Source organism: Aythya ferina (assembly GCF_964211825.1).
Source record: "Aythya ferina genome assembly, chromosome: 26".
Classification (NCBI taxonomy): Eukaryota; Metazoa; Chordata; class Aves; order Anseriformes; family Anatidae; genus Aythya; species Aythya ferina.
Genome location: NC_140324.1, coordinates 4740190 through 4876206, shown reverse-complemented (window position 1 = coordinate 4876206; position 136017 = coordinate 4740190). Strand labels below are relative to the sequence as shown.

Genomic DNA, 136017 nt, shown 5'->3' with positions numbered 1-136017 from the left:
GACTGCCAGGCCAATTTGTTTGCTGAGGGGTAACTGTTACCTGTCTGAGTGACAGCCGTGGCTGATGATCCCTGTCTGCCCTGCCCAGAGCAAGACTTGGTTATTTCCAATCCAACTTCTAGTTGGGATGTGGGAGAAACTGGTGTGGTGGATTCTGTATCTTTAATGTTAAATTGAAGCTAATTTTATCAGTTCGTTTGTACTGCTAATGGCTCCTCTGTGTTTTTTTTTCCATCCATTGTGCTTTTGGTAGGAGTAGAAGTTGGTCCTGAAATGCTGGATGAGATGAGAGAAACTAACCGTGTGCTGATGGAAGTTCGAGACTTGTTGAAACAGCAGGTAAGTGAGAAAGGCACCTAACTCCTTTTATCCTGCTCGGGATCAATCACTGAATCTTCTGCCTGAAGTGCTGAGTTCTGGGACTGGGGGTTCTCTTCTTGCATTTGGTCAAATAAGCAGTAGAATAACTGCTGTGACACCCAGGATCAAGAGGTGATCTCACCATTAGATCTGTAATTCTGAGATCAAGCAGCAGATTCTGCTGCTTGGAACCTTTTCAGCTGAAAAACAGCATACATGAAGAACAAACTCTTAGAAAAAAGAGACACACACTGACAGTGGATGTATGTTTAACTGGAAAAACAAGTCACTTTTTCCTTGGTTTTGCGGGCACATGAAATCAGTAGCGTCCAAACTTGGAAGATGGAAGAGGCCTTTCAGCCATCTATTGGGGTCCTGGAAAGGGAAGTCAGATGGAGTCTAAACAAGCTCTGTATTCATTCTTTCCTCTTGTTGTTTTAATCCTAAGCCTTTCTGGCTCTGGTAGTTTCTCAGGAACTTTGGAACTTCTTGGGTGCTTAGATCCTTTCCCGTTTTAACGAGGAGATGGTGGTTTGTCTGGTCAACTCTCTTTTAAGTACAGAAAAAGGTTCCATTCTCCCTTTATCCATTCTGGGAGCTGAGGACAGCAGCCTCTGCCTGCCAGCTAATTGGAATGGCAGACGGGTCTCTGTGCCAGTGCATACTGGGCGGCCTCTAATCTGCAAAAACATCTGTTGGATGGAGTTACTCTCAGATTTCAGGCTTCTGCATAAATACCCAGTGTTTACTAGGAATCAGGTCAGACATGGTTCCTGGCAGCCTGGAGCAATGATTTCCAGTGTTCCTTTCCAGCTTAGCACTGATTCTCCATATAGTTTTTCTGTTTGTTCTTTCTCTCGCTCTTGCCACCTACTTCTTTTTAATCCATGGCCTTTTTCTCAACAGCGCTTTCAAGAAAACCCCTCCCCAGAAGACAAACTTGCATATTCACTGGAGAGCCAAGGTGGCAGCTCATAATGCCTTAATCTGTGCAAAGATTTCCTAAACTTACTTTTCCCTGATTCATCATCGTGGGATGTTGGCAATAAGGATAGCAGAAGGAGTATTAATAAAAGGCCAGGTCTTCTCTCGTGAGCCAAAGACTGAAGAATTCTTGGCACAAAGGAACCTCAGATATTCGTTAGCAGCACTCCAACTTCTCCCCTCTGCTCTCTTGTCACCCACTCCTAATGGGACATGTTCTGGGGATTTGGATTAGGTGCATCTCAGCATTAACTGTTCAAAATACACAACCCCAGGCCATGCTGGAGGGAAGAGAGAATCCAACATAGAATAAAAACTTGCTCTTATACCTGGGAGCTGGCAGGGAGACATGAGCAGATGCTTCTGTCCAAGTACAAAGTGAAATGTCTTAATAGTGGAAACATGAAGTCCACGGGGCGTGTAAGGGTGCTCACAGAATTGTGCCTGAGCATCAGCTGTAGATAGCCAGTAAGGCTTTTTCAGGAAAGAAGTCTGCTAGGTTATCTAAGATGCCACAGAGTCGTGAAAGTTTTAGCTTGAGACTGACACTTGTTTTTTGCCTGTCCCATATTATTTTCTTAATAAAAGCAACAGCATCTTTTCATTGCCAGTGCAGCAGATTATCTCTTTATTGAAGGAAGCTTGAAGAGGAACCTAGAGGAGATCAGAGGAAGTCTGAAGTAAGGAGCCTTTGTGAATAGATTCAAAATGCCTTCATGGCAAGAACATTAGGGCCAATAATTTGCTTGGGCAAGGTCACAGATTATTTATGCCTCTGCAAAAATAGCAAACACGGGAACCTCCTCCTGACTTTACGTATGCAACACCCAGTCTACAGGTAATGCAGACCTCTCTAGGACAGTTAATACAGCATCTTTTAGAGCAGAAGACCCAAATAAAGTATATTCATTTTCCTCCATGGCACTTGTTTCTGTGTTTGCAAATTGAGTGTTTCCTGCCTCTGCAATAGAATAGTATTATCTAGTTAGCCTGTAGGAACACTCCAGTAGGGAATGACGTACTTATAGCAGGGAAAACAAGCCACCTGAGCTTCCTGAAAGTCTGCAAAATAGACTTTGGGGTAAGAGTTAATTTGCTTGTAAGTAGCTGTGTGCTCTCGGACATCCTGCTTTCTGGCAAAGGCACTATTAGTTTGCATGGGAGCAAAACTCAGCCTTTGGCTAAGTGATGATTCTTGTTTTCTTCCAGGTTAAAGAGATAACATACCTGAAGAATGCAGTCATGGAGTGTGATGCCTGTGGTAAGTTACTGAGCCGAGCCCTATACTCACCTGCCTCCTCCAAGTGTTTCATATCTTTGTGTCCAAACAAGTAGTAAAATGCCACCTATGACCATCTACCCAAAGGAATTAGCTTGTTTCACAGTTACCCTGAGTGTCACAGAGGAATACTTGATGTTAGTGATGCCTTTTTTACCCCAAGGCATACTGCACACGTGGACCAGTGTTCTGTGTTGTTCTCGTGGCTCAGTGGCAGTTGAAGCTCTTTACCCCTTTGCTGAGCGTGGGGTGCAGAATTAGCATTAAAATCTCATCTATATTTCCAGCAAATCCTCAGTGTTTGCTCGCTTTCACAACTTCTAAAATAAGCTTTATTGGTGGTTCTGTGACGTGCCACGCTGTACTTCTCAGCGTAGCTGCATTCTAGCGCAGAAAGCTGCCCAGCCACGTCTCTTAATAACCCAGCCCATGGCCTGTGTTAGAATTGCCTGGGAACGAACACCGGGTATCCTGTGGGATATAGCTGGCAACTCATGAGCCGAGTGGAAGAGAACATCACCCCCAAGAGGCACTGATCTGCTGTTCCTTCAATCCTAATGTTGTCACCTTCCAAGCAAAGAGGGTGTTTACAGAGGATTCAGAAACAGGATCGTAAATTCTCCCATGTAGATTTTGCCCTCTGCTCCCCAGTAAATGGTTTTTCTGGACTGGAACCTACTTCAGTATATCTGGCTTTCAGAAAGCGTGGTTCTTGGAGATGCTATATTATTTGCCAGTACACTCAAAGGGCGGAGCAAAAAGCATTTCTGCACTTGGAGAGATTGTACTGCTGGAAAAGAGATTAGCCAAAGCTTCTGGGACCTGTAGTACAGAAAAGCATTCATCCACACCAATTGTTTTAATAACTTGCTCATAAAACTGTCTTGAACTTTCTGTCTGTTACTTGATCTCTGCCTTCCCCACTTGGTTTTCAGCTCTATGTGCGTTCTTCTCCTGTGCTCTTTGCTGTAGAACCTGAGCCTCTTTTAGTCATACATTGAACAACGTGACTCGCAGCAGTCATTTGGGCTTCTCCTCTTATTTCCCTGAAAGAGAAGCATGAAGAGAGGTGGCCTTGTTTTTAGTGAAGATTTTGCTGCTACTGGTGTTGGTACAGTGTTGTTGTTTGGTGGTTTTTGGTTTTGCTTTTTTTAATTGGGCTTTTAAACTGGGGAAAGCAGGACCAAAAAGTGTCCTTGTCACTTAGAGCAGTGGGTGTGGGAGATTTGTGACAACTCTAGCTTCTGGAAAGTTTATTCACAGTCCTGAGTTAACCTTCAGTGAACTTCTGTTTCCTGTGTAGATGAATTCTTCGTGTTGCCTTGAGCTGTAGGAGTTTAGTTCCTGCCCATAATTTTGATTCAGGGGCCTTAGATTCTGAAGTCAGGTCTTGAGGATAAAGACAAAAACCTGGCGTTGGGCCTAAAATTTCAAGGAAAGCTTGTGCACAGTGGTGTGGGGACAAGTTTGTTTTGTTCATGGTGCTTCTGAATAGGACTGCAGCAGCATTTTATATGGGTTAGAATTTCCTGCACATCACATGCTTAGATATACCATATTGCTATATGCCAGCCTAGACGTGATGCATGTCTGAATAACAGCTTGATTTCTCATCTGCCAGGCTGAAGGAAGGTTTCCTAGCCCCATGGAGATAAAGATAATGCCATGGCATGAGAGCCTTATGTGAGTCTATTCCTGCTATGCACCAAGCTGACCTGTTTAAGATGCCTGCCTCTACTGGGGAGATTTTGGCTGACAGCCCTCCACAGTGCTTCCCAGACTTAAGCCTGTGCTGTGTGCGTTGTGCTGGGTGTCTGAGTCCGTATTCCAGTGGGATGGAGATGTAGAGGTACCAGGGAGAGAACTTGTCTCTGTGGAGCCCCAAAACCAAGGGCATTACACAACAAGGAGGGCAGCACAACAAGAGTTTTGGACCAGGAGCTAAGACTTCTGGACTTTGTGTGTCTTTTTTTTTTTTTTGTCTGCTCTGAGTCAGAAATCTGTCCATCTGCTGCTTCTGCCTTTGTTTTTCTCCATTTACAAAGCAGAGCTGTAACTGCCTAACCCTCAGAAAAGCTGCAAGGAAATGCCCTGCGTGTGAGGCACGCTGAAGTCTTCTAACTGAGACAATGGGACTGGCTTATGATAGGCTCTGGCAGTGACAACTCGGTCCTTAATGTTCCTTTTGTCCTCTAGGCATACACCCTGAGGTGTCAGGCCCTGGCATCACCGTGACACAGTTTAACAGATGTGTCCCAAACCCCTGCTTCCCTGGAGTGGCCTGCACTGAGACTGGCACTGGCTTCCGCTGCGGCCCCTGTCCCCCAGGTTATTCAGGCAACGGGTCCCAGTGCACAGACATCAACGAGGTAAAAAAAAAAAAACAAGTAGGATGGGCTGGGAGCTACAAAAAGGTCTCGCTTTTCTTGGAGTGTTGTGGGTTCCTGTTGTGGTTGTGAAGAGAAGTCTTGCAATTCCCCCAGGAGCTGAAGTTCAACAGAAACATCATTTCACTGGAACGAAGTCTGTTTCTCACCCTGCCTCAAGCAGTGTTCTGCGTTGGTTTTATATCCAGTCTAGCAAGGCATTTGTTTCTAAAAGATACAGGGACTCAAAGAAAATAAATCTTTTGGTTTGCACTACACAGGAAAGTGAGTTTGGATATCCCATTTGGTCTTAAAATCTTTTGAGCTAATCGCTGACGAGTTGTTAGAGATAAGATTTATTATGTGTGGAACTGAACGAAATGCTACCCAAATAGTCCTTTATGCAGTAAATCTTACCACACTACATGAATTACTTAACTTCTGCCTGTAAATCAAACCTTGATAGGAAGATATTGTTTGTTTTTCTTTCTTTCTTTTTTTCTTTTTCCAAAAAATGTGACACTCCATTACATTTATTCTGTCTGTATGCAAAACTTTACTCAACCATCAAGCAACTGTGTCTTGCAACGCCGTATCATCTTATAGCAATTTGCTTTAAAAAACAGCTGAAGTTAAAAAGGTCCATGGGACATTTTGAGGTTGATGATAAGCTGTTAGTCACAAAAATGTGGGAACTGCTGCATTAATGTCATGCATCTGCTAGCACAGCACATAAGAATTCAGTAAAAATAATAGTGTTGGAGAAAATAAAGCAAGCATTAATATCAGTTTTGGAAAGACAGTTGCTTCCCAGAGTAGTAAACAAACAACTGTTGTTGTCTTTCAAAATCAATGTAAAAAATTACCCAGCTCTCTGGATTCAGAGATTGCCAGGAAGGAAAGTGTGTAGTGAAGCCAGCTCTCTGCCTGGGCAATTGATGTCACCTAAGAAGAATTAGTCTTGAAAGTTGATTTGTTTTACTTGTCTGGACATACTGGAATTTGGGAGAACTCAGATTGAGAAGCTGCATTTTCCACTTGCAAGGAAAGCCAGCTACTTCCATGCATTTTTCTGTTATTCTTTAGAAAACAAAAGCACAATAGTTGGATCTCACCCAGCAAGGCCTGCTTTTAGAGCTGCCTTCACAGCTGGCCTTGAGCGAGCCTGTGTCGCAGCTCTCCACAACTTCTTTCTTGTTTCCAGTGCAATGCAAACCCCTGCTTCCCGAAGGTCCAGTGCATTAACACTGCTCCTGGCTTCCGCTGTGATCCCTGCCCTCCTGGCTTCACAGGGCAAATGGTCGAAGGCGTTGGACTAGCTTATGCCAGGGCCAACAAACAGGTAAGGCACAAATTCTTCTGTCTCCTTCAGAAAGCATCACCTCTTTCCCCTCTGTAGCTGTAACTAATTCAAGGGCCTTGATGCTGGCAAAGAAATGGGAGGGAAATATGAGATGATTGCATTAGATTGATGGTAGGACTGATGCAGTGAGAGGATATGCTTGCCAAGGATGTCCTAGCACATCAGCAGCAAAGCAACTTCCACTCCAAGATCCTACCTCTGCTGAATTTAGCTGCTGGTCAGAATGTCACGTCTAGGACACCTTTGTGGCTGTGAAGCCAGATGGGGGAATCCCTCGTGCTAGGACACAGAAGAGTTGATACAGCTACTTGGTACTCAGCCCCTCCACACATAAACAGATATAGACAGATTAAAATATTTAAAAAAAATAATAATATTTTTTAAAAAAAGAAAACACCTAGACTTACAATAGTATAAGAATATATTGACAAAAGCAAGCATGGTTGTGTTACTTAGAGAGCTGCTAGCTGGTCATAGGAGGCAGTCTTTGACCTTCTTGCTCCATTCACTCTCTTCTGTCCTTTTACAGTAAGCAGATACTCTGACAGCTCAGCTCAGAGCTAAGCTATTTCACCCGGCTAAAATCTCTGGTGACTTCTAGAGGGTGAACAGCTTGCCCGGGGGTCAGGAATGTTGCTGGGATCTGGCTCAGGCTTGTCTCAAGGAAAACTTTAAGCTCTCAGTCCTAGTGCAGCGTGCTGGGGGCTTTGCTTCTGCATCTAGGGATGCCCTAATTCTGTAATCTGACAAGGTATCTGCTTAAGAGTGAATTTAATGTCTGTTTTGTTCTTCTTGGGCAGGTTTGCACTGACATCAATGAATGCGAGACAGGTGCTGCCAAAAATTGTGTCCCAAACTCTATCTGCATCAACACACGGGTAAATATTCCTGGAAAGCCTCGTGTAGTTCCCTCCTCCCTGGGCTCTGGGCCCTCTGTTTTCTGTGGCAATGCAGCAGCTGAGGACAAGTTATAGGAAAGCTTTGCCCTGACTCCCGTTACAGTTAATTCCCTGTTGTGTTTTTTTTTCGCAGGGATCCTACAAGTGCGGGGCTTGTAAACCTGGTTTTGTTGGGGATCAAATCACAGGCTGCAAAAGCCAGACAGCGAGACGTTGCCCTAACGGCGAAATTAGTCCCTGCCACGAGAAAGCTCAGTGCATCGTGGAGCGCGACGGGTCCATCTCCTGCGCGGTAAGGCCCGATCCCTGCCGGTGGGATCTGCTCGCTCCCCTTTCTCCTGCGCTGTGCTTGCTCTCCTGGGTCTGCCACTGCCCTCTCCTGGAGAGCGTGCCTTCCTGGCACGGACCTGCTCCCCATTAACACCTGAGCTGTGGTAGTGCATCTTTCAGAGATCTCAGCAGTGAACTGCTCCTGGCACCTCAGATCCTCTGGTGGGCTGTTGCTTTTTTTGTCTGAAGCACTTCACGTTTTTCAGTCACAGAGCATTACATGCAGCTGGGAAGGGAGACACCATTCAAGCAACCTGGGGGAGCCAAGAAGTTTTGCTGCTGCATCTTTATAATTTCAGGAACAAGCAGAGCTCTTGTATCTGAACTATTTAAAAGTACTATTTACAGCTTAAATGTCTCTTCCAGGCAATATTTCACCTATAGAGCACTGTGTAACTGGGTTTGCAATGTTTTCTGCTGATTCTGATGTGAGACCTTCAGTTTTGGAGGCATAGCCCTGCCAAGAGACTCACCACCAGCCTCATTTTGTTTATCTGCTGTCTTCCAGTGCCTTGTGGGCTGGGCAGGGAATGGCTACGTCTGTGGGAAGGATACAGACATTGATGGAGTCCCTGATGAGAAGCTACGCTGCTCTGACAAGAAGTGCCGCAAGGTAAGATGCAGTCCTTGCATGTTTAGGTGGAAACAGCATATCAGAGGAATGCTTAACCAGAAGTGGGCAGCTCTGATCTGGGGGCAGGCTCCCCTTCAAGGCCCTGTGCAGCATTCAGAGCTCAGGAAGGCTCTGTGACAGTCACAGCTTGCCAGCACACCCTGCCACTTTCTTGTTACTTTCCTTTCAGGATAACTGCATGACTGTCCCCAACTCTGGCCAGGAGGATGCAGACCGGGATGGAATTGGAGATGCTTGTGATGATGATGCCGATGGAGACGGGATATTAAATGCTGAGGTTCGAATTCTAAAGCTTACCCTGACATACCTAAATGTACTGAGCGGGCCTGCAAAGCAAACTGCCTGCATCTTTAATGTGAATTCAGAGCACCTGCAGGTCGTAGCATGCAATGCTTCCTTTTAAATCTGGATAGCGTGAAGGCACCTGTTTGTGCAGACTGCCCCCTAACTAAGGTAGCATGCTCCTGTCCCCTCAGCAAGTCTCTCTCTCCTGCAGGACAACTGCGTCTACACGCGCAACACCGACCAGCGTAACACAGACAAGGACAACTTCGGTGATGCCTGTGACAACTGTCGCCAGGTGAAGAACGATGACCAACGGGACATTGATGGTGATGGGAAAGGAGATGAGTGTGACGACGACATGGATGGAGATGGTAAGAACAGCTGGAGAATGTTCTCAAAGGAGTGCAGCTGTACCAATCTAAGAACAAGGCAGGTGGTCAGCATGCAGCTATAGATCCTCATAGCAGGTACCAGCCTTTGGAGGCTTAAACTATACAAGAGCAGCTTATTTCTGATGGGATGAAGGACAGCTCGGTTCTTAAAATGCCCAATAAGCAGTCAAGCCAGTATCTTTCACAGTTCAGTCCCCGCCGGGTTAAAGATCTATCTTCAGGCTGATGCTAACAATTTTTATTAGCATTTTTATTGCACACAGTCGCAAGTCAAACCTGTTTCAGGCTTCAGAAAGATGATGTACTATGCAAACTGATCTCATCCCAGACAAGGACAGTACTTTGTGCTGCAGTTTCAACTTGTGAAGAAATACACGGATATCCAATTTGTTAGAAGCTACTCGCTCAAGGCAGTATGTGTCAGGGCTGTATTCTGAGAGAAAAAAAAATAACACTGGCTGGCTTTAGAAACAGGCTGTGTGCTAGTGACGCTGTGTTTGCACAAAGCCTGCTTTCAAAAGCCAGAAATCACAACTGCTGCTGGCCCGAGACGTACATATTTATTTACAGATTATTTCCAATGCATCTAGTGCTGTTTGGGTCCTGCTGCTTCCTGCCAAGCAGCTCCCCGCTAGCATGATTTGCTGGTGTAAATGCAGGGAAGCGGGAAGTGAAGTCATGCAGGTTGCCAATTAGATTGTTCCTTTCCTGTCTCAGGCGTTGAAAAGGCACTGTCTGAATCTTCCATGTCACCTAGCCAAGATTAACCTTGACTTATTTTATAATTTTGTAGACGTCTACTTTGGAGGAAAAAGAATCTGTCATAGCTTAGGGAACCGCAGACAGCTTCATCTTCATCCTCTTGGCCACTCACTCCTGCACAGCTTTGGTGCCAGGTTGGAGCCACATTCCTGGTCTTCAGCTTTCTCTAAGGAATGCAGTTAGGGACATTTCCTCTCAGGTTCACGCACGACAGCGTGCTTAGCCATCCGTCCTGATGCAGTCTGAAATGTGCTTTAAGATCAGTTGCTGCTGCTGTCTTCCTTCCTCCGTAGCTACTAAGATATAGGGTGTAAAACGTACACTAAAATCAGAACTGTTGCTTTATTGCCCGAATTCATCTGTCCTACGTTTATGCCACATCTTACATCCAAAAGAGATCTTGCTGCGTATATCTTAGTAGCCCTGTTGGCTTAATGGGTTCTCTGCTTGTTTTACAGGGATCAAGAATCCAATGGACAACTGTAAAAGAGTTCCTAACCCTGATCAAAAAGACGGCGATGGCGATGGAGTAGGAGACGTGTGTGACAGCTGCCCAACAGTCAGTAATCCAGACCAGGTAAGTAAGCACTCCCCCTTTAGCAGTCGTACAGCTGCATTTCTCTCAAGACATTGCTTACATCATCTGTCTAAGGTAGACACCCAATAACTCACCACAATTACCACTTACAAATTTTAGTTGCCATCCTGCAACATATACAGCCCCTTGAGATCAAACGTCCTAGTGCGTAGAACAGAAAGTCAAAGAAGCAGCTTTGCTCTCGGGCCCTCTCTCTTATTACTCTACTTATCTGGGTTTAGAAATACTTTTCCTTGAATTCATCAGGGCAACTTGTAAATACTGCAGAAGGAACTCTCCCACTGTTGTCAGCTCAGTTTTCAATCAGAATGACAATGGCACAGAGGCTAACGTCTCTCTCGTTTCTCCTTTATTGCCTAATTCTCCCATTGATCTACAAGAAGTTTAAACAATTACTGCTTTATTTTCCTAGAAAGATACTGATCATGATCTAGTGGGAGATGTCTGTGACACCAACCAGGACAGGTGAGAGTTTGCTGCAAAATTTATACATAGGTTGCATGAATCCTGGGGATGTGGGGGTGGAAGTCATGCACTGGTAACCGTGACAAGCTAGCTCGGCCTTAATCCATGTCTTTTTATTCAGACAAGGGAAGGAGAATTTTCTTCAGACTTCAAAAAACTTTCCAGTGGAACTATTGCCCAAAGGCTAGCAGATGTAAGCTTGCTGACAGCAGGCTTGCTTTTCATTAGCTGTCACTCACAGATTTGCTCACAGATGACAGCTGGAATATTTCTGATCTATTGTTTGCGTAACTAATAGCTTGAGATTTTAAAAGGCTGAAATCAACAACTTCTGCTGTTCTTGTAGGGGACCCCAGCTCCTAGAAAGGGCATGCTTATTTAAAGATTAGCCACTGATGTTTTTTTTCATCTGTATAATGTATTTTCTCCACCAGCGATGGGGATGGCCACCAAGATACACGGGATAACTGCCCCTCAGTGCCTAACAGCTCCCAGGTGGACACAGACAATGACGGGCTAGGAGATGAATGCGATGATGATGACGATAATGATGGGATTCCAGATGAGAAACCCCCAGGCCCTGACAACTGTCGGCTTGTCCCTAACCCTGGCCAAGAAGATTCAGATGGTAAGGGAAACATACGCACATTAGCTCTGTGTGGGGGTCCTCCATTCCTGGTGGCTACTACATGAGTTTGGCTTTTGGAGATAGGCAGAAAGTAAGACCCCCTCGGTACTGACTTGAGACAGCCCCACATCATTTTCAGATCTCCAATAATCCTGACAACAAGATTATATCTGTGACAAGGTGTCTCTCAGCATCCCTGGAAGCAGCAGAAAAAGTGTCAGGGTTTCTTAACAACCAACATACAGGAAAAGTGCAGCAATGCTCTAAACACCTCTTAACCTTGCATAGTCATGGTTACCTGACTATGCCTGCTAAAAGCTAGCCAAGTAAAACTTAGGTGCAACAGCTAGGAGAAATTGAAAGCTTGCTACTTGTTTTCTTCCGTTGTGCTCTCAGGTGATGGTGTTGGAAACCTTTGTGAAGAAGACTTTGACAAAGACATGGTGATTGATAGAATTGATGTGTGCCCAGAGAACGCAGAAGTGACATTAACAGACTTCAGGGCTTTCCAGACAGTTGTACTGGACCCTGAGGGTGATGCACAGATTGATCCCAACTGGATTGTCCTCAACCAGGTAGGAGACTATACCAGACCTGGCTAGCAAACCCCTATAAATCTGGGTGCAGTTTTCACTGAAAGACGTTGTGGGTCTAACGCTAGTATTCAGTAAAGCCTTAGCCCTAGAGATTCACCTCTGGTGTACCTCTCCCTGCTCATTCAACAAGGGTACAGTCAGTAATTTTGGAGAGAAACGTACTAATAAGTCAACATTCATCTTTTCACAGGGCATGGAAATTGTCCAAACCATGAACAGCGATCCTGGCCTGGCTGTAGGTGAGGCACTTATTTTTATCCTATTGGAAAATTATCACTCATTTACTGTGCACTTCTCAGTGCAGCTTTTAGAAGTATTTCAGACACTACTTAACGATTCCATCCGCTTCCTGGGAAAATATTGTTTGTAGCAGGCTGAGTCTTCAGCTTTAGCTTAGCAAAATCTACCTTCTCCCATCTGAATTTGGAAAGAAATGGACCTACGTTTTACCCGAGAATACAGAGTATTTGTTTTTCTAATAATTACAGGTTACACGGCATTCAATGGCGTTGACTTTGAGGGCACATTCCATGTCAACACTGCCACAGATGATGATTATGCTGGCTTCATATTTGGCTACCAGGACAGTTCCAGCTTTTATGTGGTCATGTGGAAACAGATGGAACAGACATACTGGCAGGCAAACCCCTTCCGAGCAGTAGCAGAACCTGGAATTCAACTGAAGGTAAGGACAGCATTGAAAAAGAAGTCAGAGGATTTTTGCCTTTTTCTTAGCTGTGCTGCTCGGACACATACATGGGGTAATAGTTACAGTCAATCAGTTGTTTATCCACACATTTTTACCGGTCTATTCTTCGCATTAGGCAGTGAAGTCCAAAACAGGCCCAGGCGAGTACCTCCGCAATTCCCTCTGGCACACTGGGGACACCACAGACCAGGTCAAACTGCTGTGGAAAGACCCTCGCAACTCCGGCTGGAAGGACAAGACATCTTACCGCTGGTTCCTGCAGCATCGGCCTCAAGTCGGATACATCAGGTAAGCGGGGTTAATTATATTAAAGGAAAATATTAAATTATCAAAGGAAATTATTTTTCCTTTGCATGGCTGAGTGGGGGTTTAACACACTAAAAAAAAAAAAAAACTCCAGTACAGTTCTCTGGTAAAAAGGAGGGAGAATGTCTGACTGGAACAAATTCTCTAAGTGTTTATCAGGCTCACATGTCCTACACGTGCTTATTCTCTTCCAGAGCTCGCTTCTATGAAGGCCCTGAAGTAGTGGCAGACACTGGAGTTGTCCTTGATACAACTATGCGAGGAGGACGCCTTGGAGTCTTCTGCTTCTCCCAGGAGAACATTATTTGGTCAAACCTGCGTTATCGCTGCAATGGTAAGTTAGCTTTGAAGGTCAAATACAGGAAATTTTGCCATTTTGCTTTCAAGAAGTTAATCTGTTCTTGGACAGCCTACACATAAAACTGTAACAGGATATCATGCAGTAGTTCATTCTGTTTTTCATTTCCAGTTCTACTTCTAAACTGTATTTGCTTTAATTTCCTTCTCCTCAGATACCATTCCAGAAGACTATGAAACATTCAGAGTTCAGCAAGACCAACCTCAGTTTTAAATGTCTGTCCAACAAAATTTGCTTTAACAAAAAGTGCTCAGCTGCCCCACTATTGCCTCTGGTATACTGTATAAAGAACTGTAAGTAATGTACCACTGCACTCTGCACAGCACCAAGTGTCACTGCATTATCTGCCATCTTTTCTACAGCAGCAACTTTTCTCTAAATGCTATGAAAACCTCTTGAAACAGCAGAGGCGTAGACATCGAGTGTGAATAGAAACCTATGTTGCTGTAAACACTAGTTCTCTACGCTACATGGAGAAAGATGTGCCGAGAAGCTACCTGCAGTAGCTGGAATTGAGTAAGTTTAGCATGGATGATTCCCAGGAATCTTTTTCCTACTCAAAGGCTCTCAAGTGTAAATGTTCTCCTTTTCAAGATCTACTGCAAAGCAAACACAGCACTAGTCTGAAAAGGACACAGAAAGCAGCTTATGTCCAAGTTGCTCACAAAATGTTTTTAAAAAGCACTTTAGGGAGAGTATCTTTGTTCTGGAATGTTGGATAATAAATACTCTAACAGACTTCTTGGTCACGTGCATGTTGCTCTTTCCTCTTCCAAATCTCTTCCAGTACAGATGTGTAACACAGAAACCCTCAAAAGCTGAATGCAATATGACTGCTGGAGAGCCCTCAGCTGAATTAATAATTCCGTTAGCAGTACAAATACACTGGGACACTTCTTCATTCAAGAAAGTCCTGCTAGCTAGACTGTCCTGCCTGTTCTTGATTAGCGGCAGTTAGTTGCAAAAGGGTAAGTGATGGCTTTACACTTGGTCTGTCTTATGACACCATGCCAGGAGTCCAGCACATAGCTGAGGAACCAGGAAAAACTGAAGCCGTTACTATTACGAGGTGCTCACTTGAGCTGGGTAAGGCAGACACTCACAAAGAGCTTCTGTAATTGGTAACATGGAGAGTCTTAAATCCTACAATTCTGTGACCCCCAGCCTTTTCCAGCTAAACAGATACCCGGCAGCATTCCAGTCTGCCAAAAGAGAAAATAAAAGTCAGATTTTGCAAGATCTTTCAGGTAGCATGCTAGGTGTGAACAAACTTTTCCTCTCCTCCTGGAAGGCTTATGGCAAAAGCTGCGTTTTTACCAAACACAGGTCTCCACAGCTATCTGTATCTGAATTTCACATTCTGGAGGCAACAGTGTAAAAAAGAGAACTGCAAAAAGAACACTAGTTTTGCAAACGGGCTCATTTAGATTTTGCTTTGAGAATACCTCCATTCACCGTTCTGAGACTGTCATGAAAATAGCTGCTAAGTCGCCCTTTCCCCAACAGAAAGAAATGTAGATCAGTCGGTCCAAAGTACAATACCCCCTATACAAAATGTCTTTAGTACTGAAGGGATGTTACATAGCTTCTAAGAAACTAAAATTGAAATGGCCAGAGATGGTGTGTTACCATGCTGACAGCTGAAGCATCCACCTTTTTCAACATCCATCCACCTTCTACTTACACTGAAACCTAACACGTCTACTCAGCCTTGCTGTGATCGACTTAATTACGCTTCACACAGAACACTGAACCAGAATGACAGCTTTCTGCCCAGCACGCCTGTCCCTTAGGTCAGAATGCTGATCGTAGATGAACCTTTCCCACAGAGAAGCATACAACAGCATCAGAAAAAGAGGAGTTCCACTCAAAAGAACAGTGAAATAACTGCCCAAGCTGCGGGAGTTGGTCATTCTCAGACAAAGAGAAGCACAGTCTTGGTAGGATAAAACTTTTTTGCATCACTGACTCCATTTACCTCTACAGTGATGACCAATGTAACTCAAGATTTACTGCAGTGAAAGCTACACCCACTTGTTACAGCATGAATGTGTGATGACTTAACCAGGCATGTGTGCACATTTACATGCTCATTTGCTTTCAGAAAATCCAACAGCTCACATGTACAAGACAGACTCTCCTTATCCTAAAATGCTCTGACACTATGCAGCAGTCCAGGACGTGACCAATCCTCTGACCTAAAAGCAGAGACAGTCATTACACCATCACCAACACACTTAGAACTCAGGGATGCCTGGAGATAGCTCACAGTCTGAGACTTAGCACAGTGCTTTCCATCTTTTAGATCACTCTGCAGTTTCTTCATGAAGACTAACATGGAGTTCAGTTTTCACAGCTGTAAGAAGCCAGATAACCAAAATAGTTCAATTTTGCTATTTCTTCATAAACATGAGGACTGAAAACACTAATATTTCAACACTGAAAACCTTCAGTCAAAAAGCAAACAAACAACAAACAAAACTAAGGAAGAAAAAGCTAAGCAGCCAGAGACAAAAACATTTGAACTTTTATTACATTTCATTTACAAATAATGCAAAGATACAAAGACAAAAGCCTTCACACAAAAAAGAAAAGATTGAAAAGAATGTACATTTAGTTGAGCTGCTTTTTCACATCATTTCTCAGATTGCAAACACTTAAAGCCAACTTCAGTTTTCCACTTTACCTATAGAAAAACACAATAAATAAAACTTTTATGTCGCAGGGACAATTTTTCCAGAGTTCCTGTGCCACCAACACTGTAGCTGAATATAGGATTGCATATATCAGTGAAATAATCCACAAATTATTTTAATAGAAAAAGTTAACTTGTAAAGAACAGTATATTATACTGTCTCTGAAAATGCATAAATCTGACATTTTTCCCCAAGCTCAACGAACTACATAAAGTTGTTTTTAGCTGCCAGTCTGTGAGAGAAGCTGCCAAAAGCAGCTGTATTTAATTTTATTAAAATCAAACTTTCCCTTCATACGTACTAATACATTTTACTTCCACTTCTTCTATAAGGAATCCTTCCACAGATGGGGGCTCTGTTAAGGTAACAAGTAAAAGTATCTAGAAGTTCTAATTCCTCCCCAAATAAAACCTCAATATCTACTGTCTTATTAGTTAATAGCTGACTGAAATACAATATTTTAATTACTATGCTGTATAATGCTGACCAAAGATCGGTGGATGTGTATACAGTATATTTATACACACAGTTATCTCCTGTGTAGATGCTCATGCCATGAATATTCAGGATCCAGTAAGTAAAGAAAGTTTTGTTTAAGCAAGCCCTATCCCCCCCAACATTTTGCCCCATAAATATTATCACGTAACTTTTATGCTCATCATCTACTCTGCAAGAACAGAAGTTTTACTTATTTATCTTCTCTATATTTAACATCTTAGAAATCCCAAAATTGAGCCAAGCTTAATCTTTTCCTTTCAAATGGAGGCTTGTAATATTATGCATAAGCAAGGATATTTGATAACTGCTTGCTTTTCTTTCTTGACAAATAGCCAGAGCAGATTTTGTTAAATTAAAAAATTGCCCTTTGTATAGTATAATTCAACTCAATTTCTATGAGTAAGTTTAAGCCTGTAAAATTTCTGAAGGAAATACTGACACTCCACTACTACAGTTGCAGAAACCAGTTCTTAAATTAGATTTATAAATGGAGACCTTTCATCCCTTTTTTCTAAACCACAGTATAAAAAAATCGGATTGAATAATCCATAGGACATGTACAAATGAACTTTACATTTCACTGTACAGATACAGCAGTTCAAAAGGCAGAGTAAGATACAGCGTTCTGAAAGCAGATGTCCCTAATGAGAGCCAACAGCACTTTGTCAGTATATCCCTTTGTACTTTGCTCTTTAAATGATTCTAGCTCAGACTGACTTCACATCTGAAAACCCTGCCCTACTTTCACAGATTTAGTCAAGATTCATTGCAAATATAAACCTCTTACCAGGAGCTGAAGCCTTATCCAAGGCTTCCCTTCACCATTAGTCAATTATGACAATTTAAGCTTATTGAGGGAAGAACTTCTATTGCACATTTACGGGAAGAGCTGAAGGGTGGATGAATCTGCACAGGTCTCAGACTAATCTTTAAAGATTTAGCAAAATTTGCATGTGGTAAAGAATAACATTCTCAGGGGCAGAATACACATTTTCCTGTAACTCTACACATTCCTATTTAGAAATCTCAACCGCAATTAAAAAACCTCCCAGCTTACTTGCAGAAAAGGGTGCCCTTCAACAGATTTAAAAGCTTTTATCTGCATGAGGTTGTAATTATACTCGATACAGAAAATCTGATTGAATCAGAGCTTATAGTCAGGCAAATTTCTATTTGATATACGTGCTGTCACACAGCACTTCCACTAGAGAGCGTTTTATAGACTTGGAACCTCAAAGCAACACGATACAGATCAATCCCCTCCCTTCCTTTCCTCGCACCACAACGAATCACCTCCCAAAGGAAGCAGTGAACAGAATCTTTTGAGATATTTAAAATACCAGTGGAAACCACCACGCAGCGAGCAGTTCTGCTCTGGCAGAAAAGTGTCAAGGCCTGAGAACGTTTGGCCCTGTACAAATCACAAAAATGAGAGATGAATTGACTCGGTTTAGGACAAGCAGTCTCACTATCTCTACAATCTCTGAGACTTGCATTTCTCCAGCAGAAGCACCAAATATTTGGGTTTTGTCTCATTTTCACATACATGTTTGAGAGTTAAGTATCTTACTGTAAGGCTCAAATGCCGCTCCTGCTTGGAGAGCGAATTTTCCAGGAACAAGAGCAGGGAGGGAGATTTTGTGACTGGTTCAGCAGTCTCTCAATTCACACACAGAGCTGTCTGTTGCAATCCTAGTTCTGTTTGTCCTACTTTGTTTATTGACGGATATTCTAAGGTTGACCAGGAAATGAAATCTAAATAAGATTCACGTTGTTTAACTGCCCTCCCATCCACCCCAAGCCTCTGAGGGTTTTGAAAATGTTTAGCAGAAGAGTGAAATGCTGTAAGAAAGCAATTGTCATTTCACTCATCTGCCTGCATGTTAAACACCCACAGCAAGGTCCACTTCATCCTGATTCCTGTGCCACATAAAAATGAGAAATATATAAACTATATCCTATAAAACAAAAACTTGATCTAACAGATATTAAACAACAACCGTTTTAAGAGCAACAAAAGCCACGCTAACACAAACCTGCCTAATTCAAACCCAGGGGATGTCCAGGGTGCCCTTGGGCAGACACAACCCTTACCGAGCCAGCTCCGCGGGAGACCCCAGGTTAAGGTCTTGAGACAAACGTCACCAGCACCTCCTCTCCTGCTCCCTGCGTTAACCCAGGTTCTGTGCCCTCCCTCTGAGCTTTCTGCCACAGTTTCCAGCAAACTAGTCCAGCCCTAGCTCAGGCTGTCTGACTACAAAGCCTTCACTTCTAGAACTGAAATTAAAGCACCCCTCGAGCTCAGGTTTATGCTGCAAGACAGGAAACTCGCCATCATTAGCACCAAAGGGACACACAAGTACTGCTTGGTTTTTAAATTCTCTTGTTCTAGGTGAGTAGGCAGGCATGGACACGTGTACACAGAGTTCTCCCAAATAGACAGCACCTGGACAAGCTTAAAAAACACAACGAAGAAGCAAAATACAAAGCAAAGTCTCCGGTGCCCTGGCTGCCAAAGCGCTGATGCACACAAGGTTGCCCAGACTCCAGCCTCTCATCCCAGCCAAGCTCCTTCAGCTGCGGTCACACTAACCAAGGGCAAAGACTCAACACTGCTCATTTCCAACCATTAGCTCAAAGCAGAGGAGACAACTTGGTCAAAACAGGGTTTTAAGGGAAAAAATCCAGCCTCTTGACGTCAGCCTGCTCAAGGGGAATCGGTGCCTAGCAGCCGAAACACTGCCACACCGGCTGGTCCCAAGGCCCGCGCACGCAGGCAGGAGCAGGGTCCCAGGTGGGCTCAGGGACCTCCAAGGAACATCCCTGGCCCCGCTGCCTGTTCCCAGTCTCCCATCGGACAGCACAGAAGGCTGTTTATTAAAAGTTTATTAAAGGGGAGGATTTCTTACACCAGCTCGGATAAAGTGTTCCCTTCGCACATGGATAAAACTGTTAGCTTACAGCGCAGCTACCTGAAGTGGATAATTAATGTTCCCAACCAGTGCTACAGCTCAAATCATCAGTTTTAGTTTGGAGCTCAATGAAAGGAGCATACAACTAGTGACAAATTAAATTCAACATGTACTCACTCTAAAACAAACTAGTTTAATATGTGCCCCACTTCAATGACAGATCCGCTTCCTAAAAACTGGGAAGACTGGCAGGAAAACGTAACTTATCCCTGGAGCAGTGTGTTCCCACACGCAGCTCCCACAAACACTTTGATGAGCTTTTCTGCTGATAGGTTTATCAGTCTTGTTTGAACACATCAGCCACCGAGAGGAAATACTATCTGCAAATTTAACAAGTAGTAGTTTAGGAGTTTGTATAGGCTGAAGGCAGGCAAAATTAAGGAGTAAAACAGTCTAACCTGTCATCCCCACTTCCATCCTTATCATCATGCTGTACAAAAACGTCTGAAGCATTGTCACTGCTGAGAGCAGTGTCTCGCGAATGTGACAGCGATGACAGGAGTACCTGCGGCAGGCACAGCGTTAAGGGAAACGCAGACACCGCAGTGACAGCTTCCTAACAGCTGCTGCTGACTCCAGAGCCGGGAGTCACCGCCGAGCACTTTCGCTCTGGTTTTTGTTCCGCAATCCCCAGCTGCAAGGTGGGAGGTACAATAGCAGAAATCCAAAGCGAAACGGATCCGCACGACACACAATTTCGTCAGTTTCCCCCCATGCAGAGCCAGCAGTCAACACTTTTGGTCTAATATCCTAAGTAAACCAGACAAGGCATTTTCTGTAAACCCTCCCAACTTCCTAGCTTGCACCAGGCTCCTTCCCAGCAGTCACCTGCCTTTTCCCTTGTAACGTGCACAACAGCAGCAAACCGCCCCGCTGCAGACAGCGCAGTGTGGACAATTACTGCAGCCAGCTGGGGTGCGCAGCCACAGCCACCAGGAGCACGAGTGCAATGGCAAAATCTCCAGGACCTGGCTGGACAACACAAAGGTGAGAGCCACCCGCTTCTCCCCACTGAAATACAGGAACTAACGGACCCGCCGCCAGCGCAGCCCAACAGTTCAACTATAAAGAAATACCCTGACACTTGCATTCAGTCTGACACTTGCATTCAGTCTGACACTTGCATTCAGTCTAACGCAATGCAGCTGCTCAGTTCTCTTTCTCTGTGCTGAATGCAGCCACAGCACCTCTACAGCCCGACTTTTAAGCGTTTATCCCAGCACAAGCATTGTGCCAGAAAGCTCCTCACTGGAGCCATACCTAGAAAAAAAGCAATAACCAGGGAAGACCGAAATTCAGACAGAAATTTAGTTACCCAACAGCTCACCCAGGAAGTTACAGAAGTAACGACAACTCTTACAGCAGCCCATGAGAACGCAGGGCCCCCCAAGCTGCTGTCCTGCTGTGGTTGTCCAAACCCAGCTCTCATTGCAAAGAGCATCACGGCGATGCTGTTGGCACTGTGATGCAGACACAAAACACATCAGGGCAAAACAGATTCACTGTGTTTGAAACCCGAGGATGGAAGGCTCTACATCTGCTCTAAAAAAAAAACACAAACAGCGCAGGAGGGAAGTCAAAGCATCACATACAACGAGAAGCAGCACACAGGGACGGCTCCTGCTGGCTCTAACACACGGGCCTCGCTGGACACGCTGCATCTTAACCTGAAAAAGGGGTGCTGGCACCTGTTCTTGCTCTTCCTCTGACTTGCTCTCTTTACCTGTGACCTTCAGAAATCCACAGTGCCCACACAGACTCTTCATATTTCAAAACCAGAAAACCTGCAACAAATCAAGAGCAAAGCATCTGTGCTGTCCGTTTTCTGCAGCGTTAGGTCAGGCGAGAAGAGATTTCACTGCCAGTCCAAAAGCAGACTGCTATTTAGTTTCCCACTATTTAGTTTCCCACTATTTAGTTTCCTTAAAAGAAGCAAAGGACTTAGAGCAGATGTATTTGGAAGGGTTAGGCAAGGCTCTTCACGCTCATCAGGCAATTACCAACATTAAGTTGACAAGTGAGACTTGAACCACTTCTCAGACCAGCACTCCTCGCTACTTGCAGTCAGCACATTACACAGCGACGTTTTATTTCTATCTGGATTCTCTTTGCTTCCTTGTTACGCTCTCTGCCGTGTACTTTTCCTGCAGTTGCCTCTATGGCAGCCCCAAGTACATTTACTGAAGAAAACAGTAAACATAGTTTACCCCTTTAGGCCTTTATTTTGATAAAATTGGTCAAGCCCACATAAGGCAATATACACCACAGTTAAAACCACCCCCCTCCCCCCCACAAAAAAAGAAAATAAATAACACAAATGAATATTGTACGTAATGTAGTGTTTTGTTTTGCAGTATAGAAATTCCACACAATGATTCTGTTTAAAAAGGTAAAAATGATTTATAATACACAGTTATAATGTCATCATGGTGCCCGCATAGAAAACTGACATGCAATCCATGCCTACACTGCGCAGTATAAATAATATGCAACTAAAAATACAAAGAACAGGAACACTACAAATTTTTTTTTCCGCTTTTTTGTTTTTTAAAAAGAACATACACATGTAACAAACGCTACCTGCGCTTTCACATTGCCATCACAGTGACGGGGGTTCCATTTGTCAGAGGAATAAACGCTTTTCTCCTGAAAGCACAGCATACAATTGAACCTAGGGTATGATGAGGGGGCTTTCCTCTTCCTTATGGGACAGAGGGGGTTTCCAAGGCGAGTACCATGCTCAGCAAGGGGCAGATCTCCAGCCTTAAGTATTTTTTTTTCTACAGAAATCTGAGGTTTTAGAAATGGACACTGCCAAGACCTAATTTTTGGAGGATATTTGAACAATTCCACGTTATCGGATGCTGCTTTTACAAAAAATCAGAGGGCAGCTCTTCCTCTTAGCTGAAAGTTTTAAGCATTTCTGTTGCATGGGTTTGCACCAGGGTTTCTCAGGCGCACTTTTTTAGAAACTCAATCCAATCGAATTTTCAAAAAGGTGATAAAATGTCCAAACCATTAATAATTTCTTTGATTAATTTGCAGCCTCTTTCTGGAAACCTTTTCCCCTCTTTAAAAAAAATAAAATAAAGGAACAACTCAAAGGTTCTCTGTACAGGAAAGGTTTTGCACAGTCAAAGATCGCTGGCGAAGTGTTCACTGACATGCAGAAGCAGTAGTGAGCTGACAGGTTGGGTGCTGCCTGCGGTCGGTCACACATGCAGCAGAGAATGACCTCAACTCGGCCTGTGCAGATTCATTGGAAAGAGAATGCAGACTGCTATGTACAACGACGAGAGCCTCCCCCCCCCCACCCGCCTGCACTGCAAGGAACAGCAGAAGTCTGGTTTTTCTTTTGAAAGTCACAGTATTTTATACACTGAAAGTTTATTCCTATTAATTCCCCATTGTATTGGCAAATGCAACAGTCTAGCTTGGGAACTTTTTAATATATATATTTATATATATATAAAAAAACACATGTTGTAGGGAGGGGGAGGGTTCATTCAGCAGGTATGTTTGGACAGTAACCCTTTGAGACACCAGACAGTTTCAAGATTTAACTGGAAAAGATACAAATAATACTTTTTTTTTTTTTTTTTTTTTTTTTTGCGCCAAGTGATCATTTTCCTTTCTGCTCTCATCCATCCCTGGACTGTGAGGGCCCAACCACTCCCAACAGCTCTCACCCTTTTACAGGCAATTTAAAACGAAAACTGTGCTAATAGGTTTTTAAATATTATCACTTGTTCCCAAAACACCGGGGATTTGCTCCACGTTTACATTGGACAAATTAATATAGTTTTTGCTTTAAAAGCAGCCTTATGCATATACGCACTTAAAAATATAACCTTTAAGGGGAGAGGGGGAGAAAAACCCCTCCTAAGCGCAGCTCGTACGCGACGCTGTCAAGAAACTGGCCTTCTGGGAAGCAAAATGCAAGAGCTGTTGAAAGAACTGCTCCGGTTCTCAAAGGGTCAGTAATAAAAGCAGCTTGCCTGCCCGCTACCGGGGCTCGAGAGATGAAGCACATTTTCATACACGGCCGTCATCTGCTTCCCACGATGACTTCATCTTCTTCCCACTCTCAAAGCACCCTTCTCCATTTGCCCCACAAGAAAGGAACAAAACCTGTATTTCTCTCAACTAGATGGTCCCTAATTTTGACAGTTGCATCCAGACGTGTTATTTTTAAATTAAGGCCATTTTAAATGTCTACTTACAAGTCTAATAAACAAGATCTCTTATATACACATGTAGTTTTAAAAAAAATTAGAAGGTAGCATTTAGCAACAGCTCCCTGTAAAAGTCTCCAGTTAGGAATCTGATCTCCTACTTGGATGCTTCATTCTGAAGTGACTCTGGTTTTAAAAAAATAGATCACAAACAAGAATTTACATGCATGAGAGTCATTCGAACAAGAGAGCGATACAGACAGAAATCCCATCGAGGAACTAACAGTACTGTCAAAGAGACTATGTGAACTGCAAGAAGCGCATCCGGCTCACACTGTACCTTTCGGCTGTTTCAAAGCAAAGGACTCCGAGTCACCTGTGCCCCAAATACTCTTGTTCTTTTTGGGTATCCTCCTGTTCGAAGCTACCTCTGTTTTGTTTGTTTTTTTTTCTTAAATTGAAAAAGCGTTAGCAATCTGAAATAAGCAGACATCAGGAGTTAGCATGTACTACCGGGTGTAAATCCTAACAAACATTTTCAACAAAGATGCAGGAAAACCTCTCAGCTGCATGGGAAGGAACAAACGAAAAAGACACAGGTAAGCAAAGAGATCTAAAGAAAAATACTTTTAGTGCAAATGGTCAACTAATGGCACAGATGTGAGCAAACACGCACCCAAATTAGAGAGATCCCAACAACGATTCTGCTCAGCAGTGTTTGCATGAATCTCAGGACGGCGTCCCACAGATTTCTGGAAGCACACAGAAACCTAGTATAACTCATTAAGAGCAGTCCAGCTCCTCCGTATCGCTTGCTGAAAACAGCAAGAAAATCCTTCTCGAGGGGAACGGGGCAGGGAGGTCAGGTAGAAGTGCTGAGGGGATTTTTTTTTGCTTAGAAAAATGACAGCTGAGAAAGAACTGACACAATTTTAGACAAAATACAGACTCAGGTGATGCAGAGCGAGTTGAAAGAGAGCAGATATGGAACGCCCATGCCAGGGATGGGCATGGGGAACAACAAAACAACTCGTCTTGAAATGAAAACAAAGCCCAGCTCTTTTACTGAGGCTGTATTTAACAAAAATAGCTGTGGATGTCCACCCCCTGCTGCATGGAAATGCTTCCTCTAGCCGCTATTCATTAACCTCACATTCGGGGTGTTATACACAACATAATTTTTGTGTTGTTAATGAAACTCAAAATAATGTTAACTCCTAACTTCTACTAATAAGGGACGTGTACTTACGGGGTCTGTTACTGCAGAGGTTACAGTGCAGTGCTGCCAGCATTTCAACAGTGCCCCGGTAACCACTCTACGCCTACTGGGCTCTTGATAAATCCTTAAACATATTTTTCAGACCTGATAAAGTCCCAAGTGCAGAGATTTGGGAATCATCATAAGTTCAGCCATGATATTTAAGTAAAATCACCAACTCAGTCAATGAGTTGTTTCTGTTCTTTTTTTTTTTTTTTTTTAAATCTGCCATTGATAAAGTGTCATTCATCACCCCGTTTTACTGCAGCACAGAATATTAACAAGGACTAACAGAAATAGTCTATTATGAATTTAACAGAATCTCAACCTGTTCAAGGATACAGTACTATTTCACTGCTGAACAAGCTATTTTTTCCCCAGGGTGAAAGAAGGAATATTGAAGTTCCTGCCACCCTATCTTGACTATAAGAGGGAAACATCTAGACTTGCCCTAGGCTTCCTTACTTCTGCTCAACATCTGTTTTAAAATTCCAGTTAGTTAAAAATACCTATATATATAATATATATAATATACTTCTGGAATAAAAACACAAAAAGATGTACTGTACAAGTATTATGTAGAGTGCTTCAACTGGCTGTATGTAGTTTAGCTACTTTGCTAATATCCAAATACTTAAATAAAAAAAAAATCATAAATAATGGTAACAGAATAAGTAATGAATAAGAATAAAAAATAAAAAATCATGGTTTGAGCCAGGCATTGCTATAGAAATGCCCTTCCTGTTGCCCAGGAATCTCTCACAAAGTAAAGTTAGAAATACACTCTGCAAGTTAGCCTCCTATATTCTTTTAGCTGCTTTAAAATGTTCTGATCCTTCCTCCGTGCTAATCAAGTAATGAATTATAGTACTTTTTTGTGTGCTCAGAAATGCTATATATATGTATACATATATATAAATATATATATTACATATATATCTGTTAAAAAAAGCTTGGAAAATAGTGTTTACAGTCGCCTTTTTGACTAGCCGGCTACCAAAGGCCGTGGGGCTGCCCGGCTGCTTTTCTGCTTTGCCAAGTACACGAGTTTGCTCAGGGCATGAGAAGAGGCAGTGGGTGCAGGACGACAGTCAGGGGAACGGACCTGGAAACAAACATGGCATATCGATAAAGGAAGAAGCGTTTTACTCTACAAAGCAGCTGTCACGAAGCAGAGTCAAAACCGCAAAAGCTCCCCCAGCCCCTCCCAGAGGGTGGCAACGCAGAGATTTGCTTTCGAATCGGTGGGGGGAGAGGGGAGGGGAGGGGGGGGACAGTCCTCAGCTCCTTTCCCCGTCCCAAGCAGCAGCCAACGATTTGGTACGTTAGAAAGAATCTCTTTACCCTCGGCTCTGGACCTTCCTCGCCTGCCCGAAAAAACACCCCCTCCTAGTGCAAAGGATAAATCGACAACTGAATGCTGGAGCTTTGGTGGGGGGGAAGGGGGGGGCTCTGGAGAGGAGAAGGCTGATGGAAACTCCTTACTCATTAATGGCAACGAGTGGGTAAGGGGTGAAATACGGCGCGACAGGGAGTGGGGGGTCTGCAGCGCTGCAAGCTTAGAACGACAAGCTTTTACTCATTGTACACGTTGTACAGGACAGAGCTACCGCTCTCGGTAACCCCTGTTCTGACACGACTGACCCTGGGGACTCTCTAGTTCGGCTGGGCGCCAGGAACAAGCGCCGTTCCCAAGCTCCTGGTGTCCACGCTTCACAGCCGGTCCATCCTGAACGTGTCCTCTGTGGCGGGGTCGGTGAGGACCATGTCTGGGTCATTCAGCATGTGCAGTCCATCCAAGGTTAAAGGGTCAATTTTGAGTTCATCCAGAGGGAACTGGGAATCTGTGTCAAAGCTGACATCGCCCACTCCTGCCAAAGAGCTGGTCAGTTCTTTTGATAAGCTGGGAGGAGATTCTCCTGTCACTGTGGGGAAGAGAAAGGTACCAGTAGGCCTTAGCAAATACGTAATCTCCAGGCAGAAAAATTAGATGAAGTGATAATACAGCTTGCAAAAATCCTGGAATACTTTATGGAAGGCTAGAGTTCAGATAAGAAAAATCTATCCTCATCTCCAGCTGGATGAATTATAGATTCGTCAGAGCATTTCAAAGTCATCGTAATGACCCAACACAAAGCAGCATTCATCTATGGATATTTGGGGGCTACGAAGTGGTGTCACTTTAGCTTCTCTCTCCCTTAGGTTTAGGAACAAAAACCCCAATTTACATGATTCTAATCAGCAAGAGTCCTGGGCTGAAATACAGATTACACTACCGTTTTCTCAGTGATCCATGCAGAAACTGTTTCCAAATGTCCAACCGTGACCAGATTCGCTACCATATGTAACAGTAAAAAATCCTGCGTTGGCAAGCTTGAACGGAGCAGCAGAGGAAAAAGTTCAGCTTTCACAGCTCCTCCCTCACTAAAGCACAGGATGCAGTAAGTTCAGAGGCAGGGGAGCTCTGTAAGGCAATTAGTGCTGCTGCTGCATGCTCTGCCTGCTCGCTGGGATCAACCAAGAGCCATCAGGCTCCCCGGCACTCAGGAAATGTTCCTGTTATGGTCTGGAGTATTTACACAAGGTGAAACACCACCTTCAAAGGTGGCAGTACCCTTTTCCTCTTTTGGCTCACTGCTAACGTTGCACAACGAAGATAAAATCCAGCACTGGGATGGTTTTACCCGTCTGGTAAGTCTGCAGTGCCCTTACCTGTAAGAATGATGTTGGGGATGTTTCCATGGCTGGAGTAATTCAGCTGCTGCGAGTCCTGCAAGCTGCCATGACTGCCGGTAAGTCCCATCATGGCTGCCTGGGAGTAGTTCAGGGTGGAACAAGGGCTGTACAGGCTGTTGGAACTAATGGCGTTTTCTATCATATTAAACTGTTCGAGCTGAAGACCAAGGTACAAAGGAAATTGTTACTTCCAACCGTCAAGGAACACAGCAAAAATAACTTACAAAGCTCAAGTTATGGGAAGTAGAGTTGAGAAAGACAGGCAAACAAATTCATCTTTAGGTTTTGTTGATCAAAATACGGTCTATTTTCACTTAACTTTCCAGAATACTTCGCTGCCAAATTCAGAGTGCAGGGAAATGAGGGGAGAATGGATGCCAAAATAAAACTGTTGCTTTCAATATCAGAAGAACGAAAGAAAAGGTAGCTTTAAAGCAAGGTAAAATAAATAAATAAATGAAACAATTCGTGCCATTAACTCAGGTATCTGCCCATCAAGCGCTGCCTCTCAGAAGCCATCTCATTTTTATCTGCTACCAGAGCATATTTAACAGCTGAATGAATCAATGCACTGGCTGGCCAAAGCAATGAGGGTGCAGGTCTGCCTGCTAGGTTTTGGTACTGTACATGAGTTGTTTGCCAATTTCAGGAGTCAACATTGTCAGCACATACACGTGAACCCTTCCCAAATGTGGCTACAGCCAGAAATGTCCATATTTATTTATTTTCATTATTTCTAATCCACTAATCTTGGCAGAACACCTTGAAAAACATCTGCTCTGTTGGCTAAGAGGGAGGAAAGGGGAAAGAAGAATGGGGAGAAAAAAAAAAGGAAAAGAAATCCCTAAGTATTGCAAACTAAAAGTGAGAGGTAAACTTAAAAGGACAAAATGTGCTATCACAGAAAATTATCAGAAGTTGAATTATATTTACTTTAAGCTGAAAGTGGCCGAAACATAGCTGAAAATCTGAGATGAATTTGCTCACCTGATGGGATAGGGCATTAGCCTGCCTAGCTGTCATCTGCTGATCATAATAGGAGTCACCAAATACACTCCCCAGAATGGAAGAATGCTGAAAACAAAACAGAGTCTTTATGGTGCAAAAATCTCACAAACAGAGGTACCCACGGCGTGCAAGTGACTCGAGCCTTCCAACGGATGCTTCTCAGAAGTTAGTTAGCAGTGCCCCGTTTTATTACCAGCCACTAACCACCACCACGTCCGTAAATACTCAGCGTTTCCCTCCACCACACAAATCCTTCCACGTTACGCTGCCTTTCGTTAAGCACAAAGATACAGTCAGGTAAACCAAACGAACTGCCTCACAGAGGACATACAACACAAAACTTCTGATTTATGAGTACAGACGAGTGCGCTAGGTAAGACGAGAAATAAAAAAATCGCTCTGCAACTGCAGCTTTTTGGTGAACTTCTTTGTTTTGGTGACAGACGAACCCAGACAGAACCAAACTGCACGTTCAAAACGTGATGCAAAGCTGAGCCACGACCTGCGTGCTGGTGATAACTCACTGCCTCCGCAGCCTGGTGTCCGCTCAACAGCCAGCTTCACCGAGACAACAACATTCCAGAACAAAATTGATGTTTTACAGTCGTTTCACTTTAGCTGGAGATCAGAAAAGTTAACGAGAAAAGCCCAGCAGAGCATGGAACCAGTGGTTCATAGACAAGGAGGACAGGAGGAATTGTACAGCCTTGCTAATTTTACTCTCTGCTCTAGCATGGCAATCATTTACCAGTGATTCTCCACCGTTTACAAGTTATTCTAGAGGTGACCAAGAATTTTAGGTCAACGTTTTAATAATATTTTAATAATGCTCAGCACTACCCCAGAGAATTGCCACACAGAAGAGAAACCACAAAGAGATCGCTCCTTATTTCAAACCACCACAAGCAAGCTCACAACGGAGCATCAATAAAAGATGGTGTGCATAAGAGCCGATTTTCGTGGAGTTAAATACCTTGCATAGCATTTTCCAGCTGTTTTATCTGCACATTAAAAGAAGAAGGCTACAAATTTTCTCCTTAAAAACCTAAGCAGTGTATGTAATTAAGCAGAAGCCTAGGAGGCACAAGGACGGTTACACCAGCCGCCACAGCCAGAAACACTGAACAAAGATCAAGAAACTCAGAAACACGGGGTGATGTCCACAACAGTGAACATGAAAATCATCTCAGCAAACAGCACGTCACGTTTTAAGCATTCTCCACCTACATCAGTAGCATATCTCGGTTTTATTTGCAGGCTGCATGCAAGGAAAAGAAGGAAAGTCTTGCACAAAACTACCGACACCCTCCAGGAGAGGGGACTATCATGAAAGAAATAATCATCTGCTCTTTCTAAAGCAAGTAAAACCCTTCCCACCTCCAGCCAGAGCCCTCAGCTATCACATCAGACGGACGTTTTTCGATAAATTTGGCATCAAGGGAGGAATTCACAGCCCAAGAACAGGGCTCTGTGAGGGAAGGTCGCTGAAGTTCAACCTGAGCCGCGTGTGCTGCACAGCTCCTTGCTGAGCAGATCCTGTTTGATCCCAGAACTGCTGGGAGCATCACTGCGAAGCACTTTCCACCAGCTGCACGCGAGGGTGTGGGCAGGGTTCGGATGCACTTGGAGAAGAGAGAAATTTGCTGCAGAACAGCGCTGCTGGAGAGTGTCAGGAAGTTGAAACACAAACCTCATGGACCTCCGAGGGGCTGCGCTTTGAAGCGTGACACTGTCGGGGTCAGGAATAGCAGCAAACTGCCTCCAGATCTTTGTCAGAGATCATACAGGGACTTCTCAGTAAGGAAGGGTTTAACTGAATGAAGCTGCCTCTTCCTTATGACTGACTAAATAGGGCCTGAATGGGTTTTTCTGGACAAAAGTATGATTTTGATTCACTAAGTTCACTTTCCTGTGCGTGTATGATGTGTCACAGCTATGACTGCAGAAATGACAGCTTTGCAGCTGAATGCCCTACTCAGTGCCCTCCTCGGAAAGAGGTAAAACTGGGAACTTGGAGCCTCTCTTCCCATTTACCACTGGTCCTCAGCACCACGGGGGCTGCTCCATCCCCATGAGACGGGGCTGCGAGGAAGTAACCAAACATCACAAGAGCACATCACACCGGATGAGAGGAAAGCAAAGCCCTGCTACGAAGTTATACTTAAAAAAAAATAATAACAAAAGCACTTTCCTTCTTTAAACTACTGACATCTAGCTTGTTGCCCTGTTACACCTTGATTGGCATGTTTTGATGGCTACTCAAACTCCACACTGTTCAACCTGCTGCATGTGCTGCGTAAAAATAACAGTGTAGAGAGCATAGAGCTAACTCAAGCAAGCAGCTCAGGACCAGGCAGCTTCACTATCACGGGCAAATCATTCCCATCTTAAGCAGCAGACACTGCTTTGGGACTGTGTGATGTTTTACAACACTCCCTAACAAAAAACTTGCACTTCAGTATGTCACATACTCGATGTAAATCGAAGCTGGTTTGGACCAGCACTAGAAATACAGTTTCTATTTGAGAGCTCTAAAGAGAACCAAGGTATGTTTTTTTTTTTTCATTTAATTTTTGACATTTCATTTTTACAGGAGCTTTTCAGACATAGGGCAAAACCTAGGATTTCTGCATTCCACTAAGCATTGCTCCCAAGCTAAAAAGTTTAGGCTACAAGAAAAATAATGAACGGGAGACCAGAACTTGTGCAAGTCTACCTTGGTAACCCCTAACAAACCTTACAAGCCCATGTTTTCCCTCAGCCCTGAAATACACCAGTTATTACATTTTTAAGCACTGAATCTCCCAAAGGAAACCAACTGGAAATGTCATTACTTCAACACTTCAGAGCCCTAAAATAATTTATTGACAACTCTGAAAAACATCTTGCTAACACCATCTCCTACAGAAACACTAGATGAGGTCTGTTTTGTCAACAGTACATCTCCTTGGGTTAATGATGTGGTGACTGCAAGGAAAAGAAGAAAAACCACACAACCTCTGGCTTAAATTATTCGTCTAAAATACATACCATATTCTCCAGTATTCAGCCATTCTGCTAAAAAAAAGCAGATTTCTATCTAATTGGAAGTGTATGCCAGGTGTTAGAGGAGAAAAGCACAGTAGTAATAAACAAGCCACCGTCAGTGAAAAGCCATGCAAACACAAAGCTGAGAACTACAAGCAGAGCTTTCCGAGTCGTGTTTGAACAGGAAGACCTTCATGTAACAAACAAACAGCTCACACACGAGAGCAAATAGATTTGGAGATGTGGAAAGATGAAAAAAAAAAAAAAGAAGCTTCTGGTGAATGAACCGTATGTGATAAAAATCAAACCACAGATCTCTATTTTTAGAGCATGTCACTCACATCACACTGATTCACTGCAGAGTGATTTAACCTAAAATTAATTGGAGAAACAGGAGCAAGTGGGAGATGTCTAACCCGGTCACACCTACTTTATTCCACTCTCACCAGCCAGTGCCAGACTGTGCCACAATGGGAACATTCTGCTGTTGGAACCAATCTGCTTTCACTCGTGGCAGATTATTCTACAGACTAATAGATCCTGCTATTTGGGAGCTGCCCCCATAATCACAACCCACTTTTTTCTTTCCCCTTTGCTTCTCTCCACACCTGTATTTCCAGCCCCAAAAGTCCACTGCCACAGGCGACTCACTCTCCACTGCTACCTTTTGGTTTATTGATAAAGGTAGGAAAGCTACAGAGTTTTTATTCTAGCCAAAGTAGAGAAGTGTGTGGATACTTTTAAAGAGGACAATGCTGAAGTTAAGTAGTATTAATAAACCCTTCTCATTTTGCATGACTTACAGTGTCCCGCTTGAAAATAGCGGAACATAAGTAAGAGTTTACAGAGTAAAACAGGCCCAGCAAGTAAAATTACAGCCAAGCCTTCGCTCCCTGCACTCCAGTACTTCGGACTGATCAGTGGCAACAAGCCTGTGGATAAAACCAAGAGTTACTGAGAAGTCAAGGGGGAAAGAAAATCATTGCAAAATCAAAATCGTCTGTGCTGCCCAAGTGACAACTTGACCTGAGAATTTGCAGCGAGACTGGCAACAGCTTTGCTCTAGGTGACAGCCTAGAGAAGTAAGGTTGCGTGTTTCCTCTGAGCCACGCACAGAACACAGCAGAACTGGCAGAAGCAGGCAGAAGGAAGAAGTTAAGAAGCAATTAAGCAAGGGTTAAGAAAATCCAGACAGTCCTGACACTCGGATCTCTTACTGAGCTTACCAGTGACCTGTCTCTGGCTAATGGCAAGGAGAGACGAAGCTTCTGCTTTGGAATCAGGTAGGGGTTACCTCCTTACAGCCTTAAACGTTAAATGACGAAACAGAAAATGTATTTTCAGACTCCGTTGTGACACTCTGTAAGTATTTTGTTCACCTTGCTTCTACAGGTGAGATTTGGGAAAGGGGCAGCCATGTGGATCTATTTCAGGAACATCAGATTATTTTTGTACTGAAAACGCACTCGGTTCCCTTACAATTAGGGCACCCTTAAAGAAGGCTTATTTTTAATTGTCTTGCAACTGGCAGATAAAAATTCCCTTTCACAGGTTTACACACACACTGAGCTAAGACTTGCATATAGGACACGTGGATGTACGGATATACATACACAGGAAGAAAAACCAGGTGGCATGCAAGACAGCATTTTCACTAACCTGTTACTTTCAAGCCACAAGTTGCTTATTTTAAGAGCATTTTCTACAATGTTTTCTTTCCAAGTGTATGTTCCCATGTGAAAAAGGTCCTGATGTAAATGCTTGTGGCCATACAAGTGAGATTTAGTGCTGCAGGAAGTTTTCCTGCTACAGGAGGCACTTAAAAAGCTTCCCTCTCTCTCTCCCCTGCCCTCCCAGCCACATCTGTCAGCTCCTCCACAATATTGCTAATTGAAAGGGCTCTACCTGGAGGTTCTGTCCACTGCACACCCCGCAGAAATACCTGTGTTAACAGTGCTCAAGCGAGTAGCTTTGATCAATCAAAAGGCAATTCACCAGCTATTGATAAACTCTGGAACTGAATGAAACTGCAAACAAGATGAGACACCAGGAATGCATGAGGCACATACAGTTACAGTGAGGCAACTATGGGTCAGTAATGGAGAGACTCAACTAAAAACAAACACGAGAAGCAAGGCCTGTGGAAGCACAGAGTCCCTTACTTGAGGGGAGCTGCCAGGAGAGAAGCCTTGATTGGAGACAGGAGAGGTGGGAGACTGGTTGGCTGGGGAGCCAGCATTACTGCGGTACTGCTGGAGTGAAGCCTACAGAACAACACAGAATTAAAGACCATGGGATTGATGGAAGTCTGGAAAGTTATCAACTGTTGGCGCACACAGCTTGAGGAAGCTGGGAGAACCATCCTCTTCAGCAACTCTTGGCTATACGTGAAGACAGGATTACTGTGAACAATGCCGCGAAAAGGAGAAAGTTAAGGTACCGGCGCTGGCATGGGCTCGTCTGGCTGAGATCTAAGAGCAGGGCTGGGCTGTTGTACAACCAAAAACTATTTACATATTTTTTTCCCAGTGCTTTGAGTTCAATTACAAGAAAAATTTGTCAGCCAACAATTTAAGGAAAAGCAGTCTTGAAATCTGGGGCTATTTTCAAGTCAAACTCAGTTGCCATACCCACACATTCTTAACCTGTGTTTACAGTACTCTGGAAATCCGTCTCACCTCACCCTGCCTAATCTTCAACAGCCTCGCTGTGTTATCAAGATCAAAGTGCGTAACCACAAAGACCAAAATCCTTCTCAAAGCTGCATTTCACCCCAGGACATGGAACAGACACTGTCTGAAAATTCAGGCTATGTTTTGCAGGTTTAATGTTAGTTATGTTTATATTGTTCTCAGTCTTCCTGAGAACACGTTGTCAAAGATTTACCTTTTTGTTGGTCATAAAGAACCCTAGGCTCGAACAAATTAAAAATCTCAAAGGCATTTGAATAGAATGCTGCAGAAATTAATGTAAACTAAGTACAGCTCTTCCTATTATATTTCCCTTAGAAATTTACCAACGATTGAGGAAAACCTGCAATCCAATAATCTAAGAAAAGGAGTAATTTAATCAGATAGCTATGCAGTGCAGAAGAATGCTGTACTACCAATGCTTTCTGACATCAAATTTTACGGATCGTAAGAAAATATCTTAACCTTTTTATATATTATGCATTGCTACGAATGCACTTTAAACAGAAATCCAAACTACAGCAAAAGGAATTTCAATGCTGCTTTAAAAACCTGCACAGGAGTTGTCAGTGAGACTGTAGCACAGCTCAAATGGCTTTGTGATAAGCTAGCTTTGAACTTTATTTATATGCAATTTCAGTTGCTTTAAAAGATAAGCATAGCACCCTAAAAGTTAAGGTGATAAAGAAGTTTAGGATGAGGAAAGCAACACAGAAAGCAAAGAATGAAAATGATCTGTACTGGTAACTACCTAAGTGTTAGAATCAAAGCATTTGGACACATTTTGAGTAGGTCGGTATCCTTTCCACTGCTGGAATTGGCCTTCTTCTTCCCCTTCTAATCCTGAAAGGGAAGCAGCTTCCTTCAAGAAGCACTTACCAGCACAAATCATTAAAATTTCATCCACAAATGAAACCCATGGTCTAGTGCTAGATCAATAAAGAATGACTTCTGCCTATTATCTAACCAGTTACTGTCATTATAACACTGCCAGGAGGACACTACAGGTCAGGCTCTCAAGATCTGATAGAGCAGGGGCAGAATGACCAGAGAAGGAGCTGTGAAATTCTTCCCCAGCTAACTTGTTACCCTGATCTCGCTCTCTATTCTGGACCTTTATATGCAGAGAGAGAGAGAACATTTCACAACAAACCATGGCACAACCAGCACAAAAAGAAATCTGCCCAGAAATCATCACTACTATGTAGGTATATACTCCACTTCTTATCAGGATCTGAAAGCAGCTACAAATCCAATTTTGGGGGATAATAATGTATGCTCTATAAATCCTTTAAATGAAAGCTTTCTAAATATAGAAGGTGCCTGGCTCTCTCCAACTTCGAAAAACTGCTTGTTAGCAGGTTTCTTGATCAAAGTTCTGTTAACTCCTTGAGCCTACAGCACTTTGGTGGTGGATTACATTTAACAGCCTGAAAAAGTATCAATGCAACAGCAGCAAGGTGTGAAATAAATGCTGATATCCAGGATTCAGGCTGCTCTAATTAAACATGAAGTCACAAGTGACACCATTTTATGAAACTACAGCCACCGTAAGCACACCCGAAAACCAAATTCTGTCTGTAAAGCATTTGAAGATGGATTAAATCAAAACCATTCTACTTCAGACTCCACCTAGAAGTGTACCTATCACAAGGGCTGTCCAGCTTGAACCCTGATGCTACGTTTTCAAAATGAAAGCTTTATCTTTTTCAGCTCTGCCCCAGCTTACCGAGTTGATGTCTATTCCCATTGATGGTTGGGTCTGGCTACCCGGAGGTGACTGCGGGATGGTAGAAGGTACCGTGACGGAGAGTGGGGGGAGTTGTGTTCCTCGCTGTAAACCAGAGGTCTGCATTAAAGGAGTATTCTGAGGCAGGGTACTTGCCACCTGGGTCTGCTGCTGTTGCTGGGAAGTTGTCTGGGTAAAAAACGGATATGGGGGAAGCTGCTGTTCCAGAGACAACGCATCCATTGCCACGGCCTTAAAAAGAAAAATTAAAATCATCCACACTGGTAGGTAACTCCCCAAGCATATCAAGTTTCACATCAAGTGAACCACACTAAGTCAATCTTGCATTTTTAAATGTTAACTAAAGGTTTAAAGACACTCAAGAATACGTTTCAAGGGACTTAATATCACCTTCAGGGTACAATAAACAAAAGCCCAATTGAATGTCCAGATGAGGAATTGACAACCTAGTCAGTTGTGGAATTGTACTTATGAAATCAATTTTAAAAGCTAACTGTGCTTCTCATATGGATTAGAAAAATGTCTTCCAAATTTCATGGACAATGTCTTCAAAAGAAAAGTGTCTTGATGTTTACCAAGGATTTAGAAAAGTCAAAGTAAAATCCGTGTCCTCTACAAACCTCTCACTTTTTAAGGTACAGGTTAACAAACACATTTAAAGATTACAGAACAAGAAAGACGAAGTTACAGTCATTTCCCTCCCCTAGGTAGGGTAAAACAATTCATCTGTGACCAAATATTGTAATTCTCCAAGCGAGGTCCTACCTGAGTAATTGGTGACAAAGGGGAAAGCGTAGGAGACATTTGCTGTGACTGTGGTCGCCTCGAGTCTGCGCTCAACGAGAGAGGGCTGACGGTGGGCTGACGGTGCTGCTGGGAAGGGGCTGGCGTCGTCGTCATTCCTGCCAGTGAGGAACAAACGAGCTCAAATGGGAACGGAGCAACAGTTCATTGATACTGGTACACAGGTAATTACCTGATCTGTCAAAAATGTACAGCATAATTTGACGACGCAAAGCGGTGAATGTGCCTAGGCCAATCAGGCTGAAATTCTTTAGCTAATTTGCAACTTTGTCAGGTTAAAGAGCATCAGGAAGAAAGGAAGATCCCTGTGGTTGTTTATCCTGGACCTAAACCAGTCACAGTTGTGCGGGATGGTGCACAGATACTGACTGGGAATTGAAATCAGCAGACCAGCTCCAGCAGCACTGTGCTTCCCCAGTGGTTTATGGAAACAATAGGCACCGTTCTCGCACACCCCTGGGCTGCACACACAAAGAGTCCAAGAGCAGCATGTTCTCCTCTATTTGTAAGAGCTGAAACCTCAGGAAGAAGATAACAGATCATGTAACAAGACTAATCAGAAGGCACTTGTGTTATTATAAAAAGCAAACATCTATTTAATGGAAAATGCAGAAGAAAAACTGGTTACACAGGACGTACTCCATTTTAATGGCATAGCAGAGCACAGGAAGGCAGGAAATATCCCTCGCACTCTAAAGAGCCCTGACCTAGCAGGGGCTAGGGACAGACTACAAAGTAATTTAGCTTTGCTCACATTCAAGACAAAACCTGCAAGCTTTGAAACCTCTCCTGTTTTCTGCCTCACCCTAGAGGAACTGAGACACCCTGGAAAGCAATTTCAGGACAATCTCTCTAGTGAGCTGTTCTTCCAGAGCTGCCAGAAAGGAGGAATTCACAAGAGCCTGAGAGCTCCTCAGCACTTGGCACCTGCTCAAGGCTTCCAGGCAGGCTGCCAGGGAGCCAGGAAGTCCGGGCTGCCAAGGAGCCAGCAGGCAAACTGGCTCTAACTGAGCAGATTCTGAAGACTGCCTGGCTTCCCGCACGATGTTTTCAAAAATCAACACTGTCTCATGGAACATGTCAGCGAACTGACAACCTCAAATGCACAAATGTGTAGCCTAAGTTGTTGGCAGTTCTTCATAACCTGACAGGTGTTTTTCCCCACCTTTACTTGGGGCTGCTACAGGCATGTCTGCACAATGCACAGAGCTCCTACAAAAGGCTCAGAAGTGTTTACATTTTCTGCTCAAGATCTAGGAGATAAAGAAAGGGAAGGAAGGTTTGAGAATATCAGTTAAAAAAAGCCAAAACACTGACTACGCCATTGCTTAAACTATGGGAGAGTCTCCAACAAGCAGCAGCAAAATCATCAATGAATGCACCTCTCTCGTTTGGAGTATCTTTCATGGATCAGGAAATGTTTTCAAAGCAATTACATACCTACTCGTTTGGTTTTATACCATTTACTCTGCTAATTACGGGTAGTGCAAAAAATTTAGCAACCCAGCCTGGCCTAACTCCATGGAAGTAGTTTGTTTCTTTTTATATACACACCACCTATCTTAACAAAGCCTTGCTACGTTCTACTTGAATGAGAGCCCATCCCTGAAACGTTGTGTAGTCTGTTTTGAGACCAGAAAGCTTTCTGAAGGGTGCCAAAAGCTGCTGATTTCCTCTCTACTTAGAGGGGTAAACTATATTCTTGCTTCCTTCTTAAATGTAACTGCTCAGCCATAACACTACATTAACCTGATTAGAATTATTTCCTTTTTACCAATATACGAGAGGATTTTTAAGTGGGTAAATGAATCCTGCCTAACACAGGAAATACTTTTCTATTTTTGGATAGAGCACTTTTCTTCTGGTCTAGGAATCAACCGGCTGCAATTGTCACTGACAATAAAACGCAACCCTACTCGCAAGTAGGACCTAGAGAAACTATTAAAAAAATAACAATCATTAGTTTAGGCCATTTGCTTAAGTTGAAATTATCAGTTGATCAGTATGAACATTATAAACTGCCAGCGTGGCTTTTTTTTTTTTAATATAATAAAACTATCAGTATTGCCAAAGTGCAAAAGCCCCAACAAAGCTCAGACTCATGCTGAACAGCTCAAACAGCAGCAGCATTTTGCAAGTACTTGCAACAAAAACTACACTCAAAAGGCAACGATTTCAACACAAAGGCACCATAGTGAGAGTGAAGTGTGCACTTGGTATTGCTTCCCAAAGCCCTTCTATATCATGAATCCTGACTACTCCAGATATTTTCAAAAATCAGGCAACCAAGCTTACTAAAACTAGCAAACCTTGTAAATTCTCCATGTTATTTTGACTGCTCAAAAGACAAAATCTGCTTCAGGTGAAGCAAGCAATGCTATTTCTCCAAAAGAATCCTTATTTGGAAAAAAAAATATTCTAAAGGAATGCAAACAAAAGGCCTACTTAGGGTATTTCCACAATTCAAATGCTGTTGGGATTAAGTACAATGAATTACAAGGGAGGCACATTTTGGATGCTATAGTCTGTCCTACAAAGTCACATATAAACAACAAAAAAACAGACTTGGGCATGAAGAACTTGAAAAAAAATGTAAGGATATTTTTAAGTCAAAACTAAATACAGCTCTATCACTTTTTCATACAGAAATGGCTTTAAGAAAACCTTGTTTACAAAGGAAAGTCAGTGAACAGAAGTAGAATTACCCCTCAGACAAAACAGTATTATTCAGCAACGCGACTTCCATGCTGTAAGACAAGTGACATATTATGGACAATCTGTTAAAACGGCGCAGAATTGTGATCTTACCCTGACTGGCAGTGCTGATGCCCAAGTGAGTCAGATTGGCAGCAAGATTTCCGGTACTATTGGAGCTACTCAGGGCTGGGAATGTGGATTCCTCAGGATCTAACGGTGTTGGGAGAGGGGAAGGGAAATGGATGTTTGTCAGGTCTGGAAGGGAGCCACCCGTGTTATGCGTAGCAGGAATCAGCGTTGTAGTGTTTTCCTGGTCAGCTGATGGAAAGATGCTAAATAAAGGAGAGAGGAAAAAAGACAACTCAGTTTAAATTTCAGCCTGGACAGATCTGTACAAAACCATTTTCAAAAAAGGGAGGTGGCCATATACAGAAAGATATATGGTATTTTTGATAAACCAACTAGAGGCGTAACAGACAAGGGGACACTAACACTAGTTTTGGCTTATCTTGCATCTATTCAAGAAGAAATTCAACGTACAATGTTCTTTCTGAAAGATCTCAATGCTCTTTTAAAAGATGCTCTAAACTTACTTGATTCCTGGAACTTCACATGATTTAGGTCTTGATGACCCAGTCTAAAACAGAAAGAAGAAATGTTTATAAGCAAAGATATTTGAAATTACTGCTTATGGTATTTTATTCAGAAAATTTTATTGCATTTCTAGAGCTATTCTTCTACACAAAAGCTCTGTGAAGGTCTTAGAAAAGGCTGGTCATCTTTGTTTCCTTTATTGACTGGCCCAACAAGCCCCAAATTTAAAGAGTTTCTCCTGATATAATCAAATAAAATATATATTAAGTGCCTTTCTGATCTAATGTTTAATGATATGTTGCTAAATATAGCATTTCATCTCTGAGCTCTGGAAGTAGTTTGTTTTGGTTGGCAATATTTGTAGCATTAGTTTCCCTAAACATGTTTAGAAAATGAAACCTCTTCACTTTGAAATGTGAGATTCCCACCTTTTTAGTGTCCCATCCTTGTTTAGAAAGGGTTTTGTCTGCCTCAGAGGTGGTTTCCTCCATTCCAGGGACAGTCAGCAATAAAACTAAAAAAAAAACGATAACGAAAGGATGCTTCTCAGAAATACATTTTCAGATTAGGAGTTTAACTATTTTCAAAACTCTTGTTATTATTCAACATGGGGTGGTACTCTACTGTTTTGAGATCATCAAAATTAAAAAAGCAAACACCAAAACAGACTAAGATAATATTGTATGAACATGGAGAAGTTTCCAGTGTCAAAAAAAAAAAGTTAGCTACAAGTAGAACAAGATTTTAAAAAGTGGGTATGTGATTGTCTTACATTCAAGGAACTTTCAAACTGCAGTTAGAACAAAAAAAAAGAAAAACACACAGATATTCTTCAGTACTTTTAAAATTTTTGGTGTCCAATTTCATCCATTTACATCTAAATGGAAAAATGTATGCTGGTACCTAGTGTTTCCTACCCTTCACATTTTACAGAATTGATATACATCTGTTACATCTAACGGGTGGCCAGTGGGACAACTCTGGGGGGGGTAAAACCCAAACTGTATCCCCTGGGACAGAGAAATACTATAAAGTTGTTAGTTTTCCATATTCCAAGTGTCTTTGTTCAAGGCAATCCGCTGTTCCACCATGCTAATAGCAAGATGACAAAGAAACATCAAAAGAAAGTACAGTAAGGGAGATTCAAACTGATGATCAGGAGAGTCATATTGCTTAAATATGAATTTAATCATACACTATGGGATGGCTGCTCTTTAATGCTTTACAGCACTAGAAGCATTATTTGGGAGAGCTGCAGTACAGTGCACAGGCATCCAAGTGATGTGCATCCACCTGTCTCTGGGGTGTTGTTCAAGGAATAAATTCTCTAGACAGATTTAGGAGCTTTTAATGTATTTCTTGAACTGACAGCAGAAACAAGGGCCAGCAGAGGGCACCAAAATTGTTAGTGCCTGAGGGCTGTGCTGCTCCTAGCTTGTAACTGGAAATATTATTAGAGAGTATCATTTGTAAACATAGCCACTGAGGGCATATTAACCAGGGGTCTCAATCCCATAAAAACTAGATGAAGTCTTGCTACTTCATGATATTGTATCTTAATTATATGTTGTTGTTTTTGTTGCTTGTCACAATGTTTATGCGAGAAGCTTATTCAGAAAAATCCATATTCTGAAAGCCAGCTCAAATAACAGGTCTCTAGGTGAAAAAGTCAAGATATTTTGAATTTGCTTCTGGTCTTCAGCGTGCACGCACTTCAAGATTTAAGTTCTATCACAGAGTCAATATATCCTGTTAAGCAACTGCATATGAAAAATTACATAAAACTCTCAAGGTTTGTGACAGATTTACAGTTTTGCATATCAGAACTTTGATCTCAGATGGAAAATCAGATATATATCAGATTAACTTGCCAGGAAATAAAACAGCCACCTTTAATATTTCAATGCAGAATCAATTTCCAGAATTTAATTTTTGATAGCTAGTACTTAATGAAGTTAACAATGTGAAATTCCTCAAGTCATTAGTGTAAAATTGACAAATTAATACCCATGTCCAAAAGAAACACCTATTACAGCAATTTGCTCCACTGGGGTGATAAAACTCGCTATGGCACTCAGGAGCCAGCAGCCTGTTAACAGCTGCTCAGTAACCTACATGAAATGCCAGGGGGTCTCTAACTTGTCTACAAGCTACTGGAAACCTCTAGCACCCCTGACAGCCGTCTAATCATCAGCATTCCACAAGTCCAGATTACTTTTCCCCACAGGGCAAGTTCATAGAACTACTGGATATGGAGTTCAGGGGAATGCTCTATCTTGGCTTTGTCTAAGCTCTTCTGGACTTCGATATACAGAAGAGTAAATGAGGTCCTTTGTTCAAATTGCTCTTTAACCAAATCTAGAAAATGTTACGCATACAAGTAACACGTAGCAATAGATGAACACCAATACACGTGCATATAATCTGAAGTACAATGCTTCTAGTACAACAAACATATTTTTTTTAGTGGTTTTCTCTGTTACCTCTTTTCTGCTGCATGTCCTGGGACCCTCCTGAAAAGGATTCTTGTTGAGCTGGAGTCATAGTACTCTGGTGCAAGGCAGAATCAGAATTCGTCCTGGAAAGAAGGCAACACAAATTATTTTTATTGTCAGCTCCTCTAAATGAAAGAATGCTTAATCTCACATAATTGCAACTAACTCAGGAAAACCTGCATTCACTCTGCATTAAAAAACCAAAATCTATATTTGGCATACACCAGGCATAATTTCTTTGTGAAACAATCAATTCACAGAACACAACAGAATTAGTTCAAGTTTGAAGAGTAATTGTTTCAATAATGGGATTGAGAGGGATACAGGAAAAACTGTTTACCATAGTTAGAAAATAATTTGATATGCTTTGTTAAGATTGTGCATGATCAAATAATGCAGTTTAAGCTGAAAGCTGCTTATAGATCCTCTAGTTATACTAGTCTTTGAAAATAAAGTATTCCTGCTATAAACAGAGGGGAAAGGACTGGTTCGAGGATCCACGTGTGTTGTGGAGACAGGAACCTCCATGGCCAACACCTCTCACATCACAATCAGTCCTTCCCTGGTGAATGCAGGCCACCACTTTGCTCCTCCAGGGCCAGGAGTATAAGGAGTAGGAACAGGCAACTCAGTGCTCCTTTCCATTTGAATGCTTGCATTGGCAGACCAGTCCCTGAGCACTGAGAGAAAGCTGAGTCTTTTACAACTTCATAATTTCAGGATACGCCTTACAACATCTGGAAAGATTTACCTTTAAAAACATCACACTGGCTGACACCTTAAGTTTAAAGGCTGGCCATCTAAATGAACAAGCATGATAGAAGAAAAACTTTAAATTCAGTTAAGTCACGGAGATTCTTATGACCAACTGATGTGGGAAACAACAAAGGCCTTTTTTGCACATCAAGGTGTTACCATATCAGAGAACCCAGCCCAAATACTAACACACAGGTACACCATTGTGCTACTAACCTTCTCCAGCTTGTATCCGATGGAGGTGACAGGTACACAGTGCCATACGGACAGCTGTCTACGTGATTCAGTCAGTTAAGGGGAAGAACACCACTTCTTACTCAAGCAACAAGTCTATTTGAAATCTTCTCCTAAGGAATAATTCAAACTGCCCTGTCAAAACCACTAAGCTCACACGAGAAAGGCAAAGCAGACTCTCTATGGGGAACACACAAAGTTTAACAAGGACAGTTGAATCAAAATATTATTTTGCTTGTCGTAATGATTAAGCAACGGGACAACCATCCTCTTTTTCCCTTTCTAAATGTTTAACTGTTCCTGAGAAGCCATCGCCTCTCCACTCTCCCACTTACATATTCCCTTTAGCCCCTTCAAGCCAGTGTGGCTGTGGCACGTTTCAAGCCAGTCAGCAAAAATAAGCTAACTCATTTTCACAAAAAGCAAGGAGAAATGGTGCTCAGCAGATGTTAAACTTATGAATCAACTTGTAATGAAACGCACAATGAACTGCAAGGGATTATTCAGGTTTGGATTTACTCAGTTTTGAAAGGAAAGTCAGTTTCACAAACGCTGCCTTGTCTTTTCCATCAAAGGATCTCAGTCCCTCTCAGCTTCGTGTGTATTGTTATCCCCAGCTAGAGCTGAGCAAACAGAAAGGTAAATGCTTATTTTACAGAATAGTAGATTCTGTGATTCTGTGGTATTTTTAGACTGGATCACCGTTCAGAAAAAGCAGATGACATTAACTGCGCAGAGATGGGAAGCAACTCCGCTGACAGGTGAGGAGAGGAGGAACAAGGGAACTGTAAGAACTGAGAAATACGATGTTGGTGAAAAGGGAGGTTTTCATTGCTAGCTCGTCAGCCAAAGGATATTTGTCTTCCATGCTTATCCACAGAGAGAGGGCGTCGGTGTGGGGATCCGAGGCGATTTCTGTCCCGGTACACTCTGTCCACCAGCCCGTGATGCCGAGTTGTCCTGCTTGTGTCCAACCCAGATGACTGAAAGGGAGTCTGAGAGACACGCATCAAGTCACAAGCAGAAAAATACACGCACGAGCCGTCTGCCAAAACTTACTTATGTTGTATTAAAGCTTCTAATATTTTAAGCAATAAAACCCAGGAAAGACATGGACGAACGGAACCACGCACATTTTTTCTCCATTTTCACTACAGCCATGGAAAGCAATTACCAAGGCTATCTCTTCCAGACAGAGATTAGAGACAAGTGGAGGCAGACTGCGCTAGATCTGCCCCTCATAAATCAGCACGGCTCTCCAACCTTTGTATCTCTGAAATACCAGCAGTGAGTGTGACAGGGAGCCTACTGACAACTGCTGTTTACATTCCCTTGGTGTAGCATGCAGCATGCATCCAGAAGGAACATGCTGACAACCAGAGCTTGAACTACAAGGGCAGGAGATGCAGGAAGAGATGCACAGAGCTCCTAACAGTCACCTGAAGCTTTTAAGGAACACGCCGCTTTCTCTCACCCCTCCTTTCAGCACCATGATTTTAAGGGGACACTGACAAAATTCAGGGGAAAAAAAAAAAAAAAAGAAAGAAAGAAAAGCAGTTTCCTTCCTCTTCTGTCTGGAAAAAGTTAGAGCACTGGGTATTTTTGTGAGTTTTATTTTGGTTAGGTTGTGCAGTAAACTGAGGTGGATCAGTTCCCTCTCAATCTTATCAGCACCTATGTCTTGAGAGTGTTTCCTTGTCAGCAACCCATTTCAGAGAACAAGGATGCCACGGAAAGCACAAAGATGAATTCCCACGCTAATCTGGAAAACGTCTACATTTTCAAAAGCCCTTCCCAGAGCATACCTGCAGGGGGGAAAAAGGAAGTACCGAATGGTCAGCCTCTACACACACTTCAACAGCAATATATGGGCCTCGAGGGAGAAAAGCTACACAGCCTTCCACTCCTTGCCAATGTGAACAGCTTTGCTGAGTCCCTCAACACCATCTGCTTGGAAATCCAAAATTTCCTCCTCCATTCAGGTGCTGCACGTGGCAAATGCACTGTCCTGTCTGCCAAGCCATGAAGCCATCTGGCTTCCACATTTAAAAAAAAGTAAAGTGTCCAGCTTCGGTTATTTTAAATGATCTTTTCTAAAAAGAAATTTGGCATTAAGCTTGAAGTCTTTTGTTTGTAGTAACTCCTTATAGCACCTTTTGACTTTCCTTTTTTTTTTTAAGCTAATGTTAGCTTCTTTTCTCTCTATGCATACCCAATCTGTGTTAGCATAAATGGGTGCAAAGTGGCTGTGGTGTTTATTTTCTTGCTTAAGGGCCAACACTTTATATGCAGCAGAATATTGCTTTAGTCAACATGTCACTAGCAGGAGAGCACAGTGACTTTTTACCGTGTTCCTGCTGTTAGGATCACGGTGTTCTGCTTCAGCAAGCATGAGTTCTTTTGCGCGAAGACTTGGAAACCTCCAGTCAGAGCATCTCAATTTTAGGTAATCTACATTAAAACATGTTGGTTTAATCTCTGCTACAAGTACTAAACAACAATCTAGCTCTATATAACTGACACCACACAGAACTAAAAATATTCATAATTCCAAGCCAAAAAAAAGTCTGAAATTCTTCTTTGTGCTGTTGTCACACTGATTCTATCCCAGAAGTCTGCAAAATTTGCAAATTAATACACGTGTGCTTGGAACACCAACAGGAGAAGCCATTTCCCATGTCATGGTCCCAGTCACAACATTAAAAAAAAAAAAGGAAAAGCCACTCTGTAGAACACCAAATGCAGACCTCACCTGGAATTTAAAAGGAACCCAATGTACATTAGTATACAGATGAAGTTGAATCCAAAGATAGCTAGTTCTTAAGTTTTATGGCACAACTTGCATGTAAAAACTCAAAAAAAAAAAAAATCTGATCTGAGTGTAACGGTGGCACAAGTAAACATGGACCATGCCCTGCCAGAGACAGGGCTACAATTAACACAGAGGAGAACTTTTGGGAAATGTTGTTCTCTGGCCTTCCAGGAAAAAAAAAAAATACATAAATCTCAGATGAATCCCTAAATTGCTTGGAAAAAAAAAAATCAGAAGAGACTACAAACACCTGAGTAAACAGGTATCAGCCCCAACAGTTCTGGTTTCTCTCAGCAACCAACACACAAAACTTACTCTGGACCAAACACCAGACAATGTGTCTTTGTTAAATAAGCCCACCCCTGCAGGGCACATAGTACTTAGCTGTAGCAAACAATTCTGTTAAAAAAAAAAAAAAAAAAAAAAAAAAAAAAAAAAAAAAGAGGCAAAAGAACAAACAACAGATCTGAGCATCAATGTTATTTGGAAAATGAAGAACTAGAACCGTTTCACTTCCTGAAAAATATTCAAGGATTTGAGATCAGAACCAAAACTCCACAAAACATGAAAAAAAAAAAAAAGAAAAAACAAACTAAATACTCACAGATGGGAAGGAAAAAGCTCAGTGCTCTAAAGCAACCGTGTCCCTTTAAGATTTATCAAGGCATTGACTTAAGAAATAAAAACAAGCAAGGTAGATGAGGGGGGAAAGTGAGGAGAGGTACCCACTAACAGCTTACATTTCGGTGCCCCTTGGTGACAAGCAGCATTTGGGTAATCATTCTTCCTTTCCCAATGGAGTTTAACATGCAGGCTGAGTGCACATGCTCAGAGATTGCTTAAATCACAGGCCAAGACAGTGCCAAATAAACCACCGTCTGCAACAAATTAATCCCCCATAAATCATAAGTAATCACATGACAGACCACAGCAAGTCCGGAGAGTCTGTACAGGAATTATTATGCATGTTCCAAACCGGGATGCATGGCAAAACCTGTATTTATGTGACAGACCATAACTCCTTCGGAGCTGGGACGGTGAATCAGATAAATACTGTGCATACCAGAAAAAGTGTAACGTGTGCTAAAATACGTATCTACCTGGGCAAACAGTACACCAGTCCTAAATACGTATTTGCACAAACCTAAATACTTGTTTACCAAAGAGACAGGAACTGCTCCAAAGGCTTCTGCCAGAGCTCCGTTGTGCTGTAAATGCAAAGAACCAAGATGCTCAGATACTAACCCGCTCACATCCACACAGGCTTCACCTGCTCGACACATCATGCAAGTATCTTGTTGGCAATTTCATCATTATTTAGCTTAAACTTGAAAAACCTGGAAAGCATTCATCACTGACACAAAGACATGTTTTTTATTTTGTTGCTTGTCACCATTTGTTACCCGTAGCAGTACCAACATTGGATTTTTATATTTTTCTGTTTGAAAGAACACATAAAAACCTGGAATTTAAGGACAATTTGTTTCTGTATCCTCCTTCACAAATTTTTGAATACTCACTTTTGAGCACCTTGTTAGCTTTAGGACCAAAAGACTCACTATATAATAGCTGTGAGCAATGGCCATCAAGCACAAAAATACTGAAATGCTATTAAAGAGAACAGTGACTATGAACCCCCTTACCAGAAAAAGACAAAATCTGCGGATCTTGAGAAGCCCAAATGCCTATGAAGTAATACTAAAGACTTCAAAACATTGTGACCCTCTGCGTTGTACTCTGAAAACAATTGAATTAAAACAGCCATTTGCTTCTCCTTTTGTACAAGATTCAAACTCCTAAGAGGAACCACAAATTCAGCTGCCCGCATGTATGTCAAAAAGCATAGTTAGAAGTCGTCATCAATAGTTTCTCTGTATTTATTAAGCCAGCCTTCAACAGAAAACCACAAACTGAGAAATTTAATTTTTACCACATCCTCACAAGATAAAATGTGTTACTACTCAAACAAGGAAAAATAATACAGAAGTTTTAATTACTTTGCACACCCTACATCGACTAAACATAGAAATCAAGAGTCGCAGAAGTATCCAACATCTAATCCTATCCACTACACGATATCTTCTGTCCAACGTGCTTACATGGAACAAAACACTTGTATAAAACGTTCGTTTTCGGTTCATAGTGCATCACCACTGGAGTCACAATTACAGCTAGTAGACCCCTGCATTTACTTTTCAGTCAGACCAAAGAAAAGGGACTATTCTGAAAGCTGTTTATTTTCCATCCCAAGCTCCTTCTTCCTCCCTTAAAAATCCACACGTTATTTCCATGGAACATACACCTTGGCTGTCATCTTCAACACTTCCACCTACCAGCACTTTCTACATCACCCTGTGTTACTTACTTCCAGTTTTGCTTTGAGTCTACAGCATCTTTGCAGAAGATTTCATTATGAATCTGGCACCAAAAAAAAAAAAAAGCACCAAAAAACAAAAAACCACCAACAACCAAACTTGCCATGAGTAAACACTGACAAAGAAATTGCATTGCCCTTGCTTAGTCTTGACACAAAAGCATCACAACCAAGGACAAGAGAACTATAAGCTAACAGTAGATCTATATGATACCAAAATACACACTCTTCCCATACACAACCAGGTTCCATTACAAAAGAGCAAAAAATTTTTAAAACACGGTGGTCTGCTGAGGCCACGGTGTTATGTTCTGAACTGGCAGCTATTTCATGGTCTCCTGGGAGGGAAAAAATAGCATTAACAGAAAGAAACACCCTAATCAAACTCACCTGGAAGGGCAGATCCATGGCACTGTTTCCAATCTGATTCACATTTGGCAGAGACCCACCGTAGTACTGGCCACGACTCTGTCCCAGTTGCAAATATTGGGTTTTCTGCAGCTGTAACTGAAAGAAAACAAGGAGGAAAGTGTAAGGGCAACACAGGTGTTTTTCAGCAGTTTTAACTAACTCAATTATTCACCGTGTCAGTTATCGTTGAGAACGGATACCATCCATAAACAGCATGACTTTAACTTCTGTGAGTAGATGTCAATCTTCTGCACAAAGTATGGCTGGCAACCTGCCACATTAAGTCTTGTGTGATAGTGTAAAGTGATGGTAGAAAAAAAATCAACTTTATAGTCAGTAATCACATTCAATTTCCATCAAATAACAACCACGTGAAAGCACATGGTTCTTATGTCACCTGCTATTCTGAAAACTGGGACATTAAAAACCCATGTCAGCCCAACCGTAATTCTAATATCAAAATTAACCAGCTGGTCACACGTACAATATACACCTGAGGAAGTCATCTCAGTTTAGCGTATTGAATATATTCTTTTACTAAACATTCACCTTTATTTATTTATATATTTTTTTAAGCAATCTAACTAACAGATGTCTGCAGCAAGCTGTAGCTTTCCACCACTGGATAAATGTTCTTGTTTCTTGCCTTAGGAAAAGCCCTTTAGAAAGGGCAGCAATACAGGTTTTCAAGAAGAAAAAAAAAAAAAGCTAACAAACAAGAAAACAGCAAGGAATTCCTTTCTGAATAAGTACACATGAGAATAAATGTGACAGCCAGCAAAGTTTCAATAAATGCTAGTTATCGCCCTTCAGCTCTGAATGACACCTCCCTGCTAAAACATTTGAGGATGTTTTCCCTGTAGTTGTATAAAAAAGCATACAAGAGAGGAAGTTGATTCTTTTCCACTAGAAGTAGGACTTGTCATCTCTTTCACAAGACTCTACTGCCTCAACAGCTCATTAAGAAGAGATAGGATTTTTGATTATACTGTTGGCTATTGGTTTTTCTCAATTTTTTAGTCTTAGTACCAGATTTAAAATTGTTTCTCATTAAACTCTGCGATGCTCCCAACTCAAGACACCACGCTGCCACCAAAGCTGTATTTTGCAGCGATAAAGGAGAATCTGGAATCATCTGAACACAACAATCCCACTCCCAGGGATGCATCTCAAGGCCTCGAGAAACTACAATTAAAGTAGCAAAGAAATGAGCTTACATAAGTCCCTCTCCTCCCACTGTGGAGGAGTACGTATTTTATAATGTATGTTGTTCCTCGCTAGATGTCAACTGGCTCGTTTTGCACTCTGAAATGCAAGAACATTCCTAGATTGGTAGCAAAGGATTGTTTAAAGACTAAATGTTCAGATCTTGGCCTAGATGCAGGTCGGTTGCTAAGGCACTGTGGTGTGTACATCAACAAATCTGGTTTAGTTTCATTCAAATAGATCCTAAAGCCTTTGCCTTGCAACGCCAGAGTTTTGAAGAGCAAAGTTCAGAAAAATACTAGAAAATGCGGCATCCCCCAAACTGGATGTTTACACGGGTTTTTTCTCTACACTTTCTTGAAGCAAAGGAAGTGGCAGGATGGAAACAAGTGGCCCTGCCTCTACAGCTTTACCACAAAGACTCTGAGGTTAAGCAGAGATGTTTCCAGCATGGTGAAGAAGAGAGAGCACTTCTCGTGTTGACAATGCGATCTCAGTGGAGTCCTCTGGTAAAGGAGCAAAAATGTAGGAAGAGCAAAAAGGAGCAAAGAGAAATAGGAAGAGCAGCAATGCTGAGCAGTGCTGACAGGGAAGATGCCACCACACGCAGCAGTGCCACCAAAGGACAGAGCAAAGGGACCGGGCCGCTGGGACATGGCGACGTCCCTGTGGAGGAATCGAGATCGCCCTGAGGAGAGCTGCACACACAAAACCAGCGCTACAAAAACCTCAAATAGCCTTTATTCACAGGGCCTCTCCTTGAAGACACTGACTTCCAAGCACACAGGCTCTCACTTTATCTGTGGGTCTGAGTTAATCCAAACATTACAAGACGGCTCTTGGAGACGAGGCCCCTCACTGCAACGGGCACCCTCAAAGGCCTTCGCTGTCCAGGCAGGGCACCGGCTACAAAGCATTTGATGTTTTCTTCTTCACAAAAGGATGGATAAATCCCCTCAGCCTGCAGATTTAGAAAGATCCCACCTAAAAAAACAGAAACGGTCCCTCCGCCTTTCTTCTGACACACAATGAAGCGCCACGAGAAATTAGAGCAGCGCTCCGCGCTGGTGTCGCTTAATGAGTCACAGCCCCTCTAGCTCATAGCTGCAGATCACTAAAAGCACAACATCAGAACTAGCTGTGCTTTTTTGCCTGGCCTCTACATATGTTTTTGTTGTTAAAAAAAAAAAAAAAAAAAAAAAGAGGCTTGCTTGGGATTTGTGCCAAATGTTGAAGTAAGTACTTCAACAGGTGTTGGTTTCTTTTAAAGAACCTACTATAAGACACCCTGGGGGGGGGTTGCTTTATGTTTTTTTAATGTTTTAGCCTTCCCCCGTATATACCTACCTCAAAGCATAATGTAATAGGGAGGTCACGACCATTTGTCTTTCCACTGCAGTTAAACGTGGAAATGAGGAAACACAAGAGATCGCGAACTGAAGCGGCACTCGAAAACGAGCTCGTTAAATGGCTTTGGTGTATCATTAATTTCACGAACGCTCCCTTCAATAAACACTTGGGGAGATCCATGCCAAAACCAAGGAAAGCCATCGCTCGTTATTGCTATCGTATATCATCGCCCCGGCGCACGGATCCGCGTTTTTCCTCTCGTCAGCCTCCTGCCCCTGAACGGCGAGCGGCCTCCAGGCCTCACCACAGGTAGGAGACCGCCGACGGCCGCCTCTCAGATCAAGAGCAAGCAGAGCAGGCCTCTCTCCAAGCTCCTTGCACCATCAGCTTTTTAGCTGGTAAGGAATAATCTTTTAAATACTGCGAAATTAGGCCTTACCGTCACCCCGACCCGAGATCTCGAGCAAAATCCTGTCAAGGCTTTCAAAGCAGAGGATGGGCAAAACCTCTGCAGATCTCACAGCTAGGCTCTGAGGCGACTCAGGAGTCTTGAGTCTGACTAAGGGGACCTGTTCATGAAGAAAAGCAGCACTGAAAATGAAAATCGACATTGGTTGTAACCAAAATGAAAGTTTCCTCCTTTTCCTATAAGGATACCTTATGAGGTAAATCCAGTATACTGCACAATTTGAGATCTGGGGGGATTAGGCTCGAAGAAAGGGACTGTGGGGTTTTATTCAAACCAAATTAAAAAAGAAGCCTTTTCTTTATAGAAAAGAATCAGATTACTCTTAAAATCTTAAGAAGTCTCATGACAACTCCAGCTTTATCTCCCGGGGTTAGATTCGACTGGAGACAACTCACCATCTATATGAATTTCAATAGTAAAGTACGATAAGGAATTACTCAGTGTTTACCAAACATATTAATTTCTTGAACCATGAGAACTTAGTGAACTTATGCTACAGCTTTTCCTTCTATGTATTATGTGGCCAAGATAATAACTGCTTGACAGTTGAAAATTATTGCTAAATATTCCAGTTCTTTCCTGAGACAGCCTTTGCTAAGGAAAAAGCCTTTGCTTGTTGAACTATTTTCTTTCTGCTTGGCATTCCTGTTCAGGAAAAATGTTTCCCAAATGACAGGTCCTAACTGATTCTGTAATTTCCCTCCACCAGCATTTCTCTTCTGCTACTTAAAAAAAAAAAAAGTTTTAAGTCAAAAATGAATTTAGACCTATTTCGTCATTTAAACAAAATACTTTTGCATAAGCAGTTTTCTAGCATGGCTGAAGTTGTTCCCCAAATAAGAAGCAGATACACTATGGGTTCAGAAGATTTGAAATTATATTAAAACCAATAAATAATATCTGCAAAGATGACAGAACATTCTGCAAGGCAGTATCAGCTCCTTTACAGCAAAGAAGAAAGGAGCAGTTACCTTTCCATGCAGCAATTAGGAATTTGCAATCAGCAACGTTCCTAACTCAGCTAACAGCAGAGTAACATTACAGGACCTTACTCAAGCTAACAGAGCTGGACACGTAATGTTTTGGTAAGAAATCAAAAACATTGCATTTAACACAATTACTGACTTGCTCTAATAGCTAATGATGCAAAAAGCTTCCAGATATTAGCTTTTATGGGAATCCATTTGTATGAAATACCTCATTGTTTCCATTTAAACTGGGCTAGTTTGCTGGATGTACAGCTGTGTGTGTAGAAAGACTCAAACTATACAGGAAAAAAAAAAAAAAAGGAGAGGGGGACATGTCCCTAAAAGCATATCCAGTTCTCCTACAGATTTCCTCTGTGTCCAAAAGCATGCAGGTGGGAATCAATGGAAGCATTTATTAAAATTGAACACTTCACCTTCTCTAAATTCTTCCCAAACAGCTAATCTGACACCAGAATTAAGTGAATCAAAACCCACTCTGTTTCTTTTAAAATACCCCTTTTTTACACATGAAGATTTAACTCCCATAAGTATAATAAAAGGGTGTAGCGTCCTTTTGAGAAAATTAAAAAAACACTAAGATATCTGATGAATACAGGAAGTAAGATTTCATGATAACTGTTCTGTTGCTGGTTTGCAATTTCCATACGAAGCTTTCTTATAAATTTAAAGCTTCTCACTTCAGAAAGCTCTCTCTTTAGCCTGCTGAAGCTAATAAGCAGCAAAACAAGTGCAGATTAAAATTAGAAATGTATCATTATGGCTTAATTGGAAATTAAATTCTGTTTAAAGGATTAACTCAAAGTTTTAAAGGCTGTATGAGAGGCAAATCCTGTTGTTAAAATCAGCCCAAAGTTTGCCAGTCGGACACATGTGAACATTTTCAGGAATGCCTTCTCCTAAGGCAGAAGCAGGAAGTGCCGCAGAAAAGAATGTGCAGGTGCCTGGCGATTTTAGGCCAGCTGGGATTGATTTGGCATCCCCGTTAATATGTCACTGCTATTTTCTGATCCCTCGTTCCCTAGGAACAAATTCACAGCCCAGCTCGTGGTAGAAGGGTCCGCCTCAGTGAAGAAGCACTTAAATTACCATGCTTGGCAGCAGAGACCCCCGTGCCCCGTCGCCCACAGAAGCAGACTTTTCAGACCACGCAGACAGCGCAGTGAGAAACTTTCCAGGTCAAGTGTGTTCGCTCTTCCTCCTCCGTGAGCAAGCAGGAAGAAGAAAGCCTCCAGAACTACTAATCTGGCTTCTTTCTCCAGCGTGAAATTAAACATTAAGTTAAACAAACCCTCAAGACAAGTCAGTTACTCAGTGGAATCCCAGGGGAAGTATTTTCTTCAAAGGGAGATTTCTTCCCATTCACAATCCTCATGTTGATAAGAAAAGCAAACACAGCCTTAAAAAAGAAAGATCAGTTAACTTCTATTTAATGATTCACAGTTATTGCATTTAGACTTGGTGGCAATATAGCCATTAGCTACAAATCACCTAATTAGCCACCTAACTATTAAATTAAAAAGTTCTTTACATTTGGGTTCAAGTTGCTGAGAAGTATCCAACAATCAACTAGCTGCTCTGACCACCAGAACAGTTTGGGTCCTCCTTCCCCCTCAAACTAACCCTTTTCCTGTTAATATTCTGATTTTTTTTTTCTATAAACCCATTTTTTAGAACACAACACTGGCTATCCAATCAATTTCTAAAATAAATACATTGAAGTAACTGCTCATTTATTAAAACAACTCCTCATGAAAGTTGTCTAGAATTTATTTAATTAAATGAGGGAGGACTCAGAAAGCAATAAAAGAGAACCCCGGTAAGCCAAGAAAATTTAAACGTTAGCCACAATTTCATTAATTACAGCAGGTATTCAGCCGTCAGGCCATCTCCACATCAGCAGACCCAGACACGATCTCATTAAAGCCAGAGGCTTAAAATTGATATTAATAATGAGAAGACAGAGAAAGTTATTAGCAGTGAAAAGCTTCATGAGCAACGGAGGACACAGTTTTGTAAGGCGAGCGAGCAGATCACGCCACGGGGAACGCAGTCTCGGCGCTCTGGCTAATTCTTCCCCAGGAAAGCTGAATAAACCTTCCCCTCTCCTTGCACCAGAACTCTCAGGACCTGAAAGACACCTCGTTAAAGAAGCTTAACTAGCAAAAAAGCACTGTGGGTGAGCTTGGTTTCTCTCGGATCATCCACCCTACAGATGGGCTTTTGGTAGTAGAAGGGAAACGGGAGACAAGAGCTCGAGCCCCCAAGGGGATGAGCCCAACACCAGGCTGTCTCAGCCGCGTGGTCCAACTTCATGCTGTGTTTCAGGGCTGCCTACCAAAGAGCACTGATGCCTGAGGACACCTCGTCTTTGCTCTCGTGGCGGCTGGAAGGTATGAAAATGATGAGTCAAAGCTGAAGAGAGCAGGGCCCAGCGGTTACAGCAGCCAGGCGTTTGTCTTCTCCCTGCCACCGAAGTCCTCACGACGCTGCAGGAGCAACTAAAGCCTTGTTCAGAGGCGGTTGCTTTTTCCAGATTGCTCAACACAAAATATGGGGGATCTATCAAAGATGCTAGATGGGTGTGAAGGGCTCCTCCTGGACCCGTGCTGCGCATAAGGCACTTCAAAAACCTGGTGTTGCCTTCCCCTGGGGCAGCAGGTCTGTCAAACGGGACACTGCAAACACCCAGTCCTTTTATTCCAAAGCTTGCACCCCAGCTATCTTCCTACAAAAGGAGAATAATCACCTTACAAGAAAATCATAAAGATTAAATTGGTTTTGAACAAGGATTCCTGAACAGCATACAGCACGGAGAGCTTCCCCGGAGGCTTCACTTTCCTATCAGCAAACCCAAGTTGGAGCAGTGTGCTCCGAGGCCCCGGGCCACGAGCTGAACAGCACCGATAAGCCCCGATATCGAACAGCCTCCCCTACCGCTACCTGCTTCCTGCTGCTCGAGGCAGGGGGCACATGTGAGAAATTAATTAAAGGCTATCATCCTGCTCGTGCACAAGGGGCTGAACGAAGATCAGGAGGACTTTTGGAGCGCCTGACAGTTAAATCTATATAAAGCTTTCATAGTTGGAGCACAACTGGTAAGTGAATGCTGACTGGTTTTAATCGTGCTACTGGGTTTTTGACAGTTTATTGCAAATAATTAAAAAGACTTCCATTATTTAGATGTACAGATCAAAACCCACCTACGCACATTATCAAATAGCCCAATAAGTGGGTAAGGAAGAGATGGGTGTCCATGTGCAATTTTAGCCCTTCCCTTTCATTTTCCACGTAATTAAAAATTAGATGAAGAATTCTAACAACATTAATTCATTTGAGCATACATGCACAGAAGCATGCGTACACGAGGAGTTGCTCCTCGATGCAAAGTACGTCCTGATGGGCAGGGGAAATAAACCGTGAGATGCGAAACCACTCCTTCTAAATCGTATTTCAGAGCACCTAATGCTACCCTGCCTACCGTAGAGATGCAGTATCAGGAAATTACAGTTGAAGTTCTTTGATCAAAGACACTGATTCTCTAGAAAATGGCTTGACCACAGAGCTAGCTGAAAAATATCTTGAATTACACAGAAGTGAGCAGTCTATCAGCGCCTTAAAGCTAATGAATGCTGCGGAAATAAAAAGGGAATTCTGAAAACTGCATTCTTCTAAAAATCAGAGCACATTTAAATGCGCCTGCTGCAAAGAAGTGACACTGTTCTTTTCTTTCTGAATAATCAGCCAGGCAGGGCAACAAGGAAAAGCAAACCCGCACACACAGAGTAGCACTGGAGCGGAAAAAGCACAACCAGCTTCTTCACAGCTCCCTGGCTAATGGAGACAAGCTTCACAGATGAATTTGTCAACGAAAAAGAAAAGAGAATCCCTCGCATTTCTCTCTCCTTTGGGCTGTCACAATCAGGAAGAAACTCCATCAAGCCAGCTTTTTAAAACAACTTATTTCCTGCAGTTTCAAGTACTGATCCAAGAGCAGCAGCGGATCCAAATGCACAGCTGTTCCTCCCAGGAAGACTGGTAAAGGAAATGAAGTCTGAAGTTTAGAGGAAAGGTATAATCCACAGTGATAGCAGCTGCTCCGTCTGGGTCGCTTGGGATTTAAAATATTCCATCATCAGCTTTATAACACAGCGTCTTGCCATGTTTTGTTGAATTTGAGTATGTTTTTATTGTCATGAAAGTGAAGATTTTAACACTGGCTAGAAACAGACAAGTGCGGACAAGCAGAGCGAAAGTTTCCCTTGTTGCCTCTGCCAATCCTATTTGGCCTTATAATGCTGTTAGGATCCTAGTGCAATAGATATTGCAGAGAGAAGTACTACCAAGCCAAAACAGGAAGCCAAATGTCTACTACAAACTAAGTGAAAATTACCACGAAAAAATCCAGACATATGGTATGAACTGGATTTGAACCCAGGCTTTCAGAACTGCTACATCATTGTTTACTCTTCCATCACCATAACTGTCATTTAAGTCACTTTCAAGTATTTGTTCCATTATCACATCGACATTTTGGGACGCAAACAAAAAAACTCTGCAGGCCAGCCCAAATATAGTCAATAATAATAAAAATTTGAGCAACAAAAAAAAAAAAAAAAAAGGGATTTTTGCTTCTTTTTTGGGGAAAGAAATCTGTTGCAATAAACTGGAATTTAGCAGCCACAAGACAGCAACAGCTTTGTTTTTGCCACGCTGAACCAGTTCACAACAAACTCTTTGCTAGAGGCAGAGCAGCACAGGCTCGGGCTTACCGAACACACGAGACCCAGCACTGCACCGATTTTTATCAGCGGACAGCTACGTATACCATCAAGCCTGCTGTCCAAGGACGGATGGTTTTCCTTTCTCAAAGGCTTTAGATATTAACAACAAAACTGGAGGTGACATTCAAAGATCAGAACCAAAAGGATTCTGCTACAGCCCGCGAGCAGCCCGGCTCAAACAACTCTGTGCAAGGGCCTGCAGGGACAGGAAGGGGAGGCAGAATCCTGCCCCTCTATCTCACGGGGCCAGAAGGAAACGGGAGCTCTCCCCAGATGTAATCAAAACCCAAACTGACCTCAGAAGGGGTTTTCACCACTAGAGTAATGAAATCCTCTAGTTAGAGGACAGGGGACAGCAAGCTAGCTAACTTCAGCTTTTATATACCTGATTAACTCAAAGGTGGCCTGATGTAACACAGGGACGCCACGATTCCAGTTGCTTACCAGTAACCACCAGGTCTCAGAGGGGATGCTTCTTCTGGAACACCAGCACGGGTCCCTTGGGGCTGCATAAAAACCTCTATAAAGTCCTGAATGATTCTGTGCTTTGAAGAGGAGATGAAGGAGTAAGCTCTCACCCCCAGTGCCTATGAGAGTGCTAGCCATTTGAGGAAGGTATTCGTCTCAGTTTACTTCTGGGACTATCTAAAATCATTTAATTTTTGCTTTATGTCCAGAAAGCAAAGGACTGCGAGTAGAAGGAGCGCTCTCTGTGTTTCAGGAGGCACAGTAGTTATCCTGCTGTAGATTCTCCCTCCTTGAAAGCCCGTCTGGGCCACCCGGCTGATCTGTGATGCAGGGAGCAGGCGAAAAGCAAATCTGAAAAGATTACACCCGGCCCCGGCCCCCGCAGCCGAGCAGCTCAGGTGCAAAGCGTCACTACTACAAACCAGCTTAAAACAAACTTCTCCCAACTGGTAACTGTAATACCGCTTTGCTAAAAGCATTCTAATCCAGTCAAATAAATTTCATTCATAAGAGCTGAAATATATATTGATCAGCAAAGCTTAAACAGGGATCACTTGAGTCCCTGCCAACGAGCAATCACTGCACTTTTAGCACTCCAAGAGAGCCAATTATTACTCATGAGTTCATGATGTTTTCTTCACCTTCCTGTTGAAGAGATTATTTAAGACCTCAGATCACTTAACTGGATTGTTTTGTCCTGTTATGAGTCATCTACAAATTCCAAGGCACCATTCGTGAGCTGAAACCAAGTCCCCAGATTGCCTCAGCTCCAAAACTGGGAGGAAACGGGGCCATAAAAATTACACCCATCCCCGGGCCCCCGTCCCCAGGTGTCTTCTAGAATTCATGTGAAAGTGAAAACATCTCACCTCCCTGCGTCCCGTTACTATTTAGAAACCACCCCACATCCACATTACACTCCAGAGCATAAAAACCTTTACCCTGTAAATCCAAAGAGACCAAACCAGAAAGTTTAAAAGTCTCGGAGAAAAAGCTAGGGGAGAGGGAAGAAGGTAGTATTAGTGCTGAATTTCATTAAATATATATACATATATATTTAATTTCTGTTTGATTCCAGCAGAACTTCAAAGAGTGGCCCTTCCTTACGCATTACCTGCATTTAACTATCTCCAGAAAACAAACTGTTATGAAGCTCTGGGTATCTCGTGGTCTGAGGGCACGAACAAGCCTTGCAGAATTTGCCTAATGATAACAATCGAGTTCAATACGCAGGCTGTCACCCTGTGTTTAAAAACACTTTGCTATTTCTGGGGAACAAAGGTTTACTGTTTGAAACTTCGCAGTCACAACTGAGTCGCAAGTAAAAACAGGATACAGCACAAGGAGACTTAAAATAGTGACTATTCTTCAGAGTTCTGCTCTATCACCGGGCAGAGAGCCAAGCTAAGCTACAATATGAACCAAACCTGATTTGCACTGCTTTTAAAAACAAACCGGATCCCGTCTCAGTTCCCAGAGTGCCACCCTTCTTTTCTGAACGGGTCTCAGCAAGAGCAGCGCGCGCACGGCGCCGATAATCCGGTGTAATACTGCAGGGAGGACTCGTGCTCGAAACTCATTGATTATTTGATAGCAAAAAGAATTCCTTGCCTTGCTGATGCATTTAAACCTAGTGTTATGCTCAAAATCTATTTACTTTAGTGCTGATTATTATTCTAGCAGCCTACTTTAAAGGAAATACTCATTCTGAGTAGGGCAACACATCTGCTTGCTGGCTGATGGGCAACATCTCAGAGGATGAATGTGTCCAGTCTAACGAAAATGTTCCCAAATTGTACCCGCTCCTCCTAGAGAAATGTCTCGGAAAAAAAAAATGAAAAAAAAAGTGGAGATGCCCTCATTAAGCAAGATAAAAATAGCTTTTATGTTCCATTTTTTATTTTTAGCGAAAGAATGAAAATTCAGTTATGTAACCCTACGAGTTTTGTAAATTAAAAGACAAACAGGGCATGTTTGGGCTCCTTGGAGTTTGTCAGCTGCACCTAGCCGTGCTCGGGGAGCTGCCACGAGCTCAGCCAGCTCCATTAGAACCCGAGTGCTGCAGAACAAACCTGAGACAGCTGCTGCCGAGGCTCCTGTAGGTTCAGGGATGGATAAAACCATTTCACAACACCAAAAATTCCCCCATCCCCAAATTCACCACGAAACTTTGCAGTCCACCGATTCCTCGCGCTGCTCCTACTGCAGCACACCCTTAAGCCCTCGTATTACAGCTCAAGGAACTGCTTATAGCTCCAGCGACGGAGCTCCAGACAATCCCCCAGGTATTAAAAAAAGCCTGCCATTAGAGTCCGAATTCTTCGAATGCACAATGCTCCTGCAATGTAATCATTGCACTGCAGAAGTGAAAAATCTAATTACAATGAGAAGGTCAATAAGGCATTCGGATGCGTGTAGGCTGGTGGAAACTTGCTCAATACGGAAGGTATTGTTTTTGCTCTTCCCTCACGAGTGGAAAAACGCCGAAGAGGCCGGGGGAGAAGGGTCTCGTGGACCCAGGACTGAAAACCCACAATGAGGACAGTCACCACGTGTTGGACACACAGACAGAACGAGGGAAAAGCCAGCTCCCCCTCCAATAATTAGCATGAACATGACTGACAGAGGACTGCAAGGAAAGGAAAAAGGTGAAAAGGCAACGTATTAATCACAGTCTTCCCTTCTGCCACAGGTTTTTCTCCCTTAACCCAGCTTACAGGTATCAAAACACAGCGTAAGGACTCCAGAACAAGAGAGGAAGAGTCTTCTGCACCTCTACAGGATGCTGCTTCCACCACGACGAGTCCAAAGAGCACCGAGCACAAACAGCAGACATACACGTACACCTGGAGTTGAGAACCATCATCATCTGCCTGAAAACACACGGATTTGGGGAAATCAGCCCCAATTCCCTCCCTTTGAAACCTTGGCCAGGCAAGGAAAATAATTCTAACACGAGAAGTAATGGTTGGGTGTCAAAATTAACTGAAAATTCATCTGAGAGAAGTGCAGCCTGCCATCAATACGTCGTACTGGTACACGGTGACACGCAGCTGTATTAAAAACCACAACCGAGTGGTGCAGCAGTGACATCTCAGGGAGATTTTCCCAGTTTTCAAGCAAAGGGATAGGACAGACTTGCAAAAAAAAAAGGAAAATTTGCCCGCAAAATACAGGCTTTTACACCAGGAAGGATCATCAGCGCTGCAGAATTGTTACTGCAGCCCGAGGTTGGAAGGCTGCTGCTGCATTATTTAAGACCCAGTTTTTTGTGGGTGTGTGGTGGTGTTGTTGTCTGATTGCAAAGGATTGTTCTGGTACAAGGGGAAGAATTTGCAGTTCCTGGGAAATAATTTGCAAAACAAAACTATTATCAACGCTCAGCTACAACTTTATAATTTATAAAGTAGCAATGAGATCATGTGAAAACATCGCTGGTTGACAAACACGCGCTTCTGCAAAGCTCATTTGGCTCGACAAGTGCCAGAGGAGATCTTGACAGAAATCGTATTCCTGGATATCATTTACACAGCACTAAACATCCTATGCAAATCATCTGACACAAATCAAAGCAGCATTTTAAATATTAACTCCTACACACTATCATATACGCAGATCTTAGCTAATGAGTTAATAAATACTTACAGTTTGGCTGCCACCTCTAGTTTACACCAAGCCCTTTGGGACTGCATTTTTTTTTGTTGAAACTGAAGTAGTTTCGACCAAAAGAAAAAAAAAAAGGAAGCAGCGCCGAGGTCGCAACTTCTTGCTGTCACAAAATGAACACTGCTGCAAGCTTATGTTCGCAAAAAAAATCTACCAGATTTTGACAGTTTGCTTCTTTTCACCCACTTACTCCAAGCCTGTCAGCTACCATGTCTCCTCGGCTACAAAGCAACAGCTACTGCAGCACATTTACAAGAACGCTAGGGTAAAGCTCCAGCCATCACAACTAGAAATGCTACTTGACAAAGGAAAATATGTGTATTTTTTTTAAAAGGTAAGGTATCCCGTTTGCTGCAAAGAGCCCTGAAGTATGCTCAAGTTACAAATAGTGCATTAGGTACAAAAATATTGATGGCACACACCCTTAGGGAGTTCATGGAGATTGACAACGCTGCTGTAATTCAGCCCAAGAACACGCTCCTTGGCAATTAGAGATAAAACCCAGAAAACTAAGACAAATATTTAGCCTTTAAGCCATTTTGCTTAAATCCCCGTTTGAGAAAATATCTGTTTTTTGCCAAATCAGCACTCCATTACTGCCCTGGTGCAGGTGTCCAGCAGCGCTCAGTGGCTTCTTACCGTGCATCGAGCAAGAGCTGGAGGCTGCAGGGCTGGAGCTCACCTCGAAGCCTGGGCTCATCGCTCGGTTTAACTTGGGTCTGCTGCCTACCAGGCCAGTAAGGGAATCCTAACTGGAGCCATTGGCATCAATAAATCAATCAGAAACCAGGAAGCAAGTCGGTTTAGAACTTGATGAACTGCAGGTTAAAGCAGTTATTGCAGGGAATCCACAATGGTCAGAGAAGTAAAATGAAGTTTGCACGGGAGAAAAAAATTCGAGTGAAACCAAAGACAGTTTGCACCCAGACCAAATGAGTGCTGCAAGCAGGTTTCAGTGCAACCTGTTCCTGAAAAATGCTTGAGGGATTCCTGAGGGACAGGTCTGTGGTCCACTCCCCAAAACTTACTGGGGACAATGCTCATCCTCTGCCACTCTACGGATGCCAGCAGGAAACATACGTTAATACAGAATCAACTCCTGCTGACCAAACTTTTTGCTCCTGTAGGTTTGCAACTCTTGCCTTTGCCACTATACCTCAAAGCCATCAACACTTCGTACCTCTACTTGTAAATACAAGACATAAAAAAAATTAAAAATCAGTACCCAGCCCTAAAACTGCTCAGGATCTTAACTGTGAGCAGAGCTCACCTCTGCAAGAACAGCTCTGTGGGTGTGTAATTCACTCGGAGGAAAACCCCAAATCACCCTCAAATAGCTGGGAGAGCTGGCTGCACGTAGCTCTGAGAATACGTTCTTAAAAAGTTCTTACAAAACTCCTTACAAATCCGTTCATGCTCTTACAGAATTTCCACAAATGCAAATTTCTGCAAATATTCTCCAGGGCTGAAGCTAAAGACAGCTCCGAACTGCAGCACGCCGAGCAGAGCTCCACCCGTTCACCCGGTGAGCTCCCAACAAGGCAGTGCCAGGCATCAGCTGCACGCTCACAGCCCCACGTGCCCGCGGACCATCCCTACCTCTGCCAGATCCAGATCCTCAGAGCAGAAGGAGCTGGCCGCTGCGCAGAAAGGTTCCGTCTGCGAGCAGCCGTAACGCACATTAATGATGAATAATCAAAAAGTCATCGTCTCCTTCGAAAAAATAACACAACAAGCCCCCGACGTGGTTTACCAGCAGCGATACTATGCTGCTACAAGCACACGAGCTGGGCAGCGTGGCACATCAGAGGCGACTCGCTGTGTTTACCTTGGACAGCTCAGGCCGGCTGCAGGAGCACAGAGCCCCTTTGTGTCCCCGCGGGGAGCTCAGCTTTACCTTTTCACCCATTTTCACTTGGATTCCTGTGCAGAACTACCGAGGCCTCATCGCCATTTCGGGACACGTGGTTGAGACCGGCAGCACCCCGGGGTGGGCTGTTGGGGGACACCCCCGCGCCCCATTTCTTCCTCCGGACACGGCAGGCACAGGGGCTGAACCCTCTGCTGGGGCAGCAGCGACAAAAAAGCAGCACACAGAGCTCCAAGTCCAACATTTCTGTTTCAAGAGGAACTCCCAACACGACTGGCTTGCACAAAACTACTTCCAGCTGAAAGCGCTGAGCTCGGAGGGCTGAGAACTAATTTGATGCATTTCTTTAATATCTTTCAGTCGTATGAAAATGCCGTTAGGCAGCCAGGAATTTCTTTTTTTTTTTTTTTTAATCAAATTATTAAACAAAAACATCCTGAAGACATCAGGAATCACTGTGACACCGTCTCACCATCGTTAGCGTTTATCATTTTTAAAACTGCAGATTAACGACCCCGATGTAAGTAAGCTTTTAAATACTGTTTTGCATACTAGCTGCATCTAATGAAGATCTATGGATTTTGATCTCTGCTGCAGCAAGCAGCTGCAGGTAAACAAATAACTGCCTCACGCGTAAGTATTAATTTTATTAGAGGTGTGTGCCTTTGTGCACGTATGAATACAAACTAGGGGTTGTTTTTACTCTATTTTCTTTTTATTTCACTGCAGCCAAATGGCTACCAATGGAGAGCTACGCCACTACATTCCATTTAAGCTGGAAATAAACACTTAAAACTGGACCTTTATAGTAAAAATATTCAGGTTTAAAGTATTTTAAATGTGAACGTGAGACACTTTTCACTTCACAAAGTTTTCAATACCTTGAAAAGCAACACAGGCACCCACAACTTCTGATGCCACCTAAAACGACGCAGAGAGCCCCTGCCACAACACCACCACAGACCGACAAGGCGCTGAGCTAAGGACTTGGCAGCAGAGAAAATTAATTTTGCATCACTGAGGAGTATTGGCTATTACCAGAGGTCTTCTTCTGAGAGGTGCCATAAGCAGGAGCTCGCTGAAACACCCTCCCCGAGTTGCCTGCACAGGGGCCACGTGGATGTGGCAGGTGTGTAAGCAGTGCTGGAGTTTTGAGGAAAGTTTCCCAACATCATCGCTCACCTCATTTCTTTTCCTCCCTGTTTTCGCTGCGGGACCATCACTGTCAGCCCAGCGCTCCAGCTTTTGGGGTTTAGGGCTTTTTTTGGGGGGGGTCTTCTTTTTAAGGTAACACTGCAAAGTCCATAAGAGGGAGCTCAAACACAGCTCCAGCTGAAATCCCTCAAAAGTAAGTGACTTTAACAACGTGTATTTTAAATAAATAAATAGGTAATCAGCCCTGGGGAGCCGAGAATGTTTCTGACCGACCAAGAGCTGCCTCCAAAATGCAGGTGACAAGCTTTAAAAACTTCAGTCCTTCAAACGCCATTTGAAGAGCCCAGCACTACCTGTGTCATCTCGCACGTTATTGTTTTGTTAATTGCAATTTTAAAAGGCAGCAGCGATCAGCACCGGGCTGCGTTACAACAGAAACTGAGAGTAGGCCCTGGTAAACAACTCATCCCCAAGGCAGAAATCAGTGCGGTTCTAGAATTTCACGCTTTACATGAAGAAAAAAAAAAAAAAAGGAGAGGAGCAGAACCACAAGCAAAATACCGGAGTCACACAGAACAAACTCCCCCTCTCCTCACCCACTTTGTTACTATGGGACTGGCAGAAATCTCTGGATTATAAACACGAAGGTCCCACTCACAAGACAATTAAGCAGATCCAGTGCTTCTATCAGCCACCCACCTCCAAGGCTCTTTGCAAGCTCTGCGTCTCCCAGAACAGCTAAAACGCGTTTTGCATCGGGCAGCTGCAAGCCAGGACTCTGCTGCTCCTGAAAATTGGGGGATGCTTTGGAAGCCAAAGCGATTTCATTTGCAAAGGGATTATTTTTTTTTGTCAACTGCAATACACAAGTAAAGGGTGAACATCACACGCTGCTTTGTCCTGGGTGAAAAAAAATCATATAACATAAAAATCTCAGGTGGGCTGAGCAGCAAAAATAGGTGGAAGATTAAGAGGTCCCAAAGCAGGCTCAGGGACTGCATGGGAACACACCAGAAATGGTGGAACGGTAGTTCCCTGCCTCTGCTGTGACCAGTAACTAACAATAAAAGAGACGAGATGGTAAACATTGCAAAAAGACAATTACTAATAATGAAAAGGCAGCAGAAATTTTGGGCTGCTTCCACAAACTGAGTAACGCATTTTCGAACTGACAGCGAAGCGCTGGTTGCCAAATGAAAATGAGAGCAAACGGCAAAGTTGTGCTTAACCCCTTTTTGCTTTTATACTGTATTTTAAACACCGATGAAATCATGGAATTTAGAAGAAAAAGTCTACAAAGGAGACATTTTACTCAGCTGTTTGGTCAGTGTTTCCATCACTTCAGTACCCAGAATCCTCAGACAAACTTATTCAGCTTGGGTCCTTTTCTCAATACCGGGTTCTTGAAAATAAAATAGGTTTGCAGATGCAAACCCTGGACTAGGAACACTCATATCTAGGAGAAACCAAACTGGGATCCTTACCTACGGCCATCCTTATCTCTCAGAAGGAGGATGCCAAACGTAAGAGCTACCTGAAGGACCATCTCTAATTGCAGGCTTCAAGAACTCTCTCGAGAATATCCAGCTCTCCGGTGGTAGCCAGGTACTGGCCACCAAAAGGCAAAAAAATAAAAACAGGGCACGGAGCTACGGAGGCACAACAGAGGCTCAAGGAACAAGAAGAGTCCAGTGACTGCCAACATCTCTAACCTGTCCTCGCCATGCTCTCAGCTGACTCCAGCAGCAGCTCCAGCACGGCATCCTGCGTGAGACATCAACAAACAGTTCAGCACGCGCAGCTCCGACCCGCACCTTCCCGCGCCGGGGCTGACAGCAGCAGCGTGCCTTTGTTTTACACCTGAGCAGCAGCAGCATCGATTCCAAACAAATATTGACTCTATCCTGACACAGGTTTTCCTGCGAACCCAAACTGTGCGCTCTCTTGTTCCCCTGCAGCCGCAAACAAGGCTGTAAATTTCCCTTCAACAGTTAAAAAGAGAAACGAAAGCGTCGACACGAGCAGGTGAGATGAGAACGGCGCAGAAAAGCTGGGATACCCGGGGATGTGAACCAGAAAACGCTGCCTGTGCTTGGCAAACGCCTCCCCTCTGCCGTTAGCTCTCTGCGGAGCCGCCAGGAGCCACGGAGGGATCGGAAGGGCCCAGGAGGGACAGGAGGTGACACTGGGTCCTGCAGCTCCCCGGGGTGCTAAGGGCCCGGGGATGCTCCAGCAGCCTTGGGGGCAGGCAAGGCTTAGGGCCGCGGTGTGGGGGCGAGCAGAGGGACCCCCCCCAGAGCCAGGCCTGGGAAGGGGTGAGGGATGGGGACAGTCCCCTCAGAGCCCCCCTAAAAACCAGGCCTGGCAAGGGGTGAGGGACACGAAGGCCCCCATTAGAGCCCCCCTCAGAGCCGGGCCTGCCAAAGGGAAGGGATGGAGACCCCCCCTCAAAGCCAGGCCTGTCCCAGGGCCCCCCCCCCAGCTCCCTCAGAACCAGGCCTGGCAAGGAGCGAGGGATGGGGACCCCCCCCTTAGAGCCAGGCCTGGAAACGGCTGAGGGATGGGGACCCCCCCACACCCAGACAAGGCCCTAGAAAGGGGCGAGGGGGCCCTAACCCACCCCCCCCCATCCTCCTACCCCCCCAAAACACCCCACGCAGGCCCCGACCGGGCCCTGCCGCACCTCGCAGCCCCCCCTCAGCCCCCCCCGATCCCTCACGACCCCCTCCCAGCCCCTTTCCATGCGGATGGGGGCTGTGGGGGGGGGGTGGGGGGGGCGCTGCCCCCCGCCCCGACCCGAGGCCTCCTCCCGCCCCCACCAGGGGGCGCTGCCCCCGCCCCGCCCGCAGCCGCTGCCCCCGGCCCGGGGAACGAGGAGGGGGGGGGGGGGGGGGGGGGCGAAGCTCCGTGAGGAGAATGAGGGAGACAAGGTGCGGGGGGGGGGGGGGGGCGCCGCCCTTCCTCCCCCCCTCACCCTCCTCACCCTCCTCCTCATCCTCCTCACCCCCTCCCCTCCGCCCTCCCTTCAGCACCGTCACCACAGAGGGGCCCCCTCAGCGCCTCAGCGCGCGCGCCCCCCCCCCCCCCCCCCCCCCCCACCTCCCACCCCCCCACCCCATTTTCGGGGGCTCGTCCTCACCCGGTGGGCGCGGGTGAGGCTCAGGTCCTTCATGACCTCCTCGAAGGCCGCCGTCTCCTCGGCCTGCTTCTGGTTGTGGAGGGCGATCTTCTCGCTGAATTTCCGCGGGTTGTTCGACGCCGCCATCTTCCCCCGTCCGCATCCCCCTCCCCGCGCCGGACGGGAGGGGGGGGGGGGGGAGGGGGGAGGGAGGAGGCGTGGGGCGCATGCGCGGCGCGGAGCGTGCGGAGGGAGGGGAGGGGGGGAGCGGCGCGCACGGCGCCTGCGCGGGGCGGGGAGGGAGGGGGCGGTGAGGGGGCGGTGGGGCGCGTGCGCGGGGAGGGAGGGAGGGGGAGGGGGGAGCGCGGCGCGTGCGCGGAGGGGTGGGAGGGAGGGGAGGGGAGGGGAGGGGGAGAGGGGCGCATGCGCGGTGAGGTCGCGTTCGCGCCTCAGGGAAGGGTTCGGGGGGCTGGGGGGGGGGGGGTGAGGGAAAGGTGGTCCCGTGTCTGTCCGCGGAGTGGGGGATCCTGAAGTGAGGAAGAAATTGGGAATTTTGGACGTGCCATGTGGCTTTTAAGCAATAAAATGAAAATCTGTAGCTGACGTTTTCTGTCATAAATTACCGAGGGGGTGCTCGGGTCTTCCCGCCTTGAGAAAACGGAGGCAGAATTGCCTGAGCGAAGCAGTTCTCAGAGCATCGCATACCAGGAACAACCCCGCTGGGTTACAAACAGGATTCCCATCCCCTCTTCACAGAATCCCAGAATTATTAAGGTTGGAAAACACCTCCAAGATCATCTGGTCCAACCATCCATCACCCAACCACCAATGTCAACCACTAAACCGTGTCCCTAAGCACCATGCCCAAACACCCTCAGGTCTGCCTTCCCATGCTCAGATGCAGCAGCGTGTGAAAAAGGGGAAAACATAAAAAATAAAAACCTCCAAATTCATTAGCAAGTCTTTTAGGATGGGCAACAGTTGCTCCAGTAATGGCTGCCTCATGGAGGCTACAATAGGTGAAGCCAGAAGAGAAGCCAGAGCTGTGCAGTGGATGTGTGGCACTGAGACACCAAGTGGAAGTACTATTTCTGATAAAGATTTAGGAATCATCAAAGGCTCATGTTTTTGTGGACCGTTTAGGTGTGATGTACAGCCAAGCAGAAGATGCTACCACAATTCTGAACTGCACAAATGGGCGCATCCTTCCCCCGCAAGAGCATTTTCCCTGCCAAATTCCTCCCAGCACACCCAGCTCCACCAGCTGCCCTGCCCCATGGCATGAACCCCAACTCCACACCACCAGCACCGGGTGTATTTCCCCGCCAAGGAGTCAAGGCCTCGGCCGGCAGCGGCATTTCTGGCAGGAGGACGGGAGCACAGGCAGCGATGACCCCGTCGGGCTGGGAGCGGGCAGTTCCAGGAGCACGGCCGTTTCGAAACACAAAACACAAGCTTAGGCTGCTAAGCCATTGATTCCAGCTGTGTTAACATCCAACTGGTGCAAAGTACTGTGATATGCGAGACACACGCATTAAGTGGTAATAAATCCTGAAGATACCGTTTCCCAACGCCCACGCGCTGCCCTTTACACTTTTTTCTTTCTTCTTTCTTTTTTTTTTTTTTTTTTAATGAAGCAATGGAGATAAAGTGGGCACTCCCCTTTTTTTGGTGCATCGCTCTGCCCCTGAACAGCACCTACCCCTGTAACCCAACCCTGTAATGGCTGAACTATGGGAGCAAAGCAATTAGACATCGCTCTCACTTCCACTCTCGACCACCTCTGTGGCCTTGTTTTAGTCAGGTTACCCGTCATTGATAAGCGCTTCCTGCCCACGTAAAAATAAGAGATTATAATTCTCCCACACAGAGATTATAATTCTCTCACTACAGTTGGAGATGGATGGATGGAACGCAATTCAGCAACTGTCAGGAGAAGTTTTAGCAGCAAAGTCACGTCCTACCCTCAACGCTAGTTGCCAGCTTGCACTTAAGAGTTTATAACGTGGTACGAGATAGCATCGCAGAAAGCAGAGCTGGGACTTCAAAGACCATTGAGGCCATTCCCTTGCAGGATCAGCCGTACCCGTGCCATTCCTGACAGATGTTAGTCTAACCCGTTCCTGTATTTTTGACCAGGCATAAACAGCCAGCACTCACAATCAGATAAATACCCTCTAGCTGTGTACATGAACAGCACATGACCTGCGAAATTGGACTGTCACGCTAAAAGCATACACACCTTCAGCTTTAGCACTAAGACACCTATTATCCAGCATGCTTTTGCTTGAGAAGCGAGATGATGATAAGTAATTTGTTGAGTTGTACGGGATTTAATACTATAGGTGGTCATATCAAGCATCTACAGACCCAGCTGTTGCTGGGCCTGTTTTAGCACCAAAAGATTAAGTGCCTAAGATGAAACTTGATAAATTTTCCCCTTTTGGATCTCTCAAGATTGAAGAGAGTGAAATCTCCCCTCTGACGGCTACTCTGGCTCTTGGTTCGCAGGGAAGGAACGCAGATGGCCAGGGAGGCGGGGGGGTTACGACTTCCTCCCTTCGGAAGACTCCCTTTTCGTATTGTTTCGCCTGTGCAGCTTTATCAGATTGAATTCCATTGTGCAACTTGGACCCTGCTTCTGATCTGAAAGTCTCCGATTTTAAAACAGTTTGCGTAACAAACTTCTCTTTAATGCAACACTTGTGTTTGCTGAGTCGCTTCTGGAATTTCTCACCCACTCACAGCTCCTCGTTTTGGGGTGTGGGTGGATCTGAATGGCTGCTAAGTGCATGACCTAGCAGACAATGTAAATCTTGACTGCATTAAGGCATTGGCAAGGAGACATTTCAGATTGGTGCCAGGTTTCCTTCTTCCTCCACTGAAGGAGATATGCCATGGCTTTGACAAAATGATGAGCTCATACCATAAGTATTATTTATGTCTCCTGCCGTCTTCACCTTGAGCACATATGGGGCCATGTGAGAACAACTTGATCTCACTAGAAAGCTGTGATGGGATCCCTTGAGACAGCAGTTCCTTCTCCCCCAGCCTTCCAGACGTGTTATGAAAAAGTTTCTTATAAGGGAGAATCAGAGCTTTGCTCTGAAGCAAACAAAGAGTCATCGGAGGACCGGGGTGTTGTGCTCACATCTGCTTTTGTTGCAAACAACTCCTTACTGAGCAACCTGCAGCTTCTTCGAGCAGATGCGGCCGAGAGCAAGCGGGTAGCGGGGAGGAGGGTTTGTTTACTTAGCACTTGTTTGTTATCCTCTCGATCCTTCGGAATTGCTCTGGCAGATGAGATCCAGCTACTTCCATATTCTCCCTTGGAGGCTTCAGAGGAAGGTGTGAGGCTGAAAAAACTTCCACAACAGCAGACAGCAGGAGACTGTGCCGTGATCGACAAATAAGCTGAACTTTTTTTTTGCTTACAGACACAAAGATTTTGATCTCTCACACTTCCTACTTAATGTTCCTGTTGATGTTCCCATTATCCTCAGGGAAGAATATCCTGTGAAATCCACAGAGTCCTGAGTTCCAATGCTATTTTGAACCGAGCTCCGAATTGTGCTTACAGGGGGAGAACATTTTCTTGTTTCACCTGGAATTTCTGCACGTTTCTTTAATTTAAGAAGTCCTTGCTTCCAGAGGGCAAATAAAAGCACCTGAATTGCCCTCTCTACACCATTCATCAAACCTGATGGGCAGCCCAAACAAACCAACTCACAGACCTGCACAGAGCACCACAATTCCCCCATCCTGCCACTGCCATCCTTCCCGTTTAGCTTCTTCACCATTCCCCGTAATTTCTGAAATTACAGCAAGAAAGCAAACACCGACTGCTGCAAGATATTATTCTCATTTCTACGAGTCTTATGTTCTGGTGCTCTGTAATACTTTGGCAGCCCAACAGAGGATTCTGTTACAGTTATTTTTCCCAGAACCGAGGCTTGGCTTCACGCCACGCTGAAGCAAGAAGTATTCCCATGATGCTGAGGTGATGGGGTGAGCTGGGAAAGCGCGTGCCACTTTCTGTCTTCCCAAAGATAACCCTCGAAGAGTGGGCAAAGCTTCCCGTGCAGGTATTTTTCGCAATCAGCACTAAAAGGTGAGGCACCGGTGAGAACCAGGCGCTTTATTGAAGCAAACAGGAAATTGGGAAGTCCTTTTTACCACTAAGAGATTACACCACTGCAATCAAATGGCAGATCAGACACAGCAACATGTCAGAGAGCGACATGTTTCCTTCCACAGCCTTCTGTCGAGTCAAAGTTCAGGCAATTTGGTGATGTTCTATGTATAAAGCTGCAGAAATAAATTATTTTTAAATCTCACGGTTTGGCTTCGGAGACATATGCAAAAAGGGTCATAAGCAATGGAGTTCAAATCCCGACTTCTTCGCAGAAGTTTCCTGAGCACTCGTATTATAAAACGGGGTAGGCACCAATCATGTGCATGGAGCTGCACAAGGATCAGGCTTGTCCTGCTCTCTCCTGCTACCTTCAAGCAGAAATATAATCCTATTAACCACTGGCTTCAAATGTGGCTAATAGGCTCCACGTAGTTAACTACCTGCCTACTCCTCGGTGGAAAAGCAGCCCCTGCTATTTCCTTGCCTTAGGACAGATGTTTACCTTCAAGCCAAAGGCTCAACTTACACATTTTTATGCTGAAGGTATTAAAAAAAAAAATAAGATCTAAGGGTGAAAGAGAATCTGTTTGCAGGAACGGGTAATTTTTGCATGAAAACCCAATGACCAGTTAGGCAAACAAGCCAGCCAAACTCCGGCACCTCCCAGCGTCACTCGTTTCAGTCTCAGTCAAGCAGGAGCATTACAAAAAGTCAATTCCTCAGCAGGTGACTAAGCAACCGCCACAGCAGTCCCATTTTGCTGCCTTTTGTGGCTGAGCTGTTCTCTTTGCCCTACACATTCCGGTTTCACTCACGCACCGAATGAACAAGGTGTGCAAAAGCAACACAGGCTGCTCTACGGGGACTGCTTTCCTGGGACAGGGGCAGCAGAATGTCATAACTAAGAAGTTCCTTCTGTGCTGCAGCCCTGCTTGCAAACTGTTTTGTAGCCACAAAGCCATAGAGCTCGCTTTCTCCTTCCCTCCCTCTTCCTGCCTCTGAAGCAAAACAAGCCGCACCGATAAACTTGCCTGCTGGGACAGTCCCAGGGAGGAGAGATGAATTTTTGTTTTTCAGGGAAGTCACATTCCTACCCTGGCAGGTTTCTGCTGCGAAGCCTGTAGTGCAGATCTGGTCACCAACTGTGGGCATTTGAGGGCTGCAATCTGCACAGCACATCAGTGCGTGGCAACCTTCAACGTGTGGTTTTGCCCGATTTCAGCAAAATAGTTACAGATCCATCTAACAGCAGACTCTGCAGTGGACTGGAACACCAGCTGAAGTGTTTTACGGCACAGGGTGTCTTGTGCTACTCACAAGCCTCTGGGCTTTGCAGATGAATGCTGCTTGCCTTCAAAACAGAACATTTCTAAGAAGTTCCTTTTGTTCCTCTTGGATAGCAGCAGCAGGTCGTTCACTCGAACTCTAATTGCTGTGCTGCAGAATCCTCAAAAGGAATGTAAAAAAGTGGTTTTTGTTGTGAAACTGGGAGGTTCTCAACTGCAAGCTGTAAGGCTTCAGCTGAAAACCTGCCCAACGTCTGGCCCGGGATCAAGGTTTGCTTTTATGGTCGTTCATGCCCTGGTACAATGGGTGGACATGTTTCTAGATTAATATTACCAACAGAGGCAGGGACAGCAGGGTTCCCTTCCTTCCTCCGCTTACCCTGGCGTAACTGCAACAACTGCAGTCTGAAAGAACATAGCAGTAATTCAGAAAGACTCAGATACCACAAGGAAAAGCCTCAAGCACAGCATGGCCCCACAGAAAGCAGAGGAACTCTTACACCTGTCCCAGGCTGCACAGCTTGTGAGCACTTGGGGAGCAACTCTACTCCTCCGAGCACTAAACCTGACCCCCCCCTTTCCATGGCACACGCTTTGATTTTCTTCCTAGGAAACAGCAAGTACATGCTTTTGGCATAAAAGATCCCCAAAGCGTGCAAAATTAAGGTCCAGACACGCTAACTGCACCACGGGGCAAATTTCTCTCTTCCAAGCCTCGGCGAAATTCATACATTCCTTCTAAATCCAGTCGTGAACCACTGTCCTCGAGGCACTCGTACTGAATGCAAGTATTGATGGTGCCAAGCAGTAAATCTGCGCCCATAAGGAGGATCACATGTTTAAACAAGACCCCAGGCCACAGGGAGGAGAAAAGGGGGGAAAAAAGGATGCGGCGCACTTAAAGCGTGTAATTGCAGACTTTGTAGGGAGACACAGATTAGCAGTCTGATTAGAACCATCAGATAACCGTATGTAAAATAGGTTTTTTTTTGGTACTTTTTCAAAGCGTTGTGACCGGAAGATACAGATCAAAAATGTTCAACTCATCTAAAAGGATAAATTCTGCTTTAGGTACTGCAGTGTTAATGTAGTGCAACTCCAGTGACTTCAAAGGGATTGCTCCAGATTTAAAGCAGTGTAGCCAGAAGCAGGCTGGCTGGTAGCCTGCATAAACAAGCAAAAAAGATTTTCATTTTTTAAGAAGCCATATAAAATAGTTCTAGCTAATTATGTGACAGGGGCCTTGGTGTGAAATAGCAACTGCAAAGCCTCAGGGATCAAGCCAGGAACCTTTGATTTGCTCTCTACCGCTTATAAAACCTTCTGAAAACTTTTGCTCTAACAGCTTTTTTACTTTCCATTGCAAACTGCACACACTACCCCGATGCTGCCCTCCCGGAGGCCCCCACCGCTGCTCTGCTCTGAATCTTCACCCTTTCTCTTACAATCTGAGGCTAATTTCAGGTTGTGCAGCTAAACCAGCAGCTGTCTCCAAGCAGAAAGCCCATTTCGTGTTCATCTCATGGCACATTCAATGCTGGAGCAGCTGAAATCAGGACAGTCCCGCAAATAAAGTTTCAAACTTCTCTCTGAAGCTCCCTGAAGTTGAAATATTAAACTGGAAAGCACCGAACTTGTGTTTCTGAAACTCAGTTATTAGTTTGGAACGAGAAACAAAAGTTCTGGAGTCTGTGGGCTGACACCGTGCCTACTCAGTATTAAAATGCAGAGTGGAATCTAAGCTGTCTCTGCAAAAAATAACTATAAGTGAGAAATTATGCACGTTATAATATCATATACATGCTCCCAGGTGAAATTCAAGAGAGCTGAGCCCTCCTAGGAAGGCACTGCTAGCCAGCTCTGCTCCCTCACTCGCCTGACATGCCAACACACCCAGACTAGACTGTAAATTTATTCAACCACATTAACTTTTCCTGGTCCTTAAGTCGCAAGTGATGAAATCTCATTCATTTATGCAAGCAACTGGAAGATTTATTGTAAATAAAGTTCTGCACATTACACAACTGGCTAAAAATCATAATTAGAGTTGCACTGGGAAACATGTTTTATTTATTCTGACAGTAGTCTGGCTTCAATAATCATAGCATGATAAATGTCCCTGAAGTTTGCAGACTTTCAGCAACTACAGACCTTATCACAGACGTTGAAGTGGAAACATCTGAATAGGTTTGATGTGGCTTACAAGAGGTCCTGTGCAGTTCTGTTGCATAGCATCATTTTACATCAGCACCAGGCTACCGAGAGCTAGTGGGAGTGTCCTCGGTCGTTGTAAATCAAAGAAATGAAATTTTCTGCGGGTAGTAAACTTCCAAGACCTCCAGACAACAGCGAGGACGCGTCTGCACGAATTAGCAAGGTTCTAGGATAGGGAGAAATGACAGTCGGATTGCTGAGCCGACAGACCCTCTGGAAAAGGGTCAACGACACCATTAATAGGATGCAGACATTCCCAATCTCTAGCTGTTCTGCGCCCTGCCAAGAGTTCTAGTGCTTTCTTCCTTTATAGTTTTAAGTACAATTTCAGGCCCATAAAACATCAGAGAAGACAGAAGCTATTATCCCGGCCCTGACAGGAGTCCCTAATGGGACATGCATACTCTGCAAATACCTAGAACTAATGACGCTGTGCTTTTACTGTTCCCCATCTGTTCAAGGGTATTTTAAAATGTACCAAATCAGGTTTACCCTGATAACATTTATTGCTGCTCTGAGACTAATAAATGGCTCTGAGTGCAATCAAACATTTATCTGGCTTGGTTCATTCTTCAGAAAGAGCGGAGCCCAGTCCACTTGCTCCTCATGCAGGGCATCTTCTGAAGCATTTTCTCCAACCCAGCCACACAGCACGATCACTCTGATATTTATGAAGACCCTGATCTAGCTGTCAAGTTGGTTCAATACGAAGAATCCAACCAGTTTATTTGCAGAATAATGGTTATGTACAGAATGGCTCAGAGCCACAGCTACGTACTTCAAAGGAGTAACACAAACTTTATTGTCAATATGGATGATACGCACTCTCACAAATACTTCAGCCTGTCTCTGCTAAATTTAGAACAGTTAGAAGACATCTAGCTCACGTTATGAAAAATAATTACTTCTATTGCCATGAAAAGAACATTCCAGTAACAAGGTGGTGCACAGCAGCGCTTCGTTGTAGGTCTCACTGAGAGGATCTGGAAACCTTTCCCAGCACCTGCTCTGCAGTTCCTGGGAATGGGAGTGCAGGCAAGTTTGCTGCACAGCAAGCAGCAGTTGGTTTGCTTATTAAATACAGTTTCAGAATGGCTTTGTGTATCCTTGGTCTACAAAGCCATCATTCCAATGTGCACGAATACAGAGGTTATGTTTGTTTTTGCAAGGCTGGCACTAAAAGTGAGACCAAGCACGCTTTTTCATTTTTTTTTTTCAAGGATTTTTCTTCTTTTTTTTTTTCCCTCCCTTTAATCTTCTCCCTCCCCACCACACGCACACGTACCTTAGAAGCTTGGAGTGAAAAAAAAAAGCCCAAGTTCCTTCTGAAGAGATGCCAGCTATGGTCATCACGTGGGTTCTCCAGTCATCTGCTGCGGTGTGGCCTGTGAGCACTAAAGCTGCACGTTCAGAAAAACTCCGTTATTAGAGAAGACACAAACCAGCAATTGCTGCCATAGAAATACTATTGGTAGGAGGGCTTAAATAAAACAGGGAAGAATCCCTGAGTATTTTAGGGAGGCAACAACGGGGGAAAAAGCACACTCAAAAGAGGATTAATTGTGTTCTGCAACTAGGAAAGCAAGTAACCTTCCATTTATTATGAAGCTAAGAAAGTAGCCTTCTCATAAGCATATGCAAGCATTAAAATAAAAAAGGTCTGGAACTTTGAAGCTTGTGTTGAGTTACATTTCATCCTTTCAAAATCTGCTTGTTATCTGCCAAGACCGTTTTTCAGTGTTTCTAGCTTCTATGCCAGTCCAAATGAACAGAGAATGGAGTAAATTATCTGCGTAAGAGCTAGAAAGCAGAGCTTGCCCACTTGACTTCAGCATACTATACAACAACAAGCACTTTTCATCAATTTATTATTGGCAAACCAGCAAATAGATAGAAACAGATGAAACTATGCACCATTTTAACCAAAATTTAGAACGCAGAGCTTAACTGAGGAGCGTGTGCCCTCACCGTATCATACCCAAAGGTGCTTTGATTTAATTATTAGAGAAAAATATCTTTCAGTGAATCTGAGGTATGGAGTTCATGCTTTACACAGACCTGATGAATGATTCATCTGCAAAACAGACATTATATATTGTCTCTAAAGGTTACAGCAGAGCATTTATTTAACAGCAGAATGCAACAGTGTCTCTAAAAAGAAGGCTGCATACATCAAAATCAAACTTATACAGATACAAAACAAAGCCCTTAAAACAGAATACCTGATAAAAGGAGAGACTTTCAGTTCATTAATCAGTCAAATTAATTAGAAAAATGGCTTGGAGGAAAGGAAAGTTCAGGAAGTAACAGTATTCTGTGCAGTAAACACAGATTGTACAAAAACGACGGAGCCACCTTAACATGAATCTCTTAATTTAAAATACTCACTGGCAACAAAACACATTCCACTTGGACTTCCATCATACTGTGACACCCAGAATCTTATTTACAAGTCAAGGGAGAAAACCTTCAAGCACGTGAGCAAGTAGCACCCACCTCCTTTCCTGTGCAAAGAGAGTTTGGATGATGTGTGCAGGTGAGACGATCCGAAAGGCGAAGGCAGCGGGGCCCCAGAACAGAAACCCTGGGTGCTCCCTGCTTCAGCCCGGATGAACAGCTGCTGAGCTCTTATTGCCAGTGAAGCCAACCGAGTCGTTGGCAGTGCTAAAAAAATCATGCCCATTTACACGTAATCAAGTTATCGACATGGCTTTAGTGCTGCGGACTGCGGACGCCCCGATTTAGGGAGAATTTCTGGACAGGAATATCATGCTGCTGCCTGGAGGGGGTGAGGAGGGGGTCTGGAAGTGCAGTGTCCGAACAACGAAGAACCGATGGAGACCAGAGGTGTGCAGGGAGAAGCATTCCCCCTTTGGAGGGGGGAAAGAAAGCGAGTCACCTTTGAAAAGCAAGAATATGCTCTTGGAATCCAAGCACCTGAGCTCTTCCAGCTCCCACTGTCCCTTTATTGCTTCTGGAGGTCAGTATGTTATACAGGTTTTGGTTTTTGTTTGCTAGAAAACAACAGATTGACGTAACGATGATGTTTGGAGTGACTGATAAAAATCACACCTGAACTCTTTTAAACATACCACAGTACTGAGTTACTCCTGAGCTGTCAGTGTTTGCAGCGTGTAACATTGTTCAAAATATGGAAAGTTGGCAAAATGCACTCCCCCCCCACCCGCTTTCAGAAAATGAAAAAAAAAAAAGAGAGAGAAAAGCTTTTTCCAGCTGTAACATCTGTTAAGTCTAACTAGCTGACAAGTGCTTCTGATGAAGCACGCTTGCCAGAACACTACACAAGAGGAGGAGGGACTTTATGGAGGAGGGAACGCAAGCTATTTTTCTCTTTCCCTCACCCACAAAATGCACAATACCATTTGCAAACAACAAGGAAACAACACGGCATCCTGGTAACATGCAACACGGGCTGATTTCGCAGGCCGACGCAGCCACACGTAGTTATCTCTGGGTCGTTACCTGTGGCAGGATCACGGGAGCACACGCTATCCCAGCGAAAGACTCTGGAAAATGCAGGTCTCTTTCCCACTCATCAGTTTCTGTGTTGTACACCTGCACAATGCTCGTGACATTGTTCAGATGCCAGTTGTACCCTCCTACGATGTAAATCTTTTTTTCTAGTAAACAACAGCCAGCTTCCGACTGGCCCGCGCGCATAGGGCTCACCGTTGTCCACTGGTCTGTTTCAGGCACGTAATATTCCACGGCCAAAACATCGAAACAACGGTCAACGTGGTCCATGCGGCCTCCCAGAGCGTAAATCCTATTATTTGCACTCACCATGGCATGCAGGACTCTGGGTTCGTTCATGGGGGTTTTAAACTCCCACTGATCCACGGCCGGGTCGTAACAGTGCAGGGCTTTTTTGTCTTCCACCGAAATCCCGTACCCACCCGAGATGTACAATTTGTCTCCTACCGTGGCTCCAGCGTGCCCCCACGTCCTGCGCTTCAGGGAGCACACGTAAGTCCACTCGTTATTTTTGGGGCAATACTTCTCCACGGAGGCCAAGCTCCCCGAGCGGTTCCTCCCGCCGGTGGCGTACACCATGCCGTGGAGGACGTTCAGCTGGAACTGGATCCTGCTCTCCTGCATGGCCTGGATGCGCAGCCACTGGTTGAGGTGCGGATCGTACCTGTAGCAGATATCGACGGCTCCCTCGCCACTCCGGTACTGCAGGTGCTGCCCTCCAACGATGTAGACGAAGTTGTCGAGCACGGCCACGCAGGAGTGGCTGCTGCCCACCTCCATCTCCGTCAGCTCCTTGAACTGGCGCACGTTGGCGTCGGGCAGGTAGTAGACCTTGCAGCTCACCGTGCGGTCGTTGTCGGTGTAGGGGGTGCCGCCGAAGGTGACGAGGGACAGGACGTCCGAGCGGATGGTGGTGCGCGGGGACTGCATCTCGTGCTGGCGAAAGGGCAGGATCTGGTAATTGAAGGCCTCCAGCAAATACTGCCGGCACAAGACGTCCTCCACCATGATGTCCAAGGTCTGAACGCTGTCCACCAGCTCCGAGGACTTCATGAGAGGGAAGCGGATGTGGCACAGCACCTGGCTGGCGTTGGCCCGGCGCGCGGGGTCGTACTGCAGCCAGCGGACGGCAGCACGGAAGAGGTCTATCTCGCTGCAGCTTTTCAGCTTATTGCTCTGCAAGAAGAAAACGAGGCGCTCCAGCGGCAGGTGGAGGAAGTCCTCCTCCTCGGAGATCTGGAGGAAGTGCCGAAAGGTGAAGGCATCGACCGATTCCTTCAAGGACGCGAGGCTGAAGGTGGTGGCCATCTGCCCGATGTTGAGACACGTTTCTACGCTCATGGCAGACTTCAGAAATTCTTCACAGAGCTCCACGACAGGCACCATCTGGAGGAAGACAGCGGCTCCCAGCACATCCTGAATGCAGTCAAGATCAAGAGTCACTTCAGCACTGTACGCGAAGTCTATTATGTGTTTCAGTCCTTTTGCAGATACACCTTTCAGTTCGATCACATCTTGGCTGGCTTCTCTCATCCCGCCTGTGAACATTGCCCTGGAGGTCAAGAACACAAACAAAATTTCCCCCTCTTTAAACACATGTAAATGATGTATTACTTCTGATTTATTTTTATTTTTTTTTTAACATACTGATTCTCTTAGGAAGGATAAGGGGGAAAAATAAACCAAGGCTAAATCTCTAAAAGCCAGGAGACATAAGAGTATGCAATTATTATGTAAAGCTTGCATAAACAACGCACTGAGAAGTCACATTCGGCTATCAAAGTCAGGTTTTTCAGTCTCCCTGTCACTGGCAGCATAAATAAGGATGGTTCACAGGGCGAAGCACCGAGGAGTAGGCAGAGCTACGAGAGCAGGGAGCGCTGCGTGCTGGACCAACGTATCCATGACATGCAGCAACCAAAGGCTACAACAGGATCTGCACCAGCACAGGTCGGTATCCACACCCCTAACTACCTAATATTTTTTAAGCAAGAAGGATTTGTGAGCGTAAAAGAATATTCTTTGGAAAGACAATGTTAAAGAGGTCAGTGAGCCTCCGAGCTTGCGTGCAGCAGAGCCTTTAGGAAAAGATTTTGCTTAGCCCATTACACTGTAGGCCAGCTATCAAGTGGCTCCAATATTGCAGATGTAATACAATTTATGAACAGCTTTGGTAATCACAACAGAACCTCCCCTCCAAGGCTCATTCCCTGAAGAAAATCGGAGTTGCAACCACTTCAGAAAACGTCTGTTATGTTGCAGTACGACGGCAGGGGGCTAGCAGGCAATTTAAAGAAAAAAAAAAAGAAAAAAAAAAAAAGAAAGATTTTCTTACAGCACAGCTGCAAGCACATCAGTTGACCAGGCCACGCTGAGATTAGGCCCTAGATCACCTCCTTGGGAGGCTTCTAAATTCCACAGGAAGCACATACCACGCCGAGGGCTGCGCACAGGCATCTCGTAAACCGCTCCTCTCGAGGTGCTGCGTTTCCCAGCCACGGGGCCCGTGGGCGTGATGCGGACAGAACTGCACATTTTTTTTTATGCGTTTCCATTAAGTTTCGGCAGTTTCTGTTACATACTGGTAGCTCGGGGGCAAAGGGTTGCGCTGTGTGTAGTATTCGACAAGGAGCAGCTGAGCAGGGCTGGGGAAAGCAAAGTCAAAGCGGGTTGCTGAAGGACGGTGACACGCGGTCCCGCCATCCAGTGTCGCTGCCCAAACATCACAGCAAGCCTACAAAGGCTGTCACACCAAAGAGCTCTGAACTGCCTGCACATTTTAGGTTCCCCCACCACTGATAACCTGCTCTTGCACATCTGAAAGGTAAATTCGCTGTGAAGGAGGCGTCGGAGCTGCCTTAGGAAGCCGCAGCGACTCCAAGGTGCAAGTTGCTGGGAGAAAATGCTGAGCAGACCCTCCTCTTCTGCATCAACACAGGAACAGAGAAGTACCTTGGGAACGCTGTCAAAAGACAGGAGTTCCAAGTTTCCTGTCCAAACCAGGCTAGAAGAACTGCTGCCGTCCAGCATAAACCTACAAAAAAGCTAAATGACCTAAATAAGGAAATATCTGCATATGAAATCAGCTTTCTGTAACCAAGTGACCAGGAACACTGCTCGCAATTATTTGTCCATACAGCAGATGAGAGCATTCTGCTAAAATCCCCTCGCGTATCCCATGTCACAGCACAGCGTGCTGCCCTGATCCCCTGCCCCAGAGGAGATGCAGACACATGTGTACTCATGCATTAGCTGCACGGAGCTCAACGTGCACAAGCAAAAGAAAAGCATTATTGTTGCCACGATGAAGACAAACCATCAAGCAGAGTGCAATTCCTTTAAAAAGTGTTACATTTCTAAAATGCTGATTACATAAATGCCTCAAATTCACTCTTTTCCCTCCCCGTTCTGCATAAAAACAGAGTATTTTCCAAAGCTAGATTATTCTGCCATTGTTCCCCGGGACAACCTTCACACCGCAGAAGTTATAGCAAGAAACCTACTCAGCAATTATACTTCAGCTGGGAAAACACGCTAGCAGCGGCACTGCATACAGCATTTATGAATACAAATAGTGCTATTAGCATTTGGTGGAAGATCAGCTCCATCATTAATTGCGTGCCTGTTAGGGAGAGTGATAAGCTTGGAAGGTTTATGTTACCGAGGGGAGTGAGAAGGGAGAGAGAAGGGAAGAGCCCGGGCGGTGTGTACGTAAGACGGACACCATCAGAGCAGCCGAAGAAATAGGAGAAGGAAGCCAAGAGTCCCTTGCTCCTGATTACCTGCTCAGGTCAGGAAGGAACCTACACGTCAAAGGACTACAACCTCAGTTGACCGGGACTTCTCCACCCTCACTTGCTACGACCTCAAGCCCAGAAGCCCCACACCAAGCTCCCTGCCCCGTACCTGCTGCCCCCAGCACACCCCTCCCTCGAAGCTGCTGCTGCAAGAAAAGATCCCTAACTAAAAGAAGTAATTCCAAGTCAGAGCACCGTTATAAAAGACTGGAATAAAGACAGATGAACTCAATTTTTCACACTCTGCCATTGGCCCACCCTGCATTAATTTGGCTACGAAAGCCCATCGCCGTGCTCCATCGCCGTCTGTGACATGGGATGGGACAGAGGGCTGGGAATACACACACACAAAATGCTCCGTGCCCTTCCACAGACGAGCATGACGCACTGGAGACAGATCGGTGGTATTTAAAGCTAACGTGAGCGTTTTTCCAAGGGGCACCATCGTTCGACAGGATGACTCATTCCAGAGCCCTCGCTGCCACTTCCCGAGCAGCTGACGCAGCTCCGGGGCAAAACCCAATTCCTCCAGCAGGCAAAGCTGCCAAGGTGGCTTCAAGACCTGGGCTTGAACCAGCAGCTGCAGTAAAACAACCTCATCTGAACGCAGAGGGACAGACTCCAGACCTCTACACACCTATGGGTAATCCCACCGACATCCACGGGGCAAAACCAGAGCTCCAAAGGGCTGCGTGTGGGCGTGATGTTGGGATGTGGTGGGGAGGTTGGGGTGGGAGAGGACGGGGAAACAAAAACCAAGGGGAAAGGTACAAATGCCTGCTTCCCTATCAGATTCTCACCTGAAATAGTCACTGCAGGCAGCCAAGACAACTTTATGAACCTGAAACACTTCATTATTTATAGTGAGGATGACATCAAGCAGCTGAGCCTGAGCTCGGAGCGAGGCCAGTCCCTGCAGTAGAGTGGTGCTGTGGCCAGGAGCAGAGAACGTGCATTTCAGGGTGCTGTTCTTGTCAGCCATGCTAAAAACAGAACAAGAGAGACAGGCTGGTTTTAAATTAAAACAATATGTGGTATACCTACAAAGCATGCTGGGGGAGATACTGTAACACGAAGCAGTTTGAAAGCAAATTCCCAGCTCGATAGCCACATGGAACATCATGACATCAGTACCTCAGTTGCATTCCCTTCTCCCAGGACAAAAGAGATTTCCAGAACTGTAAATTACACTTTCCCATTACTGACAGCCTGCCACGCCGCAGCACACGGGGGCTTCGGAGACCATCCAACCTGCAGCGAGCGGGGCCAACCTCCCCGCCGAACAGCGGCGCGCGCACGCTGCCACTGCCCCCAAATCCACCCTGACCTCGACTTCGACCACGGGGCTCAATCCCAGTTGCTTATTCTTCTCAGCACCTCTCCGAAGTGCAGCTGCTAGATGCTCCGTGCCGTCCAAGGACGGCCCTGCTAGCCCTGTTTGATCCTTTCCTTATGCCTGACCCTCCTGAGAAGAGAAAAAGCAAAATATTACATAGCCCTGGCTGCTCTAAATAACGTCAACTGTTTGAACTGCACTGTAAACAGTCCCCTCCCAGTGTAAATATTTCCTTGGTTTTCCCAATGCCTCTCGCACATGTTCCTCGGTGCAGAGAGCATCGTTCTTAGATTCACTTGGCCTCAGATGCACTTGTCAGTGGAGGTGAACGTCGGCAGCAGTGCTGCGCAAGCGGAAAGGACTCAAGCTACTCCATGCTGCTCTGAAAACAACTGCAGTGATGCTGAGATCTCCTGAGCAGGGTGATACGGGGTGCCCTGCACACCCCATGGGGGCTCACTCGCACCAACAGGAGGCAGTAGGATCCATCCGCAAACGGAATCTGATCCTGCACTGCCCCACAGGGCCAACGTCCCGTGTTCTGGGAAGAAAACGCTCGAGAACCGCTATTCGAGGTGGGTCTGAGCTTCTCAGAAGCAGCCTGCTATTTGGGTTTCTTTCTACAGTTGAGGAAATCCTTTATGGAAGAATGACATAAAAAAATAAATAGGTGACAGTGAAGCTGGAAAGCTGGATTACTTGCTCCCAAGTCCACAAAACTTAGTACTGTGCTTAAAGGGTGGCATTATTATTTAGGAAGATCGTACCAACGAAGCCAAAAAATAGCATTCAGATTATGTCCCGTTTAATCAGATCTGCTAACAGCCCTCCCCAAAAGTTCACTACCTGAACAACAACAGCAGCCACACACAATGGACCAAACAAGTAGGCGAGGTCAGAGATGGGATAAGAAAACAGGGGATGTAAACAACCCCCAAACAATAAGGAACAATGGACGGGGCTTGCTCCTCGCCTCACTTATCGGGCTGCAATTTCCTGCGAGCTTTACAGAAGAGGCGAGTTAGGGGAAGTCTGTGATGTTCATCAGAGCACTGGGAGAGCCAACGCTTCGTGCAAGTAGCTCCAGAGCGCTTTGGGATGCTGCGGGATGCCGAGATCAAGTTTTTTTTTTCGCAGCCTGCTTCAGAACGGAGACTTGGGAAGGCGCCCCAAAATTCGTACGGGGTCCTGCTGGGATGACTGACACTGGTCAGCTGTGCTTCCTGCAGCACACATCTCAAATCCCTACCTTGAAGTCAAAACATACCGAAGTCTCAGCACGGAGAACGGAGTCCAGCTACAACATCCTTCCTCTAATAACAAGGATTAGCAACGAGTCAGTTGCTGACAAGACCCTTATCCATTACTCCGAGAGCCAAGAAACGTCGGCGCGCTGCGGCTCTTCCCATGGCCAAGGAGGGAAGAGATTGGAGGGAGCGAGCGCATGAATATTCATCGTGTCAAACTCATTTTATTCTCCTCTTCAGAGCAATTCGCTGGGGTCGCAAGGAGGAAATACCACACGTAGGAAAGGACCGTGCCTCTGAACACGGTACCGTGCCCCAAGCAAACCCATTTGGCCTCCCACTGGACCAGTCCAACACACCAAGGCAGCTCCTGAGGTTACCGTAACTTCATCAGACTCCATCTCCTGCAGGATTCTTCTCATGGGAGTTTTATTCCATGTTTTAGTCACACCAGTTTGAAATAATCATCTTCCCTGTGCTGGCTCAAGGAGTTCAGATGTGATCGCTTTCACTCTGTCCATAAAAATGGCACAACCCGGTGTGGGTGCCTCTTCCAACAGCCTGCTTGACCTGAACAACCATGCCTCATCTTGCCTTTTCCTCAATTAACTTTTACAGGCACCGTAAATAACCAGAGCAAAGCTTAAAGGAGACAGAGGTACCTCTGTGCAGGAATAAAAGTGCACGTGCGACTCGTTCCAACAGTAATTGCGAGCAGCTACCCCAGGAAAACTCCCTGTACCTGTCCCTGTGTCTTTTTACAGGTGTGGAATAAAGGGATGCAATGACTGCACAATCCTCCAGGGGAAAAAAAAAAAAAGGCAAAACAAAACCCAACAGTGCGAGAAACGCTGATAGTATTCATTTTTTTTCAGGCTGAAAAATAAAAAAAAGAGAATCTTTAGAAGAAACAGGTGAGCTGGAAGCATGATAAAACTCTCCAAAAGCCTGAGAAATCAAGCAGGAAACTTCACAAGAGACAAAGCGGGGGGAAGCCAGGTGAGCAAACAGCAACAGGCCGTGTTTGCAGCAGGGTTAGGAGGGATTTGGAGATAAAAGCAGCCTCGGCTCAGCCCCGCCGCCACCCCACGGGGCAGCCTCGCGCGTTGTGCCTGGCCTTGCTCCGCGCTGCGTCGCGGGCGGAGGGGGGAGAGAGGCAGCAGTTGGATGGCAGAGCCTGAAACAGCACAAAAGGAAGCCTTGAACGTTTGAAAGTGCCTTTGTGAGGCCGTCCCTATCGAAGGCGAGATCTGAATATGCCGCGTACTCGAGAAGCAGCCTTGCAGACAAACTTCAGCGCAGTTGCATCTACTTCTCAGGGGTTCAGAGCATGCCTGCAAGAGAAAAGCTTTTCATCACACAATAGCGAGAAAGCGTTTATTCCGCTCCTGCCCCCGGCCCCTGCAGATGGAGGCAGGGCTGGCGAGATTCTGGAATTTTCCTCTTTTTTTATTATTTTTTTTTTCCGGCTTTGCCCTCAAAAGGATGGCAGAGCTTTTGCGGAGGCTTCTGCAGGCTCTGAGGGGAGGGGGGGCGAACACGTGGACATACAGCACGGTCATTTCTCCTCTGGAAAAGCAAAAAAGGTGAAGTCACGGCCCCATCAAATAGCGCTTCCACGGCACATCCCACGGGCCTCACCGCGACCTGCAGGGGGGATCTGAAAATGTTGACATGATTGGGGACTTTATGGTGAATATAGTGGCATACAGGTGACTTGAGCAGAACAGAAATCCCACTTTCCGTAGGGAAATGGCTGCAGTGGTTGAAGGCATCTTTATATTCCTCTAACTGCATCCGCAGCACGAGCAGAGGGGAAGCTGGAATTCAATTCCGAAGGGCTGAGAGTTTTGGGCAGCCCTCTCCAGGACCCTGCCACCATCTCTGACACCCCATTTCCAAACCTGCCGGGGGACAGCTGATGGGACAGAGGATTTGACAGAGGATTTGTCCCCAAGCTGCTGCTCTGGACCAGATTGCTTTCAATCCCCTCCAGTCACCGCCGGGCACAGCATGGTACACGCGGCCACAACTTGGGGAAAATTAACCCGAACCCGTCGCAGGCTTGGGGAAAGGTGAAAGCAAGGGTTAAGGGAGTGGCTCCAGCCAGACAGCAGGCAGGCAGGGAAGGCAAACAAGCCCAGAAATTCTCCTCCTGCCGCTCTGCCTATTGCAAGAGCTTGGCCACCTGCTCATCCTTGCCCCAAGCACGCTGCCCGGACTCCTACTGCCGCGTTTCTGAGCGAGGACTGCTTGGTTTTTGACCCGAAACAGATGCAGTGAGGAGGCGTCTGAACGCGGGGCTGGACGCCCAGGGGACCTGTAAAACTGACGGGCTGAGAGGTATTTAAGGGCCACGCTTCAAGAAGCGGCTCAGATGAGACACAGAGAACACCCCGGCGGCGTTACGCCCACCGACACGACCTTGGCTTCATCCGAGGTCTGCTCCCGGGACAGCCGTCCCCGATCCCTGCCTCCTCTGTTCTCCACCACATCGTGTGACCCAAGATGCATTTCAAGCTAATGAATCATCATTATTATTTTTTTTTTTTTTCTTTCCACCAAATCTGTACTGATGATTAAAAACATCAAAGCTGGAATTAAAGGCTTACCAAGCATGAGTTCACATTTCAGCGTGTTTGCAACTCCTGCACAAGTACAAACAGAGGGAATTACACCAGGCTAAATGAAAACATTTCAGTGAGCGAAGTGAGAAAAGAAGTTTTGTGCTCCACAAGTCCTCTTGCTACTCTCCTTTTACACCGTGGTCCTCCTTGGAAGGGCAGAGTCCTGGTGCTAGCATCAATCTGCATCCCAGTTCAGCATCCTTGCTAATATCCACCCACGTTTCCCCCCCTCCCTGGGCAGGTGGTGCTCGGTAATTCTTCATCCAGGAAGAAACTCGAGGGGGTTGGCAAGATTTCTAAGCAGGGCAAACTTCCAGCAACCAGCCTCTCCAGTAAACACAAGCTCTGAAGGCAGGACCCTGCGGGGCATGGCTGGGGTACAAAAGAGGCCGGAGGAAAGGCAGCAGCATGTGTGTGTTCGCATGCATAAAGCCCTCGGTGCCACACAAACAAAGGGCTCGGGATTGCAAAATAACCGGCGAGGCACCTTCTGAGCACTCAAGCCTGCAAGAAAACATTTTCTGGCGAGAGCAGCAGAGCTAAGAAAGCTGAGGAGTAACTTTATTTAGCACGTATGGTATGAATATTAAGGACCTTCTTTAAGAGCCTTTGAAAGGCAGCATTATAGGGATTTTAATAATGCAAATCATTTAATGCCCTTCGCTTCATGCCGAAGGAAAAAAAACACATTCAGGTTCTGATTTTTAAACTACAATTAAGACACTTAAAATCAAAACAAAAGTCAAACTCCCTCGGATAAGTCACCGGTAGCCATGGTTACTGCAATATTTCAGCTCCTCAGGCTTCGCATCACATGCCCAGGCGCTGAAGATGAGCTTGCAGCACCGCGCACGCTGCCGAGCGTTACGGTGGGGCACAGAGGCCAGCCCGGAGCTGCAGGTTTGGTGTTTCCCGGGGCCGTTGCAGCCCCCGTGGCACCCCCAAGCCTCGCGTGGCAGACCCAAAATTGGGGTGCGAGGCAGGTTCCTCGCTGCCAGGCGGTGGGACTTGAAAAAATCCCTGCCCTGTTAACCTACTTACGTCCCCAGCAGCACGCAGGGCTGTCACCAGCACCCCATCAGGAACAGCCTTTCCCATCGCTTGCCTGTCAAATTAGCAACGACAATCAGCACTTAATGATCAGCAGCTAATTAAATATTAACGGGTCGAAGGAAGGCGATGTTTTCCAGCGAAGCGCAAACATTCTTAGGAAAGATACGTGAGCAAAAATCAGTTCATCGATTTCTTTGTTCCCTCTTCCACCTCCTTCTCTTAATTTCTCCTGTTTCCCTCCTCTGCCTCCACTCACTTTCCCCTCCTGACACCCTCTCCTTCATCAAGGCAATAAATACCAGGAGAAAGCCTGGGACTGATCTCTCTATTTAGAAGTGCCTAGCAATTTGGAGCGCTCAGATGAAGATTATAAATGGGTCTGAAGTTTAGGAGGAGTAATATTTTCTGGGGAAAACAGTCTTCTGAAAAACGTCTCAAGTTGAACGGTGAAAAATCGGTGTGAAAACCCTCACCTTCTAGCTTTTAAACTCCGAGTCTCAAAGTTTAAGGAGAGTTAATGCTCGGTGAAAGGAGAACAAGTAATTGTGAGGAGAAGGTTTTTTGTTTTTTGTTTTTTAAAAGAACAAAGCCCAACCTTTTGGCTTTGTGTGAGGGGGATGTGATACGCCTGCCCATCCCACAAACAGGCAGCTGAGGCCTCAGAAGGTCGAGTGCCCGACGCTGGGCCAGGACTGGGCACCGCTGGGCTCCCACGCCCTGCCTCTGCAGGGCAGCCCACGCCTGATTCCGCCTGGCAGGTGGTGAAAGCAGCAATTAAAGGCATTGCACAAAAGCCAAAAAGTGCCTCATGCTTCCCTCCTAAGTGCTTTCCAGAGCAGGTCCTCCCGTTCCACCTACTGCTTGCCTACCCACATCCTACTTGTCCCGACACTGGAGCCAAGGAAACCCTAAAACCCAGGGCAGCGAGTTAAAGCAAGCATTTTTTCAACTTTTTGTTTTTAATATTATTTTTTTTTGTCCCTCCCAGACACGTTTCCGAATCTCTGTCCCTCTTGTTTTCTGTGCTGGATGCACACGGGGCGCAGCAGCCACACACACACACGAATGTCTTCTGTGCCCAGCCTTCAATCGCGAGCCAAAGGAGGTGGGATTTTGGTTTCTGCTAAAAGCACTAATAAAACTGGATGGCTGTCAAAAGCTGGCTGGCCTGGTAAAACGGAGCGTTGGAGCATGGAACAAAAAAAGTGGAGGGCGAAACATCTGAGCACATTAAACTCCGTGCCACCTCATGGAGCTTCAACGTGAGGGACTGGTCAGTACATGCTGTACCCGGGACAAATTGAGAAGAAAAAAAAAAAAAAAAGAAAAGAAAAACCCAACAAGATTCTTAAAAATGTTTCTGTCACAGAGCCAGGTTCATCTTTATGCTGGTGCAGGGACAAAGGGGAAAAGCAGTTTGGCGCTCTTCATTTGGGGACTGAAGGGGACAGTGCGACTCTCAAGAGCCCTGTGAGCCCCGATTTGTGGGGTGGGGGCCCCGAGGTGCCCCCCATGCTAGGCTGAGACCACTTACCGTGATGTGCTGCTCTCTGTACTCGGACCCGTGGGTGGTGACCACCACGGGGCTGCCTGAGACCCCGCGGAATTACCGAAGGGATGAGGTTGGGAGGGACCTCGGGAGGTCCCTGCTCCAGCAGGGCCACCCATCCTGTATTTCTGCCATGACTGTGAACACGAAGGGGCTAGCCCCGAAACTTTCCAGTGAGTCTACTCTCAGCAGCCCCAAAGATAACCCCGCAGAGCCAGGAACAAACTGAGCAAAGAGAAAAATCACCCAGAGCGTGTCAATGGTCCAACGAAGTCGGCTGCTCCTGAGGTCAGGCAGCAGCACCAGGACCACCAGAGGGACGGTGGATTTCATATCCCGTAAAATGTGGGCACACGAGGGATGTGTCTCCATACAGGCTCTTTACACACTCGATACTGCCCTAAACTGCTCCGTGTTTCCCCCACCCCACGCCCTTTTGGTCAAACCCTTGGTTTGAGGAGAAGGAAAGCTGCGGCGATGCCAAAGGAGCAAGACAGGAGGCAGACCCACCCTTCCGCAGCACGCCGCCGCGGCTGGTGTAACCCCAAAAAGCCGCAGCGGGCGCTTCCCCCGCTGCCATCCCCACGCACCTCTCCGGCAGCACCCGTGACAGCTGCTGTGCAAAGGCCGAGAGGCACCTAGTGGTGCCGGGATGCACAGCAGAGTCACCAAGGCCACCCCAAAAGGGACACCCGCTCCAGCCCCGAGCACGGCTTCGCGGCTGGGCTGGCGATTCCCACCCTGCCCCGCTGTCTGCTTCGTGTTATCGAGTGTTTTGCGTTCAGGAATGGAGTGTAGGATGGGGCTGAGCTGGTCTGTGGCACTGCCACCGCCTCTTTCAGCCGAAAATCTGTCTCAGCTTCCCAGCTTACCCAAGCCAGCGGTGGCTGGGTCACATTCCCGCTGGGCACGGCCCGTTTCAGCTCTGCTTGCAGTTCCTACGGGGCAAAAAAAAAGTTCCCCCCACCAAGTAAATCACCCTGAGACCTCCTCCACAACCATACCGATCCCTTGGCTCCACGTGAAAATTTAGGAAAGCTTCAGAACTGGACCACGAGGCTCCCGGAGAAGCGTTCCTCTCAGCCTGTTTCTGCAGCACCCGATTGCAGGCTCCGGGCAGTGTCGAAACAAACGGGGCAGCACCTCCCGTGCACGTAACCCCAGCGCCGTGGCACACGGGGAGCAGAACAGCCCCGCTGTCGTGACCCGCAGCACGCTGCTCCTCCTGCCCCTGCGCCTCCTCCCTGCAGATTATTGCCCCTGAGCAGCCAGGGACGTCGAGCAAAAGCAACGTGAAGTGATGAAACAGCAGGCAGGGGAAAGAAACACAGGCCAGCCCTTTGAGGCAAGCTGTAGAAATCGTGTTTTGCAGCAGATGCAAGCAGCTGCCCCAGCGCTTGGCACTGTAACGCCAATTCCTGTTCGGTTCCACCATCAAATCCTCTTACTGCCCCGGCTGCTTGCTGCCTGCTTCCCTCCTTACCTAAATCCTCTGCACTTACCTTCTGCAGGCGCGTGCCCGTCCCAAACAGCAGCACCTTTTCCAGCTTCTCGGGCAGTTTGGCTCTGCACACGCCTCATGCCACGCACCCTAAGTGCATCCCCTGAACAACAAAACCCAAGAAGCCCAGAAATCGAACAGTTTTTCCTGATTTTCTTGACCTATACTGATTTCTGTGCAAGTTCAGCGTTTGTCTTCCATATTAGCCATCATCCCATGATGCAAGGCTCTTCCTCTCAAAGCCATCAACATCAAGCAATACTCGGGGGGCAAGAGAAAAACCTTTCAAGAATCACTGAAGTTCACGTTTGGTCTAAATAAAGCCTCCAGCTCAGAAATCTTCCAACATTGAGAGAGAAAGCAGCAGTTATTTTTACAGTGATTCAATTAGAGTGTAAACATTTACACCGCGTCTACCAAACCTAACAACTAAATCTGTTTAAAAATTGCCACGTGGCAGAGAAGAGAACACAAAAACCACACAGAACCCAACTTTGAACAATTTCAAAAGAAAAAGAAAATGTAAGCGAAGACTGGAGCTATGTAAGACTGCAGTACCACAAAAGCAAGGCAGGCTCCCAGCCCTTATCATCATCTTCCTTCCCCTGTTGCCATTTTACCCCGTCCTCCTCTACGTTTGCTCTCCCTCTCGCTGCTTTTTTCAACAGCAGCAAGGTTAGGGGAGTTCAGGTCGACTTTCTCTTGATGTGAACCGAGACGCATGTACTTTCAGATAAGCAGGACCTGCGGGTCTCCCTCCTCCATTCATCCTGGTTTTGACAGGTGGGATTGCTTTCAGCAAACACGCCAGCGTGTAACGCTATTAGCGAGGGTTTTGAACAGTGTTTATACAACCTGGTTGCCTTCCTTCCCTCCAGGGATTATCCCAAGCTCGAGAGACACGCAGCCCTCCTCGGCAGCTTGTCTGGGCACCCCGATTAATTCCTGCTCAAGGGCCTGTGCGACAGATCCTCTGCAGCAGCTGAAGAGGTGTTTTTCCTAGATCTTTGTGGGACTTTGCTTTGTGAGACCCTGCTCTACAAGCACTGCTACAGAGCTCACACATCTCGCTGCCTGCAGCACAGGGAGCTTCTCTTACCGAGGGCACCGATGGGTTGCACCATTTCTGCTGTCCTTACCTGCTCGCCAAGCTCAAAGCACATCTTCGGGAGCAGCGCTGAGCGCAGCATTACACACAGGGTAATTACGTAGCCTGAAACACTCCCTCCACGCGATACCGAGGGCTGGGAGCAAACCATGCAACCCATTTGCAGTGCAGGAAACTCTACCCATAAGGAAAAAAGAATAAAAGGGCAAATTTATTTCACTATAGAAGATTCAGGCAGTTTGCTTTTCAACTTGCAAGCAGAGAACCTCGTGTCCACGCCGCCTCGCACGGCATGTTCCTTATCACAAGAGCACGGGATCCCCAGCAGACAAGCTCGTTCTCCTGCTCCGGGGGAGCCAGCGTGCTGGCGGGCAGCTAGCAGCAGCCACGCGGTCGCAATTCCAAAGATGGAAATTCTGCTGCCTGCGTACCGCTGAGATGGCATGCGCGTGGAGCGGCGAGGGAGGCCTTCATCCTTTGCCCTAGAGAGCAAACGCTCAGGAAGTGCAGAAAAGTCAGAAGCAGCTAAGAAGGAATCGCGAGTTGATGGGGCATGCCCTTGAAATTCTCCTCTTGCTCTACACGGGCTACGCAGCGTATCCAACGTTCCCCATCAGGTTTCTCCCCGCAGGCTCCCTGGTGGGTTTACTCCCCGATAAATCCACCCTTTAAAACGGGAGGCGTAACGACCAGCGGAGAAGCAGGATCCAGATCTCACCAGGCTTTAATTTAAAATTATCAAAGAAAACAAACACGCAGCGATGGAGAACGCCGCGGAGCTCCAGCTCGGGGAGCGGAACTGCCGCAGCTCCAGCCCGGGTGATTTATCACAGCCCTGAAACAAATTACTTCCATTTCTCACTGCTACGCGCCCCACACCGAGACGCTTCCCAGCCCTACCAACACCTGTGTGCGAGACGCACCGCTGCTCCTGTTCAGAGAGGGAAGGAAAAAAAAAAAAAAGAGGTGCAGGGAGAGAAAATGAAATGCCCAAGGCAGCTCGGCATCTAGTGCACACAGGCAGTCATTAGAAAAAATAAAATATATGTAGAAGGTGACAATTCAGACAGGCTTCTCCAGTGCGGAACAATGAGCCTAAGAGCCTTGCTCCCCGAGCATGGTGTGATGTTGTTTCAAGAGTGGATTTGGGGAGAGCCAAGCTGAGGATAAGAGCTGCTTTGAAGCTTTGAGGCTGATGGTAGCTCTCTGAATGCTGCCCAGAGCCCTGACTTCTGGGTGAGGATGGAAACCAACGCGTTGGGTCCAGAAATCCCCCAGGTGTGAGGAGCACCTGGACCAGCCAGCACGGCCTGCTGGCCCCAGACACCAACCTGAGGGCTCACGGATGTGGTGGGCACCGAGCCCAGCACCTCGAGCCCTATTTCACCCGTGCCATGGTACCTGGGTGCCCGGCGGCTCGCACCCCACCAGTGATGGCTATGACAGATACCAGTGGCTCTGTGGGACTGTCTGGTACCATAGGCTGTGTTAAAAACCTGGTGTTTTACAGAACGGGCCTGAAATCCCAAAAAAACTCAATGCATGCCAGCGGGACCTATGTGTAATAACCATACCCCAAATTTACAGGAATACAAAGCCTCCCGCCAACTCCAGCCTGGTGAACTCCAGCAGTGAAAGCATCGCTGTTATTATTAATATTGTTATTATTGTTATTGTTATGATTATTATTGTTATAATTATCTTGCCATTATTATCGTTATTACCCTCATGCCCATCATTTACAGCCCCGCTCCGCTCCCTGGGGCGGACGATGCGGGAGGCCGGGCTGGGCGCTCCGCCTCACCGCGACCCCCGGGGCCGAAAGCGACGGGAAAAGAAATGAATTAAAAAAAAATAATTAAATAAATAACAGAAAACGAAGGGAACCCTGCGGTGAAGCAACCCCCGCCCCGGCCAGCCTCCAAGCGGCCTCCGCAAGCCCAACCGCACCGGGCCGGGCACCCCCCCAACCGCCCCAAGCCCCGCCGGTCCCCGGGGCCTCGCCGCTTCCCACCCCCGAGCCCGGTTCCCGGTCTGAGGCCGCGGCCGGGCCCCTCTCACCTGCTCGGCCGCTCCGCGGCGAACTCGGCCCCGCCGGACTCCGCCATCTTCGCTGCGCCGCCGCCGGGCCCCGAGCTGGGAGGCGGCGGCGGAGTCGCCGCGTTAAAGGCGCAGCGGCGAGAAGGGGGCCCCGGGCGCTGCTCCGCGCCCAGCCCGGGCCTGGCGCCGCCCCGCAGCCGCCGCCACAGCCAGCGGGGGGCCGGGCACAGCCCCCGAGGCCGAGGGGGGATGTGGGGATCCCGCCACAGGGGTCCCGTGATGAGCCCCGGGGGTTGGTGTGATTCCAAAGATGAGGGGTCTGGGGAGCGTTGTCACGACAGTGGGGGGTGCAGGGGGCTGTCATGATCCCACAGACACAAGGGTCCTGTCATGAGCCCAGGGGTTGTCACGATCCCACAGACACAGGGGTCCTGTCATGAGCCTGGGGACTGTCACCAAACCACAGCTGAGGGGGTCCGGGGGAGCCCTGTCACGACACTGGGGGATCCAGGGGGCTGCCACAGCCCCACAGATATGGGGGTCCTGTCATGAGCCTGGGGGTTGTTGCTGCCTCATACATGAAGGGGTCTGGAGGTTGTCACAGCCCCACAGATGATGGGTCTGGGGGCTGTCACAGCCCCACAGACACAGGGGTCCTATCACAAGCCTGGGGACTGTCACCACCCCACAGCTGAAGGGGCCCGGGGGAGCCCAGTCACGGCTCTGGGGGCTGTCACAGCCCCGTAGATGAAAGGGTCCGGGTGAGCTGCCATGGCCCCACAGATGAGGGGATACAGGGGGAGGCTGCAGGTCTCCTGCTGACAGCAGCCCCACCAGCAGCAGCCGGGGGACCTTCAGGGTGGCCTGCGCCCAAGCCCTGAACCTTTTCCCTCTGAATTCCTCCTGCAATCCCTTAAACACCTGGAGAAAGCGCGGTGTGCAGACGGGTTCAGGCAGCCCACATCCTCGGGACACCACAGCACCAGCAGCGCCTTGGTGACCCGAGCAATTACCCAACCATAGCGATTATTCAACCCCAGCCCTCCAAGATTTTATCATTAAAAAAAAAAACAAAACACTTTGTGCAAGAGCAACAGTACCCTCCAGAGGGTGCAGTTTTGTTGTCAGAGCTCGTCCGGGTGTCCGCGATGCCTTTTCCACGAGGCACCCGGACACATGCTCGGCATCCTGGCTCAGCCATCGCCGTAGCCGGGGCCAAGCGTCGCGGGGCCGTGTAATTTTTCAAGCCGTCGCGCATCTGGAGGCAGCGGACGGGCTCGAGGGCATTCCAGTCGTCAGTGGAAATCGGGAAATTATTCATAGCGGTGGCCCTGCCAACGACCGTGGGTAAATTTCTTTGATTTCCCATGCCTGCGTCCACATCTGTATAAGGGAAAGGGGGAATTCGCACATGAGAATAAACACACTTAGAAAGCCATGAAAATACCCTTTCAAGTCAGCCTGATGAAAACTTCATGTTCTGGAGCCCTCTGCTTCAAGGAGAGGAATCTATTTCAGAGGCGAAGCTGTGTATTTTTCTTATTTAAACCTTCTAAATCTGCTGGAGCATTAAAACTATTTGGCATTTCCACAGCACATTTCATTCCCAGCTCCAAATGCATTTTACAGACATTCATTAATTAAGCCTCGTAAAACCTTGGGGAGAAAGGGAAGCAGGACTTATTAATTTGTTATTTGTATTGCTGCGGCGCAGGGAGACCCCAGCCAAGACCTCGGGGCCCTGTTATTTTAGACCCGACCCACACAGGACAGGAGATGTCAGCACACCAAAGAGACACCGCGGGGAGAGCAGCAGGAGGAGCGGGAGAGCCAGCAGAGGCAGAGGACGATGCTGTAAACCGTCGGAAGATCCCACAGCACCGCATCCTCCGCGTCTCACCCCGCTGCCCTTTCCTCCTTCTGCTCCTGCTGCTGCACAGCGAGGCCGTGGAGTCCAGCGCCCACCACTCCACATCGCTCTGTGCTCTTTGCTGCCGAAAAGCAGCTTGGCTGGGGCTTCAGGGATTTCTTCTCCTGCCTCTCCTTACCAAGCCCTGGCGCTTATCCTGCTCCCTCCACCACCAGCTCTGCTCCATTTGATACTTCCCACTTTCTCCCGGGGCCACTTTCCGTAGCCTTAGCCCCACAACACACCCCCTTCTTTACAAGGTTTACGCTCTACGCTTTCACTCTTTATTTTTTAGGTTCCTCTCTATATTTTCAAGCGCTTACATTTCAGTCCAAGACGTGCACAGCCATAAAGCAGCCCCGCTGCCATCCAGCCCGGCCGCGCTGCGGAGCTCTGCGTCCCTCGCAGCCGGGCGGCTTGGCGGATGGGAGCTGCGAACGTTACACCTCTGCTTCCCCGGCAGGAAAACCCAGGCTGTGCCGCATGCTGTAAATGCCTTTCACATGTTCCCCAGATCCCAGTTAAATTGAACCCCAGAAGGTCTCCCAAAGCATGAAAAATGCATTTATAAGACTCTGGAAGGAAGATGTATTCCATAACTGCTCTGGTGACCAGGCGTGCTGACTTGTGTCATGTGGAGAAGGAACCAAAAGGGGGGTATTTCTTGTTATTTCATACTGCTGATGGGATTTTATCTCTCACAGCAGATCCAGGAACTTTCTAGTTACCATTATTGTTTGATTTTATGGGCCATTTGATATTTATTTTTATTTCTATTCATTATTTGTTGAGTGCACTTAGCCCCTTCCCCAAGGAGCCTGCCTTATATCTAAGGTGATTTTTATGACCAGTGTTAGCACAGCATCTGAGTAACTCGCACAACTTTAATATATTTATCCTGCACACACAGTATATCAAGGCAGCCCTGGTTTTCCTACTGTGGAGAGCGGTGATCTCCCTGTAAAATCATAAGTCTGACTTACTGGGCTAAAAAAATATATTAAAAAAAAAAAAAGAAAGAATCAGCCCCCAAACTATTTACATTCCTTGTCTTTCTGACATTCATTTTAAGTCATGAGGATGTATTTGAGTCATATTTTCACTGTTTTCCCCCCTACAAAACATGAAGTCTAGCAATGTACCTTTTTAATGCAAGCCAAGCTCTCGCTTATCCCACGACTCCCACAGCTGGGGCTTTAAAATCTGCATCCAGCACTGTGAGACTAATGACAAAATCATGAGCTGGCAGCTCTGCCTTTTCCTCCGACCTCTCCGTTTCATCCTGCAAGTGCTCAGAAGCAGGAATTCCTCGCAGCGCTATCGGTCCACGCACTTTGCCTTGGGTGGAGGCGGCGGACAGCTGGCCGCCACGAGCTTTTTTTTTTCCCAATTCTTGCTAGATTTTCCCCAGCACAAGGAAGCCTCTCGGGTCCTTTCCACGCTGTTGTTGTGGAGGAGCCAGCGGGTGACCTCCCTCTCGCTCCCTGCCTCCGCACAGCGCCAGCACCCAACGCAGCTCCATCTCCTGCCTGCACGGAGGGTGCTGGCGGACATTTTCAGTGCCCGTGCTCCTGGCTGGTTTTATTCCCTCCCCATTCCCCGTAGGCTGCTCTCTGCTAATCCCCGTGTAATCCCAGCAAGCGTGTGAGCCCGGGGAGGCACGCGGGCTGGGGTGCGCCTGCATGTGCTGGCGGAGCCCGGGGCTGTTCCTTCCCCCTCCTTATATTTTGCCCCCCTTTAGGACACCCTGCCTGCCTCTCCCCACCATCAGGCTCAGACATGGAGATGTTTTAGCTCCCTGAGATGTTACCGGGCTCTCCTGGGAGGTTGTGGGATGCTCTCTCCTTCCCCACTTGCAACGCTCCTGAGTTCTCACCCCCTGCTGCCCCTCCTGCAGGTCCCCCAGCTCCCACCACAGAGCTGAACTGGTACGGCGCGGGGCTCTGGTGTAACGCACTGGCCCAGCAGCATCCTTCAGGGATGGAAATCACCTGCCTCTCTGGTCTCCCACCCTGTGCATCTCATCCAGGGCATACGTAGGTGTAGATATTGCTGTGCCCTGCACTGAAGAGCAAGCTGGAAGAGCAGGCACAAGCAGAAAGCCAACAGCAGCGCCGTGTGCATGCAAGAAGGCTGAACTGCTTGTTGCCTGAGGCTCGGGCTCCTTCAAGTCCCACGCACGCAGCACCCACAGCGTTTGGCACCGTTGGCCGTCCCCAAAACCATTTGGCATTGGCTCCAGCACCCAGCCTCGCCGCGAGGCTGCGAGGCAGCGAAGCGCAGAGCGCACACGTGTCGTCCCGTTGCAAGCAGTGGGATTTCTCCAACGCCTGCCGGCGAGCAGGTGCTGCGGGGAGCCCGATTCCCACCCGCCCGGCCAAACCGCAACCATACATCCGCGCTCTCCCTGACCAGCTTGGCTGCGCTCCTCACCTGGCAAAAGAACACACGGCAGTGAAAATAAACACGGAGGGAAAGCGAAGCCCCTCGCGGCCCGAACGCATGCGGTCTGCGTTCCAAGAAGTAATGAAGCCCAGGGAATGGAAAATGCATGTCACTTGGCGGCGGGCTGGATGCACGCAGGCGCTCCGTGCCGGCTGCGGAGAGGGTGCTCCGGCCAGCGGCACCGCGCCGAACCCTGCCATTTGAAGACGGAGAAGAATTTGGCTTCGTCAACCCCTCCTTTTTCCCCCCAAGTGGTCCCTTGAGCCGGGCTGGAATGTGCGTGGTAGGGACAGAACCAATCCCATTAGCACCAGGAGATTGTTTTTCGTGCGGTTTTCTTGTTGCTGAATCACCCGCTGCCCCGTTCCCTTTGGGTAGGTCACGGGAAGGAGGACGGGGAAGGGGAACCCACGGGCGTGTTTTCGCTGGGCGCTCCGGGTGCTGATGTGCTGGGGCAGCCTCGTGCTAAGAGGAGCTGGAGCAGTGAGGAAACGGCCCTTCCCCAGCTGAGAGGCTCTTTTTCCATTATCTTCACAAACCCTGCTCTGCGAGGGCCCCAAACCATCACGCCACATAATTGTGGGTTCTTATCAGAGACCTCCAAGGAGAAACCTTGCGTGGTTTCCTTGTGCTCAGCACCATCTCCCCGGACCCAGCCCTTCTGGTGGGAAGGCGCGATGGGGAACAGCAGACGCAGACCCAGCCAAACCAGCACAGCCTCTGCTACAAACCAGAAGAATCGATGAGGAAATTGGGAGGGGTACAAAGCGGGGAATTCTCGGGGTCCGTCCCCACCCCGCTGTCCCATCCCTGGGCTTTCTGCCCCGCACGACACAGCAGAGAGCAACAGGGGAGGGAAATCCGTGCCTGGCAATGCTTTGGGGTCCACGAGGAGGTCCTGGGGGGCTGCTCGTTGGCCTCCCCCAGTTTTTGGAGGCTGTTTCTCGTCGCAGCGTGGCTGACAGTCCCCACCTACCGGCCTGCGGCTCCTTTCTGACCCGGGGCTGGACGCGTGGGCGCACGGATGCTGGCGGCGAGGACGTGGCCCAGCACAGCTCCCCGTGCCCCCCGTGGGTCGGAGGGTGCAGTCCTGCTCCTCTTCCCCATCTCCTCTTCGCTCACGGGGCCACACACCGCGATTTTTTTTTTTTTTGATTTTTTTTTTTTTTTTTTGCTTTCCCCGTGAAAAACCACAACAGGGAGCGAGAAGGAAAAAGGCGTCGGATGGAAAATGCCCCGGCTGCCTGCTGGGGGGAGTGGAACCAGCTAATTTCATGCGTCTCCTCCTCGCCAGAGTGGGGTCCCTCCTCACCTGCTCCTGGGCACGGTTTCCTGCACCCCGAGCCAGCAGCGAGGAATCTGATCCAGTTTAAAGGAGAGGAGCTTGTCCGCGGCTCAGAGCCCGGCTCCTGTCCCAGGAGGGACCCGCTCGGAGCCGGGGCAGGGTTTGCCAGCTGTCTGCTCCGATCTCGCCCCCCGCCACCTCCCTCGGCACCGAACGGTGGCGGGGGGCACTCAGAGCCCTGCACAGGGGGGGGATCCCCCCGCAGGCAGCTCCGTGCTGGGGGTTTCCTCCCAAGGTTTTTTGTTTCTGGGGGGGGTTGTTCCTGCTGCACCCAACCACTGCTGCATCGCCGCCGGGTGCCAGCATCCTTGCCCAGGCTGTAACAGGGCTCAGCGCTGATGTCCTGGGCTCCACAGGGAAAATGTGGGTGGAAATCCCCCCCCAGAAAGCCACTTGGGGGGCACTCAAGCGATGGAGGGGGGCTCGTGTCTTGGGGTCACCTACTTGTGGCTGCCCCGTGCTGGACTCCAACCTTCAGCACCCCAGGGGGCTGGAAATGCTGCCCCTTCCCATCTGCTGAGCTATCTGAGCCCGGGGAGAGCTCAGCATCGCCCACCAGCACCCAGCATCGCCGGGGGGACACCCCCCCCCCAATTTAGGGCCATGCAGGGGCTGTGCCATGGCAGCAGCAGCTGCTGGCTTCCACCCAGGGCTGCCGCTGCATGCCACGCTCCGCATCCCCCAGGGACAGCCTTCTTTGGCTGCGACGTGCACCAAGCACCCCAGCACCCAGCTGCTGCTCCCCGGGGCCGGGCAGGCACCTCGCCGGCACCGGCGCCACGTCCCGGGGACAAGGAGCAGCCAAGCAAAGCGCCAGCCCCGGCTCCTCGGGGGCCCCCGCGCCACCGCTGGCTCCGAGGACGGGACCCCGCTGAGCTCCTGAAGTGCTAAGAACGAGCCTCCGGGCCCTCGCCTGAGCTTCGTGTCGTGCTTGGCACGGCGAGAGCTCGGCGGCAGCGTGGACGCGGGCGCCCCGCCAGGAAAAACACACGGCGAGGGGGCAAGGTGCGGGCGCGCACACCCGCACGTCCTGGCCCTCGAGCTGGGTGCAGTGCAGTGACAGGCGTTGTGCACAGCCCCCTCGGCACCTTGCCATCTCTAAATGGTCATCCTTCTCTAAACCGGGTGTCTTTGGGGGTTTTTAAGTGCGAAAAGCCCTTTTTCCACGTCCCGTCTTTGTATTTATGCGTGGCAGGGGGTCGCCAACCCCCTCTCCCAGGAACACCACAACGCTTTTTGCACCAAGTTGGATTCATCGGCAATTTTCTCCTTGCCCAGCTTGCAAAGGCACACACCGGGCTGGGAAGGGCCCTGCACCCCACTGCCAGCCCCACGCAGGGGCTCAGCCCCCCTCCCCACAAAGCCGCCGACTCCCCGGGTCTGGTACAAACCTTTTATTTCCCCTCCCGCACCGCCCAGCCGGACCCAGGCTCCGCAGGCAGCTTGGGGCCGGGTTTGCTCCTTGGAACCCAAACCGATGCGGGATGGGCGCTCCCCGGCCACGCTTTCACACCCCCCCCCCCCAGGACCTTGCACGGAGGGGGGAGCCACGCGGCTGAGACAACGACACGGACTGCACCGAGCTTGACACTGAGCTGAGCTGCCACAAAGCGACACCGAGAAGTGTACCCCAAAAACGGACACGAGCCCCCCCCCCACCCCCCCAACCCGCAGCGCCTCCCCCCAACCCACACCCCCCCCCCCAAACCCAGCTATGTTGCACGTGTGATATGGAGCAGCACAAAACCGGCGGGGGCCGGGGCCGAGAGCCTCCCCTGCCCCGCGACGACACACAGAGCGGCCCCCCCAAAAAGTGGGAAGAGCGTAAAAACTGAGGGGCGGAGGGGCAGGGGTAATAAGTTAACCTGTACACATGTGTTAGGTGGCTACAGGGGGACTGCCACCACCGGGCTGTCCCCAGGGGTGTCCCCACGGGGTGCCAGGGGCCGAGGGACCACGAAATCAAACCACGAAACGACGCAGGAGGTGATGGAGAAGGGTGGGAGTTGGGGGATGCCCCTGCTCTGAGCTGCACTGGGGTGAGCCCTGAGGGGCTCCGCTTGGCCAGGAGGTCCCAGGGCTGGTCCTTGGGACCCTTCTAGGGGGTCCTCGCCCCTTCTAGGGACCCGGAGCTGGTGCCACTCAGGGGGCTGAGCCTCTCCGGGATGCGGGCAGAGATGCTGAGCCCCGGATGGAGACATCCCAGCACATCCCAGCACCTCTGCCCGTGCTCGGACGCGCCCCAGGAGCACGGGGCAGGGAAATGCCACCGCGTCCCCCGCTTGGTCCCACCAGCACCAGACAACCCCCGAGGCCTCGGGGAGCAGGGAGGGGAAGGATCCATCCCGGGGCCCCTCGGCAGCTCCTGCGAGGGGCCTGGCTGGGTCCTCGCGTGGGCACGGAGTTCGGCCAGATCCGCCGCTCTCTCCGGCTGCCAACGCCAAATCCATTCGCCACGTTTCGGCTCCCCGAGGCAATCGGCTCCGGCCGGCGGAAGGGAGTTCCCAGGGCCGGAGCCGGCGCCTTGGAGGCTCAGCCCAAGGTGGGAGGCCGGGGATGTGCCGAGCCAAAGCCCCGAGTGCTGCAGACGTTGCTCCATCCCCCACCGCAGCCGGCTCCCTCCTGCCCAGCGCTGGACCCATGCCCGGAGGTCTGGGGGGCCCCGGGGGGCTCTGCTCCGGAGCAGACGGGCTCCCCCCGGCCTCCCCACGCTGGCAGCCCTCTTTTAGCTCCGGGAAGCAGGAGCCCACCACGCAGCAACGTTAACGGAGGAGGAAAAGCCCCAGGCTGGCCCTAGGGGTGATGGTGGCATCCAGCCAGGACCCCCCCCACCCACCACGGAGGCAGAGCCCACGGGCAGCTGGGGACACGGGGGAGAAGAGCAGGACCCGGGGACACCGGCGTGGGGACGGTGACAGCGAGGTGGCAGGGAGGTGATGGGGAAGGGGCAGGAGAGCTACAGGACGGTTTTGTCCAGGTCGACCTTGAGGGGCAGCGGCCCCGCGTCCTCGCCGTGCGCAGGGCACAGGGTGACGGCGATGACGGGCGGCAGGGGGAAGGCGCCGGGGCCGTCCAGGTCCTCCAGGAACTCCTTGTCCCCGTTGATGCTCAGAGGCTGCAAGAGAGGCAGAGGGGACCGTGCAACCCCGGAGCATGGCACGGGACCCCCCCCCGGTCCCTGGTGTGGGGACACAACGAGCAGCCCGACCGCAATGTGGGGACTGGGATGGCCACGTCTCAGCACCCAGATATAACCTGGGGGGGGGACACGGGGTGGTGGGGACCCCAAAGGGACCCCCCGCTGACTCAACACCGCTCGCCCCGTACCTGGGTCTTGACGTGCTGCTCGGGGGCCGTCACCAAGCTGGCGCAGCTCAGCCACAGCATCACCACGATGGAGAGGAAGAGGCAGGCGGCCAGGATCCAGCGAGGAAGGCCCGAGCGCCTGTAACACCCCGCCGCCCCCCGCCAAAGAAACAGGGCCGGTTTATGGCAGGGCTCTGGGTACGGCAAGGGGGTGGCCGGCCCGGTGCAGCCCCCCCCCCGTGCCCCCCACAGCCCCACGGCACCTACTTGGCCATGCAGCCCAGGAAATCGTGCTCCGGCTGTGGGGTGTCCGCGGGCTTGGTTTTGCCCCGCGGCTCCTTCCCAGGGGGGTGCTTCTCCTCCTTCTGCCGGGGGCCTGGTAGGGAAAAAGGTGATGCTGAGCCCGGGCACCCACTGCAATTTGGGTGCAGGGGTGCTGGAGGCGTCTCTCCCCCCCCGGGGACCCTCTGCTGGGGGGCGCAGAAGCCCCTGGAGGCTCCTTGCAGTGGGTGCCAAGCACGGTCCCACCCCCTTCACCCCCCCCCCAGCATGGGTGCAGGGGGTGGGAAGCGGATCAGAGCTGAGAATCGGGGGATTTGTTCCGCTCTGGAGAAATCGGATGGGAGCCAGGAGGGCTCAGAAGCTCCCGACCACCCCCCCCCTACCCTAACAGCCCGGTCCCCCCCCTCCTGCACCTGCGTGGGGCTGCGGGACGTGGGGGCTGGCCCCCGGTCCCGGCCGCTCCGGCTGGGTCATCTGCACCTCGGGCAGTGGGAACTCCAGCTGGGGCTGGGACTGCAGCGAGGGAAAAGGGAGAACGTGGTCGGCGAGGGGGTCCCCAGCCCACTCAGCACCCAGCGGAGAGCGGCCGCGGGTCCCCCCCCCCGACCTGGAACACCACCACTTTGCCATCGTCCGCCTGCAGGTAGAAGGTCCAGGTGGAGGAGATGAAGCTCTGGGCAGAGCTGACGATGTCGTTGCAGAAGGTGGAGACCAAATCCAGCACGGAGAACGGCGGCGCCTTCACCTCGGGGCTCTGCAAAGCAGCGGGGACAGCGCGTCGCCGGCGTCCCCCGGCCACCCACCCCAGCAGACAACGTCCCACGAGGAGGACGTGGCCGGATTGAGCCCGGTGCTCATCATCTCCAAGCCTCATTTTCCACCACCACGCAGCTCCAAAGCGAGCTAAGGGCTCCTCGAGGGGCAGCCACCTGCGCGCGCACCCGGCCGGGGCCAGCGCCCGCGGTGTCCCCCAGCCCGCGGTCCCCAGGGCTGTCACCCGGCCCCGCACTCGCAGCGGCGCCTTAAACAATAGGAGAGCAGCGGCCGAGATGCCGAGGGCGTTTCTCTCCTGGCAGCGGCCCCGTGCCCTGGATTCTTGGCCGTCTCGGCGGTTTGTTATTTTTAAAGCATCCCTGCTGGAATCCGCTTGGCTGCTCCCTGCCACTGGCTTCGAACATTTTCCGACAGCCCCTTGCACGGTCAAACCAGCAAACAGGAAATAAATAGGTCAGATTCTGTATCTAATTATTATGCTAAATCTGCTTTGCCTGCTCGTCTGGGAACCCAAAGGAAAAAAGGCTTTGGGTGGGAGAAGGGGGGGGGGCGGCACATTTGGGGCTGGGGGACAGCGCAGGCGTTTGTCCCCGATGCTTGTCCCCAACCCCGGGGCTGAGGCTCTTAGAAAAGGGCCCAAACGTGGCAGGGGAAGGAGCCCCGTGCCTTACCCCTGCCTTCCACGGCACAAAATCATCTCAGTCTGCACGCGGAGGGAGCCAAGAGCTTCTACCTTGGGCCAAAGTCTAATTTAATTAATTGGGCAAAAGCTGGATTAATTAAACGTAGGAGGGAAAGCGTTGCTAATTGCCGGGACGGATAAAGGATCAAAACTGGGGGAATTCACAATACCTGGCCAAAACCTCCCAGCTGGGGAGCTCAGCGGAATCGCCCCGTCCCAAACCAACGCCTGCTGGAGCCCAATTAACCGCAGCACTAATTAAGCGGCACCGTGGGCCCAGCGGGGACAGGCTGGGTGGGAAGGGGCGGGCTGGGGGCTCCCGATTCCCCCCTCCTCACCTTGTCCATCCTGCTCTCCACCTCCGGCAGCTGCTTGCGGCACCCGGTCCTGCAGCCGAAGCGCTCCTGCGCGTTGCTGTAGGCTTCGGCGCACGCTGCCGGGAGGATTGGGGGCGCTCAGGACGGAGCCAGGGTGCTGGGTCCGAGCTCCACGTCACCCCCAAATCCCGCCAGCAGCACCCCAAGCACCGGCTCCATCACCAAGTTGTCCCTTCCCAAAAAAAAAAAAAAAAAACCGGGGAAACCGGCACCGTTCCCACCCTCCCCGGGGGGATGCGCAGGATGCGGCCCCCGGGGCGCAGGGGAACCAGGGAGGGTGGAAGGCACCGGGGAGGTGACAGCGGTGAGTGGAGGAGCCCCTTCTGGACGGTGTTTGGGGAGCGGGGGCCGCCGGGCTGCCGGCTGCTCACCTGCTTCACACTCGGCTCTGGTTGTGTTGAGCGCCGCGCTCGCATCCACGAAGTGACAGATGGAGAACAGCCGGCAGCCCCGGTAACAGGCGTTGAGAACAGCATCCTGGAGGGAGGAGGAGGACGGCGCGGAGCTGGCACCGAGCTCAGCCCGGGGGCTGCGCCCGACCCCCCGGCACGGCCCCCCCCTGGCACCACAGGGCCCCGTAGGGGATGGGGGCCACGGGGGCCACGCGTTGGGGCCAGCACCGCCGTGGGTGCGCGCACAACGAGGGGTGCTGGTGGCACCGGGGGGGGCAGAGCTGCTACCACAGCTGGGTGGGCATCCCAAGTGAGGTCTGCAGGCGGCCTCGTCCCCGGTGAGGACGTGGTAGGACCCCGATCTCCGCTGGGCATCCCCTGTCCCTGTGCATGGCAGGGAAAAGGGGGGGTGCTGGAGGGAGTTGGGGTACATGGGGGGGTGCGTGGGGGCTGTGTGTGCATGGGGGGGGTGTGCATGGGGGGTGTGTGCATGGGGGTTTGCACATCCATGGGGGCCTGGGAGCCTGCACCATGGGGGGGGTCCCCGTGTGCATCTCCCCACGGGTTGGGGGTTATTGGGGGGTGTCTGTGCACCCGCAGGCAGTGCCAGGAGCTGCCCCCCCTTTGCCTCCAGCACCCAACAAGCCCAGCTGGGGGGACATCTCCATGCCCACCCCCGAGCAGCGGGGGCTGTGCAGGCTCCTGCCAAGGCACCGGCCTGGATACGGCCCTGCCACGGGTGGCCCCCAACCCTGCTCCCCTGCAGCGGGGCCAGGACCCATCCCAGCCCTTTTTTTTCCTCCCTGTTGCTGGCATTACAAAGAGTCAGAGCCGCATCGGGCCCGTCGCTTGGATTGCATCCCCTGCGTGGCCCCATCAGCGGCCGGTCCCCAGCACGGTGCCACGAGCAGGGCTCTGATCCGGGGCTTTCCGTGATGCTCCGGGTCCATTGAGCAGCGCTCGCCTCCTTCTGAATCCCCGGGTCAATGCTGGCCCCCCCCAGCATCACCTGCTTGCCCCCCACCCCATCTCAACTGGCCCCATCCCCACTGGCCCCCGGCCACCTCAGCCGGGGGGGGCTCTGCCCCGGGGCCTCACCGGTGCTGGATGCAGGGGGGGGGCTGGAGGGGGGCTCACTGGGGCACCCCAAACCCGGGGTGGGTGGCACGGACCCCTGGGACACCCCAGATCTGGGGAGGGGGGCACAGCTGCGGGCATCCCAAGCTGCCCCCCTCACCGGGGGCACCCCAAACCCGGGCAGGGGCTGCCAGTGGGGGTCACCAGGGGCACCCCGAACCCCCAGCGGGGCTCGGTGCAGCGTGGCCCCCCCAAGGCCCCCGGGTCCCTGTGGGATGGCGATGCCCGGTGCTCCCGGTACCGTCCCCCTCGGTGCTCCCGGTGCCCCCTCCGGTGCTCCCCGCGGTGCTCCTGATGCCCTCAGTGCTCCCCCGCCCCGTGCTCCCAGTGCTCCCCCCAGTGCTCCCAGTGCCATCCTCCGCTTCTCCCAGTGCTCCCCCCGCTTATCCCGGTGCCATCTCCTGGTTCTCCCGGTGCTCCCCCCAGTTCTCCCAGTGCTCCCCCCCAGTTCTCCCAGTGCTCCCCCCGGTGCCCACGGTTCCACCCCCGGCTTCTCCCGGTGCTCCCCCCGCTTCTCCCGATTCCACCCCCCAGTTCTCCCGGTTCTCCCCCCGCTTCTCCCATTTCTCCCCCCGCTTCTCCCGTTGCCCCTCCCCGCCGCTTCCCCCCCCGGCTTCTCCCCCGCTTCCCCCAAGCTGCTCCCGGTGCCCGCCGCCCCCCCCCCCCCTCCCCAACTCACGGCGGCGGCCCGGTGCTGCAGGCTGCGGCCGCACTGCCGGTGGCAAGCTCCGGTGTCCCCGAGCTGGGGCGAGAACGGATCGGTGGCGGCGGCGGCGGCGGCGGCGGAGGCGGCGGAGGAGGCGGCGGCGGCGGCCAGGACCAAACCGAGAACGAGAAACGGGGGGGCCCGGGGGCCCGGGGAGGCCATGGCAGGCAGGGAGCGGAGCGCAGCCACCGGCACCGGCACCGCCACCGCCGCCGCCGCCGCCGGTGCCGGCCCCGCCGTGACGCGCCCGTGCGCCGGGAGGGGGCGGCGGGGAGAAAGCCGCGGGCAGGGGGGGGGGGGAGCCGCCGCAGCCTGCCGCAGCTCCGGCGGCACCGGAGAGGCCCCCCCCAAGAAAAAAAAATTAAAAAAAAAAAATAATAAAAATAAAAAAAACGAGTCCTGAGGGAAAGGGAAAAAGGGTACCGGGGGGTGCGCGGGGATGCGGGGATGTGGGGATGCGGGGGGACCGGGGGATGCTCGGGTACCGGAGGTGAAGGGGGACAAGGGGGGGATAGGAGGGTGCAGGGGGGGTGCAGGAGGGTGCTGAGGTACTGAGGGGGTGGAGGGGGACAGGGGGATGGAGGGGGACACGGGGATGCGAGGGGGCAGGGGGATGGGGACAGGGGGATGCTGAGGCACCGGGGGATGCAGCAGGACGGGGGGTGTAGGGGGTGCAGGGGGAGGGGGGGATTGGGGGATGCAGGGGGACAAGGGGGGGTCAGGGGGATGCTCAGGCACCAGGGGTGCAGCAGGATGGGGGTGCAGGGGACAGGAGGATGGATGGATGGGCACTGGGGGTGCGGGGGGGAGGAGAAAGCACGGGGGGGGGGCTGGAGGGGGCCCAGAGGGACACGGGAGGACCGAGGGATGCGGGGACACCAGGGGGGGATGCGCAGGGACCAGGAGGTGCAGGGGGGGACACCGGGGATGCAGGGGGACCAGGGAACGTGGGGCTGCAGATGCAGAGGGATGCAGGACCAGGGGATGCAGCAGCACTGGGGGATGCAGAGGAACTGGGGGGGACACTGGGGGGGCACCCAGAGACTGGGGACCACTGGTGCTGGTGGCACAGAAGGACAGGGGCGCAGAGGGGCTGGGCTGTGCCACCCCCAGGCCAACATCCCCCAAATTTCGGCTCTCAACTGAGCCTCCAGCGAGGCCAGGTGCTGGCGGGGCCCCTTCCCGATGAGGGCACGCTGCCGGGGGCTCCCCCCGACACCCCAGATTTACAGCTTTTATTTCCCAGGGTTTAGGAGACATCAAAGGCACGGGGCCGGCCTCGCGCCCGCTGCCGCTGCGCTGCCCATTAGCCTTATTTATGGCAGCACCCCGAAGCAGGAGGAGGAGGAGGAGGAGGAAGAAGAGGAGGGGGGCTGGGGGCTCCGCTAACCTCCAGCCCTAATGGGGAACACATGGCAGGACCCCAGCCCGGGGAAGGGGGGGGCTCCCGCTGGGCTGGGGGGGGCTGGATCCCCTCGAGCATCGCTGCCCCTGGCTCCTCTCCTCGCCCCGCTGCGCTCCGCCAGCTTATTCATCTCGTTAATCAAAGCAGGGCAGGGGGGAAACGTGCTCTGGAGGGGCTCAGGGGGGGGCTGTGGGGTTGGCTCCGCTCCCCCCGACCCCCTCCTAGACCCCCCCCAGCCCCACGGCCTCACGTCTGGCCCCGGTGATGAATGGCGAAGAAAATGGGGCAGACTGGGGGCTGCCACCGTAAATCACGGCACGGTGCTGCAGGGGGGGCAGAGCCGCTGCCCTGACCTGGGGGGGGGGGGGGACACAAAACCCGATGGCAGAGCATCTCTGGCAGCACTGGGAGCACTGGGAGCGCTGGGAGAGAGCGCTGGCAGAGCAGCCCGTGGGAAAGGCTCGCACCTGCCTGCAAGATGCCTGGCCCCAGCCCGCGCTCCTGGCCCTCGATTCGCTCACGTTTAATAATAATAATAATAATAATAAAAAAAACCTTCCCAGGCCACAATATCCCAGTTGGCAAATATTTACCGCCGGGTAATTCCTGGCCCTCCCTCCTCCCAGCCCTCTCCAGAAGCTCTCCATGCCTGCAGCACCGCTGCCCCTACATCTCATTTTTGGGGCCACCCGGGCTCCTGCCACCACCGCGGCCACCCCGGTGCCACCGCGGCCACCCCGAGCCCTGCACCCCGGCACCGGCCCCGGCACTCGAGCACCCGCTTGATATAAGTGGGATTTTTTTTCCCCCTTTTCCAGCAAACAGCAAGGCGGCGGCGGGGATTTTTGTGCTTCCCAAAGCAAACAGAGCCGGCAAGGTGCGGCCGCCCGGCGGGCGAGGGGCTGCGCTCGGGGAGGGAAGGGGGGGGCGGCACGGAAGGGGTTAAGCGGGTTATAAATTACCCACGAATGTGGAAATGTTGCAGAGAGGAATAGAAAGAAAACTCTGACTGCTGGATTCTTTGCATTTCTAGCCTCTTTATTTTTCCCACAGGTCACTTTAAAAGGATGCAGGCAGTCAGACAGCTCCGCTGCGCCTTTCCTCGGGCTTTTTCTCTGCTTTTTTTTTTTTTCTTTTTTTTTTTTTTTTTTCGTTGTTTGTTTTTTACACCCTGGCCCTCGAGCCAGATGCTATCGTTGTCCAAGGACTTTATGGAGCGAGCTCTGGCTGGGAAATCAAGTAATTGGATTAATTCGGGGTAGAAGTGCCGGGCCCGGCCCCGGTGCCACGCGACGCGGCGCTGGCAAGAGGGTGGCAGGGGGAAGGTGCCAGCGCCTCGGCCCCAGGGTGCCAGCTGGGGTGGGAAGGGAGCAGGATCCGTCCCCCGGGGTGCTCAGCCCCGTTTTGGGGACACCGCCGGGCTCCTGGCTCTGTCCCTCTGCATCCCGCCGGGCAGAGCGAGGAGCTCTGGGCCCCACGGCCGCATCCTGCCCCGCGCCACGAGGGTGCCAAAATAAGGCAGAGAGGCCCTGGGAAGGGAGCTCCAGTGCTGCGAGGGGGGTAAAAAGAGCAAGGGGGGGGGGGTCCTGACCGCTCCAGGCCCCTTGGGACCACCTTGGGCTGGGGGGGGGGGGAGCAGGCGGCCGGGCCAAATCCTGCCCTCCCCGGCCGATGGCAGCGCGTGCGGCGGCTCGTGGGCAGGACGCGGCGGCCGCGGACTCAGCGCTTTAAAGGTCACTGTCAAAGGGCAGCGCTCACCACATCTGTTTTCCGACGGCCGCACTGACTCAGAAGGCGGCCGAGCTCCTCTGTCATCTCCGGCTGCTCCCCGCCGACGGCCGGATCCTGCCCCCGGCCCAGCACCGGGTGCCACCGCCCCGAAGCTGCCCGGATTTGGGGTCCGTGCCCTCCTGCCCTGTCCCCATCCCACGCCCCGTTAAGCCATCGGGTCCGAGCTGGGGGTTGGGGAGGGTGAATGACACCAGAAGGGACACGGGGACACGAGTCCCAAGGGTGCCACCAGCGGGGACCCCTCCTGACACCGCTGTCCCCCCCCCGATACCCACGGGGACCCCACGAGGCCACGCTCGGGTCAAGACCCCCACGGCGGCCGGGGCTGCCGCTGCCAGACTGCGAAGTTTCCCATGCTGGGTGTCTCCCTGCGGCTGACATTTTTGGGAAATTTCAACAAAAACAGTTCAGAAGCTTCCAAAAAAACAGGACGATGGGAAAAGGCATTGTTTGGGCTCTCTTCTTTTTATTATTATTATTTTTTTTAATTCTGTGCAGTCCCTTCGGAGGGTGCCCACCACCTCTGCACCCATTCCCTTGCAGCATCGTCCCTGTCCCCACGTGGTGTCACCCCTGTCCCCGTGTGGTGTCACCCCGTGGGCTCCAGGCTCCCGTCCCCATCCCAACCTCAGGGCTCGGGGCCACGGGGTCCCTCCTGCGTCCCCTCCTCCTGAGGGGGACAGGGGGGTGAGGATACAGCCCAGACACCCCCCACAGCATGGGGGTGCTCTCTGGGCACCCAGCCTGGCCATGGGGACGTGGGGACAGTGGCCTTGCTGTCACCAGGACCTGCTGGCCGAGGGCTCTCGGTGCCATCGAGTCCTGGACAGGGGGGGACAGGAGCCGGCACCCACGAGTGGGGGGTGTCACCCGTGGCACTGCCACCCGCACCCACCATTAACTCCTTGCTGCCTCCTGGGGCCAAACGGAGCCTAGCCCCGACGGCAGCTTGGGGGCATTTTCCCCATTTTTTTTATTATTTCAGGGGAAAAAAAAAACCAACACTATCACCTTCGATGGAAAAAAAAAAAAAAACAAAAACAAAAACACGGCATTTTGGGGAAAACCACACGGATTTCCACCCCAAAAACCCAGAACCCATCCGCGAGACCCCATCTCCAGTTGGGGGAGGGGGTGAGGAGGGGGCTCCCCCCCCCCTCCCCTTTCCCCAACCCCCCCCCTCCCCATCGAGGGGCGGCCCCGCGGGGGCGGCGGGGGCCGGGTGCGCAGCGCCGAGCGCGGCCGGGAGCGGCCCCGGGGGCCCGGGAGTGGCCGGGAAGGCAGCGCATGAGTCACCCGGGGGAAGGGGCCGGCTCTCCCTCACCTCCCCGGGGAAGACAACGGGGCACCGGGCTCAGCATCCCCTCGCCGAGATCCCCCGGGGGGGGCGCCCGGGACGCACCGGAGACGGAGATGCTTTGGGTAGGGGCGGGAGGGAGGAGAAAAACGCGAGCAAACGGCCGGTACCGGAGCACAACCCCGGACCCCCTCCCCCGAGGGGGGGGTTTTCTACCCCCCCGGGGGCGGTCCCGGGCCGGGCTGGGCGGGGCGAGGGCGGCATTTAGGGTTTTGGCAGAGCGGGGGCTGCTCAGACTTGCTCGGGACTTCCCCGGACGTGCCGGGTGCGCTCCCGCAGCCCCGGGCACCGACGGGCACCGGGACCGGGACCGGCCATGCCGCCGCTTCTGCCGCTGTTGTTGCCGCTTTGCCTGCGCCTCCTCCACGCCGAACCCCTCGCCTGTGAGTCCCGGGGGTGGGGGTCCCCTAAAAATATAATGGGGGGGGCCAGCACCGGGGTTTGGGGAAGCCGGGGTGGGAGCCGGGGAGCCGGGGCCCGTCGGGGATTTGGGGATGGGGAGAGGGATTTCCCCCCCCCGGTGGGGGCTGGTGGTGGTGGTGGGAGCCCTGCTTCTTCCTCACCCCCCCCCCCCGTCCCGGTTTCTCATTCATTGCGGTGCGGGGGGTGCCGGTGCCCCCCCCGAGATGTGGAGCCCTGGGGGCGTTTTGGGGCTGTGGGGCCCCTTGGATAGGGGGCAATGGGGATCCCCTTTCCTGTCCCCCCCTCCCCACCCGCCGGCCGTGGTGGTTAATGAGCCCCCCCCCGGCAAGCAGCAGGGAGCCCCTTCCCCGGAGGGCGCTCGCTCCCCCCTCCCTCTCCCCCACGGAGAACAATAGAGAAACCCTTTTGTGTTCCCCCATCCCAAGAGCAGCAGGGACCCCCCCTTCGTGCCCTGGGGGCTGTAAACTGCCCCGCTCCCCGTGGAGAAAAGCCCCCCCTTGCCCCGGGAGGGGTCTCAGCCTCCTCTCCCCCCCCCTCCTGGAGAACAATGCGGCTCCGCTTCCCCACCCAGGACAATGGCAACCCCCCCCCCTCCTCCATCCCGAGAACAATAGCGAACCCCTTCCTCACACGGCCAGCAACGACCCCCCCCCCCCATCCCCGGAGCAATGACCCCCCCCCCCCAAAAAACCACCAAGAACCTCCCGCGGAGAACAATAGGGACCCCTTTTTCCCCCCCTATGGAGAACAATGAGCCCCCTCCCGTCCCGGAGAACAATGAATCCCCCCTTAACCCCCATCCGGAACAATAGGGAGCACCCACCCCTGCGGAGAACAACGAATCCCCTAAAATAAAAGGGAAAGGGGGGGGGGGGAATCTGGGAGAGGAATGGGGGGGCCAGGCGTGGAGGTGCCACCTGTGTGCTGAGCTCTGGGCGCTCTCAGCCCGGTGCCATCGGGGTCCCGGTGGGCGCAGGAGGGGTCCCCACGGGGCCGTGGACACGAAGGGAGCCTCGTCCCGTCCCGCAGCCGCCCGATTGCTTCTCCTCCGGCCCGGCCGAAGCCAGCCCAGGAAGTTTGGCTTCCTCCCGGTGATGGGAATCTCTCGAGGCCACGTTTTCCCCGTGGGTCCCGGCCAGGAGAAGCGGCTGCTCGGTGGCTCCCACCCCACGGGAGATGCGTTTTCCCTCCCCCCCCCCCCGACCCGTGCAAGTCATTAACGGGAAAGTATCAAAGAGCAATAATTGGGGTTGGGATCGCAGAAGCAGCTGGGGCAAGGAAGCGAAACGAGGCTGCCGGGGGGAGGAAAGGGCTTGAAGGGGGAAAGAAAATCCCCTCGGAGGCCATAGGGAGAGGCTCCCCGTGGAGGTGGGTTTCGGGTGGAGCAGTGCCCGCCGTGGGGCCGTTCCCGGGGGGTTAACCTCTCCGGGGGCATTTTGGCGGCTCCAGCAGTGCCGGGAGCTCTTTGGGTCCGTGTAATTCCTGAATTTTGCTTGCACCCATGGAGGGGGTGCCCCCAGTGGCTTCCCACTTCCCGACCCTCACTTTTTCTCTGGTTGGGTCCGGAGCATCCGACCTGCGCGAGCGCTCGCCCCGCGGCACCCTCGGAGGAGCCGGGTGCAAGCGGAGCCAAATCTCCTTTTAGAGAGCGAATGTTTCCCCTCGGTTCAGCTCGGTCGCGCTCGCTGGAATGCCTGGGCTTTTTTTTCATCCCTCCTCGAGCTGAGGGATGGGCACGAGAAATGCCAGCGGGCAGGAGGAGAAGGGGAAAGGGGAGCGCAGAGGAGGGACGAAGCTTGCCGTAGCCGTGTCCGCCCGCAGACCCCGCTGCTGGAGCCTCGGAGCAGCTTGAAATCTATTTTTCTGCAGAATTCAGGGCTGCCCAAATTTCCTTTTGTTCTTCGGGGCAATTACGATTTTTCTTGAAATCTCCGTGGGTCTTAATAAATCTTTTTTAACTGTGGGATCTTGAGCACTTATCGGAGGGTTTTCCTTTCCTTTCCCAGCCCCTTAAAACGCCAATAGAAAAATAAAATGAAATCCGGCCCTTCGGAAGAAAAGCGTAAACGTTCCCGACACCTTGGAAATGTGGTTTTACTTTATAGCATTACTTAGCACCTGATCAGCATTTTTTTTTTAAAGTAGGAAAGCAATAAAACCCCGCGCAGGTATTCCCGCTGCCGCGGCTCGCACATTCCTCCCGCCGCCTGCGTCTCCCCGGCCCTTTCCTCTGCGATCTGAAAACTTCACACTTTTCCCTTTTAAAACACATGGTCGTCACCGGAGAGGGGAAAAAAAAAAAAGCTTTTTTTTTTAAAAAAAAAAAAGGGAATTGGCCCCTGCACACGCTGCTGCTCGGAGGTGCTGTGGAGAGGCCGGGTGGCGCGCAGCGCTCGGGCGCATTTCTGGTGCCGTTTGGGTGAAGATTTGCAGGAATTGGGGCTGGAAGCGGTGGAGCTGCGGTGCTCCAGCAGCGCCGTCTCGAGCGTTCGCCTGCGGGCTCGTCTCGTGGAGGAGCCGGTGCCGGGTGGGAAGGGCTGCTCGCAGAGCCCTGACGCTTTTTGGGGGGCCCCGTTGGAGGACGGAGCCGGATGCCACGGGGACGGGCTGGCACGGGGCAGGGTGGGCGCATGGGGAGGGCGCAAAGCGGGTGCAAAGCACCCAGAGCCTGCGGGGTCCCGCTGCTTTCGCCCCCATCCCAAGCCCCGTCTGTCCCCTCCGCAGCGCCGGGAGCTGCTAATTAGGAGCTCTCCGGGGAAATGAGGGTCGCGGAGCGTTAATCGCGGCGGAGCGAGCGGCCGCGGCCAACCTGCTGGCGGCTGCTGAAAGCCGAGAGGGGCCCCGAGGTCGGAGGGGCGAGGAGGTCGAGGCGCTTTCCGGGAGGTAATTGGTGATATTAATTAGCCTGGCACGCGCGGGCTCCGACAGCCCCACGTGTGCTGCTGCCGGCCGGGTGGGGAGCATCGCCCCCGCTGCTTCGTTTTTCCCCCCCCCCCCCCCCTCCACGCACTCGCCTTCGCACGTAACCTCCTGCTCTGTGCAAATAAACCCGTCGCTGCGTGGCTTCGCTCCTCTCCAGGAAAAAAACAGAACTGGGGAGCTCCCCCCCAAAACAAAACAAAACAAAAAAAAACAACAACAAAAAAAAATACAGCAGGATGAGGGTTCTCATCCTTCCCCCCCCAAAGCCCAGACCACCCTCACGGGGAGCCCGGGGCCCCCGCGCGCAGGGACCCTGCGGCGAGGTGCGAGTGATGGCTTTTGGCAGCGCCGGCGGCACATGGTTCGGATTAGGCGGGTGGTCAGCGCCGGGGCGCGCGCACCGGCCCTCGGCCCCGCGGAGGGGAGCTGGCAGCCGGCAGGCTCTGAAACGAGCCTTAAAAAAAAAAAAATAACGCTGGAGAAAACCCCCAAACTTTCCGTCTTTGCTGTTGAAATCGTTAAAAAATTTAAAAAGCCACGAGCCAGCCCTGGAAAAACACATCATTTCCCCAAAAAAACCTGCACGGAGCGATGAACGCAGCACCCCAAACGGGGCTGGTGCTCTCCGAGCTCGCAGGGCGTGCACCCAAACTGAGCACCTCCCATGCTGCTGAGGGCTGCGCTATATATTCTATTATTTTTTTTCCCTCCAGCCACTTCATTTTTTTTATTATTATTATTTTTTGGCTGCAGACCCTGCAGTGATTTCCCCCCAAGACCCCACCTTGCTGATCGGCTCCTCGCTGACCGCCACCTGCACGGTCAGCGCCGACTTCCACCTGCGCGCCGAGGACCTGTACTGGACCCTGAACGGCCGGCGCCTGCCCGCCGCCTCCTACGCCGCCCTCGGCCCCACCACGCTCAGCGTGGCCCTCGCCCGCCTCAACGGCTCCAAGCAGCAGTCGGGGGACAACCTGGTGTGCCACAGCCGCGACGGCGGCATCCTGGCCGGATCCTGCCTTTATGTCGGACGTACGTTGGCGCGGCTGCGGGGTGCGCGGCACCCAGGGGCACTTTGCCGCGGGGCAGGGCGGGGAGCAGCTCGGCTCCCCTGGAAACGTTTCAGCGGGATGAATTTGATAAAAAAAAATATTTCTTGCTACGGCACGCCAGAGCCGGTGTTTGCCGCCGCCCATGTGCCCCTCTCTGCGTTTTCACCTCCCTGCACTCTCGGGGCTTTGCTGCTCGCTCCCGGACCCGCTGCGGCTCGGCGGAGCTCGCAGCAGAAAGGCTGCTCTGGCAACCCTCGGTGAAATTACAGTTGTCCGAATCAATAATCATAAGATTTTATCTCGGGCTATTTTAAGGATGATTTTACGTCCTAAGAATACAGAGGCTTAACTGGGAACAGAGCTTCTATTTTTTTTTTTTTTCCTTTGGTTGCTGTTCCCGAAAGAAAACAGCTCCGGAGCCTGGCGCAGGCAGCTGCAGCCCCTCGAGCAGGGGCTGGACCGGCTCGCTGCTTCGCTCACCGGTGGCTTTGGGGGCTGGCAGCGGCCGTCCCGGTGGCACCGTCCTCGTGGGCACGCGTTGCGGGGGCTGGTTTGGTGCTGCTGGGACCCGAGCGCCGGTGCTTGTGCCGCTCACGGAGCTGCTTCATCCCCCTCCGTCCTTTTTGTCCTCTTCCAGTGCCCCCAGAAAAACCAGTCAACATCTCCTGCTGGTCCAAGAACATGAAGGACCTCACCTGCAAGTGGGCCCCGGGCACCGAAGGGGAAACCTTCCTGCACACTAACTACACGCTCAAGTACAAGCTCAGGTACCCGTGCCACCGGGTTGATTCCTCTTATTCCAGACGTGACTCTGGGATTTGGGGGTTTACGCAGAGGGGAGCTCTGTGGCTCCCACCTGGTGGTGCTGGGTGGGATTGGGTTGGGGGGGGGGGTCCCCGTTTTACCCACCCCAGGCACCGTCCTTGGGTGCTGGCAGGGCGCCACGCTCCGTACGTGCTGGGGAGGAGGCGAAGGTGAAATCCCCTCCCTGGGATTATTTGGGGTTTGAGTGGGAGGGGGGATATGGGGCAGGGACCCCCTCCACGCTTCACCTGGTGCCGGGACGGGGAGGGGGGACCCGTGAGCGTTGGGGCCGGTAACCCAACACCTCGGTGGCCGGTGTTAAATGGCAAATAAACGAGGCACAGCCCCGGCTCCGCGCTGCCAATTCCTCCGGGCAGGCAGGTGTGAGGGGAGGGGGGTGGAAAAAAAAACCACACCGGGGGCCCCCACCGGCATCACCACCCCCGTGCCCGGTACCGGGGACTCACGGCCCGCCCGCAGGTGGTACGGCCGCGACAACACGTGCCAGGAGTACCACACGGCCGGGCCCTACTCCTGCCACATCCCCAAGGACCTGGCCCTCTTCACGCCCTACGAGATCTGGGTGGAGGCGTCCAACAGGCTGGGGGTGGCCGTGTCCGACGTCGTCATGCTGGACATCCTCGACGTGGGTGAGCGCCGGCACCGGGGGGGGGGCTCCGGGGAGGGCGATGGGCGAGCGGAATCGCCCCTAATGGAATTAGGATTTTTCCCCCAAACGGGCACCCGCGGGCGTCTCCTTCACCCCTCGGCCGTGCCGCTGTCCCCGCAGTGACCACGGACCCGCCGGCCGACGTGCACGTCAGCCGGGTGGGCGACCTGGAGGACCAGCTGAGCGTGCGCTGGAGCTCGCCGCCCGCCCTCAAGGATTTCCTCTTCCAAGCCAAGTACCAGATCCAGTACCGCGTGGAGGACAGCTCGGAGTGGAAGGTGGGACGGGGACCGGGTGGCGTCCCCGGGGTGGCGTCCACCCTTCTCCAGGGGTCGGGGGGGGAGGGGGGCGCACGGGGCCGAGCCTCTCGCTTGCTGTGTCCCCCCCCCAAAGGTCGTGGACGACGTGGGCAACCAGACCTCGTGCCGCCTGGCCGGCCTCCGCCCCGGCACCGTCTACTTCGTCCAGGTGCGCTGCAACCCCTTCGGCATCTACGGCTCCAAGAAGGCCGGCATCTGGAGCGACTGGAGCAACCCCACGGCCGCCTCCACCCCGCGCAGCGGTGAGCTCCCCGAACCCCCCTGCAGCTCCCCGAGCCCCCTCCCCTGCTCTCCCCCTCCCCATCCCCGCGTGCGCCCTTGGCCGTGCGCATTGGCTGCTGCGTGCCCAGCACCTGGATTTCTTGCGAAGGAGCCAACTCGGAGCTCTGATTTCCCAGCAGGGAGCCAGAAAGCCGCTCGTTTCCCTACCTCAAGTCCCCCCTGTTCATGGGGGCGTCCCCCTCTTTCCCCCCCCCCTTCCATGGCGGCGGCCCTGACCCCCGTCCCCTCGGTGTCCCCGCAGAGCGGGCGGCGGGGGGCTGCGACCCCAAGGGCGGCGAGCAGAACACGACGCTGCGGCGGGAGCTGAAGCAGTTTTTCGGGTGGGTGAAGAAGCACGCCTACGGCTGCTCCAACCTCAGCATCAAGCTCTACGACCAGTGGCGCGTGTGGCTGCAGAAATCGCACAAAACACGCAACCAGGTAGGTAAGGAGCCTTTCGCACTTCTTTTCTCCCTCCCTCCCTCCGGCACGGGGAGGGGAATCGGAGGGATGTGGGGGAGGAAAGGGGGGGGGGGGGGGGGGTCCCCACACCCCGCAGCCTCTCCCTCTCCCCGGGGGTGGCCTCGAAGCCGGGCTCTGCTCTCTCCGCAGGTTCTACCCGGCGATAAGTTGTAGCCCCCGCGGGGCCGAGCGCCGGCAGCAGGGCACGGGGCGCCCGGCGCCCGCCCGGGGTCACCCTCGCCCGCCCCGTCCCCGTCGCCGCGCTGCGCCGGGGGGGGGCAAGAAGGCAGCCGGGACGAGGAGCAGCAGCAGCAGCAGCCCCGCACCCCGCTGCAAGGGGGGGCCGCAGGGGGCGATCCGGGGGGTGCGGGCTGGGGCTGGCCCCCCGCGGAGCCCCCCGCGTCCTCCCGCGCCCCACGGCACCGAGGGGACCCCCCCCAGCACGGGGGGGCTCGGGGCTTTTGTTCCGTAAGCGCCAGCCGGAGCAGCAGGGGGGATGAAAGGGGGGATCCCCACCCCCCCCGGTGGGTGCAGCTCCCCCCCCCCGGGGCTGTAGTTTTTGGGGGTTATTCCCCGGGGCGGGGAGGGGCTGCGGGTGCCCACGGGGCCGCGTGCGAGCGCACGGGGGGGGGTCCGTCCTGTCCCCAGAGCGCCCCGCGGGCTGGTTTTGAGGCTGCTGGGGTTTGCTCAGTGCCTGCTCTAATTTTTGATTCAAGCCAGCCTTATTTTGGTTACATTTCAGACAATTAGGAACAGATTTAAGCTTAATGCCAATAAACCTCTCAAACCCCACGGGGGCCTGCGTCAGTGGGGCAGCGGCAGCACGGGGGGGGGACGGGGACGCAGCGGGCAGCCGAGGGGCCGCGGTGCCAACGTCCCCATGTCCCAGGGGGGCCGAGCTGAAGGGTGGTGACGTTCAGGGCCCTTTAGACCACAAACCTCAAGCCAGTTCCAAAGAGCTGCTTTTATTGGGGGGTGACCATAAAAATGGGTGCTGTCCCCGTGCCCGGAGCCTGCTCACAGTCGCTGTGGGGTGCGGAGAAACGCTGGGGGGGCAGCTCCCATCCCAGAGGTGTGGGATTCCAGCTTGCAGCAACGGCAGCACCCGACCCCACGGGGACCCACAGCACCGTGGGGCTCGGGGTGAGGTGTCCTGGGGGCCGTGGGATCCCCTTGGGGCCGTGGGATCCCCTTTTTGGGGCCGTGGGTTGTGGTTTTCCTGGGTTCACAGCCCCGCTGCAGCCAGCGGAGAGCGGGAGCAGCACCAGCACCCGACCCCGCAGCCACGCTCAGGATCTGGGGGGGACCCCCAGGAGGGGCTCTGCACCCACAAAAAGAGCCCGGAGCCAAGGTGCCCCCCTCACGGGGGTGTCGTGGGGGGCGCAGGGGGCGAGCGGGGCCCCCCTGGCGCGGGCAGAGCCGCGCTGCCCGGCCCCTGCAGCCGTTCCCACGGGGCCGCCCATCACTCGGCTTCTTCCGAATCGTACTTGAGGTCCTGGAGAATTTCGCTGATTGCCTCAATGGTTTTAATTAGCCTACGAGAGCGGATGGAAACTATAAATAAAGCCCATATGGAGCGTATTATCTGGGCCGCCTCGCGTTCCCCGCGCTGTTTATGAAACACTCAAGCCCGGGGAGGCTGACGAGACCGCGGCCGCGCGGCATCGCTAAACAATCCGCAGGGCTCCAAACAAGAGAGCTTTTGAAGGCACCATCTGGGCCCCCCTCGGCCCCGCTGGAGGGAAGGAGCCGAGGAAAAGGCCAGCAGGGGGGCTCCCCCGAGGATGCCGGCTCGGGGAGGGGGGTCCCCGTCCCCAAAATTGGGGTAGGGGGGATGCCGGTGGGTGCTGCGCCCCCCCTTCGTGCCCACCTACTTGTGCTTGAGCTCCCGCACCTCCTGCTGGTGGGCGTCCACGCCGGGCTCGTCCTGCACCCGCTGCCGCGCCAGCTGGAGCTGCGCCGTCTGCGGCGGGGACACGGAGAGGGGCTGAGAAAACCCCCCTGGGGTGTGTGTGTGTGTGGGGGGGGGGGGAGGTCCTGTGTGGTGCGTGCCCCCCACCCCAACCCCGTGCACTCACCAGCTGCAGCTTCTCCTGCTCCCGTTCCTGGAGGCGGGCGAGGTGCTGGGCCAGCTCGGGGCGGCCGTGCTGGTCCCGTAGCCGTCCCTGGAGCTGCAGGACCTCGCGGGAGATGCTGCTGAAGGCCAGGGTCAGCTCGTGCACCAGCTGCCGGTAGCGCGGGAAGTCGTAGCGGGGGGCGCTGCTCAGGTACGCCCGGTGGCCTCTGAATGGGAAATCAAAGGAAAAAAAAAAATAAAATAAAAGGTTAATAGGGCGCAATGTGAGCCACGCGGGTGCCCTTGGTGTTCCCCGTGTCGCGGTGCAGCCCCCCGCAGGGGGTCGTGTTTTGGTTTTGGGGTTGGAGGGATCCCTTTCGCTCCCCCGGAATAAATCATCCATCCCCCGGCTGCTGCGAAAATGGGATGCAGGTGTCCGGGGCGGGCGTCCCCTGCCAGCTGGAGCTCGTCAGCAGCCCCGGCAGCTTGATCCCATGGGGGTGCAGAAATAGGGAGGGGGGACTGCAGTCTGATGGGGCTGGGGGAATCCACCCCATTAGGACTGAGGGATTTATCCCGATGGGGCTGGGGGATTCCACCCCATTAAGGCTGGGAGATTTATCCCCATAGGGTTGGGGGCTTCCATCCCATTAGGGCTGGGGGATTCCACCCCATTAGGACCGAGGGATTTATCCTGATAGGGCTGGGAATTCCATCCCAATAGGTCTGGGGGATTCCATCCCTTTAAGGCTGGGAAATCCATCCCCATAGGGCCAGGGGATTCCATCCTGATAGGGCTGGGGGATCCATCCCATTAGGGCTGGGGAATTCCATTCCATTATGTCTTGGAGATCCATCCCAATAGGACTAGGGGATTCCATCCTGATAGGACTGAGGGATTTATCCCAATAGGGTTGGGGGCTTCTGTCCCGTTAGGGCTGGGGGATTTGTCCCATTAGGGCTGGGAGCTTCCATCCTAATAGGGCAGGGGGATTCCACCCCGTTAGGACTGAGGGATTTATCCCGATAGGGCTGGGGGATTCCATCCCAATAGGGCTGTGGAATCCATCCCCATAGATCCAGGGGATTTCATCTCATTAGGGCTGCGGGATCCATCCCATTAGGGCTTCACCACCGCTGCGAGGGCCCCGTTCCCGTTCCCCGTTCCCGTTCCCCGTTCCCATTACTCACTCCTCCAGCAGCCGGTACGCCTCCACGCGCTCTCCCTGCAGGGCGTAGAAGCGCTGCAGCAGCGCCCGCACCGCCTCGTCGGTCTGGGGAGAGCGGGAAAAAAGGGGGCGGCGGGGACGTGGGGCACCGGCCCGGTGCCCGCTCCCTCCCCATTAACGACCCCAACGCACGGCTCCGGTACCGGAGCACCGAGGCGCCCCCCGGGGACCTCCGTGCCCGGTTCTGGTGGGGCAGAACCGAGCGCGATCCCGGTCCGTAAGCGCGCACGGAGCACGGGACCGGGTATCAGCACCGGCACCGGGAGCACGGGACCGGGGATCGGTACCGGGAGCCACCGCAGGCACGGCGGAACCCGCCCCCCCCCCCAAGCCACACGGCCCGGTCCCAGTTACCCCAGGACCCTCCCAACCCCTCGGGGAACCGCTCCCGGTCCCGTTCTCGGTCCCATCCCGTTACGGCCCCGTCCCGCTCACCATGGCCCGGTCCCGGGCCCTGCTCGGCGGCGGCGGAGGGCGCAGGCCCGGTAGGACCGGAGGCGGAGCGCGGCGCAGCGCGGCACCGCCGCCACCTGCAGGCACCGCCCGGCATCACCACCCCCCCCAACTCCCAGCTCCAGTCCCCTTTTTACACAAAACCACCGCATTTCGGGGCAAAAAAACAACAGGACAGGGTGCGAACGCTGAGAGATTTTATTGGGACGGCGCCGTGGCCGCGCGGGGCCGAGCCCCAAGGGCTCTACTTGACCTTCTTCTTGGGGCGCAGGTTGTTGGTGTGGCCGCACTTCTTCTTGCGGCAGTTGACAGCGCGAGGATGGAGGCGAGCGTAGCACCTGGAAAAGGGAGCAGAGAAACGTCAGCGAGGGGCACGTGAGAGGAAAAAGGGCTGGAAAATGGTTTTTAGGGAAAGGGACAAAGCGTGGGGAGAGCCCCGAGTGATGCGGGGGGTTTTAGGGGGGCCGGGGCCGTACTTGCGGCAGATCATTTTGTCGCAGTTGTACTTCTGGGCGAGCTGCCGCAGGGAGGGCTCGATGATGCCCCCGCGCAGGCGCAGCACCAGGTGCAGGGTGGACTCTGGAAGAGAAACAAACATCAGCGGGCACCGGGGGGGGTGCTGGGGACCACTGGGGGACCACCCAGAGCCCCCCCGGGGGGCCCGAATCCGAGTGCAGGGCTCCTCCACCACAGGCACCTTTCTGGATGTTGTAGTCGGCGAGCGTGCGGCCATCCTCCAGCTGCTTGCCCGCGAAGATCAGCCGCTGCTGGTCGGGGGGGATCCCTGAAAAGAGATGGGGGGGGGAAGCCGTTAGCACCGGGTAACGGGGGGAGGGAGGGGGAGGGTAACGGGGAGGGGGCAGGGCCGGGTGCCGCCGGTACCTTCCTTGTCCTGGATCTTGGCTTTGACGTTCTCGATCGTGTCGTTGGGCTCCACCTCCAGGGTGATGGTTTTGCCCGTCAGCGTCTTCACGAAGATCTGCATCTTGGCACCGGGGGGGGGGTGTCTGGGGGGGGGAGGGGATGGGGGTTGAAGCCGCGTCACCGCCGCCCGCCCTAGGCCGAGGCCCAACCCCCGGTACCGGCCCCGCTCCCCCAACCCCCGGGCCTCAACCCACGACCCTCAGGACCCGCCCCGGGCCCCATCCCACGTCCCTTGGGCCCCATCCGCGCCCCTCAGGGCCCGTCCCCGACCCCCGGTGCCCCCCGGTGCCGCCGCCCCACCCCCCTCAGGCCCCGCAGCCCGCCCGCACCGCGCCTCGCCGCCGACAAGAGAGAGAGAGCGGAACCGGAAGCCGCCCGCCGCTACGTCACAACCGGTGCCCCCCCCCCCCCCCCCCCCACCGTGCGCGCAGGCGCAGTGCGGAGCTGCCTCAGGGCGGCCGCGGCCCCGGTTCTTGGGCCCGGGGCCCGGTCCCTGAGCACGGCCCCGGCCCCCCCCGGTCCCCCCCCCGGTCCCCGCCGCCCTCCCGCAGCTCCAGGAGCCCAGGGGGCAGCGGCAGCCCCCCGAGAAGCAGCCCCCAGGGGGGTTCCCGCGGTCCCGGGCACGGCTGGGAGCCGAGGGGCGGCCACAGGGTGGCCTGAAGTTTTTGTTTAAGTTGCTTAAATAAATAAAAATAAATGAATAAAATAAATAAAATAAAAAAAATAAATAAATAGCATTTAAATAAATAAGTAAAAGCAGGTCCCAGGGGCAGCTGCACCGGGGATCCTCCGGGGGGGGGGGGGCGCTAAACTTTTAAAGTTCATTAAATAAATAAAAATAATAATTAAAAATAAAAGTAGGTCCCAGGAGCAGCCCATCTGGGGGCTTCTCCTGCGAGGGGAGCCTAAACTTTTTACTAAGTTTCTTAAATAAATGAAAAATAAATAAATAAGAACGTGCCCCGGGGCTGCCGCGCACCAGGGGCTCCTCCTGGGGGTGAGGGGGGCTAAACTTTTTGTTTAAGTTCCTTAAATAAATAAAATATATATATACAAATCGATAAATATAGATAAGAATGAACAAAAATAAATAAAAATACAATAAATAAAAATAGAAATAAATAAATAAATAAAAGCAGGTCCCAGGGGGCGGCCACACCAGGGGCTCTTCCTAGGGGAGGACCTAAAATGTTGTTTAAGTTCCTTAAATAATAAATAAGTAAATAAATAAATACATAAATACATAGATAAATAAATAAAAACAGGTCCCAGACTGGTTCTTCTGTGCAAACCAAAGGCCAGGTGCCGCTGCTTTCCTGAGCACACAAACGAGGAGGGACAGGAGGTGTTTAAACCCTTTTTTTTTTTTTTTTTTTTTTTTTTACTGATCTGCCCATATCACGGCGTGGGGTTTATGCTACAGCGGCGGCCTGGAGGCAGAAGGGGACCCGTCAGCAGGGGATCCGTCCTCCTGAGCTTTCTTCGCTTGGCCATCGCTTCCCTCTGCCCGAAATAAACGCCCGCAGGAACACGGGGATATAAATACGAGAATAGTTCTGGGGGCCCCGCGGGGCCGTGCGCCTAGTCCAGGCCGTTGGCAGTGTCCTCGTCTGTTAGACTCTGTCCGTTCACGGCCGGGAAATCGTAGTGGCCTTGCGAGAGATCCTCGAACTCCTGGCTCATGGTGGGGGAGATGATGTCGGGGCTGGTGTCGCAGGACTCCGTGCTCTGCTCCGAGGTAGCGATGGTGGTCGTGGTGCTTTTGGGAACGGGGTCGAAGTCGTCGTCGTCTTCCAGAATGGGGGATTCGTGGATGTCTGAAAGTGAAGGGGCAGGCGTTAGTTGGGCCGCTTGAGCCGCCCGAAAAAGACAGGTTTGAGAGGTGCTCCTACAGAGAATTTCCTCTTTTTTAATTCAACATTTTGCCAGCAATCCAAAGGAAAGCGACACCACTTAACTGAGCAGCCATGTATGGCTTTGGGACTTCTTACAGGGACATGTAATGCTACAAAGCAGCTCCCTGGACTCTCACTGCAGCAGCCGGGCGCTGCCACGCGCCTGCTGGTCTTGTCAGCTCCGTGGGGCAGCCCCGATTTCCACAACCAGCCCCAAATGTTCTTAGCAGAGGGATCCCTCCCGGGGGCACGGAGCCGAGGGGGAGCACGGCAGAAGTGCCCACTCACTGCTGAAAGCCTCCGGGTACTGCTTGGCCAGCTTCCCTTTCAGCGTCCTGCGGGAAGAGGAGGAGAGAGCCAAGTTCACACCAAACCCTACAAATTATTCCCACATTCAGCCCCCTTCACCCCGTTCCCCTCTGTTATTTCCACTCCCCGAGCCCCCAGCTCTGGGGTCCAGCCCCACCACACCATGACACCACCCACACTGGATCCCCTCAACCCACAGCGATCCCCGGGGCCGATTCCCGGGGCCGGGGGAGCCGTGGGGGGGTCCCGGTGCCTACCGGATCCTGCGGAAGATGCTGTCCAGGTCCTTCTTCATCTCCACCAGCGTCCTGGTGTGGTGCGCGAAGCGCTCGCTCATCTGCTGCATGCGCAGGCTCGACAGGTTGTTGAAGTTGAGCAGCATCTCGTTGGTCTTCTCGAAACGGTCCAGCCTGGCGGGGAGCGGGGAATCAGGGGAAGCCCTGACGGGTGCCCGGGACCACCGGGAGCCACCGGGTGGGGGTCCCACAGCCCTCTCCTCTCCTCCTCCCCTCCCCCCCGGTACTCACATGTTCTTCTGGGCCAGGATGATGGCGTTGACGTCCTCGGCGTTCACCATGCCCAGCACCCGGCCGCAGAACACCCGGGAGGCCGTGGGCTCCATCACGGAGCCGCCTGCGGGAACGGCACCGGGAACGGGACCGGGAACGGGAACAGCACCGGGGCTGGGAGCGGCACCGGGATTAGGACTGGGATCGGGATTGGGATCAGGATCAGGACCCGGACCGGGACCAGGGACCGGGAACCGGGCACCGGGACCCCCCCCTGCAGCCCCTCCCCTCCCCCCACGCCCGGTACCGGCCCCCCCCTCCCCTTCCCGGCCCCGGCGGTGGCCGCGCCTCGCTTCCGGGGTGCGGGGTCACGGCGAGCGCGACCCCGCGGCGGCGCCGTGCGCGCGCGTCACGGCGCAAAGCCGGAAGTGACGCCACCGCCCCCCCCCCCCCCCCCTCCCGGTACCGGATCCCGGTACCGGCCCTCACGGGCGCGGATCCCCCCGGGTCCCGGCCTAGGCCATGGAGCGGCCCTGCAGGGGCTGAGGGGCTGCGGGGATCCCTCGGCGGCTCCCTCCTCACCCCGAGCGCTCACCGGTACCGGGGCTTTGAGCGGCGGCGGCGGCGGCTTCCCGGTGAGCCCCCCCCCCGGGGGGAGCCGAACGTGCGCTGCGGCCCCTTTAAGGCGGCGCCTTCCCCGCCCCCGCGGCGCTGACGGGCGTTGGCGCCACCCAATGGCGTGAGCGGGGCGGGCGGCGGAGGGCCAATGGGAGAGCGGGGGCGGGGCCGGAGGAGGGGGCGGGGGGTGGGAGCGGCGGGGGGCGCGCGGCGGCCGTTGCTAGGGGGAGACCCCGCGGGGACGCACGGTGAGGGGGGGGGGGGCGGGGACGGGACCGGGACCGGGATCAGGGTCAGGGACCCGGGACAGGACCGGGGCCGGAGCCGGGGACCGGGACCGGGTTCAGGGCCGGGGACCGGGAACCGGACTGGGCTCGGGGACCGGGACCGGAGCCGGTAACCGAAGATTGGGGCCGGGACCGGGGCTGGGGACCGGGGGTGCGGTACCGGGGACAGGACAGTAAAGGGGTCAGGGACAGGGGACCAGGGCCGAGGACCGGGACCGGGTTCAGGGACGGGGACCGGGACCGGAGCCGGTAACCGGAGATTGGGACCGGGACCGGGGCCGGGGCTGGGGCCGGGGACAGGACAGGGGTCGGGGACCCATAACCAGGGTCAGGGCCCGAACCGGTGACCGGGGGCCGGGGCCCAAGTTAGGGACAAGGACCGGGGACCGGACTGGGGTCGGGAACCGGGGCAGGAGCCGGTGACCGGACCCGGGACCGGGGTCAGGGCCAGGGAGCGGGGACAGGACCGGGGCCTGAGATGGGGACTGGGGCCAGGGTCAAGGACGGGGCCCGGGGACCGGAGCCGGTAACCAGAGATTGGGACCGGGATCGGGGTCAGGGCCAGGGAGCGGGGCCAGGCCTGGAGTTGGGGCCAGAGCCGGTGACCGGAGATTGGGAACGGGGCTGGGCGACTGCGTCCAGAACCGGGACACCCCCGGTCTGCCCCCCCCACAGCCCGGCCCGGCTCTGTCATCCCCCACCGGGAGGCCCCGGGTCCGAGCAGCTCCCGGCTCCGTGTGTGCCTCTGCTCCCCTCCCGGTAACCACCGTTCCCCCCACAGGTCGCTGCGCCGCCATGGCATCCAGCGAGGAGGAGGCGAGCACCGGCTGCCCGGTCCCGGTGGGCACCGACACGGCCCCGTCCTGCCCGGACCCGGACCCGGACCCAGCTCCCGCTCAGTCGGACAGCACCGAGGACTTTGAGGTGCTGGAGGAGGACGAGGACGACCTGAGCGAGCTGCCACCGCTGGAGGACGTGGGGCGGGCACGGGCCCCGCCGCCACCGGAGCCACCGGAGGACTCCCGGTGCCCGGAGCAAGACCCGGGGGAGACCCCCGAACCCCCCCAGGAATGGCTGGACGTCTTGGGTAAGCAGCAGGAGGGCGGCAGGCACCGGGAGCTCACCGCGGAGGCGGGCGAGGGCTTTTTGCCCTTCCCCTCCCGGCCCTAAAACGCCTCCGGTTTGGTTTCTCCTCCCGGGGCAGGGAACGGCTTGCTCAAGAAGAAGACGCTGGTGCCGGGCCGGGGGGCGGAGAGCCGCCCCCGCAAGGGCCAGGAGGTGACCGTCCGCCTGCGGGCAGCGCTGGAGGACGGCAGCGTGGTGGAGGAGGACCCCGGGCTCGCCTTCACCCTGGGGGACTGCGACGTTTTGCAGGTGGGGCTGGGGGAAGGCGGCCCCGGGATAGGGGAACGCGGGGGCTGGCGGCGTGTCCGGGAGGAGCAGGAGCAGCTCTGCTGCAGCAAACATCTTTCTGCAATGTTTTTCCCCCCCTGCAGGCTCTGGATCTCTGCGTGCAGCTGCTGGAGTTGGGAGAAACGGCTTTAATCGTGTCGGATGCCAAGTATTGCTACGGCTCGCACGGCAGGTGAGCGGGGAGGGCGAAAAACGGGACAGGGAGGCCCCAAAAAGTGCTGTGACGGCCCCCCCCCCGGGACAGCCCTCGCTCCTGGGGCTCTAATTTCCCCTCGGGGCAGCAGGCAGGCAGAGCTGAGCGCGTCTTCGTGCCCTTTCCACACGCAGGAGCCCGGACATCCCACCCAACGCCTCCCTGACGCTGGAGGTGGAGCTGCTGGAGGCTCGGGACGGCCCCGACCTGGAGCTGCTGAGCGGGAAGGAGAAGGTGGCGCTGGCCAACCGCAAACGGGAGCGGGGCAACTTCTACTACCAGCAGGCAGACTACGTGCTGGCCATCAACTCCTACGACATCGCCCTCAAGGTCATCGGCTCCAGCTCCAAAGGTAGCCACGGGGTTGATTGGGGGGGGCTCCCGGCATCGCCTCCCCTCCCCTGCAGCTCACCTCCGGGGTCTCCGCAGTTGATTTCAGCCCGGACGAGGAGGCCGAGCTGCTGGAGGTGAAGGTGAAATGCCTCAACAACCTGGCGGCCTCGCAGCTCAAACTGGACCACTACGAGGCAGCCCTCAAGTCCTGTAACCTGGTGCTGGAGCACCAGCCGGGGAACATCAAGGCGCTCTTCCGAAAAGGGAAGGTGAGGTGCTGAAGGCGAGGTGAGGCGCTGCCATCCCTCCTTTTGGGACAAGGGACGCTCCTGAGCCGTCCCCGCTCGATCCCTGCCCCGTTTCCATCCAGGTCCTGGCCCAGCAGGGCGAGTACAGGGAGGCCATCCCCATCCTAAAAGCAGCTCTGAAGCTGGAGCCTTCAAACAAGGTAAGCCGAGCGTCCCCCAGGACTCCATCCTCACGAATGGGGTCCTCTGCACCGCACTGAGACCCCACAAACGTCACCAAAACGTCACCAGCCGCCCCTGAGCGGGGTTGGGGTAGCTTTGGGGTGAGGCCCCACGTGCCAGCACCCGGTGCTGAGCTGCTGGGTGCCTTATCTGGGCTCCTCGCTGCCCTTTGGTCCGGCTGGTAGCAGAGCTCCGTGCCAGGGAGACAGCTCCAGGTCCCTGCCAGCTCGCTCAGCAGCCCCAAGCATGATTCACTGGGGCGGTCCCCCCCCAAAAAAAAAAAAAAACACCACCCAGACCTCATTCGGGAGCACAGGCCAGGGCGATCTGCGGGTCAGGAATTTCCTGCCAGTTAATGATCAGCTGCTGGAGCCTCGGGGAAATCAGCCGCCTGTGCCAGCCTCAGGAAGTGGCCCCAGCAGGAGCTGCGCTCCCGCCTGGGCTTTTTGGGGTTTTTCCACCTCTTCCTTGAGTTTTTTTCAGCGGAATATCACAGCTCACCCCGCGTTCCTCGCTGCCTGGAGGTCGTGGGGAGGATGGGGAGCTCGGCGGCCTCGCAGCACTCCCGGGGTCTGGTGGTCTGAGAGCCCTTGTGGGGTGGGATAAGAGGGTTTCGGACCGTCCCGTGGTGCTGAGGGCAAGGTGGGCGGCCTGGGAGAGGCGAGCGAGTGGTGCTGGGTGAAAAAACAGCCTCGAGAAGCACTTGAGAAGCTCCACCTGCCCCTCGGATGAGGAAACCTGGTTAAAAAAAACTCACAACCAGCACAGAGCTCGGCTCTCCAAACCCTTTAGGGATGGGAGGAGGTGCTGGCGTTGGTCCCGCACCAAACCCGCGAGCTCTGGTGGTGCCTGGGCCCCTTGGTGATCCCCTTGGGCTGGCCCCGGTGTTTCAGGGAGGTGCTGGAGCCTCCCGGAGCGCCGTGTCCCCAGCAGAGGGCACAGCACGGCCGTGGCACCGGAGCCACCGCCGCATCCTTGCTGCCACCGCGGGCTCGGGGCCAGCCTCGGCCTCCTGATGCCATAAAGGGAGCAGGACCCGGAGCCGTCGGACGCTGGGTCTCCCTGAGGGAGAACCTTTTCTGCCTCAATTATAGGGGAAAATCCTTTTCCTGCTGCCTGCCCTCAGCCCTGGGCTCCGCTCACTGCTGCCAGCCAGGGGCAGCTCTGGTGGGTGACCGTGAGGGATGGCGACGCGCTCAGAGCCAGGTTTGGGGAGGAAAAGGGGAATTTGCAGCCCCAAAACGTGGCTCTGGATGGGCAGTGAAGGAGCTGTGGCTCTCGAGCAGGCGGAGAACCGTGAGTGGTGCTCAGTGTAGGGGAACGGGGCAGGATCAGGGGGACAGGAGGCAGGATCAGGCCCTCGGAGCTGCTGCACGGAGCTGCCGGGACCCCGATCCCTGCCCCTCGGTGCTGATCGTCCCCGTGCTGTGTTTTTTTTTCCCCCCAGACCATCCACGCCGAGCTCTCCAAGCTGGTGAAGAAGCACGCGGACCAGAAGACGGTGGAGACGGAGATGTACAGGAAGATGCTCGGCAACCCCAGCGCCGGCAGCGCCCCAGTCAAGTGCAAAGACAAACTGCCCTGGGTAAGGGGCGGCGCTGGCGTCCCCACGGGGGGGGACACAGCAAAGCTTTGGGGTCACCCAGGAGGTGGAGAGCACAGGGAACGGGGTTGGGGGGAGCAAACGCAGCTCTCGGCCTTTTTGGGGCCGCGTTATCGGGGCTGCTGGTTCCCACCATGCTGTCCCCGTCCCCACCACGCTGTCCCCGTCCCCACCACGCTGTCCCCGTCCCCTTTGCAGTCCATCCCCTGGAAGTGGCTCTTCGGGGCGACAGCCATCGCACTGGGCGGCGTGGCCCTGTCCGTGGTCATCGCGGCGAGGAACTGAGGACAGCAGCTCCTGGACACGTTTGTTTTTTGTTTTTTTTTTTTTTTCCCCCGGCCCCAAATCCCCTCCCCAGCGTCACCCAGCAGCCCCGTAACGATCCTACGGGGCCGGAGCCTCAGGTCCCGGACCCCACGGCCCCACAGCTCCACCCGGGGAGGACGAGGCGCTGCCGTGGGGCAGGGAAGAGGCTGCTGAAGGGAAAGCAGCACCAAGGGATAAGGTGGGGACGTGCCCGGGGCACATGCAATGAGATTTTTTTCCCCCCCTCCCTCGGCACTTCCCCGGAGCGTGCAATGCCCAAAGGAAGCCAAAGAACCCCAGGGACACCACGGACACGGAGAGGGAAGCGCTGGAGCCCTCGTATCCCGGCCGGTCTTGTAGGGCCGGAGCCGTGGGGGTGTCCCCCACCCCTCCCTGCTTCACCCCGCAGCTCTCTCCAGCCCTGGGCCCCCCCATCCTCGGGTTCCAGCTCCGCTCGCAGGGGTGGAAGGCGCTGCTGCCCCCGAACCGACTGTGAACCCCCAAATAAAGGACAACTCCTGCACAGCCGGGGCTCCTCCTTCCCCACAGGGGCTGGGAATGGGGGCGCAGAGGGGATTTCGGGGGTGTCAGGGGGGAGGAGGGGGCTGTGGGGTTTGTGTGATTGATGGGGGGCTCAGGGAGGGCAGCGGGTTTATGGTCGGTGTGAAAACCCCGCAGAGACGGCTCGGGGGGTGCAGGCTGCCACGGGGGGAGGCCGTGTCCCCTGTCCCTTGTCCTTTGGGGATACCCCTGGCCTTTGGGGGAAGGCTGTGTCCCCTCCCCCTTAATGGAGGCCATGTTCCTGGTCCCCTGGGGGAGATCCTGTCCCCTGGGGGAGGCTGTGTCCTGTCCCCTTGGGGCCATGTCCCCTGACCCCAGAGGGAAGCTGTTTTCACTGTCCCTTGGGTGAGGCCCTGTCCACTGGGAAGAGGCTGTGTCCCCTACCCCTTTGGGGGGAGGCCGTGTCCCTTGTGGGGTGGCTGTGTCCCCTGTCCCTTGGAGGGAGGCTGTGTTCCCTGCCCTTTGGGTGAGGCCCTGTCCCTTAGGGGATGCCACGTCCCCTACTCCTTGGGGGAAGCCCCATCCCTTGGGAAGAGGCCGTGTCCCCTAGGGGAGAGGCCGCGTCCCCTATTCCTTGGGGTGAGACCCTGGCCTTTGGGGGGAGGCCATGTCCCCTGGAGACAGGCTGTGTCCCCTGTCCCCTGGGGAAGGCCCCGATCCCGGAGCCCCCCCGGGCCCTGAGCCCTCGGCCTGCCCCCATTCCCCGAGACTGAAGCCGAGGAGCAGTCCCCCGGGCCCTGCACCCCCAGCCCGCAGCACGGAGCCCCCTTCCCCACCGCCCCTCCACCCCCCTCTGCCCACCCCAAACCCACCCCCCCCAGCATCCCCCGCGGCCCTCATTTACATCCCCCCCTCCCTCCACCCAATCACCATCCCCTCCTCGGCCATCCCGCGACCAATCACCTCACTCTCCTCCCTCCTCCTCACCCTAGCAACAAGCCCGCGACCCCCCCCCCTTCCCTCCACCCTATAGGCGGAGCCAGCGGCGGCCTCATGAATAATTCACGAGGAGGAGGAGGAGGAGGGGGCGTGGCTTAAGGGAGGCGGGGCGGGAGGCCCCGGCGGCCCGGGCGCGGAGGGGGAGAGACGGTCCCAAGATGGCGGCGCTGCAGGCGGAGCGCGGGTACGGGCTGTCCTGCGGCCGCCTGGGCCGCGGCACCCGCGTCTCCGTTTTCCACGTCAAGCTGACGGAGAGCGCCCTGCGAGCCTTCGAGAGCTACCAGGCCTCTAAGGTAAAACCCCCGGGGGTGTTTTCGGTGATATTATGAGGTATTTTTTAATTTTTTTTCTGAGTTGGGGGGGGGGTGTGAGGAGGATGAGGAGGGTGAGGAAGGCTCCGCCACGAGGCCGCGGCGCTGAGGGGAGCTTTAAGATCCCCTTCGGCCTCCTCCTCCTCTTTCTCCCCCTCCTCCTCCTCCTCCTCCTCGAGGGGGCCTTGGGTTGTGGGGTGAGGGGGGGCGGTTCCCCTCCCCCCCCCCCCCTTATGGTGTGAGGCCCCCCCCTGTGGTGTGAGCCCCCCCTTTTTGAGGGAAAATGAGGAGATTTTGGGGCTTTCGGGGGTTGGGAGGAAGGTTTTTGGAGGGTTTCGGCCCCCCCCCCCGGCTCTGTTTGAGGCCATAGGGAGGTGGGGCTGGGGGTTTTGCCCCCCCCCCCTCCAAATTCTGTGTGAGGAGATGGGGGCACGCGGCCCCCCCCCCGATTCTGAGGGGGGTGTGGGGGGGGGCCCTGAACGCCCTAATTCTGTGTGGGGAGATTGGAGGAACGCGGCCCCCCCCCCCCCCCCATTCTGTAGGGGGTGGGGGAGGTTCTGCCCCCCCCCAGCTCTGTCAGAGGATGGGGACACCGCCCCCCCCCCCCCCCCCCCATTTATAGGGGGAGATGTGGGGGCGATCCCATCCCTACAGGCCTGAGGGTGGGGGTGGGGGCTCGCTGCCCCCCCCCTCTGTGCCCTGATGGCCTTGGGGGGGGGCGCACCCCTGTCCCTGCGCCCCCAAATTGGTGTTTGAAGGGTGTCGGTGCCCCCCCCCCACCCCCATAGGTGAGTGTTTGGGGGTGTTGTGCCCCCCCGGTGAGCCCTCGGTGGGGCTGGGGGGTGTCGGCGTGTGCCCCCCCCCAGAAGGTGACTTGTGGGGGGGGGACACACATCTCAGTGCCACCTCAGGGCTCTTTTTGTCCCCTCTCCTCGGTGACCGTGGGGTCCCCAAATCGCTGTCACCCCCCCCCGCCTCGCTGCCACCCCCCCATAACCCCGGTGCGACGCTCCTGGAGGGGGGTG

At 51.0% G+C, this 136017-nt stretch overlaps 10 protein-coding genes and 1 long non-coding RNA gene across 32 annotated transcripts in view; 4 read left to right on the top strand and 7 right to left on the bottom strand.

Annotated features, from left to right (window-relative positions):
• COMP (cartilage oligomeric matrix protein) overlaps positions 1 to 14052 on the top strand; it is a 24472-nt gene extending 10420 nt beyond the window's left edge. For all 3 annotated transcript variants that reach the window (XM_084498914.1, XM_084498913.1, XM_084498912.1), the window contains 18 exons: positions 254 to 339; positions 2554 to 2605; positions 4820 to 4992; positions 6194 to 6331; positions 7153 to 7230; positions 7385 to 7543; positions 8090 to 8194; positions 8385 to 8492; positions 8712 to 8871; positions 10113 to 10231; positions 10665 to 10717; positions 11152 to 11345; positions 11742 to 11920; positions 12132 to 12180; positions 12430 to 12626; positions 12766 to 12938; positions 13151 to 13290; positions 13469 to 14052. In XM_084498914.1, the coding sequence (XP_084355040.1) occupies positions 254 to 339; positions 2554 to 2605; positions 4820 to 4992; positions 6194 to 6331; positions 7153 to 7230; positions 7385 to 7543; positions 8090 to 8194; positions 8385 to 8492; positions 8712 to 8871; positions 10113 to 10231; positions 10665 to 10717; positions 11152 to 11345; positions 11742 to 11920; positions 12132 to 12180; positions 12430 to 12626; positions 12766 to 12938; positions 13151 to 13290; positions 13469 to 13527 (2222 nt within the window). In that variant the 3' untranslated portion in view covers positions 13528 to 14052. The remainder of the gene's footprint in view (positions 1 to 253; positions 340 to 2553; positions 2606 to 4819; positions 4993 to 6193; positions 6332 to 7152; positions 7231 to 7384; positions 7544 to 8089; positions 8195 to 8384; positions 8493 to 8711; positions 8872 to 10112; positions 10232 to 10664; positions 10718 to 11151; positions 11346 to 11741; positions 11921 to 12131; positions 12181 to 12429; positions 12627 to 12765; positions 12939 to 13150; positions 13291 to 13468) is intronic.
• A 1777-nt stretch (positions 14053 to 15829) lies between these two features.
• CRTC1 (CREB regulated transcription coactivator 1) lies at positions 15830 to 68570 on the bottom strand. Of its 4 annotated transcripts, XM_084498915.1 has the most exons (15): positions 68395 to 68570; positions 49281 to 49397; positions 47677 to 47724; positions 44562 to 44699; positions 43687 to 43748; positions 42703 to 42797; positions 40648 to 40733; positions 40219 to 40262; positions 39737 to 39957; positions 36890 to 37026; positions 36104 to 36355; positions 33847 to 33948; positions 28637 to 28723; positions 27626 to 27806; positions 15830 to 26838 (listed from the first exon to the last, which is right to left on the bottom strand). In XM_084498915.1, exons 1-15 carry the CDS (start codon positions 68518 to 68520, stop codon positions 26627 to 26629), a joined length of 1908 nt encoding a protein of 635 aa, XP_084355041.1. In that variant the 5' UTR covers positions 68521 to 68570; the 3' UTR covers positions 15830 to 26626. The 4 variants fall into 4 exon arrangements, with proteins under 4 accessions (XP_084355041.1, XP_084355043.1, XP_084355042.1 ...); XM_084498917.1 differs by lacking the exon at positions 33847 to 33948 and having other exon boundaries at positions 68395 to 68569; XM_084498916.1 differs by lacking the exon at positions 47677 to 47724 and having other exon boundaries at positions 68395 to 68568.
• Positions 68571 to 75764: 7194 nt separating this feature from the next.
• Positions 75765 to 95905, bottom strand: KLHL26 (kelch like family member 26). Of its 3 annotated transcripts, XM_084498399.1 has the most exons (5): positions 95783 to 95861; positions 84101 to 84283; positions 79492 to 81055; positions 77294 to 77408; positions 75765 to 76174 (listed from the first exon to the last, which is right to left on the bottom strand). In XM_084498399.1, exons 1-4 carry the CDS (start codon positions 95827 to 95829, stop codon positions 77403 to 77405), a joined length of 1800 nt encoding a protein of 599 aa, XP_084354525.1. In that variant the 5' UTR covers positions 95830 to 95861; the 3' UTR covers positions 75765 to 76174; positions 77294 to 77402. The 3 variants fall into 3 exon arrangements, with proteins under 3 accessions (XP_084354525.1, XP_084354524.1, XP_084354526.1); XM_084498398.1 differs by lacking the exons at positions 75765 to 76174; positions 77294 to 77408 and having other exon boundaries at positions 77860 to 81055; XM_084498400.1 differs by lacking the exons at positions 75765 to 76174; positions 77294 to 77408; positions 84101 to 84283 and having other exon boundaries at positions 77860 to 81055; positions 95783 to 95905.
• Positions 90504 to 91332, bottom strand: LOC311423866. The gene is made up of 2 exons (XR_014685918.1): positions 91098 to 91332; positions 90504 to 90847 (listed from the first exon to the last, which is right to left on the bottom strand). It is a non-coding gene; the product is annotated as an uncharacterized lncRNA (long non-coding RNA).
• A 7254-nt stretch (positions 95906 to 103159) lies between the features above and the next one.
• On the bottom strand, positions 103160 to 109323 carry TMEM59L (transmembrane protein 59 like). Of its 2 annotated transcripts, none has more exons than XM_084498910.1 (8): positions 109090 to 109323; positions 107253 to 107358; positions 106843 to 106937; positions 105656 to 105802; positions 105462 to 105561; positions 105034 to 105142; positions 104788 to 104929; positions 103160 to 104575 (listed from the first exon to the last, which is right to left on the bottom strand). In XM_084498910.1, exons 1-8 carry the CDS (start codon positions 109276 to 109278, stop codon positions 104417 to 104419), a joined length of 1047 nt encoding a protein of 348 aa, XP_084355036.1. In that variant the 5' UTR covers positions 109279 to 109323; the 3' UTR covers positions 103160 to 104416. The 2 variants fall into 2 exon arrangements, with proteins under 2 accessions (XP_084355036.1, XP_084355037.1); XM_084498911.1 differs by having other exon boundaries at positions 104788 to 104905.
• Positions 109324 to 113884: 4561 nt separating this feature from the next.
• CRLF1 (cytokine receptor like factor 1) lies at positions 113885 to 121375 on the top strand. 2 transcript variants are annotated; one of them, XM_084498897.1, is made up of 8 exons: positions 113885 to 114052; positions 117768 to 118046; positions 118704 to 118833; positions 119351 to 119520; positions 119661 to 119818; positions 119934 to 120102; positions 120384 to 120562; positions 120734 to 121375. In XM_084498897.1, the coding sequence occupies exons 1-8, from the start codon at positions 113986 to 113988 to the stop codon at positions 120755 to 120757; spliced, it is 1176 nt and encodes a 391-aa protein (XP_084355023.1). In that variant the 5' UTR covers positions 113885 to 113985; the 3' UTR covers positions 120758 to 121375. The 2 variants fall into 2 exon arrangements, with proteins under 2 accessions (XP_084355023.1, XP_084355024.1); XM_084498898.1 differs by having other exon boundaries at positions 120384 to 120566.
• A 153-nt stretch (positions 121376 to 121528) lies between these two features.
• Positions 121529 to 124403, bottom strand: REX1BD (required for excision 1-B domain containing). Of its 10 annotated transcripts, none has more exons than XM_084498901.1 (5): positions 124304 to 124403; positions 123831 to 123913; positions 122662 to 122866; positions 122454 to 122584; positions 121529 to 122118 (listed from the first exon to the last, which is right to left on the bottom strand). In XM_084498901.1, the coding sequence occupies exons 1-5, from the start codon at positions 124304 to 124306 to the stop codon at positions 122046 to 122048; spliced, it is 495 nt and encodes a 164-aa protein (XP_084355027.1). In that variant the 5' UTR covers positions 124307 to 124403; the 3' UTR covers positions 121529 to 122045. The 10 variants fall into 10 exon arrangements, with proteins under 10 accessions (XP_084355027.1, XP_084355031.1, XP_084355029.1 ...); XM_084498905.1 differs by having other exon boundaries at positions 122458 to 122584; XM_084498903.1 differs by having other exon boundaries at positions 122478 to 122584.
• Positions 124404 to 124501: 98 nt separating this feature from the next.
• On the bottom strand, positions 124502 to 125637 carry UBA52 (ubiquitin A-52 residue ribosomal protein fusion product 1). Its single transcript, XM_084498909.1, has 5 exons — positions 125575 to 125637; positions 125204 to 125328; positions 125019 to 125105; positions 124798 to 124900; positions 124502 to 124659 (listed from the first exon to the last, which is right to left on the bottom strand). The coding sequence occupies exons 2-5, from the start codon at positions 125304 to 125306 to the stop codon at positions 124566 to 124568; spliced, it is 387 nt and encodes a 128-aa protein (XP_084355035.1). The 5' UTR covers positions 125307 to 125328; positions 125575 to 125637; the 3' UTR covers positions 124502 to 124565.
• A 965-nt stretch (positions 125638 to 126602) lies between these two features.
• KXD1 (KxDL motif containing 1) lies at positions 126603 to 128685 on the bottom strand. Of its 2 annotated transcripts, none has more exons than XM_084498892.1 (5): positions 128554 to 128685; positions 127977 to 128132; positions 127707 to 127859; positions 127429 to 127475; positions 126603 to 127062 (listed from the first exon to the last, which is right to left on the bottom strand). In XM_084498892.1, exons 2-5 carry the CDS (start codon positions 128069 to 128071, stop codon positions 126827 to 126829), a joined length of 531 nt encoding a protein of 176 aa, XP_084355018.1. In that variant the 5' UTR covers positions 128072 to 128132; positions 128554 to 128685; the 3' UTR covers positions 126603 to 126826. The 2 variants fall into 2 exon arrangements, with proteins under 2 accessions (XP_084355018.1, XP_084355019.1); XM_084498893.1 differs by having other exon boundaries at positions 127977 to 128156; positions 128554 to 128651.
• FKBP8 (FKBP prolyl isomerase 8) lies at positions 128419 to 133706 on the top strand. Of its 3 annotated transcripts, none has more exons than XM_084498881.1 (9): positions 128419 to 128593; positions 129645 to 129950; positions 130068 to 130237; positions 130360 to 130448; positions 130604 to 130821; positions 130899 to 131071; positions 131173 to 131250; positions 132720 to 132857; positions 133074 to 133706. In XM_084498881.1, the coding sequence occupies exons 2-9, from the start codon at positions 129659 to 129661 to the stop codon at positions 133158 to 133160; spliced, it is 1245 nt and encodes a 414-aa protein (XP_084355007.1). In that variant the 5' UTR covers positions 128419 to 128593; positions 129645 to 129658; the 3' UTR covers positions 133161 to 133706. The 3 variants fall into 3 exon arrangements, with proteins under 3 accessions (XP_084355007.1, XP_084355009.1, XP_084355008.1); XM_084498883.1 differs by having other exon boundaries at positions 128424 to 128622; XM_084498882.1 differs by lacking the exon at positions 128419 to 128593 and adding an exon at positions 128765 to 128824.
• Positions 133707 to 134809: 1103 nt separating this feature from the next.
• ELL (elongation factor for RNA polymerase II) overlaps positions 134810 to 136017 on the top strand; it is a 48958-nt gene continuing 47750 nt past the window's right edge. The window contains exon 1 of the mRNA XM_084498843.1: positions 134810 to 134974. Coding sequence (XP_084354969.1) covers positions 134840 to 134974 — 135 coding nt within the window. The 5' untranslated portion in view covers positions 134810 to 134839. The remainder of the gene's footprint in view (positions 134975 to 136017) is intronic.

Bases quoted from the DNA above. Each gene is read 5' to 3' on its own strand.
- CRTC1 (XM_084498915.1), bottom strand. From the start codon at position 68,520: ATGGCGGCGTCGAACAACCCGCGGAAATTCAGCGAGAAGATCGCCCTC. The intron at 43,749-44,561 runs ATATCCTTTGGC...TGACTGAATCAC, and splicing joins TGGATAAGCATGGAAGACAA to GTAGACAGCTGTCCGTATGG. The intron at 40,263-40,647 runs GTGGGAATCTCA...TTTCTGTTTTAG, and splicing joins AAGGATGGGACACTAAAAAG to ACTGGGTCATCAAGACCTAA.
- KLHL26 (XM_084498398.1), bottom strand. From the start codon at position 95,829: ATGGCGGAGTCCGGCGGGGCCGAGTTCGCCGCGGAGCGGCCGAGCAG. The intron at 84,284-95,782 runs GTGAGAGGGGCC...TTCTGTTTTTAG, and splicing joins GCCGCGGAGCGGCCGAGCAG to CATGGCTGACAAGAACAGCA. The intron at 81,056-84,100 runs GTGAGAATCTGA...CTTGACCTCCAG, and splicing joins GCCTGCAGTGACTATTTCAG to GGCAATGTTCACAGGCGGGA.
- TMEM59L (XM_084498910.1), bottom strand. From the start codon at position 109,278: ATGGCCTCCCCGGGCCCCCGGGCCCCCCCGTTTCTCGTTCTCGGTTTG. The intron at 107,359-109,089 runs GTGAGTTGGGGA...TCCTCCCTCCAG, and splicing joins TGCAGCACCGGGCCGCCGCC to GATGCTGTTCTCAACGCCTG. The intron at 105,803-106,842 runs GTGAGGAGGGGG...GCTGCTTTGCAG, and splicing joins TGGAGAGCAGGATGGACAAG to AGCCCCGAGGTGAAGGCGCC.
- CRLF1 (XM_084498897.1), top strand. From the start codon at position 113,986: ATGCCGCCGCTTCTGCCGCTGTTGTTGCCGCTTTGCCTGCGCCTCCTC. The intron at 114,053-117,767 runs GTGAGTCCCGGG...TTTTGGCTGCAG, and splicing joins CCACGCCGAACCCCTCGCCT to ACCCTGCAGTGATTTCCCCC. The intron at 119,521-119,660 runs GTGAGCGCCGGC...CTGTCCCCGCAG, and splicing joins GCTGGACATCCTCGACGTGG to TGACCACGGACCCGCCGGCC.
- REX1BD (XM_084498899.1), bottom strand. The intron at 122,547-122,661 runs GTGAGTGCACGG...TCCCCGCCGCAG, and splicing joins AGCAGGAGAAGCTGCAGCTG to ACGGCGCAGCTCCAGCTGGC. The intron at 121,756-122,498 runs GTGGACGCCCAC...CACGGCCCCAAG, and splicing joins GGGTGCAGGACGAGCCCGGC to GGGATCCCACGGCCCCCAGG.
- UBA52 (XM_084498909.1), bottom strand. From the start codon at position 125,306: ATGCAGATCTTCGTGAAGACGCTGACGGGCAAAACCATCACCCTGGAG. The intron at 124,901-125,018 runs GTGCCTGTGGTG...TTTCTCTTCCAG, and splicing joins CGACTACAACATCCAGAAAG to AGTCCACCCTGCACCTGGTG. The intron at 124,660-124,797 runs GTACGGCCCCGG...TCCCTTTTCCAG, and splicing joins GACAAAATGATCTGCCGCAA to GTGCTACGCTCGCCTCCATC.
- KXD1 (XM_084498892.1), bottom strand. From the start codon at position 128,071: ATGGAGCCCACGGCCTCCCGGGTGTTCTGCGGCCGGGTGCTGGGCATG. The intron at 127,860-127,976 runs GTGAGTACCGGG...GCTCCCCGCCAG, and splicing joins ATCCTGGCCCAGAAGAACAT to GCTGGACCGTTTCGAGAAGA. The intron at 127,476-127,706 runs GTAGGCACCGGG...CTCTTCCCGCAG, and splicing joins AGCATCTTCCGCAGGATCCG to GACGCTGAAAGGGAAGCTGG.
- FKBP8 (XM_084498881.1), top strand. From the start codon at position 129,659: ATGGCATCCAGCGAGGAGGAGGCGAGCACCGGCTGCCCGGTCCCGGTG. The intron at 130,449-130,603 runs GTGAGCGGGGAG...TTCCACACGCAG, and splicing joins TGCTACGGCTCGCACGGCAG to GAGCCCGGACATCCCACCCA. The intron at 131,251-132,719 runs GTAAGCCGAGCG...TTTTCCCCCCAG, and splicing joins AGCTGGAGCCTTCAAACAAG to ACCATCCACGCCGAGCTCTC.